This window comes from Polypterus senegalus, chromosome 12, assembly GCF_016835505.1.
Source record: "Polypterus senegalus isolate Bchr_013 chromosome 12, ASM1683550v1, whole genome shotgun sequence".
Classification (NCBI taxonomy): Eukaryota; Metazoa; Chordata; class Cladistia; order Polypteriformes; family Polypteridae; genus Polypterus; species Polypterus senegalus.
In genome coordinates, this window is record NC_053165.1 from 42,195,780 (window position 1) to 42,339,958 (window position 144,179).

General features: G+C 40.4%; 1 protein-coding gene and 1 long non-coding RNA gene across 3 annotated transcripts; one reads left to right on the forward strand and one right to left on the reverse strand.

Moving 5' to 3' along the window:
* Positions 1-7,769: 7,769 nt before the first annotated feature.
* Positions 7,770-101,614, reverse strand: phf2 (PHD finger protein 2). 2 transcript variants are annotated; one of them, XM_039770965.1, is made up of 22 exons: positions 100,801-101,614; positions 80,886-80,971; positions 80,545-80,659; positions 70,388-70,548; positions 55,130-55,271; positions 49,546-49,732; positions 49,152-49,314; positions 48,363-48,450; positions 45,309-45,415; positions 30,259-30,350; positions 30,066-30,155; positions 29,041-29,346; positions 28,831-28,950; positions 28,619-28,737; positions 28,139-28,317; positions 21,132-21,199; positions 20,689-20,855; positions 19,761-20,041; positions 19,495-19,590; positions 9,247-9,356; positions 8,619-8,862; positions 7,770-8,102 (listed from the first exon to the last, which is right to left on the reverse strand). In XM_039770965.1, the coding sequence occupies exons 1-22, from the start codon at positions 100,896-100,898 to the stop codon at positions 8,014-8,016; spliced, it is 3,108 nt and encodes a 1,035-aa protein (XP_039626899.1). In that variant the 5' UTR covers positions 100,899-101,614; the 3' UTR covers positions 7,770-8,013. The 2 variants fall into 2 exon arrangements, with proteins under 2 accessions (XP_039626899.1, XP_039626898.1); XM_039770964.1 differs by having other exon boundaries at positions 29,041-29,349.
* LOC120540314 lies at positions 99,763-104,257 on the forward strand. Its single transcript, XR_005635791.1, has 3 exons — positions 99,763-100,726; positions 102,293-102,431; positions 104,219-104,257. It is a non-coding gene; the product is annotated as an uncharacterized LOC120540314 (long non-coding RNA).
* Positions 104,258-144,179: the final 39,922 nt, after the last annotated feature.

Here is a 144,179-nt window from a genome sequence, read left to right on the forward strand (position 1 = left end):
AATGTATAGTGCTAAGCACATCGACACATTCTTGGGAGCAGTCCTCGGGGTAACTGTTGAAAGTAACACATATTTTGTAAAGTAATGAGTAACCTAATGTAATACTTATTTTACTGAAGTAAAAATACTTGCGTTGTTATTATCCAATCAGCAGGGGGTGTAAGACAAGAAGCACACGTACCGGTATGCGGGTCCTTTGCAGTGCTCAGTCGCACAGCCGTGCAGAAAAGAAGTGCACTGCCTGCAGCCTGGTAACAGAAACATATTAATAAAGTGTCAGTTTAGTTTTTACTCAGCAATTTCCTGTTGATACTGTACGTTGAAACATTGTGCTAAGGTGATGCAGCGGTAAGAGTTCATACTATGAATATGCGGAGATGTAAAAAGGAGATGTCATTTACTTCACTGCACATGAAGGAATAAACATAATTATAAAACATAAGAAATTATTACGTTTGACTGGTCAAGTTTCATGAAGTTTCATATATGGGCTCAGAATTAAATAAGAAATGTTGGGCAGCAAAATGTACAGATTTTCATACAAAAGAAGAAAAAGCAACACAAAAGTAGCATCCTGTTTGTAGTGCGTAAGTAACTATATAACATATTAATTGTGTTTTTTGTGAGTAATACAATTAAGTTCATTTAAAATGTAGCATTCCCCTCACTGCTCAGGAGGCATAGGCTCCATGATTGTTTTTGGATTTATGGCTGTCTATGTTGACACTGAACTCTTTTTATGTAGTTTAATAACGCTGGAGCATTTTGCCAAAGGAGAACTCTGTAAAAGGACTCACACATATATAAATGAAGGTTTTAAGAAACCACCTTGCTGCTTTAACCAGGTTATTCATCTTATCTCAGTTGAACAATTAATGTCTTTTATAAGACCATGACCTAGGTGTTAAAACTCCAACAAAATGAGACTCGCAATCAAATCAGAGCATCTAGAAATAACGCACCACATACAGATAATAAGTGAAGGTCTTCTCAAGGATCTCAAATAAATATTTAAGTGAAATCCAAACAGACCCCTTGGGCTCTACTACTGGCTAAACTGGGGGCATTTCTTACATGTCTTTCTGTAGTCTTTAAGCACAACTGGTATACTCAAACATTGTAATAACAGTTAAAGTGAGCAACTAATCATAAATTTAACCCAGATCCCCCCCTTTTGTACTTTGCATAAAATGGAGTAGCACAAGTAAAACCTTCTCGCACTCTCCTAGTGCCAGGCTGAGGAGTTATTTAAATACTTACAGATTAAATTATCCAGACCATCCGCCAGCCAAATGGAAACACTTGCCACATGCACTATTGGCCAGTGAAATGGTCAAGTCACACACTCCCAACAGCCAGGAGCTAATCCACGCTCTCAAGTCAGCAGTAATGTGACGACTCCTGCTTTTGTTCTCTGTGGGATTGGTCTTCTTGCAGCCCAGTTTGATCAAAGGGTGATTCAAAACTTACAAATTCAGCTGTAATGACACATCGGACACTTGAACTGAGAGGTGTTGCTTTAAGCCTTGGGTGAATAGGTGCATATTTCAACAGCCCTTTCAGAATGTGCTAGAAGTAGTTAGGCAGATCCTTATCAGAACGGCTTAGTGGTAGAGGCAGATGATGAATTAATACGTCTCTGCGGCATCAACAAGGGAAAACGTTAATTGGAGTTATCAGAATGAGAGATATTAGGGGTCAGCATCAAAAGGGAAATGCAGACATCAAGAACATCAATTTTGGTGTTGGCCATACCCTGATTAAGTTCACAAATGGAAGGGTGTAGCTGCCAAGCCTCTCTGCTGGGCTGTGGTCTGGTACCTTAGCTTTTGTAAAATACTTAGTGATCCATTTCTTAATTTCAAATATTCCAAAAACACTGCACCTAACCAGGGTCTGGATTAGGTTCCCGGTGTGGTCACTATGTGTGCGTAGTTCCCTGCCATATTCTAAAGATGTGCTTGCCAGGTAAATTACCAGCTACAAATCAGCTTGTTATCAAACGGCATGGGTTGGTGTGTGTGTGTGTGTACCATGTGAGTGATATGTTCCTGCTGTGTGTTCAGTAATGCTGTAGGTTCTGCCTCATCTTGACATTGTTATGAAGCCAGTGCAGAGAATGGATGAACAGATTAATTTTGCAGAAATAGTTCATGCTTCTGATGAAGTGGCGGTTAATGCCCACCTTAATGTTTCCACTTCTTCTGCTGAAGTGACCTTCCATGGTATGAGGCTTGCATCAGGCTTCTTTAGCCTTCCCTGCTCAGAGTCTGCTAAATGTCTGCACTCTGCCTTGCCTTGCTTTGATCAAACTGCTGAAACTGAGAAACAGATTAAAAATGTCACAGAGTATTCTCCCTTGGCTTTCAGACACAGCAGGATTATGTAGTATCCTTGTATTTGTTTACAGCTGTTGTGGTTTCTGCCGGCAGCTCCTTTTCTTGCTATAGCTGTGAATAGCATCATCAACAAGATATATTTTATTATTCATTGCAAAATAAAAATTTACATCACTACCCAGGAACCACAGGCTCCAGAAAGTCTAGATAAGCAGATTGTGCTAGCTGGTATTCCCAGACAGGTTCAGTAGCGCTGGCTGGCTCTTGTTACTGCAAGTAGCCTCCAGTTTTCAACCATTTGCAGGCCTGATTACGGGATGAAAAATCCTCAAGAAATTGAAGACAGAAGCAAATTAAACACATGAAACCAAGGCGCATATATATATATTTTTTTTTTATAAAAAAATGAAATGATCCTCTTATTAGAGTTTGATCTGAGTGTATTTGAGTTCAGAGGAATTGATACAAGATTTTCCATTGGTAGCTAAAACACTTCAATAGATCACCACAGTAAACCTGGTTAGAAATTTACAGATTACCAAAAAAAAAGGCATGATGGCAGGATAATACCACATAGCTGCGTATTAAGAAAATTAATGGAGGTCAGTGTTTCTGGGGCTATATATAACATTTCACCGTGGCATTAAAAAAATAAAAATAATTAAAAAATCAACAACAGAAGGGCTCTTCCAAATGCAGTTTGTCTGCAAATCTGTTAGCAGGGTGTAAGGCTTGTGTCCGCATACCAGAGAAGTCCTAGAGGTTTTCACAAGCTGTATATATATATATATATATATTTTTTTTTAACAAAGCTTTTAAGAAATGTATAAATATAAAAAGCTACAAACATTAATAAATTACATCATCACAGACACTGAGAACACTTCACAAGGTGCTAGTAAAATAACTTTCAGGTTAAAAACATGAAAACAAGAAGCTGGTCTGCTCATGGAAGCTTAAACCCCCACCCTCTCCTGTTTACATTAAGTGTGATTCTGGTTGTGTTGAGCGTGTGTGTACAAGTGTGTGTACGAGTGTGTGTACGAGTGAGTATGTGTGCATTGGCAGGGGTCAGGGAGCGTCATGTGTCCAGGTGTGTAAGGCCATACAGAGTCGCGCAGTGGTTTTTCAGGCAACACCACTCTGCTCTAATAAAATGAACCCCTACTGGGTATCAGCTACAAAATAAAAAGACGTGTTTTTTTTTTTTAATATTATCGGTCATAATTAGCAAAAAACGTTGTAAAAACTTATCATGAACTGTCATTAAGAAAGAAAACTCACTTAGTTACAAAAAGGCATCATTGAAAAAGCTATTTACAAGCTACATTCTACATACCATAATGCAGTTAAATATATTTGGTGTTGCCTGAGAAACGGCGCAGGGTTAGAAAGTATCCCTGTCAAACTTGGGAAAGAGGGGATGGGGGGTCAGCAGGGACCATCGTGGACACCTGTCTAGTGTTGTCACCCATCTGCCTTGATGGCAGGCATTATAGCACCTTCATCAGTTCTAATCCCATCCATTCATAATACTGTCATGGTTAGAGGAGTGAGGAGTCGTTGGCACAGTTCATGCCATATGGGACGTTTCGTCTGCACCAAACCAGAGCTCCCTTGTCATTGCAGACTTAATGGGATCACTGGTGGATCACATCTGTACAGTTTAGCCTAGTGTGTGCATGCATTTCGGAGAAGCCAATTCTCAAATCAGAAGAGCTAAGTTCGAACTTCAGTTGGCCATTTCTGCTACTTAGTCATGTGATGACTCTCGCCTCCACCACTTTTCTCTGTGGGAGCACTTTTTTTTTTTTGTGTTGCTAACAGGTTGCCTTCATTCCCTGGTGGCTCATCGTTTGCATGCTGAGTGACCAAGTGCTAAATTAAGACACAGAATTAGAGCATTTTGGTTTTTTTACTCATCTATTAAGGGGAAAGCTCATCATTTTGACACCAACAAGGGTCCCTGTCAACAGCTTGACCTTATTTTTATATTATCACCTTTTGAATTTTTAATAATTTGAATTTGTCATTCAAATTTCTTTTTTTGAAAGTGAATTAAAATGTAATACAAATCCACAGTTTACTCTGCCACTGTATTAACTGTAACACTGTGACACAGTGCTTGGTGCTACTGTCTCACAGGTTCTGTCTGATTCATCAGCTCAAATTGTGGCCTGGACATTGTCTGTGTGGAGTTTTTAAACTCTCCCTTTAAGTTTCGGCTTCCTCCGGGGACATCACTGTTTCTGGCCATATCCCTTAGGTTGCCTGATGACTCTAAAATGGCTCAATCTGAGCCAGCATGGGTGAGCGATTGTGCCCTGAAACGGACTTACTTCTTTTCCAGGACTTGGCCTCTTGGTGTTTCTGTATTGGAATAATTAGGTTTTGAACTTGAATTAATAAATTAACCAAATGTCAGCATAATGCTTCCAAAAATGCTTCAAGTGTCAATGTGAAATATGTAGATATACCGGTATAAATTTTTAAAGCAATATTTTCAACAGTCAATGGAAAGAGGCAGAAGAAAGCCGCAAATTTTAATATTATTTTTATAGTGAGGCAATAAGTAGATCGATACAGCATAACCAGGCAGGTTCAATACTTACACAGAGCCACATAAGAAGGAGTCAGTTCATTAATACCTTCTCATGTTTTAGTTAATTTTGAATTAGTGGAATAATTTTAAAAAACATGCAACATTAAATTTACCTGGACTACTGCAGTCACTGAAATGAAGTGCCATGTATATATTAAGTTATTTAATGAGTATCTAAAGCAGATATTACATGACTTGCAGTCATGCGGTATATCAGATTTACCGACAGCAGTTGCTGATCACATTTCCAGACCATGTCAGTATAAATGACTGATGATCTCTGGGCTAGTCTAATAGATAGATAGATAGATAGATAGATAGATAGATAGATAGATAGATAGATAGATAGATAGATAGATAGATAGATAGATAGATAGATAGATAGATAGATAGATAGATAGATAGATAGATAGATAGATAGATAGATAGATAGATAGATAGATAGATAGATAGATAGATAGATACTTTATTAATCCCAAGGGGAAATTTTGTGCCAGCCAATACCATGCTGCCTGATGAAGCCTGTGCTGTACGAAGGGTTAACAGCTATGGAAAGATGAGGCAATATCTCTTTTGGCTTTTTTTGTTTTATTTTCTATTCTGTTGTGGTATGTAAAACATGAGACATCAGACAGACTAACTTCTTTTCTGTTTGTAAGGACACACACGTTCCTTATTCCTCGCCGCTGCATTATATGCACTGTACTTCCAGATGAGTATTCATTGGTTGTCTGCTCTCATTGCACAGAGTCCACATCTACAACTAAAGGTATGATTTTATCTGAGCAAGTTGCAGACTACTTAGATTAAATCACTGGGTATGTCACATCTTCAAAGAAGCATGCTGCCAACTGCCTCCAACTAATGAGATTATGCAAATGAAGGCTATGACTGGAGAAATTGTCTAATGTGACATGGCCTTAATGGGATAGGATTGGAGATTTTTTAAGCAATGTGTTTAGAGATCATTTGGGGTATCAAAGGTGGCTTCGCATGTGTTATAATAAGCTAGTGTGTTAACCAAGATGAACCTCTTCCCTTTTAAAATGACACAACAGAGTTCTGCTCTTGATAGTTTTGTATTGCGTGCTGTCACAGTTATATTTTGCTCTGTTTGTTAATTGTTGTGGATCTGCTTTCATTTTGATTTGTTTTGGCACAGCTTTTTAAGAGTAAATGGTGAATATGAATGACTATGTTCTTTCAAAGATAACCAAATGCAATGAATTATTTCTTTTGAGGAATTTAGCTTTAACTGGAATGCAATTGTTTGTTTATTTGAGAATATGACTTTTTTATTGTTAGCCAATTCCTTTTTCAGTTAAGTGCCTTTATGGTGATCACTGTAGAAGACCAATGCTTTCTAGGACTGGTTTGGTTAAATATACCACTGCCCAGGTCTCTAATTCTGCTACAGTTCTGTGCACCATTTTTATAAAATTTCTGTTATGGTTTTAGGCATTATAGCCTTATAATATTACAATGGACAGCTATTCTGATGCAGTCATGGTGATGTAAAGTTTGAATGCAGTTTTGTGTTAGAATTGTGGAACACATTGTACTGCCCTGTTCAAGAGATGTATTTGTCTCCTCAGGAAGGTGGTGAGATGGAAGCACTCATAGTCTATTAACAGATATGTCTTTGACTATATACGAATGTGTACAGCAGTGAGCTAGTGACCACAACTCTGTGACATGTGGTTCCTTGTTCTAAGTCTTGCAGAAAATAGAAAGCCAATGTCTGACAACACACTACCCTTTTGTGGTTGCGACGCACCATAATGGTATTCGTAAATGCTAGTGATACACATTATGCTTTAACTTTGTGACAGTCAACAGCCCCAGCAATACTTGCTTCAAGATACCTTTATTTCATATCACCTCCTGGAAATGTCTGCTGTCACATGCATACTCCATCCAAAATGAAACTGTCTGTGAAGTTCAGGTATGGTGTTACATAAACAGCTCTACTATATTAAAGGTCAAGGTGGCCATGTTCTCCTTTTCAACTAGTAGTTTTTAGTAGTCCACCTCCAAAATACGCAAATGCCTGCTGCTGGTTTAAGTTTTGACTCCAAATCCAAATCTGAGAATGGCTAGAGCTGCCATCTGGGACATAGGTTTTCGTGTTTTAGTGTTTTAGTTGATTTGCATGGATTCTGTACCTCCAGTTGGCACATATGTGACTGCCTGCTGCCCCCACTAGCGTTGTTGCGATACTGTGCTAGACAACTGATGGCTTGTAAACACCTGTGTGCGTCTACCTCTAGGAGGCACTATGGTTAATTATAGGTCAAAGATGTACAATGCATGGCTATGCTCTGCTCCTCCAGGGAGCACAAAGATACTTTGCTGCTAGGCAACTGATAGAATGAACATAACCATCCCTCGGTGGGTCCACTGTTGCTCTCACTAAGTGAAGCAAACAGAACGATGTGTGGGTGCACTGCAATGCACAAGTATCACATAAATTGCAGGTTGCTGCTTTTTTGAGCCCAGGGCCTTTTGGGATAAGATGCATTTCATGTCTCCCTATGAATAAAATGATTATTTGTTTGTGGTTATTCCTTTATTGATAAGTGCTGTTTCCAATCTCTTCTAAAAGTTGTCTTTCTGTAATGCTTGCTTTCCTTACTTAATGCATTCTTTTTCTGTCCTTAAATTTGTGCAAATGAGCAGCGCCGGACCCTGAAAAAGAGTCCATGATGTCTGTGCTTGCAGTTAAGAGGGATACTTTCTAGGGGTTGGAATGATGTGCAGTGTGGCTGAGCAGCCCTCGCTAGACTAACAACTGTAGTAAACGGAGACGCGCAGATTTTTAAAAAATATTTATAGCGGATATTCTGTACACTTTAATATCTGAAAGTTATAAAGTCCTGTATAAGTAAAGGCAAATGCCTCTTTTATGAGCTATATTCTTCTTAGAAATTGGAAAACATAACCTGTTTCACTCCCCAGATGGTACAGTTTGCTGCTGAAGTCCATTTTCAATCCATTTGACAACAAGTTTAGGGTCAGGACCAGGTTATTAAACCTGAGATGTGAACGAGTCCCAGCTTTAGAGTCTCTGTGTTACAGGAGAAGCTTCCCATTCCGGTGAATCTTTAAGATCTTCCCAAGCCTTTGTTTGGCGGTCGCCATACCTTTCTTCAGCCGCTTAGCTACAAGAGAAGGTCAAAGCAGGGGCTGAAACTGTTGACAAAGGCAAACTGACTATAAAACAGCAATTTCTAATAATGCTGTATGAGCAATGTTGAGGCTGGCACAACCACCTGGCAGTTTACTGTTCTAAAATTGGAACTGTCCAACCAGTTCACCACAGAGAGGTTGAACTAGAGGAGCGTGTCATCAAAAACTGACATAGCTGAACAATTCTTGCAAGACAGGCCTGGGAGTTGGCTAAGCAACAAAATGCCACCAAATACATAAAATACCAGCTCTTTTCTTGTATTGTAATATGTTAGCATATCAAAGTGGCACCACAAACACATCAATAAAGCAGGAAACACAGAGTACTCCTTCTAAAAATTGTGCATCAGCTTATTTTATGTTTAATACAGTTTTACTAGATAATGAATTATCAGGTGTTAGATGAGGATGCAACCCTAAAACATACTAAATGGTAGCATGCTACTCACATTAAGGTGCTATATGGTAGTCACCCACCATTCTCTCACCTTTGGAGGATGCATTGTTTTGAGATGACGTTGATGGCCGCCTCTGAGTAAGGAATACCCCTGGAGCCATGGGCTGTGGGCCTCCTGGTGTCTTGACTGTGCCTGCTGTGTATTCATGATCCAGGCTGCTCGGGTGTGAATCAGACTTCTGTTCTGGTGAGCTGCTTTCCTGAGAGAGTTTATTTGTCTCGTCTAAAGATAGCTTCTTTTTGGTATTTTTCTTTTTCTTTGTTTTATGTTGCTCCTGAATATGAACAAGATATAATAGCAGTCAAAGTGTGTTTCTTCAAGTCAACAGTTTCCTATATCTTTCAGAAAATCTGCACTTTAAAATGACAGAAGACAAGTTCACTCAGAATTCACAGAACATTTTGCAACATGAACAGATTTACATGGAGATTTGCATGAAAATTATTTCACAGCTAAATTGACATTAGGGTTTTGACAGTGGGCCCCTGGTTTTATCAGGTTAGATGTGCGTCCACTTGGTCATTTTCTTGTTGACATTTCTTTCTCATTGTGCACGCATTCATTTTCATCGGCTCTTTCACATTGAAAAAAATGCCAAATACCCAGTAGCCAAATCTGCTGAATTAACTCTCTACTCTGTTTCCTTCATGACACTCACCTGCTGGGAGAGCTTGGCCGCAGCAGCCGCCAGTCCGGTTTCTATAGAAGCCACTCGCGTTCCTTCACGGACAGGCCTGTCTTGTCGAGGAACTGATGGACCAACTCTGGCTTTATTTGGAGAGCAAGAAGAATAAGGTTGCGTTAATTTAGAATGTAATGTAGGCTGAGAGTCTAAAGTAAACAGCATGTATCAGGGGTTACTATCCAGTGTTTCAAATTTTGGACACTAGCTCCCATTTTGACAGTGTAGCCAGTCAGCCCTGATACGTCAACCTCAATGATCTGAATTAAAATTTTTTAATATTCATAGCAACAGGTTACTAGGGATGTTGGAAATTTTTTGAAACCTTCTTATTTTTTTTATTTAAGACATTATATTTCCTACACTGTTTTTAAAAGGCCAACACAATGATTATAAACATTAAACAGAACTGCAGTAGTGGTTTAAGGTTTCATTTAGTAACGTGAAATTTCTTGGACAGGACCAATACATACTGGCATGTTTGCAGCAGTGAACCTTTAACCTGCTTAGATCTTGCATAAACATGATCTAAGCCTGGGTTACTATAAACCAACTTTGCTCTTAACTTCAATCACTATTTAATCAGCATATAGTCCAGCTGATGATTCCCTACATTCGTCAATCAGCTGTAGAGTTCTCATACCAAGAATAGGGACAGTAAGCATCACTGACTATTACCTCTGTTACAACAACAACAACAACAGTTTATTTCTTATATAGCCCAAAATCACAGAAGGATTGCTGCAATGGTCTTTAACAGGCCCCCAGCTTTGAATCCCTTAGAAGAAAAAAACTCCCAAAAAAATATGCTTGCAAGGAAAAAAAATGTAAGAAATCTTGGCAAAGGCAATTTAGAGAAAGACCACTTTCCAGGTAGACTGGGCAGGCAATGGGTGTCAAAATGGGTTAAATACAATACACAAAGGAAAGCAATCAGACCAGATTGAATTATTACATACAAGATGAAGTATAAAATTTTTTTCGCAAGATTAAAATTTGGGCTAACTGAAAACCTATGCCAAAGGAGCTAAAAGCAAGTATTCTGATTCTATTTTGTCAGTGTCCTTTCAAAATCGAACAAAATGGTGTCTAGGGAGATTCTAAGCTAGGTAATGTTTAAATGAATGTAACCTAACAATTATGAAAAAAGAAAAAGTGTCTCTCTTTTATGAAATTTGATAGTTCAGAGTTGATGGTACAAAGGAATAGCGTCCCAAATCTGATCTTGGATAGGACTTAAGAATCTAAATTTAAAAGGAAAATTGGGTGAACCAATCTACACTGGACAGAGCTGGTATCTGTTTTACTGATAGAGAGATGGAGAACATTTAAAGAGTCTAGAAGTATTGAATTTGGAAGGAGGTTTAGTTCAGGTGTGAACTCTTAAAATATATTTCTGATGGAATGCCATGAGGGCTGGTGACTAGTTAATCACAAAATCTATTTCCCGAATAAGCATGTTTTGAGCTGAACAAAGATTGAGTTTTCTCAACTAACTTTCATATTGTGTGTTACACTCAACCCAAATATTGCTGTGTAAAAGTCATAAAAGTTGAACTCTGCTTGCAAGTTGAAATGATCTTTCTTTAATGCTCAGGAATCTGAGACTCTTCTGGTGTGTTTTGCTAATTTGCTTCAGGAGAGAAATGAACTTCCCTACATTACACACTTTCCTGCATCTTATAAAGCACATATGGAGATTTCATAAAACCCCAAAATTAGTGTGTTTGGTTTCATACATTTAGATTCCTCATAGTGTGCCCTTCATATTGCTAAAATTATGCCTTTAAACTTTATGCAAAAATCACAATGCAATGTCATTTTAAAACCTGGGCATGACATTGCATCATTTATTTAATTAGATTTTTGAATTTTTTGATGGTAAAAAAAACATGGCATATTGCTAGCCAACTTCTTGCTGTACCCTGAAAATGTCTGACCTGTTTCACCAATTAAACATTGTTAGCTGTCCACTTAAATGGAAAGTACCTTTGCACTCCGCTTTGTTCTCTGCTGCATATGAACTTTGTACTTTCTATTCAAACGCTGTACGTAAATATGGTTAGCCTGACAAGTCGCCTTAGATGAAAGCACTTGATAAGTAAAGAAAATACCAAAAAGCACAACATGCTTTAAGTGAAAATGTGCATCTGGATTTGTTCTTTTGCAAAGAAAATGCCAAATACTGTTACACTTAGATATAGACATACAAAGAAAATACATTAAGATTTGTGCATAACAGGATAATAAAGAAAAACTGTACAGTAATCCCTCGCTATATCGTGCTTCGACTTTCGCAGCTTCACTCTATCGCAGATTTTATATGTAAGCATATCTAAATATATAACTCGATTTTTCGCTGCTTCGCAGGTTCTGCGGACAATGGGTCTTTTTACTTCTGGTACATGCTTCCTCAGTTGGTTTGCCCAGTTGATTTCATACAAGGGACGCTATTGGCGGATGGCTGAGAAGCTAACCAATCAGAGCATGCAGTTAAGTTCCTGTGTGCTGACTGGCTCAGCGACATAGCGCCGAATTTGATTCCGCTGCGTTAACCAGGAAGTCTAGTCTCGCTTATTCAGTATCAACGTGTTTCCCTGTGTAAAGAGTTAACTTTTGTGCTATTTTGTGTTTATCTTTGTGCGTAGTCAAGCCCTTCATTAAGGCTCCTAAACGATCTGCTCCTGCTACTGCTTCAGGGGCCATGCCCAAGCGCCAACGGAAGATGCTAACGATTGCCGAAAAGATAAAAGTTTTGGATATGTTGAAGGAAGGGAAAAGCTACACCGCTGTAGGACGCCATTACGGCATCAATGAGTCCATGATTCTTTTTATTTAAAAAGTAGGAAAAGAATATAAGATCTACGGCCGCAGTGTTCTTTTAACGAGGGCACAAAATGAGTTGCAAATGGACGCAATAAGGCAGTAGTCTGGATGGAATCTGCTTTAGGGATTTGGATTGAAGACTGCCACAGTCTGCTACACAGTTGCCTGAAGAGGCTCCTTTAGAAGGGCTGTAACGCTCTCCTTTGTTGTGCAGTAAAGCTAAACTCATCGTTATCAGACAAGTCGTCATGTCATTGTTGGTGAGTAACCATAATTAATTTTCAACTTACAGTACTTAGTACATGTACGTACATTTAGTGTCACTGTACATACATTTACTGTATACAATTTTTCTTGCATTATGCATATTTATTGCTGGTGGCCTGTCTATCATAATGTCTGTAACATATGTGATATCGGAGACACTCGATATCTTTAAAATAATATTTAGGTTTTACTATATATAAACAGTGTATTTACATGCATAATTTCAATGAATCTTACCTAATATCTAAGAGAATACAAAGGGATTATGCTGTATAACGGTGTGGGGAATATTTATAAACAGTGTGGGAGAGTTTATAAGGGCTTAAAATATATAAAAATAACCATACAAACATATGGTTTCTACTTCACAGATTTTCACCTATCGCAACCCCCGCGACCGAGGAGAGATTACTGTATTCTAATTACCAAAGCTGACACACCAAAATGTTTGTGTGATCCTTGCTGCTGAACTTAAACAGTACTGTACATATGGAGTGCATCAGTGGGTCTCCAGTGAGAGGTTAAAGTGAATCTAGCCAAGTAACATTCTAGCCAGAATTTTCTGGTGTCTCATAACATTCCCAGGCTCTTGGGAACTTTAGCACATCACTTTTTTTATTTTTGCATTTCGTTTATTTGAAGTGTTGTGCACCATGGGCATATTGCCAATGTTAAGATGCATGTGTCTAATATGATGCTGAATCTCCAACTACATAAATAAAATGGTAACCCCCTCTGTCTGAAATTTCTCTTAATTTCATGTTATTTTTCCATTTTGCAGTAAGGATTTCATTTCAACCCTGAGATTGCATTATGTCTGCTTGTTTGCCAATCAGGCAAAATGGCTAAACCAAGTTTTGCATGTAGGTTATTGTTGGACTAACATCAAATAAAGGTTATATGGCATTTCAAACATTTCATTAAGGTTGTAATGGTTGGGCAACCCAAAAACTGTGCATTATTCCAAAATGTCTAAGTTGATTTTAATAAAATTCAGTATGTATAATAAAGCTGAACCAGTAACAAAAATATGTAATCAGAAAAGATTGTTGTAACTATGGGGGCCACAAATGCATCACTCTAAAGTGTAAACATATAATTGTTGATACAACTTAAACTTTGACTTTAACAGGGTTGCAATGAGGGCATGGAGCACAAAACCAAAACTGGGTTACCATGCCAAAGCAGTTCAGTTGATGGTAATGAATTTGGCATATTATTCAGTTTTGGCACTTATTATAGTGAAGGCTATGTTCTACAGTATGTCAGTCATTCAAATGGTGAAATGGTGAAAGATGGGGACCAACACAAAAATTGACCATCACTCTAAAATGTCTACATCTTTACATTCATAAAATATAACATTTACATTATTAGTCATGCAATTTAAAATACAGGCTTCATGGAGTTTCAAGAATTTCATTGGGAAGTTGTAATGGGTGGGCCAACACCATAAAAATCATACAATATTTCAAAACAGCTATGTGTTTGTTCATGAAATTTTGGATGTATTTCATAGTTAATCCAACTAAACATAAAGAGGTTATGAAGTTAAACAAGTTCCTTTATAAACAGGGGCTCAATGGATAGAATAATACAAAAAGTGATAGCTTTGTCCAGCTTACATGCCATATCAATAATTTAATTATTCAACAAGCCATGCAGTTTATTAGAGTGGTATTAGACACCTTTTTGCAAAAGTCAATTGGAATGGCCATAGACAAGTCCACCTCTAAGAATCAGTGTAAACTGTCCATAACTGAAGACCAAGTAAGGAGACAACTGAGGAAGCTACACACAGGAAAAGCTGAGGGACCAGAATTGGAGTCAGTCCTTGAGTTAAACAACTTTGGGGTGTCCTCTCTCTGTCAACTGTTTATATTTAATTTCACAGTATTAATTTTGAACCTAATGTTTATAAAATAAACCCACGTGTCCTGTTTATAGCTTATAAATACATTTTCATACTTTTATAGTTTCATATTTACATAAATTATATTTTCATATTTCATATTTTCATATGTTCATAAATCATATTTTCATATTTCATAAATCATATTTGGGGCGGGGCTTAATATCATCCATCATATTTGGGGGCGGGGCTTAAAGTCATCAATCAAATTCACACCTCTTTTGACACTTGCTATCTATATGTACTACTCTGGATAATGGACTATCTGTTGGGCAGTCTGCAGTTTGTGAAGCACGAGGACTGTGTTTCTGATATGGATGTGAGAAATCCTGTCTCCTTTTCTCTTCATTCTGCATACCTCAGACTATAAATAAAACACCAGGTCATGTCACTTACAAAAAATCAAAGAAAACTCTGTACTTATGGGATGTGACAGAGTATAGGAGTCTGGTGGAAAAGTTTGTTTCTTGATGCAAAGAGAATTGTCTGAATCTTAACATTAGCAAAACCAAGAAACTGGCTATTGACTTTCACTGCACCAAACAGCCTCTATGTCCGGTCACTATTTAAGGAGTGGATGAAGTGGTGGTCCACTTCTACCCTCAGGAACTAGGAAATAAAAAGTAGCATTCATGGCTCCAAGTCAACAAGCAGTTACAACAATTATGGAATCCAATCATAGGCACAAACTATAAGGGTAGACCTTTTCTGTTCTTTTTTCAGGTCATTTTATTTTTCTTAACACAGTTCTCCAACAACTATATTGTGGCATCTGAAGTTATTAAACTTGTTTTTGCTTCAGAACTGGTGCATTTCTAGTGCTATGTTGGTCAGTGGATAATGTAAAATAGGTGGAAAGTGTAAAATAGATGTAAAATAGATGTATTTTCATATATGTATACAAAATGCCCTAAGCTGATTTTCTGTCCAAGCAAAATAATTTAATGTTGAGCAAGAAATCAAAATTAAAATATTTTGTTTGTAATATATGGGGAGCATTAGTCATAATAATGACAATAATTTAAGGAAAATGGAACAATTAACTAAAACCTGGAAATGTGTGCTTTGATAATGAAAGGCAAACTTCAATATCTTTACAAAAACAAGAACACATAGATAACTTATGCAAGCAATATATTGAGCACAATGAATATCAAAGTCCAAAGAAGAGTACATCAGTGTGTACTTACCACATCTTTCCTTTACACTGTTCGCCTATTAGACGATAGTAATAGGATGCTGTTAATTGTCCTTGATTACCACAGTACGACTGTCAGGAGTTTTTGGGACATTTGGCAAATTACTGGAACCTTATCGTGCACATTACATTTTTTTTTATTACTTTCCGTGTGTACAATGGACATATTTGAATATCCATGTTTTCAGTTTGGGGTTTCAGGAAGTAACAGTTATGACAGTATTCTCTTACAGGGTTAACTTGTGCAAACAACTACACTTACTTACACCAGGCCAGTTTAAAATTGTCAGTCAACAAGGCTGTATTTCTTTGGCTCTATATGCAAACAAGCTTGAAGTAAAACCTAACCCACTTTGCCTGTATCCTTGCATCTACATTAAATAACACATTGAAATCTGCAAATACCTGTGTTACAACATTTTGAACATAGTTTGCAAAGTGTTAGGGTAATAGCAACTCTCTTATCATGGGCACTCACCTCTAGCAATATCTCTCTATTATAAAAAAAAATCCTGGAGAGAAACAGTAGGGCGACAAGATGTGATCTTCACGTTAAGATCACGGAAGACACTTAAAAGACCCGCAAGACTAAAAAGATTGGCCACGGAACGTCTCGCGGGTACCTTAAACATGAGACTTTGTGCCAAGAGATTGACCCAGGACCGTCTCGCGATGACAAACAACATGAGATTCTTGCAAGACACGCCCTACTTACAACCAAATAAGAGCACGGGCAGCAACACACTCAGTTGTATTTTGGCTTTGAGCACACACAGATCCAGGGCTCTCAGCGTATATAAAGTGTATAAGGACAATATGTTATAAATGAAAAGTAGATAACTAAGTGAAGAAGAAAGCAGCGCAGAGAAAAGAGACTCAAAAACATTGGAGAGACAAAAAGAATAATCTAGGTGCAAATTCAGAAAATAAGGAAAGTAATTATCAGCCCGGAACAAGTGGAACTGAAAAAATAGCACGTCCAATCCGGACGTTGGTGCTATACACATGCAGAGCAGGTTAGAGATTATGAAAGTAGTGGAATTCAAAAGACTCAAAAAAAAACGCAGGCGCGAAAACATGCAGAACAAGATACAGAATATGAAAGCAGAAAAAAAACGACAGTGTCAAAACAAAGAAAATAAACATCGCATTAGCACAAAGAAAGAGAAATTATTACTTGGGGAAATAATCAAAAGGTGAATTGAGATTGAATATATGGACATAGGTGATATGTCAGAAGTATGTAAATATTGTAAGGCTTCGAAGTTTTAAGTCAAGAGAATTTCAAAAACGGAGTTTACCTCACATGCATTTACTGGTTACTTTGCAAAAAAAATTATTAACTGCTGATGATGTAGATCGTTTTGTCTGTGCTGAAATTCCAAACAGAGAAACAATATCCTGAATTATGGTACAAAGTCATTAAACACATGTCTCACTGACCTCATTAAAAAGATTCAGCACATTGAGACTCGAAAGATTCCAAATATTGTTTTTACAGAAGTTAATAAATAAATAAAAGTGAAACTAATGAAATAGCCACAATTGAAAGAAAAAAAAATCTTAAAAGTGTGTATCTGGAAAAACAAAACCGGGGCTGGCGAGCGAAGCGAGCAGGGGGCGAAGCCCCTGGTTACTTATTTAAACAAACCATAATAAGTACAATTTGAGTGATCAGAATGCATTATACAGTATTAGAATGTATAATGTCATCAGGAACTATGTCATTTGCTATAATTTTAGACACTACAGCATGTAGAAATGAATTCCTAAAAAAAAGCTAAAAAACCTTAACACTAGAATTCCTGAAGCCTACAAAAAAACTTGTAATCCCTGCACACCTTAAATCCCTTTGCACCTCTCCATCAGTGTCTTTTGTTTTGTAAATGTGTCGATCAGTACAAGTTGCAAGCAGCTTGCTGTCCCATCCCCCACCTTGACAGAGCTCAGCTCGCAGGCAAAAAGTTCTCCCACATCAAGCAAAGGCTCCTTATCTGTGTGTGATCTGCCTGGAGTTGTATAGGGTAAATAGCACAGTATATCTTTATTTGAAACACATGCATTTCATGTGTGTTCTGTATCTACAAAGATCTGGGTAAGTGTAGTATAAAAGAAAAAGAGAGAAATGCAAGAAATGCTGAATACATACTTAAAGCAGAAACTTTTTCCATGTTATATTAATAATGACGATAAGTGCATAATGTGTGAAGACTTTAGTCTAAATATCAAAAAAACACATGCGGTTTTATTCAAGAATATAACCAAAAAAAAAAAGCATTCAATTACATGTGGCTGTCAATGAGTTAAAAACTCAAGTTCAAATGTCAATCGACAGGGAGTTTACACGTATTATTGAATGGTGCAGAGGTAAGAACTGCTGCCTTATAACCCAAAGGTCTTGGGTTCAAGACCGGATGCTCCATGTTTTTAGTAGTGAGCTGCTATTATTATTATTACTATTATTATTATTTCTACAATATCATTTAAAAATACATTTGATTTGAGTCTGTAACACCCGGTGTGAACTTTGGAAACTTGTATGCTCCCAAAAAGAAGAAGCCTTTGATTTGCCGGTGTAAAGATTTTGCTACCTGTAAAAGACATCGTTGAAGGGATATAAGCACACACTGGTGAATTATGTCTTCTGGGTATCTTGTTGTCACTTGATTTTTTTGTTAATCAGTTTTATTCTGGAATAAAAGCGAAAAAAAAATATGTTCAAATGACAACTCATGTTCAAATGGCATAGTGTACAGGCAAGATCAAAAAATCAAAGGCTTCTTCTTTTTGGGGGCATACACCATCACCACGGTGCTGTCAGATCTAAACACTAGCATGGCAAATTGCTTGCGTACTGAAGTGACTTTAGCTGCAGGTAGAAGTCCCATTGTACTTATGGTGCCAAACAGAGTTGTATTGTGGTGCAGAGCAGTTTATTAGCCTGCAAAAGCACTGTGAAGAAGCTGTCTGTTGCTATGGTCCTGCCTTTGTCCAGTCAACAAACATTTCTGAGCAGGCATCAGCCACAGCGCTGCTCTTGTGAAAAGAATGGAAATAAATGCCATCAAGTCAAGAGGGAGAGGCAAGTTCATTGTACCACGTGAATGTCACTGAAAGAATAAAATTGAATAATAAAAAACAAACTTTTACAAGTAGCCAAAATTTACACTGGGTGTTACAGACTCAAATCAAATGTATGTTTTTATTATACTGTAGAAATAATAATAATAGTAGCTCACTACTCAAAACACAGAGCACCCGATCTCAAAACTGTTACCTCTGCACCATTCAAGAATACGTGTAAATTTCCTGTCGATTGACATTTGAACTTGAGTTTTTAACTAATTGACAGCCACATGTAAATCAAAGCTTTTTTTCTTTGGTTATATTCTTGAATTAAAGTGCATGTGTTTATTTGATATTTGGAGTAAAATCTTCACACATTATACACTTCTCCTCAAAAAGTTTCTGTCTATATATTCAACATTTCTTGCATTTCCTTTCATCCTACACTTACCCAGATCTTTGTAGACAAGGAACACACATGAAATGCATGTGTTCCCAGTAAAGATATACTTTATTATTTACCCTATACAACTCCAGGCACATTTCATGCAGATAAGAAACCTTGGCTTGAGCTGGGAAAACGTTTTACCCATGAGCTGAGCTCCGTCAAAGTGGGGGATGGGACAGCAAGCTGCTTGCTATTTATGCTGCTTGACACATTTAAAAAACAAAAGACACTGATGGAGTGGTGCGAAAGGATTTAAGGTGGGCAGGGATTACAAGTTTTTTTGTAGGCTTCAGGAATTCTAGTGTTAATGAAGTACATAGCTTTTTACTTAAGGCTGCAGTTAAGTAAACAAGGGCAATGTTTCATGGACAGTGAGGAAAGCATAAGTGTCTTGTCCTGCCAGACAATGTGACCTACTAGCTATGGCATTGTACTTTGACCCACAAGGTTGCTAAGAAAGGTAAAGGTGTATAACAATAATAATTAAAGACAGTTACCCATTCATACCTGTGGGGCTATAGGGAGTGTCATCAGAGCTTTTCCTTTTCTTAGACCTGGACTTGAAAATGGGATTATCTTCATCAGACTCAAGAGATGGGTAAACTAAAAAGGAAAAACATTCTGAATTATGCAGTAGTAATGGGGGAGTGGAAGGTATCCATCACTCACGGTAAAGGTCCAGGCAGCTTTATCTAAACTAAGAAGACGTGGCTAATCTTCTAATTCTTGACAACTGGTGCATAAAACCCATTGTGGGAATCAAAGAAAGTTACCATAGTCAGAATCCTTGAAGCAGGCATCCAAATTATCCTGCTCATCATCAAACATATCGATGCTGTCCAAACTGCTGCTTTTTGTGCTTCTTTTGACTATGCGCTTGGCTGAACGCTGCTTGTTGTTGCTGGATTTCTTGGATAACTGCATTGAAAGCAAGCTGTTTTTAGACTGGCTATTGTTCCAGGAGCTTTCTAGACAGGAGTCAGATGACTGAAGATTAGCCATTGACAGCATTCCCTGGATAGCTTCTTGTGTGCTGGGAGATGCAGGAGGTTGGCTGAAAATCAGAAATGTATAGATCTCTTAGTCAGTGTTCTTATTAGAAAATACTGTCATTGAAAGAGGATCAAAAGGAAGGTAAACGCAATCCCTCAACCTCTTCAGAGTCCATACTACTATTTGCTGGTTTCCTCCTGTCATTGTTAAATTGAAATTAAGAAGTTTATTCAGATGAGTGCTGGAAGCAATAATTGTAATATCTTCTTGTTCAAACTGCAATTAACAAATGCAAGATCAGGATATTTAGCATTAAATTGGGACTTTGTCAAAATGCTGCTCACTTAGAGAGGTCACAAGGAGTAAAGACATTTTTTTACTCTTAAAAAGCAAAGAATATTTAAGGCATTCCTTCCTGCATAGTGCCACCATATAGCTGACTCAAAGGACATCCCCTGCACTGTGAACACTGGGTCCTGCACAATTAAATGGAATCTGTCTCTTCTAAATACTGTTCTAGTAATAATCTTTAGAGCATAACTTAAAAGTACAAATGTTCAGCCACCTAACTTGAAAGACTGTCACTTCTTGAGGGTAAAAATTTAAGATGAAAAGGGTCTACTAGCATGCCAGATATGCAACCAATCAAAAAATATAAAAGTTGTCAAAGGGAAATAGAATGGCTGAATGAAGAAGAGGCACCGTTACCTGTTTGTACTATAGTCTATTCCCCCAACTTGCTTGCTGGCTTGTAACAAATCTAGAATTCCAGCAGCAGACCCACTTTCCTTTTTCACCTTAGAATTTCGACTTTTGACCTCAGGCTTGACGTCTGTATCTATGTGTAGAGACTCTTCATCTGATGAATCATCACTCTACCAATAAGAAATAATATAACAAATATTAAGCGAGGAGGAGTATAGTAAACACATCAACCTTCTTTGCCTGCGCCACCTATAAACACTGATTAGATATAAGTACATTGCAACCTGTTCTACTTCATTTTATGATAATTTTTTTTATCTTACTCATCATAACTCACATAAAGAATTAGAAAACTCTGGACACCCAAATGATTTCCAGACCGTTACAAGAAAATCGTGCTCATTATCAATTTCTTGCCAAGAGAACACAACCAGGACCATACATACCTTGGTTGGATGTGGCTGAAGCTTTGATTTCTTACTCTGCTGAATAGGCTCCTTAATATTTGATAAAACTAGTAAGGAAAAAATAAGGACTATTATTTTTCAGTGTCTACAGTACCAAACATCACATTTGGCCATACTTTTTACTATAAGACATTACAGGAGACTTTAGTCACTGGACAACTATATGCCATGCATTCTGCAATAAACTAAGAACAATACCAGCAATGATGCCTTTCTTACTCACTGCAATTTTAACACTAATAGCACTTATCTTTGGCAATCTGGTCTATAATACAGTATAATTCAGTTCAGACAATATTGCTGTGCCTAAGAAAGCCAAAGCTAAAAAGATTGAAGATTGTCTGCTGAAGTGACTTTAAGACTATTTTTAATGTATTGACTGGAATGATGTCAGTTAACATATCAAAATACACCAATGGGTTACAGGTTTTTAAGAGAAGTCACTACAGAAAAAGAAAATAAACCAAAAAAATTAAGAAATTAATCTGCCATTAACAGCACAGAGAAGAAGCTTGTGTAGAAGAAGAATAACAAGAATAAGTAAAGCAAGGCAAATCAACAAACAAAAAAAATCACTGCATTTAATAATGATGTAAAGAAAGCCTAACAGTTATTACAAAAAATTATGGAATATCAGCCATAAGCCCAATAGACACTGTTGACTCATGGAAGTGAGCTTCCTTTAGAAAAAGAGCTGAATAATTTGTATTCAGAATTTAATATCAATGATTTTGTTTTCAAACCAACAAAGGGATGTTCGTATTTCTTCAGATATTAAAATACTGTTGTTCATATTAGATTATAACTTAAAATATGTTAAAACCAGGCAAAATCTCATTGCTGTGATGGTATCAGATTTTGCACTTTACAAGCAAGTTGTACCAGTTATTATGCCCCCTTTCAGAAACTACTTCATTAGGATAATAGACATGGCAGTAACCCTACAACTTAGAAAAAAATTAGTACCCTTCTGCCCAAGAACAATAACTCGAAAGCAATGAATTGCCTGTGTCAAGTTGCTCTTACTTCAGGACCACTAAAGTGTTTCTTCTAGGTCCAATAAAACAGCAGAAAGATGCGTCACTATGGCTGAATTGAAAAAGTCTGCTGGTGGAAGAGAAGTAACAGAAGGTGGTAATGCATCCTTAATGTGTGGCGAAAGGGCATTAGGAAAAAGTAAGAGTGAGAAAGAGGCTGGATAGTAGTATGAAATACTCTCCTGTATGGAATGTATGGAACCATGCTTTGAATATGAAAGAGCAAGTTGTTAGAAAGCAGTCTTGTTCTGAGTGTAAAGGGCTGACATAACTGCCCTCAACTATCATAGAATTTACATGACACTCAGTCAGAAACACTAAACAACACTACTGATCACCTGGAAAAGGCTTAAAATCTATTCAGTCCATTGCAATCTTTTTAACATTTCATATATTCTGATTGCATCAACCTTAAAGTCATTCTGACTTTAGATTTAAATCTGCATTACTGACTCTACAGTTAGGAGGTGACATGAGGTGAAGGTTTGCTGACAGGAATAAGAAGATCAGGAAGAGAGATGGGAGGTGAGGAAGGGAGTGCTTTGGTGGTTTATTTATGATGCTTTACATTTTATGTGGAAGCAAATAAACTGTTGACCCACCTGTTCATTCTGCTTGGACTTCATAATAGCTGTTTGTTCAATAATAGCTTACTATCAATCCTTACAATTATTTACTACCTTACTGTGTATATGAACTTAATCTGCTGGACTACCCAAACATTTCCATTTTACTGTTCTCTTCCTTTGGACACTATTGTACATAGTATCTGTGCTTCATTTATGTATTTCCTTCATGTTTCGTTGCATTGTTTTTCAATTTTACTTCATAGCTGTCCTGCATTTATACAGAGTTGTTTGATACTTTCTATAAAAACTGTCAGGTATACTTCTAAGGCCCTTGTGCTGTCTGACACTGGTACATTTCTATTATTTGCTATATGTGTGTTTATTTTTTATTTTGTATTATTTAGTTGCTAAATTTGATATTCTAATCTTGTTAGCCCCATAAAGTGCCTTTGATGGTACATGTTATATAAAATGAATAGACTGATTATTCTCAGGTTTCACAATTTTCTGTGAATCACAGCCAGTAATGTGTGCAGTGACACTTATTTAAAATAGAAGCCCAACAAACTAGATTGCAAATTAAAATATTCTGATTATGTGCTGACTACAGTTAAGACATTTAAATTAAGATAACTCATGTTATATAAATTGAATATTTTTAGTGTTGTAATACTGAATAAATAATTATATATCTGCATTGCAGACAATGATGTTCATGATGGGATCTGCATTTACGGAAACATGCTGGTTAGAGATAAGATTAAATTGCAATACATGATTAAAACACAAAACAGAGTCACAGACAAAGATCTGTGAAATACCTATATGCAGACTTTGTTCTAAAAAAAAGGATTGCTCAAATTTTTAATGATCCTGCTCTGATTCTGCACTACACTTTGCATTTAGAAGCTCAACAAGAATAAAAATTCAATAAAAGTGAAAATTTGTAACTTGAGCAATTAAGCTGTAGAGTGGTTCAGGAAAACACTTACTAAATCAAATAAAATGTATATATGTATATCATACAGTATATGTGTTTTGTTCATATTTTCAGTCCATAGAGTAAAAATAAATAAATATGCAGATCTTTCAGGGAAGAGTTTGTAAATTAGAAGTCTGCTGTTTAGAAAAGAAGGGTGCCATGTTTTCTTTATTTTCTTCATGTGAAGCCAGCTGAAGTTTGCACATGAAAGAAATATTTAAAAATTTTGAGTGCTTGTTATGCATTTTATAGTTCAAGTTGTAGGATGTGTTTATTTATTTCCTAACACTACATGTGATTACTGAGCTTTGGAAAATAAGGGGTAAGCTGTTTTTACAGTGCTGAACCAGTGTCATGGATGTCTCTTTAATTTTTCCCTCTTACAACATCTTAAATAGTTGGTACCTTCCTATACAACCAATCCGACACCAGATGAAACATGAAATAAATAAAAATAAAAGGTTGCAGTATCAGAAAAGATGCCTGCAATGCTTTGGATGCCAATTTATGATGACAAACCAATGTTATAAATAACGTTTCTAAATCTTTCTTGGCAATACATTTTTAAGGGAAGAAAATACCAGTTTCCATGCTCACATCACGCTGTAAAAAAATTAAACTTGGTGTAAAGCCACACACATTCTCACGCAAGCCTTAACCTGTGCGTACGCAAGTTTCCACTCGATTTTGCAAACTGGCGGCACCCAGTGTCAAAGCTGTGCTATGGTTCCTGTGTAGTTTCCCATTCTTTTTTAGATTCACATCCCTGAAGCGGCTTTATCAAATACACTGAAATTAACTGCATATCATTTCTAAATTTAAGGCATAATCATCCTGTAACAACATAATGGTCCACTGAATGGCCAAACTATTCCAAATACCATAGCTGCTTTAGCGTTGTTAATCAGTGCACCACTCACTGCCTCAGTGAAGCACCACAGTCACTTTGAACTTCTCCTATTAGGCCAACGTTTCAGAGCCTTTCCTGTACAAACCTCGAGGTTTAGAAACAGTTTCATCCCAAGAGCTATAAACGCACTCACTCAGCACTCCCGGTAGAATTGCTTGTACTATTTACTTATTACTTCACTGGAAGATTGCACTGCAGTTGTAATAGTGCACAACCTGAGCCACTTTATGAACCATTTGCACTATCTGTATATATATGTTGTGGTCCCCGGCCGACGCCCAGGAGGATCAGAGGAGGGCTTGTGCCTCCTCCAGACCGTGAGGGGGCGTCCGTCCTGGTTATGTTGGGGGCCTCGGGTACAGGGTTTAGAAGCCCAGCCCTGTAGGGACCCGTGGCCACTGCCAGGTGGCACCCCGATGCCGGAGTATCCTGTGTGGGACCCGGTCGGGGCTGGAGCCCGGCCGGGACACCCAGGAGGACCAGAGGAGGGCTTGTGCCTCCTCCAGACCGCAAGGGGGCGATCGCCCTGGTTGTATTGGGGGCCACAGGTAGGGGGCTTGGAAGCCTAACCCTGTAGTGGCCCGTGGCCACCACCAGGCGGCGCTCTGGTGCCTGAGGAACCCTGGAGCCCAGCACTTCCGTCACACCAGGAAGTGCTGGGGGGAAGACGACAGAGGACACTTCCGCCACACTGGGGTGTGGCCAGGACTGATTGCCGGGAAGCAGCTGGAGCCCATCCGGGTTCCCATTAAAGGGGCCGCCTCCCTCCAGCCAGCAGTGGATGTCAGGTGGAAGAGGACAAAGCTCGGGAGAGGACGGGAGGCGGTCAAAAGAGAGGCACAGTGACTGGAAGAGTGTGGCCTGGACATTGGGGGAATCGGTGCTGGAGGCACTGGGGTGTGTGAGTGCACGTAATTATTGTAAATAGTAGTGTAAATAAACAGTGTGTGGTGAACTTAAGATGTCCGTCTGCCTGTGTCCGGGTCCCAGTCCACAATGTACTATATGTACATATATATTGTACTTACGCTTTCATATTGCATTTTTTTTACTTTTTTAATCATATTATTGTTGTTATTATTATTATTGTTATTTTATCATTTTATAGGAAAATAAGTTTATTTGAGGATTTGCATATTGAATCTAATTGTAACAATAAAGGAAATCAATTCAATTCCATAGAAGAGAGCGCATATTTACAGATGATGATGACTGGCTTCCAAGTCGATTTAGATTTCCAAGAGCTATTTTCTTAGAGCTCTTGATATTATTTTTTAAGATGAAATGCATTAAAGTATACATTATACATGTATGCTGGATGGGGCACCAGCCCATTGCTACCAGTGCACCACTGTGCCCCCATGTTTAATACATGCATTAATTAATTTTATCATGAAAATGATATCAGCTATAAATCTCAGTATTTAAATTGTTCAGAGAGATTGAATATCATGAATGTAATCTATTCTGTGTCCTGTCAGCGTAACAGAAAGCCAGTTTATGAAGCACATAGTGATTTACACACATAGAGCACATAGAAGAACACTTACACATGCACACGATTAGTTACGATGTGATCTGAGAAACTGTAGTAAATTTAACATTGATTTTAAGATGAAGTGTATGACGTTCTACATTAATGACAAAATAAACTACGAGATTAAAGTGGACATTTCAACCTTTTTTTCAGTGTGTCCCTACTTTTTTTTTCTATTCTCTGTACCCTAATACGCTTCCATATGACACTCAGATGGTGTGCTATGACTCACCTTTTCACGTTGACTTTGATATCAGAACACTTCTTTCACTGTGTGACTTTCTGAACTTGAACGTCCAAGTTTCTCCGCCAATCTGTATCACTCAATCAGCTTCATTTTGTTGTTTATACCACTGCTTAAACCAACAAATAGTACGTTTTTCCTTGCCTCCACTTCGCCATTTCCTGAAATTCTTTTTTCATGTGCGCTTGACATTGTCTTTTAACCAAACACTGAACAGGGAAGGCAATATTTATATTGATTTGCATATTAAAATATGCCAAATTATGGGAGGATTTGGGGTGGGATGGCAGGCACGTGGATGCACGTTACTTTTCACGCTGACCAGGATTTATGAGCTGAAGTGCGTGGAAGATCGGTTTACACAAGGTTTTGTGCATCTGAATTTTTGCTGTGTGTATGTACATTTCCACTTTTGTCTGTATGCAATGTTTTAGTGTGAATTCCACGCTCGGTGTAATGCATTAGGCCCCAGAACTTGATGACTAATGATGGTTGAAAAATCATCCCCGTGCGCAGAAATAGCACGTGTATCATACAGCAGGTTTGTTGCCAGATACTGTTGCTGAAAATCTTGAATGTAAGAGTAATCTCTTTTCTCTCTCTCTAATTCTGTCTTCTTCTTTTTTATCTTGTCCTTAATTTATCACACCTCTTTAGTGGTGTATTCTGGCCCATACATGTACGATTAAGCGATAAGGCTGAGGGTTCTGTTGTTTTCATAGTCAAATATATAAATGATATAAAATGAGAACTTGCTTATCTAAATGCTCAGAAAAATGTGCATTCAACATATAAAAAGTATTAATGAAGATAACTAGTAATAACCACATTCCTGAGTGTGAAAATATGATAGTGATCAAAAAACAAATACATTGCTTTTAGGACTAACTAAATTTGAGGTTCACATCCCCTAAATGTGTTTATGTAAACTGTGTTGTACATTACTAGCCTCTGCTCTGCAGTTGTGAGCTGTGTCAAAAGAAACATATTAACTAGTTTCATACTGTCCTATGATGCATTACTCATGTACCTTGCAGGAACCAGTTGTTCCATACAGTATCTCAGTAGGATGTGCTCTGACATGTCTTCACACCTATCTTTTCAGGGACACCCTGCTCAGTATATGTGTACATTTTTTAGTAAAATAGCCTGCATAGCTTCTCAACAAGCTACACTGCACAGGTTCACCAACACTATCAGTGCTGAAATTCACTCCATATCTGCTGGGTGTATTAATCAGATTAGACCCTACTAGCCTTATAGGAACCCGACAGTCTATACAGTACATCAGTAGATGTCTGTCTCTACAGAAACTCTCCACTCTGTTCAGAATTGCAGTAGAGTGCATCACACTGGATTGTACATCACTAACTCTTCAAGAACTCACTTTCTGGTATAGTATCAGGGACTCCGTGCCATGCTGCTTACTATATCGGAATACACAGTTCAGTATATTTTACCAGAAAACTGCATTACACATATTAATCAACACCCAGCTCTATACAGTGTCTGTTCTGATCTAGCCTATGCTGATTTTGTACCATTACCTCTGTGGGGACATGGCCTTGACTTTGATACTGTAAGCAAACCTAGCCAACTGAAAATATTGTGACTTAAATAATAAAATTATAGCAAATAATTATTGTAAATATAGTCAGAAGCTGAAATCAAAATTACAGAGATGCTTTTCTAAGCGTCCATACTTACAGCTCAGATCTCTCTTGGTGGCATTCTTTTTTCTTCTTATTGGAAATTCATCAATCTTCAGCTCACCTTCATCAGAGACATATTCATACTCATCTCTCACCATTTTCTTTTGATCTTCTTTTAAGTTTTGTAATGAGCTGAACACTCCCGAATTAGCCTGTGGTTTCAGGCCTTTAGAACTAGAAAAGAATTAATATTTTAAGTTACAACAAAACCTTTACAAGATTCAGTGAATGATATCGTGTATTGTGACAATTTCAACAATCCCACTATACAGGAACCGCTTTCAGTTTTCAGGCAAGACAATAAGATTAGAATCTTGCACAAAGGAAGGAGTGAAATAAACATGCAGAATGATTTTTTAGTTTAACAGGGCTTTCACTTTTAAAATTACAGTAATGTGGAGGCAGTGGTAATATTCTACTGTAGAAACAAGTTTATACCTGCCCTTTCCTTTCTTTTTTAAATGCCTCTTCCTACCTTAGCAATTTCTTGTTAGAAAACAAAAATGCTGATTTGTTGTCTTTATTTCCTAATAAAGGTGTTTTTTCCAGTTTGTGCTCCTCTTCCATTTTCAATAGTGAGTCCGGTTTGCTGTTCTGCAGAGGAGGAAAATAGCAATGTGAAGTAGGCTCTATAGAGTTAAAACCCACTCATTTGCTGCACCTGCCTTCCACTTATCATTCCATTACCTTATATTTCCATTTTGCTTCTGTTTTGTTTTTGTTCTGTTCTCGGATCTCAAATTTGTTAGCATTGTTCGGTTTATCGAGTACCTCATTTTCAGGCGTACTTGCAACGTGCTTCGGAGGCTGTAATAAAATATAAAGAAATTAATCCCATGGATGAAACCCCAGACACCTCTCCCAAACTGCAATACATTTCCACTTGAATAACAGTACCTTCACTTTTTTTGCCGTCTCTATTTTGGTCAAGGCTTCTTTTGTGTGAGCCTCCAGGACGTCAAGGGTGGGTACAACAGGTGAAACCGATCCTTCTTTTAACTTCTTGGCTTTTTTCTTGCCACCTTCCTTCATTTTGGGTGTCTTTGGAGACTTTGGCAGCTTGGCAACTTTCTTTCGAGGAGGTTTCTCACTGGGAGGTGTTGGGATGTGCACTGGAGAAATTGGTTCTTCTGGTTCTATGAGTGGTTTCTCCTCCATAGCATGGATGGCACTTGGTTCCACCTTGATTACTTTAGAGGCATTCTGCTAAAGGCACAAAGAATTGTAAATTTAGAACAAAGAATCAGTTAAAGAGAGAAATGAAAAAAAGGAAATTTTGCCTTAATTATGCCAGCCACGGGCGGCACGGTGGCACAGTGGCAGCGCTGCTGCCTTGCAGTAAGGAGACCTGGGTTCGCTTCCCGGGTCCTCCCTGCGTGGAGTTTGCATGTTCTCTCCGTGTCTGTGTGGGTTTCCTCTGGGTGCTCTGGTTTCCTCCCACAGTCCAAAGACATGCAGGTTAGGTGCATTGGCGATTCTAAATTGTCCCTGGTGTGTGGGTGTGTGTGCCCTGCGGTGGACTGGCGCCCTGCCCGAGGTTTGTTCCTGACTTGCGTCCTGTGTTGGCTGGGATTGGATCCAGCAGCCTCCATGACCCTGTATTTAGATGTAGCGGGTTGGATAATGGATGGATGGATGCCAATCAAAACAGTTTGATGAAATGAATGTTTACTCTTATTTCTAAAGATGTCAATATTTCATTTTGAGATTGTCTAATTGGTTTTGGAAAAAATGTATTTTGTATTTTTTTTTAACTGTTCATCATGACCTTTACATAGCGTGATATATACATGTAATGCCTTTCCTGGCAGCCATGATGTCTATGGAAAGACAAAACTGACAGAGTTCTCTTGAGGTAACAGAGCAAGAAACTAACAAGTTACTAAGCATGAAAAGAAAAAGTAAAAAAACAGTGAAGGCACCTCTGTCAAGCGAATCTCTTTGGCAAGGTCTTTGATAAGCTGTGCAGGCTTCATATTCTCTGGAAGCTCATCTTCATGTTCCAGAAGAGCCTGGGATATAATAATCCAAGAAAGAAAGAAGATACACTTTTTTATTCATTCAGTCTGACAAATTGGATACTTGGTCACTTATTTCAATGACTAGATTTCTCACCTGTTTTCTGGTCCATGATCTGAAAGCACCATTAAGGATCTTGGCTCCCTGCACCAGGTGAGGGGCCAGTTGTTTCCCAGCTTTGTGCAAACCTGAGAAAGGAAGCAGGTGTGTTAAGTTATGTTCTGTACAGAAGAGAGATAACAGTTAGCAAGTGGCAGTAGCCTAAATTCTGAAATGAACAAGTTCCTTGACCATAAATCTATTAGTAGACTTCTTTTGTGAAACAAAAATACCATGGTGACAATACAGGAGATAAAGTGTTTCTTTAAAACTCAGGAACAAATATTCATAATCTTACTAGACTCTGGCTATCCAGGGCTCAGGTGCTAGAAGGTAATATGGACAAAGCTAACACCCTGAACCAAACTTTTTAATAGATTTTCTGTCCCACTGCCACCTTATCCAATAGCCAGTCTTCTATGACCATCTAATACGTCAGCCATACATCAACAACTCCTACCACATCAACTGGAATGGCCAGTGACACATCCACCTCTGACAATCAGTCTCGACTGTCCATAACTAAAGACCAAGTAAGGAGACAACTTAGGAAGCTACACACAGAAAAAGCTGAGGGATCAGATGGAGTTGGTCCTCAAGTTCTTAAGGCATGTGCTGACCAACTTTGTGGTGTACGGCTCGATCTGTCTCTAAGGCTTCAGAAAGTGCAACTGCTGTGGAAAATACCCTGACACCCTGTATTGTTTTGTTCCAAAGAAGGCAGGTATTTCTTCACCTAATGACTACTGACTAGTGGTACTTGCGTCTCACATCACAAAGTCCTGGACTATAAGAGTCCTCTTGTGGTAGACCACATAGACCCACTGCAGTTTGCCTATCAGACAAAGTTTGGAGTGGAGGATGCAATTATCTTTCTGCTCGACAAGGCTTATTCTGATCTGGACAAAGCTGGTAGTTCTGTAAGGATTATGTTTTTTGATTTCTCCAGCACCTGCAATACCATCAAGCCATCCCTCTTAAGAGGTAAACTCAGAGATATGTAGGTTGATGAGCCTATGGTGTTCTGCAAAATGGACTATCTGTTGGGTAGAATGCAGTTTGTGAGACTCAATGACTTTCTGATACGGATGTGTGCAACACTGGAGTTCCACAAGGAACTCTCTTCACTCTGTACACCTCAGACTATAAATATAACACCAGGTCATGTCACTGACAAAAATTCTCAGATGATTATGTACTTATGGAAAGTACTGATAAAAGGGATGGGACCGTGTATAAGTAGAAAAGTTTGTTTCTTGGTGCAAAGAGAATTCTCTGCATCTTAACATCAGCAAAACCAATACTCCAAAAAATGAAATTTAAGCAAAAGTAATTATATCATGACATTAAATCTTGTTTTCCTTATTGTAAGAATTATTGACTTATTCAAAAATTCATATTTATGATTATCTTACTTTACGAAATCTTGTCAAGTAAATTTTGCTTGCCCAATTTTGCAGTGAAGGAACTGACTGATGACTTTCACTGTATCAAAGAGCCTCTATGTCTAGTCACTATTCAAGGAGTGGACATAGACGTGGTCCACTCCTATAAGTACATGGGGGCCCACATTAATGACAGGTTGGATTGGTCTCGGAACACAGAAGAATTATATAAGAAAGGGCAGAGTAGGCTATTTTCCTTAGGAGACTGTGTTCCTTTAATGTGGGAAGTGATATACTTCTTCTATGACTCGGTGATGGCCAGTGCGATTTTCTATGCTGTGGTGTGCTGGGCTGGTAATTTTACTTCAAGAGAGACTGAATCAACAAGCTAATTAAAAGGGCCAGTTCAGTTATAGGATGCACTCTGGACCCCCTAAAGGTAGTAGCGAACCAGAGAATTACAACCAACATTATGAACTAATCTGCACATTCTCTCTCTCTCTCTAACCCACTAAGGCTGAGTACTTTTAGCCAATGAATTATTAAGCATATGCGTGTCAAGAAACAGTACTGGGGCTCCTTTACACCAACAGAAATACATCTGAATAAAGCCTCACTGTGACTGTAACAGCCAAGTCAGAACTTTTCTTTCTTTTGATTTTTCTATCTGTATCTTTAAGTTCTATCTATCTTAATGTCTATCATGTCTGCTGTGCAGGTAGAACACATTCTTTCCAAGTACCCCACCTAAGTTTGTATTTTGGAAATGAAAGCAGAAACACAATGAAATGTATTACTGCAAACTTCTCACTATATAACTGAGATTTGATTAAAAAGAGTCATAGTAAACTTGTTCATCTATATGTGAAAAGAGAGGGAGAAACACAAGAACTGAAATGAAGATCTGCACACCTTAGAGGACTCTTAGGACACTGCAAATTATTTCTTTCCTCAAAGTTTTCTGTCCCTCTTGTTAGAATATAACCTGGCAAAAGCTTACAAAACTGTACGTAATACTACCAAGGGAGTTTAATCCTCATTATTTTTAAACCAGTATGGAGCTATTTATAGCAATTAAGAAATACCAGTAATGGCGAACCGCACAATAACATGCAGTGAATACTCTTGACTTCAGCATTCCTAGTTTTCAGACTCTTTGTCTGTACATTTAGCATTCATTTGCTCAGAGGTTGATGCGCTTGCTGCTTCCCTCTTTTTTCCTCCACCCTAGCAGCCTGTTTCTCCTCTTCATTCGTCTGCAAATTTTTGCATTAAAACTGATTTAAGTCAGTGTTTGTGTTGCAATTACTTAGTATGTTTTCCTTAATTTTGCACTGAAGCTGGCACTTAAGTGGTCAATCTGTTTCAAGGATGATTTAAGATATGAAGAGGTAGAGGAAGTGATGGCGAAGGAGGGAAGGATGAGAATGGCGTTAGTATGCATGCGCTGCATGACCGCTCTACTGGCCGCTGCCGAGAGTTGAATCTACAATAAAATAAAATAAAAATAAAAAAAAAGGAATAACCTTGGAGGTCAATCGTCAGCCAGAAAGCGGATAGCAGACATTATGTAGTATATGTGCACCAAATTTCAGGTCAATAGTTCAAACGGTTTGCGAGCTACAGGTGATTAAAAATTCTGGACAGACAAACAGACAACCACAGTTGCATATTATATAAGAAGATTGTGGTCATAATTCATATTACACACATAGCAACTATACCAGATCCAGATCTAATTATGCAGATCCAGATCGTCTGGATGACTTTGATTTATGTGGGGACATTTCCAGTTCGGCGTGAAGACAATTCTTCATGTCGTCAGTTCGCACACTTCTCGATGGTCCAGGATTTTTCGGGTGATTTTCTATGTAATAAACTTAATACGTTATAGCATAATGAAAACTGCATAGTTAGATCTGGACCACCCTATACATGTTGGAATGTTACAAGAGTCAAAATTAACTTACTGATGAATTAGTAATTTCTGAAAAGATTAAAAATGTTTCAAATATCAAATCTTCAGAAGCAGAAATTCTAATAAGAACTGCAAGCTCCCCTCTGGGAATCTCTTTTTATTCTGGCTTTGATTCTTTTCAAGATGATTATTTTTTTAATGGAGATAATTGTAAAAAAGGGGCTTGGTGAAACATTGTTATCAGATATTTTTAATATTTATTAAAGAACCCCATGAACAATAGTACACAGACAAAGAACAATCAATAATTTAAAAATCATTAATGATCTGATTACAGTGGCATGCAAAAGTATTCAATCCATTTGAAAGTCATCATAGTTGTTTGTATGACAAAAGATTTGTATAAATATATCCATTCAGTACTTTTAATGTGAACTCGTAAGCTGTAACAATACATTTCCAAAATCAAAATAAACCATTTTTTGTAGATATTTAACTGAAGAAGAAAAACTCAAGTTAATGTTTGCATAAGTATTCAAGCACTACACATTTATACTTTGTCGGGAACCCTTTCACTTCAATAACAGTCTTAATTGCTTTGGAGTAAGTATGTACCAGTTTTGCGCATTGTTCAGGAGTGATTATTTTCTATTCTTCTTAGCAGAATTTATACAGATCCTCTAGGTTGGTGCGATGTCGCTTCTGGACAGCAGGTTTCAAATAGTGCCACAGATTTCCAATAGAATTAAGATCGGGGCTTTGACTTGGCCACTACAAACCATTCACGTTTCTGTTTTTGAGCTATTCCAGTGTCGCTTTGGCCATATACTTAGGGTCACTGTCATACTGAAAGATGAATCTTCTCCCAGGTTGCACGTTCATAGCACACTGAAACAAGTTCTCCTGCAGTACTGTGTAGCATTTATGTTCTTGTATTGTCCCTTCAGCTTTGACAAGATTCCAAGTCCCAGCATATTAAAAGCATCCCCACAGCATGATGCTTCCACCACCATATTTCACCGTAAGTGTGATGTTTCTGGAGACATGGACAGTGTTAGTTTTATGCCACACATACTGTACATCTTTGAAGCCTGGCCAGAAAGTTCAGTTTTGGTCTCATCTGACCATAAAACCTTCTACCACATCTTAATTGGGTCTTTCTTGTGCTTTGTAGAAAAATCTGTACATGCTTTTATATGGACCTTCTTTAGGAATGACTTCTTCCTCGCTACCCTCCCATAGAGGCCAGTTTTATGGAGAGGTCTTGAAATTGTGGACGCTTGCACCTTCATGCCACTTTTGGTCAAAGAGCTTTGCAGACTCTGAGAGTGATGTTTGGATTTTCAGTAGCTTCTCTCACCATTAGACATCTTGCTCCGATGTTTAGTTTTGACAAAAAGCCTGTTCTGGCTGCTGTGTTGAACTTTCCACTTTCTGATGATGGATCCAATGATGCTTAACAAAATATTCAAATCGTTCATTTTTTTTGTAGCCATTCCTGTCCTGTGCATTTCAATGACTTTGTTTCTCACATCAGCAGAATGCTCCTTTGTGTTCATTTTTGCAGTGATTGTACAATAATGACTATGACCCTTACAAAGGGCTTTTTATATCCAGGGAGAGCCTCTGGAACCCACCACAGCCAATAACGTTTCTGAGGGATGAGCTGAGCAAATGAGGACACCACGCAAAGTAAGGAGAATGTGAAACAGTGCTCTGTGTGTTCAATATAATAGTCCCACAACAAAGTGCTCAATGAGTGCAGTGCATAGTTCAATTAATAAATAATCCAATAAAAGTAAAAGTGGAGGTTAAAAACAGATAAATAACTCCATTAAAATGAGGTTAAAAACAATCTGGCAGAAAACTGCCCTTTTATAAAAGCCCGGTGCATTTTCTTAAAACTGACATGTCCTCTGCTTATCTTGTATTAGGCTCTCAGCACAGACACAGCCAACCTTCCACAGATCTGGATCCCTGCAATTCCATGGCTATAGCAAGGCTCCCACTCCAGACCTAGGCTTGGGTCCCCAAAGTCCATGGCACTCACATTGGGGCTCTCAGTCCAAGCCTCATTGACCCCACCTGCCTTCCCAGCCTTCGGCAACAAGCCACACACCTGGTCACCAGTGATATTTTCAATGAGAACTAGAACTGAAAATATTGTTTTTCATTTTACAAGAATGAGAACTGAAATTAAGGCAAACAGAGAAACTAACACTAAATAAAAATAAAAATTAGTGATATGTGAACAAACTAAAACGAGAACGAAAATTGAATAAAAATGGAAAAAACAGCAATAGCATTTTCGTTCAATCCGGTTCAGTCGTGCAGAGGGGTTGTTTGTAGATTGCCCTGAGCATTCAGATACGTTGCGCTGTTCACTATGCGGTGATCTTGTAACTTGAGCTTACTATAGTCACGTGGCGCAACTTCCGTAAAGAACTGTTTGTTTCTTGCACACATTTAGCTCGTCGGGTTGAAGCAGTAAGCACTTGTGTTTGACGATGGCGAGTTTTACACCGAAGTTTGTGGGTAGAAAGCAAGAAAGTAACATGTGGAAATACTTTAGTTACAGCACAGATGATAATAAAAGCAAATGTAGCGTGCGAGAAGAAGAAAAGAGTCTGGGAGTTTCAGTGCAGGACCAGCTGGATCAGTGCTTAGTGGAAGTCCAGAACTTCTCTGGCACCATGACTGCACTTCATACAGGGACATGCGGTCTCACCTGTCATCATGAAAAGTAAAAAAACTAATAATGATAACATAAAATAAATTTGTCCACTAGTCTGTGGTATAAATTTGTTTTCTGTATGATGGCAATAATTTTGATAATTTTTATAGTCAAAAATCGCTGAATTTGCACATTTCCTGATCAAATATAAGGGAGAAATACGAGGTGTGGCAACAACGACACGGGCCGAGCTGAGCCTCGGACTGCATAGTCCCTCACATACTGGGCTTGATGCATGGAACTGACGCGTGTCTATTGTTGTCTCTCTGTATGTCACCAATATATTAATGTTTGCATGCACGTTTATTTAACTTATTATTTAACTTTCCACAGTTTGGCTAATATACAATATAATACATTTATTTTTGTATAGCCCAAAATCACACAAGAAGTGCCGCAATGGGCTTTAACAGGCCCTGCCTCTTGACAGCCCCCCAGCCTTGACTCTCTAAGAAAACAAGGAAAAACTCTCAAAAAAAAACCCTTGTAGTGAAAAAATGGAAGAAACCTTGGGAAAGGAAGTTCAAGAGAGACCTCTTTCCAGGTAGGTTGGGCGTGCAGTGAGTGTAAAAAAGAAGGGGGGCAATACAATACACAGAACAGAACAAATCCTCAGTACAGTATAAAAATAAAAATTTTACAAGCTCAGAGCAGAATTTAACAGTAGATGATGTCACATAATATGATTTGAATTTATTTAGACTCCTGGAGACATCAGCCATCAAGCTGCCTCCCCCATTTGGCCATTCCACAGCTGAAACAGCGCTGGGCCAGCTAATCCGACTGCAGCAGTCCGTTTTTTATTTTTTGTTCTCACTGACTCCCAAAATGAATGATTAAGACTTTTAAAACTAATGGTAAATGGTGACATGTACAAGAAAGTGACGGAAATTTTCGTGGAGAAGGATAGGTGCATGAACTTCATTTACAAATAAAGATAAGACTATACATTTTTTACAATTTTCAATTCTATAAAAAATGGTATCAGAGTAAGAAAAAAAATCCAATATTTAAAATCTAAATTTTGATTTTAAATAACATATTCTTTTGTTTTTTTTGTTATCCTTTAGTTGAACATTCTGTTTTAAAATTAATTAAAGCATCAGAATGAAAAGCTTTTAAAAACAACTAAATATTTCAATTAAGGTCAAAATTGAAATCAGTTTTTTTTGTACACCACTCTATACTTTCATTTTTATTGAATGAGTAGGGGTTGTGGAATTGCAACGGCAAATTTAGAACACATGGAAAGTGCAGAGGAAATGCACTCTTCTCCGCTATCTCTCCGCTATAAATGTGACGTTCTTTCTTAGCCAAATCTGTACCTTACCAATCTGTGTGTAAAGAATACTGATGGGATATGAAACATAACCAGTAGTCAATGTGCATGCTGGCTGCCAAATGAATAGTGAATAAGCTACTCTTTTGGGTTCATATATCTGTAAATCTGATTCTGAAGGAGTTAGTGCCTCACCAGCCATGAACCTCACCGCACATCACTGCTTCAGTACCGGCAGCAAAAATCGTCAACATACAGTCTGCTGGAGCTCCTCATAGTGCCGAGCACCTCGCCTGTGCACCTGCATTACAGGCGCTCATCAAGCCAATATTTTCACTGTGTGGCTATCTGAACATCTCTTGAAATGCATGCTTGTTTAAAGCTTAACAGCAGTGTGCTTGCACAGACTGGTTTCTTCGGTTGAAACATTTGATCTTGCTGACTGCACTCATTAGGTCACTTAATCTGTTTCATCTATACTAATAAAAGGCAAAGCCCCTACTGACTCACTCACTCACTGACTCATCACTAATTCTCCAATTCCCGTGTAGGTAGAAGGCTGAAATTTGGCAGGCTTATTCCTTACAGCTTACTTACAAAAGTTAAGCAGGTTTCATTTAGAAATTCTACATGTAGCGGTCATAACGGTCGACAACGTCCGCCATGTTGAACTTTCTTATTTATGGCCCCATCTTCACGAAATTTGGTAGGCGGCTTCCCTGCGCTAACCGAAACCGATGTACGTACTTATTTCGATGGTATGACGCCACTGTCGGCTGCCATATTGAACTTTCCAACGTCACTAATTTTCCAACTTCCCGTGTAGGTAGAAGGCTGACCCCATCTTCACGAAATTTGGTAGGTGGCTTCCCTGCGCTAACCAAAACCGATGTACTTACTTATTTCTGTGGTATGACACCACTGTCGGCCGCCATATTGAATTTTCCAAAAGTCACTAATTCTCCAACTTCCCATGTAGGTAGAAGGCTGAAATTTGGAAGGCTCATTCCTTACAGCTTACTTACAAAAGTCAAGTAGGTTTCATTTCGAAATTCTATGCGTAACGGTCATAACGGTCAACAACGTCTGCCATGTTGAACTTTCTTATTTATGGCCCCATCTTCACGAAATTTGGTAGGCGGCTTCCCTGCGCTAACCGAAACCAATGTACGTACTTATTTCGGTGGTATGACACCACTGTCAGCCGCCATTTTGAACTTTCCAACGTCACTAATTCTCCAACTTCTTGTGTAGGTAGAAGGGTGAAATTTGGCAGGCTCATTCCTTACAGCTTACTTACAAAAGTCAAGCAGGTTTCATTTCGAAATTCTATGCTTAACGGTCATAACGGTCAACAACGTCCGCCATGTTGAACTTTCTTATTTATGGCCCCATCTTCACGCAATTTGTTAGGCGGCTTCCCTGCGCTAACCGAAACCAATGTACATACTTATTTGGGTGGTATAACACCACTGTCAGCCGCCATATTGAACTTTCCAACGTCACAAATTTTTCAAATTCCCGTGTAGGTAGAAGGCTGAAATTTGGTACTTATTTGGTGGTATGATGCCACTGTCGGCCGCCATATTGAACTTTTCAACAGTCTTTGTTACTCATGGGCCCATCTTCAAGAAATTTGGTACGCGGGTTCCCAACGCCAACTGAATCCTACTTACGTACATATATACGTCCATAGCCTGCAGCTCAGTCACCGTGTGAGGCGGCATTGGTCCCCCATCCCAACGCCTCCCACGTTGTTGGCTGCCTGCCTATATAAGGCCGTCCATCGCTCCAGTCTCTACATTCCCTTCCTTGCTTCACCACAAGATTCACGTTTCCCTGCTGATAACTACAGCCTTTTTATTTAATGGACTGATGATGGTACAGGAGATAATTATACTACACAGGAGCACTAGAAGAGTGAAATGCTTAAGCCCTTCACCTATGCATCTGCATGTGAGTTGGTGGCTGCCGCTGAATTGTTCGGTTGTCACTTTCAAGTGTACCGAAATGGCCAAATATTTTACACCTTTTGACAACCACCAATGCCTCTTAAACATCTTACATTCACAGGTGACGATTTCAGTAGTGGACACTTTGATGTTTATGAATGTTTAAACTCAAAAGCTGGATGTGAATTTATCGATGAAACCGGTTGTATGCTTACAACGCTTGACAGATGCCGAATGTCACTTCAACACAAGTCCTACAAATACTGTCATAATTGAAACAAACCATGAAACTCAAACTGATTATGACAGCAGCAATCCAAGCTGTGAGATTTGAAACAAGATTACTGTTCACATGGCCAACTGTACTTGCATGCTTAAGAGTAAGCTCAACGCACAGCTTGGTCATATTACAACCGGAGGCCCGAACTCACAATGTCGTATACAAAGAGATCCTTAACAAATAATTATTGGTATATTTTCCCTCAGTTTAAAAAGGTTTAATTTTCTTCTTAATAAAACTTTTAATTAACTTCACCGCTGTGAAGCGCAGGTATTTTGCTATATATATATATATATATATATAGATATAGATATAGATATAATATGTGTGTGTGTATGTGTATGTATATATATTGTGGCCCCGGCCGGGCGGAGCCGGCGGGGCATAGGAGGGCGTGAGGAGGGCTTGTGCCTCCTCCAGACCCATGAGGCGTCCGTCCTGGTTCTGTTGGGGGCCACGGGTTGAGGGCATGAAGCCCTTCCCTGTAGGGGCCCGTGGTCACCGCCAGGCGGCGCCCGATGCGGTTTATCCCGTCGGTTGCGGTGGGGCAGGAGCCCGCGGGGCGCTTGGAGGACGGAGGAGGCGAGTGCCTCCTCCAGACGGAGTGGGGCGTCCGTCCTGGTTAGGCAGGGGGCCTCGGGTACAGGGCTTTGAAGCCCAGCCCTGTAGGGACCCGTGGCCACCGCCAGGCGGCGCCCCGGTGCCTAATTATCCCGGGAGCCCGGCACTTCCGCCACACCCCGCCCTGCGCTCCAAGCCTGCAACTGTCTCCTGTCGCTCTGCCTGGACGCAGACGGGGCTGGATTTGAGCTTTCGCTGTGCTCAGACCCAGACCGTCAGCGCGTCAAGAAGAAGGAGGAACCGAAGGGTGAATGCGGTTCCTCCGATAGGAGACAGCGGCGCTGGTGCGCGCCCGGAGAAGGGCCGTCCTGCTGCGGCAGAGGAGATCCCCTGGGCGGCTGGGCGAGCCGCCTGCGAGAGCGGTGCCGCGGACGAGCGGACGGGCATGGAACCTGCGGCGGAGGACTTCAGCAGGCAAGTTGGGGGCTGTCGGAAGGGGGCAGGAGTACGGTCGATACGGAGACCGACGGGGCGCTCGGGATGAGTGTCCTGGCTGTGCTTCTGGCCCTCTTTTCTTTATTTTACAGGCCCGCCCGCCCGAGCGCTGAGGCCGACGCGACGGGACCTGCCCGCCTGGGAGGGCGCTCGGGAGTGCTCACGCCGGAGGCCTACAGTGACCCGCTGGGGAACGGCGCAGGCGAGCGCGCAGACCACTGGGGACGTTTGCGCGGCGGTGCGAAGACAGATGTCCCAGGGTGCGCGGTTGGACCCTGGGGACATAGTAGGACCCTCGCTGGGGGCGTGCTGCCCTTCGGTTGTGCGTTCGACCCACGTGTCCTCGCTAGCGGTGGGGCACTGTGGCCCCGCCGACGCCAGGAGGACGGAGGAGGGCTTGTGCCTCCTCCAGACCGCGGGCGTCCGTCCTGGTTCTGTTGGGGCCACGGGTTGAGGGCATGGAAGCCCTTCCCTGTAGGGGCCCGTGGTCACCGCCAGGCGCGCCCGATGCCGGTTTATCCGCGGCGGTTGCGGTCGGGCAGGAGCCCGCCGGGACGCTTGGAGGACCGGAGGAGGGCGCAGTGCCTCCTCCAGACGGAGTGGGGGCGCCCGTCCTGGTTAGGCAGGGGCCTCGGTACAGGGCTTTGAAGCCCAGCCCTGTAGGGACCCGTGGCCACCGCCAGGCGCGCCGGTGCCTAATTATCCGGGAGCCGGCACTTCCGCCACACCAGGAAGTGCCGGGGAAGACTTTGTGTGGCGCCAGGAAGACAGCCGACACTTCCGCCACGCTTGGGCGTGGCTAGAGGCGGAAGCACCTGGGGCTCATCCGGGGCATTATTTAAGGGGCCGCCTCCCTCCAGTGATTGGTGGAAGTCGGGAGGAAGCAGACGGAGCTGGAGAGCGAGGACGGGAGGCGGCCAGGACAAAGGCACAGAGACTGTGGGCCCTGGACTTTGGGGGATTCGGTGCAGAAGGCACTGGGGTTTTGTGAGTGTGCACTGGACTTTTATAGTGTAAATAAAGTGTGTTGGGCAAAATATGCTGTCCGTCTGTCTGTGCCGGGCCAGGTTTCACAATATATATATATATATATATATATATATATATATATATATATATATATATAAATGTGTGTGTGTATGTGTGTATATATATATATATATATATATATATATAGATATACAGATATACACATATATATATATATATATATATAATGTGTGTGTATATGTATATATATGACAACAACACTCATAACAGTGACCAAACAATTACATTGACGATCATGTTACATTATTTTCAAGATGTTTCCTTTTCTTTTTCATTACTTCTTTAACACACTACTTCTCCACTGCGAAACGCGGGTATTTTGCTAGTCATTGATAGTCAAGCTGTGTTTAATGGCATTATGAGCTGTGAGTTTATTTTGTTGACTGAAAAATAACTTGCATTGAAATATGTTTAGGCCAGCATTTGTGGTCTTGCAATAGAAAAAAAACTAAAATTGTACTTAAAGTCAGAACTAAATAAAATAAAAACTAAAATTTCAAACACAACTAAATAAAAATAACAATCGTTGATTCCACTGAAAACTAGAACGAAATAAAAATAAAAATTAATTTTATAAAATAAAATAAAAACTAAAACTACAATTAATATCAGAACTGAAATGTCACTGCTGGTCACTCCCGCTCCTTGTACATGCTCAACCTGGAGTGACCCATTCCAACCACCCTAAGTGCCGGCCACACAGTCATCTCCTGGGGCTCTCCTCCCAGCTGCCTTTCTTCTCTCTCTCTTGAGTTCGCTCTCATCAGCTCGCTCACTCCTGCATTGGCTCTCTCATGCCTTCCTGCCCTCTTCTTCTTCTTTAACTTCCTCTCTGATATCTGTGTTTCTTTGTCCTTTCTTCCCAATCCCTTGCACTCCCCTTTTATATGCCTGATTGCCAACAAGGCAACGCACAGACAGCTGACCGCCTCGCACCAACCTGGAGATAAGCCATCCTCTCAGCAGATTGGTCATACCTGCTCCACTCCCCAGTGCGAACACATAAGCTGCAGACCTGCTATATCACAAAATGACTGTCACCTTTGTGTCATTTGTGATTAATTTGTCATTTATGTAAACCCGGGGCTTCCAAAGCACAGAGGTTCAAATACTTGTGCAAACAATAATTTTGGAGTTTTTCTTCTTCAGTTAAATATCTACAGGAAATTATTTATTTTGACTTTGGAGAATGCATTGTTACAGCATATGAGTTCACTTTAAAAATGTTGAATGGATAAATATGTGTATAAATCTTTTGTCATGAAGAAAATTATGATGACTTTCAAGGGGACTGAATACTTTTGTATGTCACTGTAAATCTAAGAGAACCTCACTTGAAACATTGATGCCAGGATCCCCTCCTAGAACCAGACGTGTAAGTGGTGATCACCAGCAAAAGCCATGTATCCCGGTCAGGCTCATTTTACAGTAAATAAACTGAATGGAGCCACAATGAGGGCTCAAAACTCACAAAGCTAAGAATGAAAATCCAGTGCAATGTTAGTCTGAGTGTCACAGAACCAAGGCATACCAGACCTTGGCATTAGATTCTGGGTTTTAGGAGAAGAAATAATACTTCCCTAGTAGAGATGAAGACAGAACCCATGGCAAAATAATACTGTGTTTCAAATTTCATATTAAATTGTAGAATCTGACATTTCCAAAGACGGACTAAGACTAAGACATAGACTAATTGGCAATTGGACAAATTGGCTTGATTGGCTTGAAAGATGACTCAATCTTCTCGGAAAAGCAGAAGCTTTTCAATAACATATGGCACTTACATATAAATTCAAAAGTCTCCCTGTGACAAAGGTCCACTGTAACTCAAACATACTAAGGAAGCTTTTGAGTGTTGCCTGTTATCATTATTAGCCATTCAAAAGTCTTTGTTACTCATTCAGTGTTTTTAACACTTAATAAATGGAATACTCTTGTTTTTCAGCCAGCCAGATGCAAGTCAGACATTTGGGAAATACTCTCAGGTGGTACCAGGGTCTACCAAGATAGCCTGAAAGTTGTAGATGTGTCTGCACTATATCTTTCTTAAAAGAGATTCATTGTTAACGATTTATTTGTATTTCAATTCAAAATAGCTGCAAGAAAACTTTCATATTAGTGGCCAAACCACTGAAATACTTTTCCAAGTAACAAAAATAAAAAGCTTGTATATTGATTTTTCTGTTTTTGCTTGCTTGTATTCTTCACTTTATTTCTGGGTATAAATAGTATGTACAACTGTAATTTATGACCATGCCAATCAAGGGAGCAGGATTTGATATCGTGTTCTACCTGGTGAATCACCATCCTTTTTTGTATCTTTGGACAAATGGAACAGGTGTCTGCTTTGATGTAGAGTGATAGACATGTATATGATATGCTGTGTAAAATAGTTTACATGTTCTAATCCAAAAGTAAAGGACAATGACACAGGAAGTGGACATATACTGAATATACCTACAAAAAAAAAGGGCACATTTTCAGTAAATTTTCTTCAGTTAAAAATGGACTTTTTTCATTCTATCTGTCTGCATTGTTTCTACAATGGAAATGTGAAGACATATTATTTATTATTATTTATATTTTATAGTAATGTTGTAGCAGTGCTACTATTAGTTAAAACTGTATCTCCCAGCAGTCCCTGCAGGGGCTGTTGGGGTTGAAGGTGGTCAGAGGGGTTTAAAAGGAGGGCAGGTGTCCGAAATGAAGGAGATTGGTTTTTGCTGTTGTATTTTGTGTTCCATTTACCTGTCGGACTGCCTTCTGTTAATTAAGCCATATTTAGTCACTGTGTCCTGGATTGTATTCATTGTTGGGGTCTGGATTGTCTTCTGTCTACCTGTGTGCTGAGGACTGATAGTGGATTCATTGGCTTCCCCGCAAGAAACGGAGTGCTCCTGAACCATCCATCCATCTTTACCCTTACAGTGTCTACCGGTAGGACTGTTTATTCATTCCCTTTCAGCGTGCAGATCTCTGGATTTACTATCATCATCTTTCATTGCATCCAGTGTTGTTTTTCATGGACTTTGCTGTGTGGAGTTGTTTGTGTTTAGATAATTAATGTAATTTCGCCGTTGGGGTACAGGGGTGGTATTATTGTTTTCATTTATATTATTTAATATCATTATATTCTCTAATTATTTAATTTTCTGTTATATAGTGCTGTTCATAACTGACATAACTGGAAACGACAATTTACATTGAATTAAAGGAAATAAAAAAGCTTGAAAATAGGGCAAAATATCACTACTTTACAGTCAAAAATACAATTTCAGAAAAGGATAAAAATGTATGGTAGCTTCAGCTTCCCTGGATACAGTACAGCACCATCCAAGGAACACAAATATGCACACACTAACACAAATTAGGTAACATGACAAAAACACATACCTTTAAATCTATCCAGTAGATGCCGCCCAACGTACCAGCATGCTGTTTCAAAGTTGTCAAACTGAGTGAGGCTTTTGATTTTCAGCCTCTTTTCCACTTCATATGCTCTACAAAACAAAATATAAATTTTCAAGAATTGGATGCGAACAGTCACTGTTGAAAAACTGAGACTAAAAAGTGATTACTGCAGAAACTCCCCAGAGACCATATTTACACATAGCCCAGTTCTGTAGTCCTCTGTCATGGCCAGGTTCATGAAAACTTAACATTTGGTATCAAAACTGCTTTCACTAGTAGGAGAAGCATAAGACCTGATCATGAGCCCTTCTGTGTTAAATGTAGGCACAGATATTAAATTGATATTTAATATTAATTTAATATTTTGAAAATGCTCTCTCAGTATGTTTTGCCCACTTATTACCCTGCATCTAGGTAACTGTTGTCTTTGACATTGTCCCTAGGTCTCTTCTGGGTAGAAATTTAATGGATTAGGTATAGATATGGGACACCATATGGCTTATATAACCTTTTTTCCTTTCCATAAAACCAGATATATGTGTTGATTCATTGCATGGTTTTATTTAAAAATAGATCACAAAAAAGCATGCTCTATGACAGAGAAGCTGCAAACCAGTTTTTTGAAAACCACTGTACTTTATGCATAACAACTCACAGAAATTATTCCAAAAGCAATTAGAAGGGAAGCTTTATTTATCCAGAATGGGGCCACTTTACATGTGCGGCTCATTAGTATCAGGTAAAATTTCATGATTTGTTGTACAAGAAGCTATGCAACATAGCATAGAGTCATGTGGGAAATGAATGGTAACTTGTGATACATCTAAGCATTGTTCAATCACTCCCAATATAGTCAATTATCAATGAAGTGTGAGATGGCACCTATTAAGTAAGGTGAGAAGAATACAGCCAATACATCCACATTCTTAAGAGATGTAGCTGGGCACTGCCTTGTTGGAAAATGGCATGAGGAAGACTTGCCAATAAAGTTGTATGATGGATGACACAGTATAATTGACAAGCAGCAATAATATTACCTGAACTGTAATGTCATTAATATTATTTTCCAAATGTGAATTCATTGATCTTCAACTCTGGCGGCAATGAAAGATTCACCACTGAACATCACCTTATGCATTGGTAGTTTAAACGGCTGGAGCACAAGAATGGATAATGTGAAGAATCATGTATGCAAACCATCAACCTTGTACTTGCTCTCAGCTTCATACGATCACCAACACCATCCTGCCATGACACTGGTACAGCTAAAGTGCTTAAGTACATTGGGCTCACTAGCTGGCCTCTGAAAGACCACTTATTCAGTACTGATGAAATTTGTGTGATATCTGCACAACTAACAAATACCTCCTATCATAAAAATCTGACCTTTTGAGATCATTACAATTTAATGAATAAACTAACAGGCCTACTAGTGGAGACTATAAGTTTAACAAGAGTAAACACATATTTCTTCAAGTATCCTTACATATGTAGTTTCTTTCTTTGAAGCTGCAATGTCTACAGCTATTAAGCTACCACCATGATGAGACTTTTTTATAAATTGCTGTCTCATCCTTCATATTTCATTATGATTCCAGATGAGATAGCAACAACTCTGTTCTAGATGATGTAACATACTCTCGAAGTCCTTTTATATAAACTTATAAAAAGCACACAAACACACAACTGTATGCTTTCTAACATTCGAGAGACTGAAAGTATTTAAGGAACTGTGTACACACTGTCTTACTTCTTAGATAAATCTGAGAAAACATCCTATTTTTGTTTCATCTTGCATCCACACCAAAACATTTTGAAAACACTCTCCGAAGTGTGCAAATCTGAAAAAGTTAGGTCACACGTAGCAGTGAGGGTGTTAAAACAACAAAACGTTTTGAAATCGCTGATGTATGATTGCCATGTCATCAGGCACTAACTTCAGCTTTTTACCCCGTCTTCTTATCTTTACTGTGAGGATGGTCATTTCCTAACTCCTCTGCATCAGCCAACAGGTACTGTACCTTGAAACACCTGGCTATTTCACACCAAAACCTTTAGCAAAACTCTCAGTCTATATTTTCCAGTTTTTTGGCAACCCTATACTTGGTTGTACTTCATCACCTGTTCTTACAAAGAACTCTAAATTGTTTCTTCTTATGTTCTTTTAGCATTTCAGTTTTGTTTGGATTTGCTCTGTAAGCATACAGCACTCATCCACAGCTGATGAGCTGTGGATGTTCATTAAGAAAGATTCACACGTTTTTGCTGCTTCAGTGTGGATGATTAACATTTTGAAAACGATCTGATGATGCTAATATGGATGAAAATTTTCTTAAATGAAACCACATCTATTTTTTAAATTCATTTTAAAAAATGTCCACCATGAAATTCAATTTTTTGACCACCAAAAAATGTATTGTTTTGAAAACACTCATTAAAGAGTATAAATTGAAAAAACTTTTTCAAAAATGCTGAGCTACAATATTCAGGTGATCAGGCACTGACATTGCTTTGTTCAGATAATTACCTTTGTGATTTCATGTTTACCTTGTGGACAGTCATAGCCATAACTTCTTTGCATCAGCTGTCAGGTAATGCACCTTGAAACACTTGAACATTTCCCTGTATTTGTATTGGAAAGACTCCCTGCCTATAATTTCCAAGGCTTCAGCAAACTTCCACTTGCTTCTAATCTTTACAAGTAGTTGTATTCAACATCTGCCCAGACAAAGAAATCCTTATTATTTTGTCCTTGTTCATTTGATGTTTTAATTTACATTGAGTTTGCTCTGTAAACAAACAGTGAGATTGGCTGATAAATTTTGTGTGTCCAACTAGGAAGATTTAAATGTTTTTGTCATTTCAGTGTTTATGACAAACTTTTATAAAACAATCTGTGGTTTAAAATTGTATCCATGTTAATGAGGGTTAAACCTAACTTGTCCCTTCCATGCTAGTCAGAACATTTAAAATTTGTAACTTTGATTCCCTGACAGAATAACTTTAAAACTAAGAACATAAATGCACATCCCATACCTCATCTGCATTTCAACGCTTAAATTATGAAGAAAATGGCCAGAAAAAGCTAGACAGTCCACCGTGGTCAAAGTTGCATAAATCCAACCTATAGAACAAACAAGCACATAAAAAAGTTATTTTCATATTTGAATAATTAAACCACACTAAAGTTCAACCCTGGCAATCTTCATAAACAATGGGAGCAACTAAAATCTGGTAAAAAAGGGATGAGTGCAACATGTTTAATCTACATATTAAGCCATCATTTTGCAATGACAGCAAAATTTGAATAACTTAAAAATACAAAATAATAAAACAGTAGCTATATACAAGTGTGGCAACTTGTAGAAAATTAGGATTACCGTACTTCTTTTTTCTGAACAATTTCTAACATACAAGCTTTCAGAATATATATTAGTATGCCTGCGTGAGACAGCTTCTTTTTCAGTTTAACACAATGTTCACAGACATCAGAAGTAACACTGTCCAAAATGAGCACTAGATGGCAGCATTGTACATCACAAAGCTGTCTTGTAAATATTGGGGGACAGGGAGTCTGAGACATTGGGGCAAAAGGACTTTGCCCAATGAGTTAAACTAATTACATAAAACATATTACATTCTATAGGATCCTGCGGGTTATTCTTATATTTGCTTTCACTTGTAAATAATTCTTTGCATTGTGTATATTTAAAAGGTTGGTTAGGTATAACAGAGAATAATGAAAAAAGAAGGGAAAATATAAGGGACAACCAAAATGATGGTCAGGCAGAACAGTGACCAACCACTGACAGAAGGAGATCCTACCAGAAGGGATGAATAATGTCTGTCCTTGCTTCACAGCACACTTGTAACACTTGTCCACTTGATCAGCAAAGAACATTTCACTGTGATTGGATGCAGAACGCCAGCGCTCATACAACGATATGTTTGCGGATGTTGGTTTGATCAAGAAGATGATCGTCTCCCCCTGCATGGACATGACAAGCAACCATTAGCAAGGGCAAAAACCCCAGGACTTCAAGGATCTATGATCAGCTGTCACTCCCTTCAGATAAACGCACTTGAAAGAAGTGAACCGACAAATCCCCCCATACCTAAACATCAGTCACACTTCGCATTCAGAACCAAAAACATAAAGGGGAAAAGCAGGCTGAGCTACGTACAAAACAAAAGCCTGGCCCCTACATGCTGCACTCACCTTGAGGATATGGTACCAAGAAGACGCTCCTCCGGACTCTATGTGGAAGTCTGTATAACTATCTTTCACACAGATTAAGCAGTATTTTGTAACCTTAGGCTTTCCGAGTAGTGCGTCATCAGGCCAGTAATTTTCAACCCAAGAGAGCTTCCGGACAATCTCAGGGCTTTCCACAAAGCTGGCCATTCTGAAAAAAAATAGAAAAAAGGGTCGAAGAAGCACTATTTGCCAACATTCTGCAAAGGCCCGTGTTGGCCCTGTCCCATCACTTGTCCTTATTCTAGTTTGATTTCAGGGGGCAGTGAGTGGGTGTCTTGTTTTGAACACCTTATGCAAATAGTGACTTTCAGGATTCCATGAGGTTTAAAAGTAATTATTAAAACACACCGTATATACATGTAATATTCATAGAGCTGAACGCTTTCTCATACCACACAGACTCATAATGTGGTAGTTTATAGTCTAGAGACAAGTCCCAAACAAGTTTCGATTAATTATTACTTGACACATTCCATATGAAGTAAATCAATAAATCATCAATTCTCCTTATAAACTTTTTATTGCAAATTGGTGGGGACCTGTTCAGTATTAACATTTTACAGAATAATAAAATGATAAGTGCTGTCGCAGGCTGCTGGGCGTGCAGCCCAGCCAGGACGCCCAGGAGGACCAGAGGAGGGCTTGTACCTCCTCCAGACCGCAAGGGGGCAACCGCCCTGGTTGTATTGGGGGCCTGTAGGGACCCGTGGCCACTACCAGGCGGCGCCCCGGTGCCTGAACAACCCTGGACCTCAGCACTTCCGCCACACCAGGAAGTGCTGGGGGGAAGAGGAGCAGGGACACCCAAAGGGCTTCCGGGTGCGCAGCCGGCACTTCCGCCACACGGGGGTGTGTCCGCAGGAGTTTGCTGGGAAGCAGCTGGGGCCCATCCGGGTTCCTATATAAGGGGCCGCCGTGGAAGAGGACGGAGCTGGAGAGAGGACTGGAGGCGGCCAGAAAACAGGCATTTGGGACTGTGAGAGGCCCGGACTTTTGGGGGATCGGTGCTGGAGGCACTGGGACGTGCACTAAAGTTTGTATATATTGTATATAGTGGTGGTGAAAATAAATGTGTGTGTTGGGTGTAAAATGATGTCCGTCTGTCTGTGTCCGGAGCCCATTCCACAGTGCCAAGAAGCAAGTGCATAACAAGTTTATTTTAAAAGTTACTAACTGCCTGATGGCATACTGTATTTTTAGTTAACACTTTCTTTCAAAACATATCACATGCAGCAAATTATTCAATTAGTATTTAGCTCAGCTTTGTATTCTCCTTTTTCCGTTTCATATACATTGATGATTTTGGATAAGAAGTCCTACCAACGGTTAGGCAATGTCCAAAGTAACAGATTTCAATGGTGCTGACAGACTGTGTTTAGGATTGAACCCATCTCATCGCTGACAAAGTCAATTTAAAACAGCTCTAAGGTTACAATCAGGTCCTAATTAGATGAATGCAGAAACTAAAACATCACCCACAATCTCTGTAACTACTGTACATGAAGATCTTTATACATTTAATTTGTTTTCTACTGCTGTGTCGAGTGAGAGATAGAGAAAACAGTGGACAGAGACTATGTTGGAACTGGACAGTATGAATGGGTGTTGTGAGTATGACGGACCAAAACAGAGCAACAGGTATGCATGAAAGTGAAGTGCATGATGTTATCATGGTTTGTCCAAGGCTGGGACACACTCTTGAGTTTGCTTGTCCATAGTTTATTCACCAAAACTACCAAATTACATCATTCTATCTGCCAGGTGAGGGTTCTGCATGTTGGTAAGGGAAACAGTAGGTCACGGTGTGTGGTGCGGTCACTAACAGCCAGCTAAATTCTTACATAAACATTTCCAAAAACTTCTATAAGGATTGTGTATATGGCTCGGGAATATGTATGAGGTCAATGTTAAAATATACTTTTAAAGCTAGAGATGAGGGGGCAAGGGTATTTCTAACAAAGACCATAAACCTTTCCTGTATACAGTATGTAGTTCTATTCTAATGTGAATGTACCTTTAACATTATTCAGTTAAAAGTAGGAAATAGAAATTAAATTTAACACATCAATCAATTATTTTCCAAGAACAACCAGCTAAAGTATAAATCAACCTTTTGATATTAATTATACGTATGTTTGAATTGACTTTCTTAGTTCAAAGTTTAAAAAGGAATCAATAAAACCAATTATTAAACAAAGCGCTTAAATCAAGCAGACACATGAGTGTCAAGTGTGAAAGCACCATCAGATAAACAAAAATAAAATACTTTTTCATTTTCTGCAGGAATTAAAAGCTAAAAGATTTAAGATTTTGATTTCCTTTCAGGTGGGTGCCTGTATTCCCTACCCTTTATATCCAGACAATAAAAGAGTGCCCTAAAATATTTGAAGTAGTCCAATGTTTCCTATCTAATGTGTTCATTCACATTTGTTTTTTTTTTTGCATAGTTTTCTATTAGTGTCTATTTCAGTCTTAAGTACTGGCAAAGGTTAGGGGTAGGGTTAGGATTAAGTGCTGTGAATGTACCTAGTAAATTTTTGAAAAATACAAAACACCTCACAGTTGTGGAAATACAGTTTGTATGTGGAGTTTACTTTTTGAGTAAAATTTGCATGAGACAAGCTGTCTCTAAGGCATACCAGCTGATGCAGTTTCTTTTAATGATGCGTCAATAAGTTTTGTCTCATTCTAGTCTGCCCTGTAAATATAATAATTTATTGTGTGATGCTTTGATGATTCTAAAGTAAACAATGTTTCTTTTGGCAAACCATGAACTCATCTGGTAATACTAGTGCTGTCAGCTTCACTGTGTATAAAAAAATACATCTTAGACTCAATTAAGAAAATTGCACTGGCTTTTACAAGTAAAAGTCCAAAATGACTTAATTGCATTTCTTTTAAAATATGTTGTCATGTTACGTATGTGAGACGAGGGTTAATTAACTATGTTATTATTTTTTAAACGTAAACTACAACTACATGCTTGTTAAGTTTGCAGACTTTTTTCCATCTTCTCTCAGATCACTGCATGAAGCAATTATGGAACTTACAAAAAAGGCTACAAGGGACCCACGTAAACCTTTTATGTTAATAAATGATGTGTTCTGGTATTAATTTAATTAAAGGCATGCTTGGTAATAGTAATCTGTGTGAATATCACAAAAAAACATGGAAGAACAAAGAACCTTCTGAAGTAGTGTACAAATAATAAAAGCTAACACTTCACAGGATGTTCTTTTTAACCAAGATATTACTGACCTTGTTTTTGTTATTGTTTGTCATAGTTTTTGCTATTTGCATAAAAATAACTTCCAAAATGAATAAAAACTGCTTTTGTACTGAACAATATATATGTTTATTGATCTATTATTTAATGCATAAAATTGTTCAATTTGCTTAATTCAATTTAGGGTTGCATTAGGCTAGAGTCTGTGTCCCATTAGTATCAGGTACAATACAGGAAACAATCTTACACTGAGCACCAGTCTATCACAGGGTCAGTTTACGCACACATCTACATAGAGGACAATTTAGAACTGGCAGTGTACCTAACCTGCATGTCTTTGGAGATGTGGAAGGAAAACCAGAAACTTCATATGGACACGGGACAACATGCAAATTCCACACATATAATAACCACACACAAAATTCATACCCAGGAGTCAGCGCTAATCACTGCACCACAAAATTGTTCTTCTCTATTTTATTGACTCGTTTAAATTCTTTTAGTTTGCACTTGTGAAGTTATTTATTTACACTGCACATTATTAAAAAGTTAAAGTATAAATGAAACAACATATTCTTAAGTATTTTTTAATGAAAATCAAATTTAAAAAGGAACATTTTAATGTGTTGTAGTCTAATATTTCCATGGACCTGAGCTCTATTCGTGGTCATGGCGATGGTTTCCGGATTAATCCCATGGATGTGTGTGCTCGGTTAATGGTTGACTTGAATTTGGCCCAGTATGACTGAGTGTGGTTGTACGTGCTTGAACCTGCATCCCATCCAGGGTTTGCTCATGAAATTTACTTGATGCTGGCTGAATACCTCTTTACTAAATGTTATATCAATGTGATTAAAAAATAGGTATGGAAAATGCATGAGTGGATGGGCATCAAAGAGGAATTCATTTTAATTAAAATACTCAGGATATTCAAAATTGAATTTTAAACCACTAACGCGGCATTACTTGTTTTTGATGACTATCACAACAATAACAGTATTTTTTCTGACAGAGTGCAATGTAAAAATGAAAAGCTGCTACTGGGGAGTAGAAATTGACCATTCACTGTTCCATGATAATCACTTTTCCATGTCTACTGTAATACAAATCTCTTATGGACTTCATTAATCGGTGAGACTGCAATTTACAGAAGATAACGTAAAAGTGGGACATGAAGAAAAACACATGTTAACTTTCTTTAGAAAGCAGGAATCGACACAAGATTAAGAAGCTATCCATTCAACTGATACTACATTTTTCATAAACAACTTGGAATATACTCTTTAACATTTAAGTATTCTCCATTATTATCAAAGATTGTCCTTGAGAAGTATGTGTATTTGGGGCTTTGTGTGTTAAGGAAATAAGCAAAAAACATGAAGAAAGACTGCATGCATGGACAGAGAAATAACATGTCATTAGTATGAAGGGACAGCTTAGAAATGTCTAAACCTTGGGCCCCTCAGGGGTGAATCTACTATCACAGCTTTCAGCGTGTGTCCCCAGGAGCCTGTTCTGGTAAGGAGCATTTTCACCAAAAACTCACCACACTGAATGAAACAATTGAGTCTCCTTGTGCCAAATGCAATAGTAGAAATTAAAAGCCAGACAAGGCACAAAACTACCATGTGAACAGACGCTGCTTTGTTAAAAGTATGATCAGCTCTAAAGTTAAGGCATTAGGTCACCCAATGGACTGTAGAGATCTTAATCTGGGCTTGGATCCTTTCTGTATCTCAGTGAAATGATTTGGGATCTCATGTGGATTTTTTTTTTACTTTGGTGGCTAACAGTGCAAGGTGATGTTTCCATAAAAATGCTGAACCTAAAGAAATGCATCAGGCTAATGTTCCCTGCTTTAATTCTGTAATTCACAGACATACAGATATTGACATGGTGTATATTCATTCAATATAAGGTATTCTCAATGCTAGTAGGTATAATATGGTAGAAATAGTTGAACACGTTATAAACAATGGGTTAAGCAAAAGCCACTGTCTCAGAGTTTTATCTTTAAGAGTAACTACCTATAAGGGAAAGCTTAGGATCTGCCTGTTAAAGACGGTCCACAACAAACCAAATCTGATGCCACTAACAGGCTACAGCAAAGCCTTTTAAATGAGTTTCGATAATTATTTGTGCTCCAACTAGATTTAGCAGGTGGGCTTATAGCAGGATAATAGAGGAATTGTACAGTTAACACATTATTCCTTTAATTTTTTGTTTTCCCACAAATGCTGTAACTAAAAACAATCCTACATAAACCTAACATCACAGGCCTCTCGTTGCAGTATTTAAAGCTGGCCAAAATGTACCCACCTGGTATCGGAGAACTCTAAGTTGATCACGTTGAGCACACGTTTTCTGTTGGTACTATAGTAATAGTCCACAAACTCTTTGAGCTTCATTTTGCTTTCTGTCTGCTTGGTCACATCTGTCACATCCACCAATCTTTCTGGACCTAAAATACATAAATAATCAGTGGAATGGCAGTGGTGAGAAAGAGAAAAAATAAAAGAAAATATATAAGCTGGTACAAGGTAGACTCCACAGATAACAGTCAAGCAATATTATCTTTCATCTACGGTTTTATAAAAATCCTTTCAATCACCAGACTTTATACTTCATACATACAATATAAAGTTAAACAGCAGAATCCTAGAAGCAAAATTTTGATCACACAGTTACTTCATTCTTTTGTTACAATTGGCAGTCACTCACAGCATTCTCTCTGCTTCTGACCTTCAGACTCTGTTCAAGAAAGCTACTCCCAGAATCCCATCTCCTTCTTGGTGATCACTGTGTGAATGAGCCACATATCACTTAACTTTATCGAGTTCAATACAAAATGACATCCATCTTAAGGAATGTGCCAATCTGTTTCACCTAAAATCTTGTAGAAAACCATCCTAGTGGAACTTCCTGGAGTGCACATTAATTGTACACTAAACTAAATTGTACTTATTCATTTTGACATGTTAAGTGTTTTTTTTTTGTTTTGTATTCGATGTGTCAATCCCATCAGTATGTCAGTTTATCAGTCACTGCTGTGTGCATTCTCGCTCAATGCAACCACCATTTTCTCATCTTTGTATAGTAAAATTATTTACAAACAAGCTTTTTTTAACTAAAAAGAAAAGCAAAACAAAAGTAAAGACAATGTTTGTGATAATTACTAGCAGCTTATAGTAAGCATCAGGTAGCTCTCTTGCTAGCAGTTGTTTCTTGGATCCCTTTTCATGCTGGTGAAATCATTTTGTTATTGAGAATTGGTGCAGACAAATACTTCACAGTGTCACTGAAAGTATTCTCAAGAACATGACTGCTTTTACAAAATGCCACCACTTCTTACCCTAAAATAACATTTTTGTGTACCTGCCTGTTTTACTTACAGCATACCACTTTTCTGATTAATAATTTAGACACATATTATAACCCTGATCCCCCTCCTTACTGTCTAATAGTGAAAAGACAACTTAAAAAGGGAGAGCTGAAGATGGGTAAATCGGAATCCCCCAAGTGCCACAGCTCTCATGCTTTCTATGCAGATTTTTAAGGGGGTTTGGACATTATTATTTGGCCAAGGACTAACCCTAACTTTAATCTCTCTGCATTCTTGTTGTGTATATAATATCCAGTGAAGCTGGTGACCAGCAGAACAGTCTCAGACTTCATGTGGGAATGCCATAAGTTGTGGAGAAGTTCAGCAATCTGCTTTTGAACTTTCAGGGAAGAGCTTTAGATGTCTCCACTTGACCTTCTGAGTGACGGGCAGATGCTATGGCATTGGGATGTCGTGTTGGTCTTTGCTGGTGTTTCACAATCAGATGAGCCTCAAAATATTTCACCTGCTAACAATGAATGCCAAATTTAAGGTAAACTTAAGAACAAAGATTTTGGTCAAAACAAAGTTCTGTGTGCTAAAGACAGCAAAAAAAAAAAGGAGAGGTCAGGATACATAAAACAAAATAAGAATTCTGGAGTACCAGAGAGATCAAGAAAAGAGAGAAATGGTTGGATTAGGGACTCAAGAAATTATGAATAAACAACATGAGTAACACAAAACTTTAATAAAAACAGAATTAATGAGCAGCATATGTGTGTGTGTTTTCCAAAACATATGCCTAGCTGCTGAAAAAGCTGGCAATAGACAAAGGTGAGCATTGTCAGGAAAAGGTCAATGAAGATGTGATAGGAAACTAGAGGAACAGACCTGCAAACTATCATCTCATCAAGTAAAAGTATAATGAATGCAAAGGTCAGTAGCTTTGCCCGAGCAGTATGTTTGTTTCACTATATGTATTAGGGCTGCAACGATTAGTCGACATAATAGACGACATCGACTACAAAAAATCATCAATGCGGATTTTTTATTGTCGACGTGTCATAAACAGAACCTTCAATAAAAGCTCCAGTCACAAAGAACCAGATTGGTTTTTGTAACTGCAATGCACTACATGAATGTCTGGAGGCAGTATAATTTGTTATTGTTTGTCAAGACTGCACACAGTCCTACCAACGAAGAAGAACGTCTGAGGAGAAGAAGAATGTAGAGGAAAATAAACGTGGTTGCAATGGCGAATCGGATACAGTAGGGGGAAGGAGATGGAAAAAAATTGAGACAGAAATGTTCTAAACTGTGGGAGCACTTCACCGAAAAAGAAAAAAAAGTTGAATGCAGATTATGTAAAGCAGGCCTTTCTTTTCTTGGCAGCACCATCGCGATGCATGAGCATCTGAAACGAAAGCATCCTGGAGATGTGATGCCGCTGTCTCTTGAGAATTTATGCTGGCGCTGTTAGTTAGTTAGTTAGTTAGTTAGGGTCAGATCAGAAGGGGAAGGAGAGCATGAACGAGAGTGAGAAAATAAAAGTAAAAAAGCTAACTATTACAAGTAACACATTTATACCCGATCTGTTCGTTTTCAAATAATATTTCATTAGTGCGATGATGTTTTCTGATTGGTACTATTCAGGTCATGCAATGATTTCTTCAAAATGTCATATATATTTGTCTCTTTGTTTTTTTTCCCCAGTGCTGGGCGCTGAGAAGGCGTGAGCTTATTTAGTGCTAGCAGGAGCACGCAGGTGGCCAGTTGCTTGTGCTATAACAAGTTGACCTGGTGGCGATCAAAGCACATGTACTGTGCAAGACATGTACGTGGTCCACTGAGAAAAGAAGAGTGTATATATCGTAATCGTCACTAAGAGAATAAAAGTGAAAAAAAAAACGGTAACTTTTACAAATACTATACATTTAATACAGTGGCTGTTACAGACGCAAATCAAATGTATGTGTTTACTGTATAATATTAACAATAAGAGCAACTCACTAAATATACGCGGCAGTCAGGATCGAACCTGGAGACTCTTGATTATAAGTCAGCAACTCCTACCGCCGCACCACGGAAGCTATTGTATCGTCCTTGAACCTTTTGTGAAAGTGTTTATTTGATCTTTGCACTCCCGGCTTTACACATTATACAGTTTATGTTTACATTTTGTCATTTATTACTAAAATATGAAAAACTTTTCAGTTTTAACGATGTATTTTTTTTGGTTAAGTTAAATGCACTTTTTTTGTTTAAAGACTACATGCGCTTTAGTTTGTATTGTTTAATGTATTTCTTCTTTATTGTGATGGTCACACTAATATACAAACATCTGATTATTTTCAAATTCATATGTTTCACTGGTTATTTTAATTTGATTATTATTAATTTTAATCGTGTTAATGCAGAGACATTAGGGTGACATAAGCAGGTTGACAGACGTGAGCAGATGAGGTAAGACATGCACTTGAGCCCAGAACAGGATGTGCAACCACAGGTCGCAGGCATCAAAATAGTCAGGCATGAAATACTCGTGACTAATCGAAAAATAAATTGAACGATTAGTCGACTACCAAAATAATCATTAGTTACAGCCCTAATATGTATACTGATATACAGGTGCTGGTCATAAAATTAGAATATCATGAGAAAGTTGATTTATTTCAGTAATTCCATTCCATCTTTTCTTGCTGAGAAAATTGACAATTACTAGACTCTCTTTGCCAACTTAGGAAATCAAACAGATCTGGAGCATTAGGAAACAATGAGGCTGACAGAGCTTGGTTACTCTATACAGTGCACCCATTTTATCCACGTGCAGAGTTCTGCAGTTTGTAATTAAAGCACATTTGTTAAGTGAATTAAAGCATGAATTTGCATAATAACACACTAATTCAGTGTTTCTCAAACTCAGTCCTAGCGAGTCACTGTATCTTGTGAACAGTTTATGTTTTAGGGGATGATTACTGCCTGCAATGGACTCCTTGTTTAATGGAATATTTTATTTTGTTCTATGCTTAATTAGCCACATTCTGCATCAAAGTTTAACTGTAAATTAAATTTAGCAAAAAATGTGTGCTTTATTGACATCGACTGATTATTTGATGCATTCTTATTTTTTTAGTGTCTGTTATTAAGGAAAGCACACAGATGTGAATGAAAGTGAATCAACAGGTCTTCTTTTGAACACATTAGCTGATGTCTAGTTTCAGTTAATTCTAATTTGAAAATTAAACAACATAACATTCTTAGACCCACTTAATCTACTTCAGGGTCACTGGTGACTAGGCCTTGTCCTGAGACGACTAAGTGCAAGGTATGAAACAGCCCTGGACAGAATGCCACTCAGTCCAATGGCTCCCAAACTCACACATAGTCAATTTGGAATCTCCAATAAACTTAACATACACATTTTTGGCAGAAAGGCAGAAGTGCTCACACTGAGGCAATGAAAATGTCCAAATACACACACACAACAACCAAGCAGGAGGTAGGAACCAGAGTATTGAATATACAGTAACACATTGCTTAACAAATCCTCTACCTACAATGTTTCAGTACAACTAAGCTTACTTCCAACTACTGTTAAACTCATGCAGCATTATTCAGACTAAGTGCAATGTTGCAATGTATACCACATGTACTTCAGAACAAGTCATCCACTTGAAACAAAGCATGTTTGGACCTGGTCAGTGCCCGGATGGGAGACCATACAGGAAAAACTTGGGTTGTTGATTGAAAAGGTGCTGGTCGAGGACAGCATGGGGCGCTTACCATGTGGTCTGAAATGGTGCCATCCATCGAATGAAATGTAAAACCCAGGTCCAGACTCTCTGTGGTCATAAAAGATCCCAGGGCATCCTTCATAAAAAGTAGTGTGTATCCCAATGACCTGGCTAAATTGCCCACCCTAGCCTAGTCAACCTGGCCCCCGAATCATCCCCTGTCTCTAATTAGCTAAGTATCTCTCAACCCTTTGCCACCTAAAAGCTAATTTATGATGAGTATACTGGCACAAAAAGGTTGCCATTGCATCATCCAGGTGGATGCAACACATTAGCGGTGGCTGAGGTGGCTCCCCACTCATTGTGTAAAGCACTTTCAATAGTGAGAAAAGTGCTATATAAATGTAAAGAATTATTATTACCGATTACGCCCAGTGAACCGCATTCCAATAGTTTTTTAGATGCGTTGACATACTTAAATCTTTTTTGGCAAACACAGAAAAACTGCTAAAGTTAGTTTCAGCATTATTTTAAGTAATACAGTTAATTATTTTTTTATTTGCCTAGTATGTCAGAATCAGTCAGTCATGTCATTCATTTTGAAACCCGCTATATCCTAACACAGGGTCACAGGGGTCTACTGGAGCCAATCCCAGCCAGCACAAGGCGCAAGACAGGAACAAATTCCCGGGCAGACTACCAGCCCACCGCCGGGCACACACACACACACCCAAACACCACGGACAATTCAGGATCACCAATGTCCCTAACCTGCATATCTTTGGCCTGTGGGAGGAAACCGGAGCACCCGGAGGAAACCTACGCAGACATGGGGAGAACATGCAAACACCACACAGGGAGGACAAGGTAAGTGAACCCTGGTCTTCTTACTGTGAGGCAGCAGTGCTACCACTGTACCACCATGCTGCCCTAAGTCAAAAGCAATTTAGCTCAGTATAAAGTTAAAATGTATTAAGCACATAGAGGCTGGAGAAACAGCATCTACTGGAGTGCACAATCAGCTCTAAAATCTTAAATCAGTTGGACAACAAAATTAACTCGCACACACAGCAGTAGAAAAAAATGGAAAAAATGCAAAGTCTTTGGATTGATGATATGTTGCGACATATACCTCTGTCTTAGGTGATAATTCAACAAAAGCATTAAGTTTGTTTAATCTGTTGAAATCACAAGAAACTAAAGAAGATACAGAAAACTTTGACGCATCTCGTGGTCAGTTCAAGAAATTTTTAACATGTGCAAGAATTCTGAATGCCATTAACTTAGGAAGCCACAAGTGTTCATGTCCAAGTGGCAATGGAATTTCCTTCAAAATTACTCAAAATTATTGAATAAGAGAAATATCTTAAACTTAGTGTTTACTTTCAATGTAAGGTGGGTTGCTCTGAAAGAGTTTACCTTCCAAAATCTTTGTATTTCAAAAGGAAAAGAAGGGCTTCAGGATTTAAAGTTGCAAAAGTATGTTTGACATTGCTGTTTGAAGCAAACACTTCTGGAAATTTCATACTGACACCAATGCTAGCATATCACTCAGAAAATCCTCTAACACCTAAGGTGTTTTTAAAAATCTGATGTTCCTGGCAGGCTGAAGTCTTTTTGATGGTTGGTTTGTAAATTAGTTTTGCCCAGCTGAGAAAGTTCATTGTGAAACACACAGCTTTGAAGAAAATGGTCTTTTATTGCTGACTAGCTAACTCCCGGTAGCCAGTCAACATATAACAAATTTATGTGGCAGATAGAATTGATCAGCCATGCTCAATCTGAATTACCAGTGCTAAACACAGCATGGATTGGGAGTAATTCAAGCAGAAAGGGTGACAAAATTCACTGCAAATTGTTTAATACTATGACAAAAACAAAATCAGCACATCAATAAGCATTACCACATATAAAATAAATACACCATTTGCTAGTTTGGACTGCAGCAACTTAACATATCAAAAGCACTAGGAAGGAGCAGCTAAAGACCAGTCTTGTGTTTACCAATCAACCCTGCAAACTGCAAACGCTATGGGCAGCTATTCATGTATCTAGAGCCAGGGTACCAAATTCCATCTAAAGTCACTCTCACCAGTTATAAAGAAAAACATTTTACCAAGAGGATGCAAGAGATGAAAAATCAGTCATCTACAACCAGTAAGCTTGCACTCATAACCTACTGTGCTAGCAACCAAGAATTATAGCACAATAAAGTGCCACTACATAAATGAAAACCGACGGGTGAAATTACTGGTACTACAGGCACAAAACATTCTAGCAAGATGACTAACAGGCAAAGTGTTTACATGTGTTCATAACGTTACACTAATCAATGTGGCCACCAATTCACCTACACTCCCTTGTACTGGGACTTAGTAGTATTTCCTGCATTAACAGGCTGTGCATTCAGCTGACTCCCAAAGAAGTCAATATACTTTGTTAATGAGTAACACAAAAAATGATTTTCAATACTCTGTGACATGTTTTCACTTAATATTCACACATTTTCAAATGCATAATGCATGAATAATACCTTGTCTGGGAAATGTATCATTCCATTATATTCTATTATTAAGCAGGTTGCCTCTTTTTAACAAAGAATGGTTATTAATTGATCAAGGCAGTTGACTATAGATTATGAAGTGAATATTAATAGCGCTCAAGATGACAACCAAAAATAAACTTTATCTGACTATATCATTTAACATCTTCAGCATTAGTAAACAAAATTGATTACGGCAAGCACTTTTTTTAGAATTAAACTTGTAGAATTTTGTCAGATGTGTCTGGAAAAATGAAGGGTTATACTGAAAAGGAAATTATTTTTAAAGTTATTTTTTTTTTTTACTTAATATAAATAATTTGCATTTACATTTTGGTTAAAAAAAAACTTTCCCACTAATTCATTAAGAGTACTCATCCTGAGCAATACTATCCTAAGAGCATAAATGTGTGTAAGGATAGAATTATCATTGATTCATCCACAGTTCATCTCAAGACACATATCAGGGCAAATTAGACTCAGAATAGAAGTTAATTTGTTTTTATAAAGTACATTTTTGTATTTATAAAGTGAGGGCACTGTACATATTTAGAAAATGTATGGTTGAAATACAAGCTATATATGATAGCAAAACACAAGAATTTCATGTAATGCTTTCTTACAAATATGCACAATTATATGTACACATGACAGTATGTGGCAGGTTTTCAATTGTTCCAATGTGAAGACCAGGCCCTGCAACAGACTGGTATCTAGACCGAGGATGTTCCCCACTTTGTCTCCAGTATTGCAGAGACAAGATCAGGACTCACCATAACCCTAAATTAGATTATGTTTATATGTATACAAAAATACATTTTCATTAGGTTATCCACCACCCTTAATAATTACAATAAAATATAATTGTGAGAAAAATAGTCTACACCTACACAAAATTGAACGTTATTTAAAAATTCAGTAATGAAGAGAATGGAAAAAGCATGCAAGCCTTCAGGAAAGAGGGTAGTTAGAAAGACAGTAACTGAGATCCAATCAATGATACAACATTCATAATCTATAAAAAAATGGAAGAATGTCAGTATAGGTGCTATGCTTTCCAAAAGCGAATATGCTTCTAATCGTTGTACAATGCTCTCCAGATAACAGAATCTCTAAGGTGACAGGTAAGGAACTGCATGTATCCCTTTCACATGATAATATCTGTGTTAATAAACTAGTGGAAAAAGACTGAACAAGATGGGTGTTTGAGGAAGGTTACTATGTGGAAAATCACCACCCTCCACAAAGATCGTTGCTGTCCTCCTCTAATATGCTAAAGACTACCTGGGTGTTCCAGAACACTGTGTGAATAATGATGTTGTGGGGAGATGAGACAAAAGATGAACCAGTGTTATACTTGGGGAAAACAAAACAGAGCATGCCAACAGTAACTCATCATGCCGATTGTGAAGCATGGTGAAAGGAGCATCATCAAGTGGGAATGTTTTGCTGCTTTTCTTCTGGAAAATATCAGGGCATCTGTGATCTGAAACTTCAAAATAGCTGGCCCATGCTGAATGACAATGCCCGTGAAACAGGAGAAAATGAATAACAGGTTGGCTCAATCACAAGAAGTTCCACATTTCAAAATAACCAGTCTTATAGAAATGTTAGGGCATTATATGAGACAGCAATTGAGACATCCCAAAAATATAAATGAAATAAAACAAAAGCAAAACCAATATACCTTCAAAACTGTGTTCAGCAGCTACAGGAACCACCAGTTATTAAGTCTATGGGTGCTGTGGCGGACGGCCGGGGCCCTTACCAAGCTGGGACGTCCTGATTATGGAAGGACCGGGGGAAAGAGTATTTTCAGGCCTATTTTTCCCCCAGACCAACAGAGGGCAGCTCCCTTGGTCTCCAGCGGGGCCACGGGTCATAAGCATAGAAGCTCAACCCTGCTGGGGCCCATGGGCACTGCTGTGGGGGCATGGACATTTTCAGGGCTCTACTTGGCAGCACTTCCACCACACCCGGAAGTGCTGCCAGAAGAACCTTGTTGGGCACCTGGAGTCCTTCCGGGTGCCCTATAAAAAGGGGCCAGTCCCCACCATTCATCGGCCAGAGTCAGAAGGAAGAGGAGGAGAGGAGGCGGAAGGACTGGCAGCAAAGAAGGGACTGTGTTGGTGCTTTATTCTGTGTGCTGGATTATTGTAAATAAACCGTGTGCTGTGTGCCAAAGTCGTATCCTGCCTGTCTGTGTTGGGAATAGGGTGGCTGTATTTGGCCTGGGCTTCACAGTGCACATACTTTTTCCATCTTTGATCTTGACTATTTGAATAAATTTGTGTGAGCAATTTGTAATTAACCTGTCTTTGTTTTTATGACATAGGTAAAGATAACTTTACTTTACAGAAGTCATTTATGGAAATGGTTCTACAAGTTTTACAAATGCTTCCCTCACTATTGTATATATACAGTACAGTACATAATTTTCAGTAAAGAGCATTGTATAAGAGTAAATTAAATTGGATTGAAAATTCCAGCATAAGGACCACTGGAATTAAGTAATGTATATTTAAGTCAGGCAAACTGGCTGTCTGGCAAGATCTTGAGCATTCTAAAATGTGCTGAGGTGTAGGCTAGCATTGTGGATTTTGCCAGAAATATGACACAGGGCATGTCACTAGTGATTTTAATGTCACCAATCTAGCTTGAAGTTCCATTTCAATATCAGAAGGGATAACATGGTCAAAGTGGCACTGATGCCAATTTTGCCTGCTGAATACCAAGAAGATAAATAGGATTAGGGAGGAATGGAAACCAAGTAAAAAATAATAAACATGGAAATTTCACACATAAAAGGTTCTCAGACTTAAATTCAAATCCAAGCAGTGCAAGGTGACACTGGTACTGACTACACCACTCTGCTTCCATTTATCTGTGATGCTCTGTTCCTTAACCTGTCTGCCAGTACAGCCCTACTATATCACGTGGGCAGATATTTCAGGAACCCTTCTCAGATGAGTGGAATACTTTTTGGAAACCTTATCTTGAAAGTGGGAATTATAGTGGGTACTATTTTCTTAGTGCTTCAGAATGTTGATATTAATTGGTCAAGGTGTGTTGACATTTATAGCATCAAAACACACATTGTAAACTGTGTTATCAACACCCTGATTCTTCTCAGTTACAGTGTCATTATACTGTAGGTTACTGCTTTGTTACCGACACAAGATGTTTTAAGCTTACACTCCACCTGAAAAATTCAATTTTTCACTTAGTGTTTTTCTCATATGAAAGTACTTAGTTGGTATCCCACAGCATTTTCTAAATCACAGCAACCACTAACTTCCTCCTCAACTTGGCACTGTCTCAAAATAAAAACATGACAGCCCTGATAAGAATAGTTGGCACCTTCAAAAACGTGATTCTGGACAGTTATAAAAATTGTCTAACATAATATAATAAAAGGACTTGCAAAATGTACTGTAATGTTTTGTCAAATCCAAGTTTGCCAAAACCCAATCCCCTTGCACACACATGTGTTACATCATACTTATCCTGTGTGACCTTTCTATCCATTCTTTTTTGTATTTATTGGTTTTAATTTTAATTAGAAGCGGATAACACTCCATACAAATAAGTCAAAATTACCAGAGTAAACAAAGCAAAATTCAACCCCCACCAAAGAGAAAGAAAGGAGAGCCAGCATCCAGAGCTACTCTATAAAAGGAAACAAGAAAGGAAGAGTAACATATTCCCTGAAGTAGCATATTTTAAAATGTTATTGATTAGATCCTTCCATATTTTAAAAAAAGTCCACTAAGTAAAAATTTGATTTTTTCTAATTTCAAGTTGTATAGAATATCAGTCACCCACTGACTTAAAAGTGGCGGGGTCAGATTCTTCCAGGTAAGCAAGTAAGCGTATGTGCTAGCAGAGTAGTAAAAGAAATGACTGTTTGTTTGTCCACTTCAAGGCCATCTGGGAGTGCACCAAATAAAGCTGTTGATGGGTTTGGAGTGATTGTGACACAGAGGCTTTCAGACAGACATGCTAAGATTTTTTGTCCAAAATGTCGTTAATTTGGTGCACACCAGAACATGTGGCCCAGTGTGGCTGGAGCTAGATTGCAACGTTCACAGGTTGAATCTTGTGCTGGAAACATTTTGGAAAAATTTAAACAAGATAAATGCGCTCAATAGAATATTTTAAGCTGAATTACTGAGTGCTTTGCATAAATGGAGCTAGTGTATTCTGTGCCTGGCTGTCTTCCACTCCTTTTCGGAAATATTAAGTGACAGATCATTGCCCCCATATACGTTGGGGTCTTTGAAAGGAAGGGACTTTAAAACATTTTTATAAATTGTAGAGATGCTATCTGAATGTTCAAGACCTATCAATATTTCTTCCGGAAGAGAACAAGGTGGGAGGTGAAGAAAATTCGGCAGGTTCTGTTTAGCAAAGTTTCTAGCTTGAAAATAGTGGAAGAATTATGTTGATGAGAGGCTGAATCTGAAGCATAATTGTTCGTAGGATGCAGAGACATTATCTATGTACAAGTGTCTAAGTGTTTTAATCCCAGACATTTTCTAGACATTTAATAGTGTTTAAGTTTGAGAGGGTAGAAAAAGGTGGTTATCATGTAGAGGTTCAAGAGATAAATGTTTCTCTGTCTTCAAGTGCTTCCTACATTGGTTCCATATTCTAAGAGAGTGAAAGGCAATTAGATTATTAGTGTATTGATGGTAATTTGTATTATCTGGGGCACAGAGCAGGGAATATAAAGAAGTACTGCGGATTTTATTTCTATTACAGACCAGGCTGGTATATATTTATCAATTTGTGTCGATGACCAGAGGCCTCATGCATAACGCAGTGCGTAGAATTCACACTAAAACAAGGTACATGGACAAAAGTGGAAATGTGCATAAACACAAAAAAATTCAGATGCACAAAACCATGAATAGGCCAACTTTCATGCACTTCCGCTACATAAATCCCGGTAAGCAAGTAATGTTCATGCACACGCCTGCCGCCCCACCCCAAATCCTACAAGAATTTTGCATATTTCAATAAGCAAATCAATATAAATAGACCTTTCCATTCAGTGTTCGGTTAAAAGACAATGGAAAAAGCACATGAAAAAAAGAATTTCAGCAAATGTGAAGTTAAGGCAAGGAAAAACATACTACTTGTTGGCTTAAGCAGTTATAAAAAACAACAAAAGTGAGTGATACAGAGTGCAGAGAAACTCGAAAGTTCATGTTCAGAAAGTCGCGCAGTGCTCAAAATAAAAAAAGAAGTGGTCAGATATCAAAGTCGCCATAAAAAGGCGAGTCATTGCCCACCATTGGAGTGTCGGAATACGGAAGCGTATTTGGGTACAGAGAAAAGAAAAAAAAATAGAGATGCAGTAAAAAAAAGGTCAAAATGTCATTAAAGTATAATGCTGTAAACTTAATTTTAAAATCAATGCTTAATTTACTAGAATTTCTCAGATCCCATCATAACTAAAGTAGCACATTAAATGTTTCATATTGTATGTGTTCTTTTATGTGCTCTATGTATGTGAATCAGTAAATGCTTCTTAAACAGGCTTTCTCTTACACCGGCAGGACACAGAATACATTACATTCATGATATTATGCATCTTTGCACAATTTAAATACTAAGATTTATACTTGATATCATGTTCATGTGAAATTAATTAAAGCATGTATTAAACAAGGGGGCACGGTGGTGCAGTGCTGGTGATGACCTGTCTTCCCGTCCAGATATTGTTCCTCACTCCTGCATGATGCTTGCTGGGACGAGTGCGACCCTCGATGAAATAATTTATTGCAGCAGTGCTGTATCTTTCAAATGTACTAACCCCCAATTCCTGTCCTTCATTTTCTTTCTTCAAGTAACCAATCGCTACACTATAAGTTCAGAAATAAAGGTCAAGCCATCTGTAAGCTTAGAGCGCCGATTCTTCAAAACCTTTAAGAAACATTGGAATATCTTTGTAGTACATGTTTAATTATTCCATCCATCTGTCCATCAAGGGTTGCACCAGTACCAGCAACCATACAGCGCGAGGCAGGAACAATCCCTGAATGGACGCCAGTTCCTCACTACTGCTGCACCACTGTGCTCGCAAGTTTAATTACTAATAGTATACATTATTTCCATCCATCCATTTTCTAACCCGCTGAATCTGAATACAGGGTCACGGGGGTCTGCTGGAGCCAATCCCAGCCAACACAGGGCACAAGGCAGGAACCAATCCTGGGCAGGGTGCCAACCAACCGCAGGACACACACAAACACACCCACACACCAAGCACACACTAGGGCCAATTTAGAATTGCCAATCCACCTAACCTGCATGTCTTTGGATTGTGGGAGGAAACCGGAGCGCCCGGAGGAAACCCACGCAGACACGGGGAGAACATGCAAACTCCACGCAGGGAGGACCCGGGAAGCGAACCCAGGTCCCCTAACTGCGAGGCAGCAGCGCTACCACTGCGCCACCGTGCCGCCCCATACATTATTTAAATTAAGTTAAAAATGTATCTATATAATGTAATATACGTACTTTAATGCATTTCATCTTAAAAATGATATCAAGAGCTCCAAGAAGATAGCGCTTGGAAATGCATCATCTGTAAATACGCGCTCTCTTCTATTGAATTGAATTGAATTCCTTTATTGTTATTGTATGGTACAATGAGATTCAATATGCAAATTCTCGATAAACTTATTTTCCTATAAAATGCTAAAATAACAATAACAATAATAATAATAATTACACGATAAAAACAATGAAAAATGCACAGCATGAAAGCATAATTGCAATATACATGTACATATATAGTGCAGATGGTTCATAAAGTGTCTCAGGTTGTGCAAGTTTACAGTGAGGTAATTGTATTTATAAGTACAAACAGTTCTACCAGGAGTACTTGATGGACTGATTGAGTGCGTTTATAGCTCTTGGGTTGAAACTGTGAGGTTCATGCAGGAAAGGTTCTGAAACGTTTGCCAAATGGGAGAAGTTCAAATAGAGTGTGCGCTTGGCTGAGGCAGCGAGTGGCGCACTGAAAGTAACAACGCTAAAGCAGCTGTGGTATTTGTAACAGTTTGGCCATTCCAATTATATTGTTACAGGATGATTATAATCAGAAGGCTTAAATTTACAAAACGATGCGGTTATTTTCAGTGTATTTGATAAAAAATAAAGGGAAACCACACAGGAACAGCAGCACTGCTCTGACGCTGGGTGCCACCAGTTTGCAAAACCGAGCCGAAAACTTGTGTATGCAATGGATTGAACTGGCATGAGAATGTGCATGGCTTTACGGAAAGTTTAGTTTTTATAGATCACGATGTGAGCGTGGAGACAGGCATACACAACATTTTTGTGCATATGCACCTTTTATACGTGAGGCCCCAGGTCTTTATAGCTTGTATATTTGCTGCCCAGTAATAAAACTAAAAGGTAAAATTAGGTAAAAGTTAGGTAGTGCCATATCCCCTTCTGCTTTAGATTGTTGTAGAGTCACACTTTGGATGTGTGGATATTTCAAATTTAAAATAAATAAAGTTATGGTTAAGTCTAATTTCTTAAAATCCATCCATTCTAACCATTTTATCTAGTATGGTGAGTGGGTTCTTCTTTCAGCATGATGGGAACCAACACTGAACAGGTTCCTGTTGTTACATTTAATACTGTGGATCACATTGTTAGAAAAAGGCTCCATTAAGCCAATATAATATGAACATGTGTAAATAGAAGTGGAATAAAACTCAAACATCTTTATGAGAGCAGCATATATAATATTTTTGGTTATTAATTTTCACCAGTTATCTCATAAAATATTTGAGAGAACAGAGGACTGGTCAAGGGGAGCAGTCCCTTAGTGCTTCACAAGAGACACTATCTGATCTTCCTTGGTTAGCCAACATTCACACCCAGCATGCTTTCAGCATTCACACCTAAAATTCCCTGTACTTGATATGTGCAGTCTGCATTGTTGTTCTACATACCCACATAGTTTTCCACATCGCTTACGTAGAACGTCGGTGTTGGAACAGACATCCCCAGGCCATCTTTCTTGGGAACCAGAATGGGGTCTGCAAATCCCCTCTCCTCCAGGTAGTCTAACGTCAGTTGGCTTCCATTCACCTTCACCACCACATCCTCACAACTGTAGAAGAAATGGCAGTGGTTACAATGGGGGGACATGTGTGTACATGCCTGTACATTAATACACATGGAGAAGTGACTATCCTGTCTACACAGCTTTTCTTACATTTATTTTCCTATGCACTCAGACCCTACAAATTTGAAAGTTGCTGACTCAAGAAAATCATAACAGCGCCCTTGATCTCTGCACACAGATGGACTTGACTAGCACAGGAAATGACATAACAAGGACCTGGCATGCCAGGGAGACACTGCTGGGCAAACAGCTGCTCCTGCCAGGCTGAGAGGCCCAGGGATGCAATTTCCTTTCTATGCCTGCCACACACCAAAATAAAAATAATAAAGTCCCAGAGAACACACAGTACTGTCACAATATTGCTGTCAGTTATGGTTCTGTTCTGCCATCTCTATTCAGGTGGGTACATCGCATGTCATTGATAGATACAACAACAACAACAACATTTATTTATATAGCACATTTTCATACAAACAGTAGCTCAAAGTGCTTTACATATTAAAGAATAGAAAAATGAAAGACATAATTATAAAAAATAAATCAACATTAACATCGAATAAGAGTAAGGTTCAATGGCCAGGGGACAGAAAAAACAAAAAAACTCCAGACGGCTGGAGAAAAAATAAAATCTGTAGGGATGTGCATAAGTAGGATATGTGAGTGAGTGTGGAGACAAGTGGATGTACATACAATGAGAATATCACTTATTATGATCCCTAATTTTTGATAAATAGACAAAAGAGTCCAGGCCCAGGTGTGCAGAGGAAACAGAGGCCACCACAGTGTGCTACTGAGTGGCAAAACTCATGGCTCTGTATGTCTCAGTAAGACATACCCTTACTGAAAAGTATCCTGAAGGTTGGTACTGAGAGAACCATATAAATATAGATAGATAGATAGATAGATACAGAGAGAGAGAGAGAGAGAGAGAGAGAGAGAGAGAGAGAGAGAGAGAGAGAGAGAGAGATGGGAGGAAAATAAAAACAAAGGCTGAAAGTCAAAAACCAGTTAATAACACACCACTATAAGCTGTGCTATTTTTGTGGCTTCGAGAACATTCCAATTGTTTTCCAGAATGTTAATTTATGATTTTGACCATTCTTCACTGATATTTTGCTTATAAACCCAATTCATTTGCACCGGAATTCTGAAGTTACTCTTCCACTAATCAGTGTGTTGTGTACACAGCATAAAAGTGACTGTGCTTGTCTATAGGGGTGTGTTGATGTGCATATTATCCATCTGTCCCATTTCTGAACTTCCCACTTTCCATAAAATAACTTGATGGACCTGGAGTCTTTCCCAGCAGACTGAATCACAAAGAAGAAGCATCCCTGGATGAAATACCAGTCCACTACTGAACAGATTTATGGTCTTTTATACAGGATCAATTTAGAGATACCATTTAATGGGATGTACAAAACTTTGGAACATATTGGAGAACATAGGCACACAGAGAAACCCACTGATACAAAAGGAATACATGCAAATAAACAATCACAATGTTTTGGCTATTGAGCCATCCTGACTAGCATTTAATTTTTCACAGCTAAAACAATGATGCTTTACTTTGCAGTAATTAACTTTAATTGACTTTATCATTTTGCACATATACAGTGTAGCTCATCTCTAACACCTGCTCTAATTAACACTGTGTTCACACACATGGAAATGAGTGTGTACAGTGCCTATAGAAATCTATACACCCATATGAATGTGTTGTATTTTGTGGCACAAAAGCTACACATACTTTAAGGGTGATTTGTTTTTTTTCTGTACTTGTGGAAACACCAAGTGGAAAAATAAAAAGCTTGAAAATTCTAAAAAAAAAAAGAACGGATAAATGTACACATCCTGTAAAGACACCAGTGGGATAAAATGGCAAAAATGGTAATGCTTTCCAAAAACATGCAACAGGCTAAATTGTCTCCGCCTGCAAGATCTTCAGCCACAGTGACTCTTATGAGTTTAGAAGAACATTAGCTCATCCTGAAGGAGTCCTTTTCTATGTGAAATGAGGTGCTTTTAGAATAACTTTTTGGAAAAGCAGATCAGGAGATGGAAAAAAACATTTCAGAGAACAACAATAGTCATGTACCTTTTTAAGATTATGTGTATTTTATATTTTTGTTGTATTTGTTTATTTTGAATTATTATTTTCTCATTAAATGTGCTGATGTTCCATGTCCTTTATGGGTGGAGCCTCAAAAGGCAGGACCACCCTGATACCACCATTTCTGAGCCCTCCCAAAGGCTATTAAAAATCACTGAAAAGCCTCAGGAGGGTTAATATTTTAAAAAGTGGAGTTTTGTAAATATTATATTTTTCATCTTATTGGATTGTCTGGTTTTCATTAATTATTTTGCATCTGTCTTAAGGATTAATCCATCCATCCATTATCCAACCCATTATATCCTAACTACAGGGGTCTGCTGGAGCCAATCCCAGCCAACACAAGGCGCAAGGCAGGAAACAAACCCCGGGCAGGGTGCCAGCCCACCGCAGGTCTTAAGGATTCAGATTTTCTGATTTCAAATTGCATCTTTTTCGCTTAGGCCTGCCTTAGGACTTCCTTTTTTGCCCTTTTGAGTTTTTCTGTGTATTTTTTTAAATTTCTTTTTATGAAGATTCTTTACTTGCTCTGTTTATACAAGCTGAAGTTTAATAGTCATCCTTGCTCTTGTGTGGATTTCGGGCATATATTTGAGACATTTAGGTTTGCTTTGATGCTAACATTCCTTTTAGGCATTCTAAGCTTGAGGCAGGCCACTGGAGTTGGGATTAAGCCCACTGAGGTGTGGCCTTTTTCCAGACAGACAAAGGAGGCCTGGCCTGGCCTATGAAGCCTTTTGTGGATCTTTTGGAGGCCTCACATGATTTTCCTTTGGAAGAAACTCCATTTTAATGACAAAAATAAGTCTTAACACACAGTAAAATGGAAAGAGATTACACCACTAAGATCTTGCCAAGATCAGCTCATAAACATGAATGACTGAGTAAGTGACCAATATCAACTTAAAAGGACCAAAATCATATTACGCCCCTGTCACACTACACAACTTTTCTAGTAATATTCAGCCAGAGACTTTATTTACATAATCTTAATGAGTCACGCTATACTCCTTTGACTGCAAGTCAAATAGTTTGGACAGGACTGATTTTTTCTTATTGTAGGAATGGGTTCTTGTGTATGTGACAGCTCACCTGAAAGTACAATGCATATAATGCAGTCATGAGGAAAGGAGGAACACAGGTGTTAGGGACCATGTTTTTTGTACCATAACAGGATTGAAAAGGGAAAACTAAACAGCTGAAATTGTGGTTGAATTCGATATACCTGGAAAGCCTTTATACAGGCATCGATGCAGTCAGGCACCAAATTAATTGGCTGTCAGCTGTGGCGAGTGGCTGGGGGTGGTACCCAGCCAGGACGCCCAGAAGGATCGGAGAAGGGATTACACCTCCTCCAGACCACGAGCGGGCGACCGCCCTGGTGGCTTTTGGGCCCTTGGGAAAGGAGCATGGAAGCTCTACCCTATAGGGGCCTGTGGTCACTGCCAGGGGGCATCCAGATGCCTGAGGAGCCCTGGCCCTCAGCACTTCCGCGCTACCCAGAAGTGCTGGGGGATGAAGACCAGGGACACCTGGAGTGCTTCCAGGTGCGCAGCTGGTACTTCCCCAACACCAGGAAGGGCCAGTGGAGGCTCATCGGGAGGTACCTGGAGTATGTCTGGGTGAATATAAAAGAGGCCACCTCCCTAATTTCGATGGCTGGAGTCGGGTGGAAGAGGACAGAACTCGGAGGAGAGGAGTGGAGGCGGTGAGGAGAAGGAAAAGGCATTGGATAAGAGGCCTGGACTGAGGGTGTTTGATACAAGAGTAATGGGTTGTGTGCACTGCAAATATTGTATATACAGTAATGATTAAACGTGTGTTGGTTGGTGAACCATCGGTGTCCGCCTGTCTGTGTCTGGGCCAGTCTCCACACAGCATGTGGCAAGATAGCGATACTTTGGAAATTTGCAACTGTGCTGAAAAGGTAAATCAGAATCATGTAATTTGCATTCCCGCGATTCCTGGTTGAGTAATCTGATAATCTCATGGCGATATCCCCTCTTTCTAGAAGTTGTGTAATGTGTTGCCGACTTTACCAATAAATTCCATACTATTCAGAAATTTGTACTGTATAGAAGTCACAAGAAAGACCCGTAATAACAATGCAGAAACCTGAAGCCTTTTGAAAAAAAAGTTTAATCCAAAGGCAAAATTTTTAATTTAGTGGAAATCTGACAGAGTCTAATTCTAAAAGAACACTAACACTAGTATAAGCCAGAACTACAATTGTCATATACATGGTATGACAGAGTTTTTTTTTTTTTCAGAGGAAATTGAACCAATTTTCAGAACATATATAAGGATCTTTGAAAATATAATTCAGCACTGTGACCCTAATCTAAGTGAATAAAAAACCAAAAGATAAATGTACACATTTGTCTAAGTCCAGCCAGCATTCAAATGACACCCTGTGGACTGATTTGATGAATGTATCCTATCAATGACTGTTTCAATTGAGCTTGAACAATTATGGAAGGTGCAAGATTCAGATTTAGATGTGTTGGTTTATACTCTTATATTAAAACAAAAGGTGTTTCCAGTAAGAATTACTGGAACTTAATGTCCACATTTGTCCCATCAGTTTTTCAACCAAGGGAGCCAGGAATAGCAAGTACTAGACCTGCTAATGAGATTTTATTGGCTCCTTTTTTTTTTTTACATGTATTTTGGTTAGTAGGTTCCAGATCTATTAGTTCTCTGGCATCTTTTTGTTTAAAGAATATAAGGATGCCAAATTTTATCATCAAGTATCTTTCCTTAATTAATACTTGGAGGGTGCTAAAAAATATTTTTAAAAGAAGGTTGCTGAGTAACACAACCTGCCTATTACAGGTGTCACAAGTCTGAAAGCCAGTAGGAGGCATTCTGTATGCTATACCCCAAGCCTAAATACAGTAGGCATAAGCCAAAAAATACTGGCATGTAACTAAATTTATCTTTAGATAATTCTCTATAAAAACTATCAAAAGAATGTGGTGTATGCCACAACATGTAACCTAAGGGATTTATTACAGTTTCATTTCCACAACCTAATTTTCCTCAGTAACTTTTAAGGCTTGTAAAGCTTTGCAAGATAAGTTTACATCACGAATATACTGGCAGACTGCATCTCTTGGTGCCTACTTGCACATACATGTAGATGTCCCCCACTGAGCATCTTTTAGGCCTTGGAGTCTGTTGTCCTAACCATGACCATAATACTAACTTTAACGTAAGAAAGGAGCATGATACAATAAAATATTTGATGAAGTCCATTACCAGTATCAAAAATGAGTATTCCTACCTAATGCACAATGCATGCTATGCCCCAAACCTACCTCCTAATATTCATAGAGCAAGTTGGAATTGCTTGTCAAAAAAAACTTGCCTTTATGGACCAGGAAGTGAAGACAAAACCAAAGGGCAAGAGAGGTCAAAGGGAGAGAAAGGGGTCTATCAGTCAATAAAAATCCAAAATGATACACAGAAATTGTCAACAGAAACAGCTCAAAATTCCTAGCTACCTACAGTACCATCCTTTGACTGTTCAACATAACATAAACTAATTCTTATTTTTTATTTTTTTTAATATAGGGCTTGGACATCTGTGTTACCACAATTTTAAATAATGTTTGCATAATGACATCACACATGGTGATTCCGATAGAGCACATAATCAGCAGCACTTTGTTGCCAATAATGAGGCCACAATGCAGAAAATATCAATGTCTACATAGAATTTCATCCACAAACTGCAGATACATCAAAAGATAAATCATGAAATATGTTAAGAAATATTGGTTAAATATAAGCAAAACATTATTCCAAGTTCCTAAAAATTCAGATTAATACTGAATATGTTGTGGTTTCTAACTAAATTGGTCTCCGATTTATGTAAACTAAGCATTATGCTAAGCCATCAATACCAACCAAAGCATTGAGCTCTCATGTTGTTAGATCTTGTTATTAACATATACATTTAATTCAGACTAGCTTAATGTAGAGACCACTGCTTTCAAAGAAGCTGTAATCCATGAGGGACCATTGCAATCATTTTTCTTGCAAGTGATTTTCCTTAAAGTTGTCCACAGTGAAAACACAATGCAGGTGCAACTCCATCCTATCCTCCTACTCTGCAGCATAATCAGGAATAGCAAGAATGTATATTCTGAAATTTATTTTATAGTTTGTTTTTGTAGTTTCTAAACTGCACACTCCAAGTGCAAACCTCACTTCTCTGTTCTCACTTCTCAATTGTAGACCATCTTTAGTATCTTGGAGTTGTTCATTCTAAGTTCATGAGAACCCAGCACAGCTGAGGTATAGTAAGTATTGCTTCTGTGCTTATCCAGCCACAAGTGTAGAATATGTTCCTGCCATCTAAAACCTACAATCATCTACAGACTAGAAAGGTAAAAGAGATCAAACCTGTAGATATACATACTATATGACATCCAAGCCTTGCCGCACTAAAGGCATGGTAAACAATAAGTACTGTTACATAGTATGCCATGCTTGTTTTAAGATTGCTTCCTTCATTTCCCAAATGTAGGAATGACCTTTGAAATACTTTCCATCGTATGATTGTCAATTGTGACAAAATCTAAGAGGATGGCCCCAACACAGGAGATGTGTCTGTGGCCTGTCGTGTGCCTATTTCTAGAATTCACCACAAAAGCTTTAATAAAATAACATGATATGAACACCTGTGACAATAAACCACTGTATGTAGGATCTGCTGAACCTCATTCTATTTGTCCAATAGAATCCAAATATAAGCAAATAACAGCATGAATTGTGGTCCAACCATGTATTATTCATAAATCAAAGATTTTACTGTCCACTTAGAACTATGTGTGCAGGGATGTCAATATCTCAAACATTAAGGGTAACAAAGAGAACCATTTAAACTGTAGATGCTAAAAACAAACTATGCAAATACACAAGGTTACTTAGAGCTACTCAGACACCATAAAACTTGTGCACCTTTACCTGATCTCCATAACATTTCTCTTCATGCTATCACAAAATAGTCCAATGAATTTCATGAACCTTTACAGACATTCTGTCTGAGCTAAACTCATGTAGGTGCCCTTCCTGTCGATAAAGTCTAAAGTCTTAGCTAGGCAAGGCTGACAACAAAGGCCAAAACTTCACTCCAGTGTTGCAACAATCCTTCTCACAACCAATATTAAAAGGTGCTTTACAAGCAACACATGGTTAATACGATAGAACGTGACTGAAACTCATGTAAAGAAGTCGAGTTAATCTTTTAGTGCACAAGCAACATCAATTAAACTAATTTTTGGATGTGCCAAAACCAAACTGCTCTTAGACCATGGATTCTATCAGCACGAGTCTTTGAGTAGTGGTTGCCTCATGCATGCCATAAGAAATGTATACATTAAAGTGGCTTGGTAACATGACCTGCATGGCATATCTCAAGCAGGGATGCCAGTCTAATGAATGATGTATGCTATTTCCAAAATCCCTGTATTTCTTATCTACAGACATTATCAAAAGAAATATGGAAGAAGATGATCTGCTGTGGCAACCCCTAATGGGAGCAGCCAAAAGAAGAAGAAGAAGACATTACCAAAAGAAATATGCTCTGTACATGCCACCAAATCTTTGCCATGGGTTTCATTACAACTTGGTGACACAAATTATGCAGTAAAACAGTAGACAGAAGAATAGGTTTATTTTTAAAAAACTGTACAAAACATACCATCTCATGCAAGTTAGGATCCAAGTCTAACTCTACTGAGGGCACCCATCAGGCATTATGGTAACAGAATCAAAAGCATTGCAATATTGAAAATAATTCATATACATATTATAATATTGCCAGTTGTACTGAATTAATAACTAAGATTTTTTTTCTGAAGTAGCACAATCACCTCAACCACCACTCAAAGTTACTTTCAACTGTGGTTCATCTTCCATTACAGCTTTGTTCAGTAACATTGTTCATCTTACTGGCCAATCAACAGATATCCTTCTAGTACTGCCTTGATCAACTCCAGGTCACCGCTCAGTGGGCCATGCCATGATCAGGAAAGCAAGGGCATAATCTTTAGATAACCAAACCATCCCAATTTGCACCTCTTGATCCAAAGCAGGAGCCACTTTGCACTGAGATCCTCCAGAATATCACACACACTCCTCACACTTTCAAGGACAACAAACTCCAAGAGGCCTACAAAGTAAACTCATTTTAGCTGCTGACAAGCTGTCATTTTGTTATTCTGAGGATTTAGCTTCTGCTTCACCAGCATAATCTGGGACAACCCCTCCCACATTACCACAGCTGCAACAGTCCTTTGGTTTCCTCAACATCCTCTCTAACTATGCCCACTTTAAACCAAACTCAAAATTATCCATGCAAACACAAACGGCTGACCTACTGTCCTACATTGTTTTTCCTTTTTCTAAATTCCTATCAACTGCTGTAGAGTTCAGCTTCTTGGGTAGGCTGATAGATGTGGAATAAACTCTTTGGACACAATTTTTAAAAGAACAATCAAAATTTCAAACTGCCTACTTATGTTATTGCGCCACTGCTTCACAATGACATCTCTGCAATATCTAGCACTCTTGTGATTTCTATTTAATCTCAACCACAAAAGTTTGCTGCCATATGGAAAGATGAGATATTTAGGCTGAGGGATCTCCTCAACCATAGACTTTAACAACAGATCCCAGGGGTGCAACCTTTTAACCAAAACTTGTTATAGCTGCCTCTCTATTGATCCCTTCAACACAGTGTGTTAAAACTCCACGTTCATAATTTCCCTCAATTTAAGAAGAACTCCTCCAGTGGTGAAAGTTGAACTTCCTTTACTGTAAGAGAGGTATTTGCTAGGTGGTCCTCACTACACAAGACCTGCCTAATCCAGCATCCAGCAATACTTGATCCACACTTTTTTCCAGACTCTTCAGCAATCCCCTTTACCTCAATGTTCAGAGCATGTGGCTTTTTCATCAGATGGCACAATTGCTAAGTTAATTGTTGAACACTGACCAAATCTACATTGTAACAACTAACCAATCTGCCAACTTGGATGGGGCAGTCATTCTTCTCAATCACAACATTCTATTGTTAACACCAAAATCTTTCAGTAAGACTACAGTGTCAACAGTGCTGCCCCCTTTATCTCAAAGAAAGTAAAATACATAAAGTATTTGTTAGGCATGTACATACAAACCACAGTCATATTTTTCTTCTCTGTCACTCCTCTCGTACAACAGTGGAATCCCCAAGTGATCAGCACTCTCTCCTGTGCTTCAGGAAGCAACTCCTGAGTAAGAGAGAGGCCACCCTGAATTTAGAAGGCTGATGTCACTGTTAGTGTTGTATGCAGATGTCTAGTTGGGACTTTTTCAATCTGCCTGTAAAGTGACATTCCACCTTCCATGAAGCAGCTTCCACTGCCAAGGCCTAGTAAAACTATATTTGACTCTCTTGTATCTGTTACCTAACTCGGATGGTTCTCGTCCCCACTTTTCTTCTTTCAACCGGTCGATTCTTTGGGTTATTACCACCAAAGCTAAATGGTTACCTGAGACGGCCGTAAGGCACCAAATGTATTTACGGTACCCCTATTCCAGACAAGGTTTGTTCTCATCATTCTCTTAAAAACTATAATGGGAATGCCAAGAATTTAAAAAAATCTTATTTATGACATCATGAATTTAGGCTTTTGCCAAACATGCGATCATTTAGCGAGCAAATAGATGTTATTTTTTTTCGCACACTGTAAGATAGAATATGTGTCACTTTTTGTGTTTTCATATATGTGCACCCAAAAGCACTCATGTTTTTTTTACCAGAAGAGCTCTCTTATTCACCAGTCACAAAGTTGTGTTCAACCCCAAATTCTAACCTTGGGAATGTCCTGCTTCGCAGCTCCTTAATGAACACCTGGCTGCCATTCTGTACTGGCTTCACCTCTGCATTCTGTCCTGTGTCGTGCTTGTGCCAGTTCCTCTTCTTTTTCACTGCCAAGGAAAGCATCCAATGTGAGGTTACTCTTGAAATCATAGTTATCTGGTCAACAGGAGGGCCAAGACAGTCACACACTCATTTCCCAGTCCATACCTACACGCTACCAGAGCCTGAGTTTCATCTCTTGCAAGTGAGCATAGCATCAACAGCTCTGCCGTGCTCACTGTGGTGCAGGAGGATACTGCAAATGGCAGTAGACACACAAATCCTGATACTTACACGTTGATTTTCCATGTGTTTTCTCACAGTTTGGACAATGGTAGATGTCGATGTCTGGCGCCTCCTCCTCTTCCACACCAACACAGCTGTAAAATAAAGGTCACAAAGAATAAGCCTGGTTAGATACTTGTGATCAGGTCTCTCTATCACCTTTTCAGATATGTCCATCTAACAAACACATACTAGTTGGTAAGTCAACACTGGAGTGATTTTGTTTGTGTATGTGTGTGTGTGTGTGCACAGACTGGTGCTATTTCTAGAGCTGGTTCCTGCATTGTGTGTAATGAAATTTGGTTAAATTGGCTTTAAAATTGCATAAAATTTTAGATCAAATAATACATGAAATGTTAAAATGGACATTCCACGTCCCAAGAGCCAGTTTCTGTAGCCGAGGATCAGACCGCCAAGGTCCCCGCCTTCGGCCACCACCCAACTCACACTGCACCCAACCTCCTTGGCCCCTCCCATAGGTGGTGAGCCCATGGGGAGGAGGACCCACGTTACTTCTTCGGGCTGTGCCCGGCCGAGCCCCATGGGTGCAGGCCCGGCCACCAGGCGCTCGCCATCGAGCCCCACCTCCAGGCCTGGCTCCAGAGGGGGGCCCCGGTGACCCGCGTCCGGGCAAGGGAAAACGTCGTCCAAAGTTTTTGCTCTTCATCGTAGGTTTGTTGCTATGGGTAGTGACCGAAAGAACGAGATCGCGAATACAAGCGGCTGAAATGAGTTTCCTCCGCAGGGTGTCTGGGCTTTCCCTTAAAGACAGGGTGAGAAGCTCAGTCATCCGGGAGGGGCTCAGAGTAGAGCCGCTGCTCCTCCGCATCGAGAGGAGTCAGATGAGGTGGCTCGGGCAACTGATCAGGATGCCTCCTGGACGCCTCCCTGGTGAGGTGTTCTGGGCACGTCCAACCGGGAGGAGGCCCTGGGGAAGACCCAGGACATGCTGGAGGGACTATGTCTCCTGGCTGGCCTGGGAACGCCTTGGGATTCTCCCGGAAGAGCTGGAAGAAGTGGCCGGGGAGAGGGAAGTCTGGGCATCTCTGCTTAAGCTGCTGCCCCCGCGACCCGACCTCGGATAAGCGGAAGAGGATGGATGGATGGATGGATGTTAAAATGGACTAAAATAGTGACAGATACAAGGGGGCAGAGGCTAGTAATAAAGTGGGCACAGTGAATGACATTAGGGGATGCAGATTAGTAATTAAGGAGGAGCAATGACAGACATTAGTGGGTACAGGTTAGTAGGAAACTCAATTCATGCGAGTATCCACGCAGAGATCAGCACTACTGGACTCAGGAGATTATCAAAGCAGCAGCGATGTACACTACTGGGTACAGGTAAGTAGTAAAGTAGCAATAATGAACACTAGGGTTTGGTGTAAAGTTTAACCAATGAAACAAGATACTGTAATAAATAACTCTAAACAATAATAACAAGTAAGATTAATTTACAATAATTTGTTAATTACAAACAGATAATTAGAATTGTACAGAATTACCCAGAAGAAACAGCAGAATCAAAATGTTTCAGAATATTAAATAAGGGCAAAAAAAAACCTACAAAGAAACAAAACCCCCAGCTCAAAAACCTGAATTCAGAACTCTAAACAAAAGTATTCTCCTAAACCTGAACGATTATCAAAAACCAGTGACACTGTTTTCAAGGAAAGCATAATGCAAGAATGAGACAGAAAGCCTCTTTTTTTTTCTTTTCTCAGGTGACTATGCTGGATCAAGCAATAAAAACTGAGCAACTAGCAATAACTGAACGCTCTGCCCTTTTAACTGTAAATTAACCTTAAAAAACGATTAACAATTTGGAAAATCTAGTTAAATATATCAAGCAAAAATCAAAAAAGGAAAATCCAAGAATGGGGCAAAGTAGCACTGACAGTCAGTAAGAGGCACAGGCGAGTATCAAAGCACGTAAGACCATTTCTAGGGGCACAAGCAAGTATCAAATCAGCATTGACAGTCACTTGGGAGCACAGGTGACTAACAAAACAGTAGTGATGATCACTAGGGGGAGCAGTAGAGTATCAAAGAAGTAGTTACACTCACTAGGGGTGCAGGTAAGTATCAAGGAAACCATGATGGACACCAGGGAATGCAGATAAACTGTGAGTGGTAATGCTCAGCACTGAGAGTGCAGACAAACCTGAAAGCGTCACTGACAGTTTAATCATCAGAGTAATGGTGGTTGATATTAAGAGTTCAGGGCACGATGTTATGTAAGGTATCAGAATAACAATGCAGGTTTGCCTAGCAAGTTGAGGTTTTGAACTTCTTTTTTTTTCTAACCTGTCATACTGATGCTTTTCTACAAGTTCTTGTTTTCACCAGCAACAGCTCATATTGTGGTTGCCAAAGTGCTGCCAGGTGCACCTGACAGCAGCTGCGGTCTAACTGCTGGGATCTTCTCCACCACAGAGTAAAACAAGCTGCTGGCTTCACTGTGTGGATCAGTCCAGACAAACGTGCAGACACAAAAAAATCCAGTGAGTGCTACATACTCCCCTGGAATACAAGTCACTGTGTTTGGAAACCACCATCCATGCTCGGCCATTCCAATTCATCAGAGCCTTCAATAAATACTCATAATACTCATATCAGTCATAAGTCACAAGTTAAATTTATGATGGATGAAGAGGCAGACGACATTCATGAGACAATGATATATGGCACTTCTGCTGCCAGTGCCCTGCCCACATGGGCAAGTTGAGCTACTGTCTAGCAGACATGCTGGGAAGTAAAGAACAATGCAGTTTGATCCCAGTTTTGTAATAAACATTCTTCACTAGGGTCAGTGTGCTGAGCAGCCACATGCCATGCCACGTGAATGCAAGCCAGGGAGAAAGAAGTAAACACAACATTGCCCCATGGAAATTCTCACAAACCCCCAAGGCTGTGCCCCATGCTGAAAATGTGCCAAGACTGAAGCTCACTAAAAGTGAAAATAGGGTGAATGTGGCAAGGAGTCAGACACACAATAGTTAGTGTGAAAATAGCAATGAAAACAGCCTGGTATTGCCACATATACCCATGGATTTTAATTTTGATGAGAACATTGCATCTGCACATTAACTCGCTCCACCAGAGTTGGCGTGACCCTGAGAATAGCAGACTGACGCTTCCGCACATTGAACGCTCTGTGAGCTGTGATTCTAAATGGCAGCAAGGCCAGGGCTCACATTGTGCTGCACAAAAAACAAGAAGAGGCATTTGGCATTTCTCACTGGCAGGCCATGAGCACACAAAATATGAAATGCACATCTCCACAGAAAACAACACACCAAGGCGCTATATAATAGATGTTAAAATACATATTTTTAACATAGTCATGGAACACTGACACAACTAATGACACACAGGCGGGGTCTAACCCAGCAACCTTGTGGTTCTACAGGAGGCTTCAGCTCTTGACCATCAGTGTCACTGCTTACCACTCTAGTCAGTCAAACACCTTTATGCTACAAATTGCAGTAAAGCAGTAAAGAGCACAACCAGTGAGAAGGAAAACAAGGACTTGAAGAAGAGCAGAATGAAGAATGGGCAGCCAGAGGGGAAAGTCAAAAGAAGTGGAGGCAGGAACCTGTGAGCAGAAAGTCAGACAGCAGGGAAGAAGGATCCTCCATATTGCAAAGCAACTATGCTTTAACCATTGGAGAGGAAGGGGACTGGACAATGCCTGGGTTCAGGAAATTTTCACGTGTTTAGAATTTGTAAAGCCATCCTTTGTGTGTACAACTACTGAACTCAAACCTTTTTTGATTAGAATAGCTGCTGTATCTGCTCTAGAACTGTAACTGAAAATCTCTTCTTGTCCTTTTGAGTCCACACATATGGCGCCAATCTCAAGTGATCCAAGCATAAATGTCAAAGTGACCAAAGTACAATGAGAAACCTGAAACTCCCTTTGGTGTTATCCATTCATCCCTTGTTTTATGGATGACTTCTCCTGACCTGTGTCCTCTTCTCAGTATACTAGTGGAATTGTTTTTTCTCATTATTTGACAAGATTGTGCCCTGCAGTTATCACCAAGTTCTTCACAATCAACTCTCTCACCTCCTGTTGGGTCAATGTATTGTTACTTTACTTTCCCCAACCTGAACATACCACTCGAGACTGTAGCCTTCACTTTCTTTTGCCCACTTGTGTTGTTTCTGTCATTCTCATCTGTACCTCCACCAGACAGCCTCATACCATTACCTGGCATGCTAGTGTAGATCAAAATGCTCCATTAAGCAAGTGCTGTATGTCAAAAGAGGCAACTGACTGAAAGGCTACCAATGACTTCCAATACCAGGTTGGGTTTTTGAGTGCTCAGTGATGACTCTGTGATCAAATTGGACCCCATGAATGTGTCACATTAGTCCTTATGCAGAATTCAGCTGCTCAGTGATGTGTTACATCTCAGGCAAGTGGTGAGGACATTCTTCAGCTCCAGTGACAACAGATGCCGCAATTAACGGGTAATGAGACAACTTAACTATTTTTCAAAGTGCTATAATGTGAGAATGTGGCACACAGGGACACACTTTTAAAAAAGAACCACAAGGCACACTTCTGTTCATTCTTACTAGCATATCATAAAGTGATGATCCTGTTTGTAAACACTCTCAACGATATTCACCAAGGGCCTGATAGCTCCAAACCCAGACCCAACTCACCAAATCTATCTTTACATGACTGTACCCGCTTATCTTTGATCACAGATATACTGCCACCAAAGGTCCAATACTGGCTTAACAGACCCGAGACACAACACTTGTCCCACTTGGGTAGACCAGACTGGTTATGTGAATTTTTAAAGCTGGGGATCAAGATTAAAATTAATTTCCTATTTGTGCAATACAAAGTAAAAGCCAATCACCTGCCATGCTGTAGAAGCCACTTAAGATCCCTATGTGTGTGAGGTTTGTTTCCAGCACAACAGCCCTGCAGGATCATGGCTATCCTGACAGCCCTCAGCAGCCTTAACCTTGAGGATTTCAGTCTGGTAGAACGCAAAGCTACAGGTAGTAGAATTAAGGAGATGGATGGATGTACCAACTGATTGGGGGTCCAGACCTGCATCAGACCAGAGAAAATGGCTTTATGGAGGGGGTCAACTCACCAAGAAGGAAGCTGGAGGATACCTGAGAGTCTGACTGATCACAGTACATTTAAATGACAATGACAAAATATGCAATGACAGAGAGGTCACACTCTCTTATTTTGCTGAATTGGTGCCACTGCTTAGACTGTATGTGACCACATGCCTTTACCATTAGCCACCAGCACCTGTTTAGAAAGCAGCAGCAATAATTTGGAGGTCATCCTGAGGTTGGCAATTGGCTATGTAGAGAGGACAATTAAATGCCAAAATAAGCCAAGACTATATTTTCACTGGGTTTTTTGGGCAGGTTGGGTAAAGGCAGTTTTAGGTGGGCACTGACCAATTCTTGTCTATTTGTAGCCTTGTCTAATCTAAGCTCCCCATTACAATGTCATGGGGAGCCACAGTCTCTCACAAACAGGAGGACAAGTGAGGCAGCAACTAAGCCAGGATGGAATGCCAGTACTTGGCACTATACTCTCCCTCACTCACTATTTAAAGTCCCTTAACACACATTTTTGATATGTGAAAAAACACAAGGTCAACTTTTAAAGTATGTGCGGGCAGTGGCCTGATAGGTATTTGAACCCGAATTCAAGGAACTACAGTATGAACAGCAGTACACCAACTTGCTGCCCTAGAACAGCAGTTCCCAAGCTTTATTAAGCCAAGGAAAGGTTATACAGTATCATCTCATCAAGTATAAACCTAATGCTGCGAAGTGGAGCATGGTCTTGGTTACTGCTAACTGTAATCACACAGCATGATTTGGGGGAAAAGTAGACTTTTAATGAAAGCAAATGCTTACTTACAGCAGGGTATTGACACCTATGTGAACAAATGTCATGTGATATGTCCAGGCAGTGGTTCATAAGCTTCCTGGTGCATCAACTCCAGAATTAAAATGTTTTGAAGTACCATAATTTTTTCGGTCATATTTTGTTAAGTGCTGAACCTTTAGGAACAGATAAAACATGGCTGTTATGGCAAGTGTTTCCATCCTGACCTGTTCATTTTCTTCATAAATTTTGCATGCTTTTCCCAAGGCCTTGTGTGGGTTTTTCTTCTGGTTTTCTTTTTACATCCTGGTCAACTCACTTGGTATGCCTGAGAATGTCCTAAAAAGGACTGGTGACCTATTTAAGCTTTATTCCTGCCTGGCACCTGATGCTGTCATGACAGACATCAGCATGTTATGACCCTGATCGATGTCACTGAATGTGGGGATGGACGTCTGGTACACAAACAGACACATCTTACAAGATGGCAATCACTGCATTTCCAAAGCCAGTCTATGATGTGCTACTGGCATCTGTGAGCCTCAGACTAACTCTTCAATGATGCCTCACTTATAAATGGCTGTCATCAAATTCAGGATGTTATACAGTACTGTACTACCATGACTGATGTGTACTGCGTTTATGAGCAGCATCATGACAGATAGCATTTACCGTCCAGTTTGTTGTGAATCACTATCTAGCAGTTGCTTCGGTGGTGTGACTGCTCTGTTGTTTTCACATTGTGTGCAAATTCATCACTAATTTTGTGCTTTTTTAATGGATATCAAAAAATAAAATAAAATAGTCAGCTAGCAAGAGTTAACACAAAACTACAGCAAGTGTACCAAAAACAGATCAAAAGAAAAATAAAAGGACAGTTGGCATGAAATACAATAGTAGAGTCTGTGAGTGGCCAAAAAGAAGCCACCACAATGGGTGGCAAGTCAAAAACATGTTTAGTGTAAGTAAAGAACACAAAAGATGGAGTAAATCTCAATTAATTAGGGGATTATCTGGACAAAGTCACTCATAAAAAACTCATACCAGCATAGGTGCTATGCCATCAAACATCTTCTGAGGATTGGCTGATTTGCTTGATGAAGTGACCCATGTGGGCTCCATTTTAGAAGGTAAATGTCACTGTAAAGAAATCATTTTCTTCAAGATGTAACCATCCACCTATTCTTTGTCATGATGCTTACTCAGGTCAACACACAATAAGAAAGCAGTTTGACACTGGCTTGGTCCAACCAAAAGAAGTCAGGTGTGCCAGTGTGACTGGAGGTTAAAAAAACAATGGGCTATGGTGAGTGGCATTAAAAAAAGGAAATCAAAGGATAACAAAAGCAATGCATTAACTTTTGACATTGGTGGCACAGACTGCTACCTCATAGTTCCAGGGTTCAAATCAAAAGACTTTGGATGTTCTCCCCATGTTTATGTGTGCTTTTTCTTTGGGTCCTCTGACTTCAACCAAAGACGGTGGTGAACTGACCCCACATAAGTTAGTGTCTAGTGCAGGACTAACACCGCACACCACTAAATTCAATGAGTTACTCAGGAGATGGATAGAATTTCAGTATTTCATGCATTTTTATTTCCCTCTGCTGAGACTAACAATTGCTCCACTTTTGATTATGAACCATTCTTCCAGCTAAAGGCCAGCTACAGCTTTTCATTCTTAAATAAGTCAACAATCACCATACTATGCTCCTTAATTTATTTGAACATCTCACAAGTCCCCCCTAAAAAACATCTTAAAACTGTTGATTCCCATCTCTACTGCTGCCTCACATTTTATTTCAGTTGTACTTGTTCTATATTTATTTGTTCAACTATGATTTTACCTCCTAATTTTTGATCCATAGCTCTTCATTGCTTGGTTTGCCAGCCAATTCACTCTTAATGCCAGTGTGCTTTTACTACTAAGCACTGCAGCCTACTGGCCAGGCTTAGAGACTAGAAACCATAATGCTGTTGCTTCAAATGACTATGTGTGACCTAAGCACATAAAAATAAGTGTATTTGGGGAGTATCTTATGGAAAGGTGCTATATAAAATGAAGGTGCTTAGCTTTCCTGCTCTGAAAAATAATATAGAAAACTTTAGTATGTTCAAGAGCAGCATGAGGCATGACTTAAAGGAATAAAGAGCATCCCAGGATTCCCACCCCACATCTATACAAGTAAAAGAGAAGTTTGTATCAAAGACATGAACTGCTTGTCTGGTTTTCATTATTTGTTCTTCAACTAATGAACAATGCTGTCTCCCCAAGCTTCTTCTGTGCATAGGAATGCTAACAGACTGACACACAAAGTCGGTGAGGTGGTGGAAAGGTAGCCCCCCATGCCTCACCATGCTCACCACTTCAGTCGCTACTACTATACCCTCCAGTATACAGAACTGTGCTGAAAAAGTTAGTTCTCACCTAAAAAGCACCTCAGAAAGAACTGTGGAACACATTAAAAGGCCTGTATCCCAAATGCTATTTGGCCCAAACTTTCTAAATAAAGTCACTACATATCTGCCACCATAGGGCCAGCCCAGAGCTAGCACCAGTGAGGACCCTCTAAACATGAATGTGGTACATATGAGAACATTACCTAAATGTTCTGAGCTGTGGGACAAAGAATGTATGGCAAAGGCATCTTTGAGGGAGTGCCATGTTGTAGCATTGACCACCATGGATTAGGGGCCTGTCTCGTTTGTTATTCTGCATTGTTTTTAACTGAATTTGTATAAGAGGCTGAAATAATCCACACAAGAGCCTGTAAATTAGAACTGCAGAGATGGCACATCCCTGATAAAACAAAGATGTTCTGTGGACCACAGGAATATTTGGCAATTCATTAACAAAGCTGTAAGAATGGCTGACCAGGAGGATTCAAAGTTAGACGGGCCCTGAACTAGCCAACATTCCTCTACAGAACAAATTTAGAGTGGACAGTATGGAAGGAGATCTGGAGACATGGAGAACAGCCACTGATGTATGGACAGACCAAGCAGAATCAACCATGCATGAAACCATTTTGCTACACTTGGAACATGAGGCATGTCTTAACACCTGTCACCTCAGTAAGAACACCTGTCCAGCACACAGACAGATTGAGAAACAAAGACAGTAATGTGCCATTTATAAAAGGCCATACTAATACATGGGCTGAGAATCCCACCATTAAGCCTCTATAATATTCAAGTCATTTCAAATTACAAACTCTGTTTCTACTATTGGAGTCAAGATGGCTCATATATTAAAGGCATCCATTTTACCTCTAGTCCAAAGATCAAAGGCCAGTGTGCACCAGGCTTAAAAAGGTATCTTGCTATTGCCTGTGTCACCAAAAACAAGTGCTGTGAGTCACTGGAGTTTAGCTTCAAGTTTGGGGACAAAGGACGGAGGAGGGCACTGACAAAATCACCCAAATTGGACTGCACTACCTCCATGACTGCATTTTGTGGTACCCATGCTCATAAATGACAGCATTGGTGCTGAGCAACAGCCTATAGGAAGATAGAAACTCCAAGAGAGTTATAAACATACAAATCAAGAAAGGAAACAAGGAAAGAAATCCATAAAATGGGAGCAATCAGTATAGCCACACCCAACAAAAAATTCAAGAGTGAGCTGCACTTGCAAGCCTGATGCTCCATCTGTCTGCATAACATTGTCTCCATGTCATTCAAGGACTTGGCACCATTTGGAAATAAACTCAAACTGTTTTAAACTTGGACTTCCATCCTCCTTACCATCATCATTTCTTTCATCCACATTTACCTGGCAGGAAACTGTCTAACAAAATTATCAGAGACTAACTGGTCAAAATCTCCTGAGCACCACCATTATAGCAGACAACATCCATATCACATGACGGCATAACTCAAATGAGATGCTCACCAAAGTTGAGTATATGTAGAAATTCCCATGATCCTCTCCTCAAACTGTACTTTCCACCTCTCTGGGGCTACCACCATGTCACCTAGATCTCCTACCATGGACCCCAGTCTATCCGATTAGGCCATGGAGACCTCAGAGATACACTTAAACCTTGAATCCTGTAATTTAGAAAGTCACTTAAACCTTGTTCAAGGGACCAGAGACTATCACTGAGTCCTCTTATTACAGTAAGATGTATACCCAATGTGTACCAATGCTGAACCGGATTGCTTGTCACCCAGATTTAACATTGTGGGCCACTGATAAGTGAAAGCACTCTTAAATTAGGGAGATTGGTGACCCAAGCAGATGGCGCTGTGTGGGCCTTAGGAAGGCACTCAGGTATCCTCTCCTACGCAGCACCTTAGCAAGCCCCTAGGCCTCATGTCAGGAAACACGGAGTACTACCCAGGCCCCTCTTCCTGGCCCTCAGTGAGCACCTATACCTTACTTCTTAGGACCCTGCTGAGCCACCCTGACCATTTTTTAGGTCTTCAGGGCGTCACTCTGATTTTTCATTTGGAACTTCACTGAGCCTCCAAGGCCTTGCTTTTAATTCCCATTTCAGTGTTGTTATTTTAATCCTAATTTAGCCATTTATGTATTTATTTTCTTGTGTGCAGATGGACACTCCCTGTTCAAGTATGTTGTGGCTGGCCAAAAACTCAACTTTGACTTGATCTACAAAAACCAAGAGTGTGAATGAAACCCAATTTAGAGTTTGTAGAGTGTTCAGTCAGATCTGGAACAGGGACTCTTCAATTTTGGGACCAGTGATTGTGGTGTCTTTTTTAGATGATCATTTTTACATCTGTAAACATAGCTGAAGATAGTACAATGGTGCAGTGGGCAGCACTGCCAATTCATGGACCTAGTATCCAGGGTTTAAATGATGTTGTGGAGTTTGCACTTTCCCCAATGTTTTTGTGTGTTGTCCTCCATATGCTCCTGCTTTCCTCTCACATTCTCAGAGACAAGCAGGTTACGTTAGGCATGCTCCGATCAGGTTTTTAAAGGCTGTTTACCAAGCACCAATTTCATGTTACCTGCCAATTCCAATACAAATTCAGATTTTTTTTTTTCACTTTATCCCTTTAAAATACTTTTTTTTCTAAGCTTCTGCATAACAAGATGTATAAAAGCTTTATGTCCTATATTAAAGTGTATTTTTATAATTAAACTATAGACCACAGGTGTTTCTTATTAACCCATTTATGCCAAAGGTTGAAATTTTTGAGTTTCTGCATTAAATTCACATATGTTGCGTAGAAAAATATAAGGAACAAGAATTTGAAGAGAAAAAAAAATTTATTACATTCCATTGTTGAGTTATGTGGTATTCCAAAATTGGAACACTAGGATGTTTCTTATCTCAGGAAATGGTAAAATACCTGCTATTCAGTGTGATATCCAGCAGAGCATTTGACATGTAAGGCAACATCACATTTTTCACATCGAAATGTGGTGTTCTTATGACATTGAGCACACCGTGTTTGCTTTCCCTGTTTGACTATCACATGATTCTGGCCATCATAATGTGAATCAATGTTGCACTTCTGAGAAGGTCTTCCTGTTCGACCAGGGTCTGCAGGATGACCGTGGGTCTCCAAATAATGGCATGTGATATGTCTGCGAAACACCAGAAGATCCACTGGCTTATTATCATATGTTTTATGCAGTTGCCATGCATTTTGTAAGGCCAATTCGAAACAGAACAACAGAGGACTTGAATACCATTTCTTTCCACGGATTGACATACTTATAAACATACTTATCAATGTTTTCATCAGCTCTGTCTATGCCTCCCATGAAATGGTTATAGACTTTGATCATGTTTGGCTGCTGGACTTGGATCTTCTTTTTCAGTTTCTGGGAATAACGACTGACAAGACACAGGGGATCGATACGAGCACCAAATGAGGCAACAGTGACAACACTGTTATCATGCCATCTGTGTACAATATTGCCTTTGCCATCAATTCGATAATCGAATGTGCCTCTTTCTTTTTTCTTTAGCACTACATCTGATTCCAATGGTGCTTTGTCAATGCGATCCTTTCTCACTGTACCTGTTGCCTGATGTCCCATTGAACTGAGCTTATCCAGAAGTGCAATGCTGGTGAAAAAGTTATCAAATACAAAATGCTATTGTCCAGGGTGTGCCTGTACAAGTGCCTCACTAAACTGCAGGACAACTGATGCACCGACACCATATTCCTCATGTTTATTATCTGGGTTTTTACCCTGATATGGCTGAATCCAGCAAATGTAGCCCAGACGAGTGGCACCACACCAAAACTTGAAGCCAAACCGAGTGGGCTTTCTTGCACCCTTGACAACCGAAATAAGGAACCATGGATTCATCAAAGCTAAAATATGTTTCATTTGGAACAAATTTCATGCATCTATCATTGAGTTTGCTTATGAGAGGTCGCAACTTGGAAAACTTGTCCACTGGATCCAAATTGGCATTGTCAGCAACATGCAAATTAGAAAATATGGTTTCAAAGTGATCACGTCTCATGGCAGCACTAACAAGTACATTATGCGCATCTGTTCTTCGTTCCCAGAGCATGTACCTTCTAGGAACTGACACGTAACTACTCAGAAAAATAATTCCGAGAAAATATTTGAATTCGGAACTAGTCAATCCCAGATTTACACCCTTACTTGCAGCGTATAAGTTGGAGTATCTGACAATGAGTTCAACGGTTTCGTCATCAAGAAAAAGTTCAAAAATTTCTGTGGGAATTATGGTTATGGTGAAGAAATCGTTTGGTGGTTCTGTAACTCTACCTGCTACGGGTTGTGCAGTTAGGTCAGCCTTTTTCCATTTCCAAACAATTTTTGTCACTTTCTTCTTCTTTGACGAAGGAGGTTGCTGAGCAGTAGAGGTTGACGGAACTTCATTATCAGGGGAGTTATCTTCAGGTACGTATGTGGGATCACTTGTGTCGGACTGCTCATCACTGCCATCTTGAATAAGATACACAGGTGCGTGCAACAAAGAACCTGGCAGATTAGTTATTGTTCCACCTTCTTCATCTCCTGAGTCCTCATCAGAAACAGGCGATGCAGCATTTTTGGGTGGCTGTATCACTAAACTATATTATTAGTCCTACTGGTAGGGGTTTTGCCTGGTGCTCCAAAAATGGAACACGCAAAATGTGAAGTTCATTACCAATACAACAATGACAACTTCGGTAGTTTCTTTTTACAGCACGATAACATAACTAGTAGAAAAGTAATAGAAAAAAAATGTTAGTATATGACGTAGTGCAGCAAAGTTATATCTACCTGTCTTCGGATGGTTCTTCAAAAATGTGAGAAAATTCACATTGATTCTTGAGGAGATCCCAGCACAACAATATCTGCAGCACACTGACTAACTCTGTGCACGACGTGATAAGGTGTACCCCCAGGAAGCAGACATGCGTGAAAAGTCGGAGCCTGGTGATGGCCTTGAGCAGTAGGATATAAATACTGTAACTCCAAAATGACTGTCGTTCCAATAATGGAACACGAGGCATAAATCACTTAAGAAAATGAAATTCTGTAGGCTTATTGCTCAGTGAATACTAAAATAAATTAAATTTCCTTAAAATACATACTAATAAAATATGTACAAAAATATTTATCCATAATAAATATGACATAAAAGAAAACAAAACGCTTCTCAAAATTACAAGCTGACATATTTCTAAATGTTTCCTGAATTGTACATCCTATCGAAAAAGTAGTTTTCACCATTTCTCTAAAAAAAAATATATATATATATACACACACACACATACATACAATATGGAAAAAGTACTGTGAAATATGAGCATAAATAAATAAATGTGTCAAAAATATATTGTTGTTGCTTATTTATTTCTTAAATTTTGTTTGTAATAATGCTTTCAAACGCATCATGAAATAAGGCTTGAAATAAAACTGTTGTTTTTCTTATCAAAGGTGAGAGAACGGGTTCTAGAGAGGGTGGGCACTGGCATATACTGTGCTGTTTATTGGTGAATCATCTTCTGTTGATTGATTGTGCCTAATTAATTAGAACAACACTTAATTCTACCAATGAAAAGGATTTTGCTGAAGTTATCACGTATTTCAGAGATAAAAATTGAAGACTTATCAGAAGGAATTTCAACATTGGCAGCCCTTTTATACTACGATATTGATTAAACTATTTTTGAAAACATCAAAGAACTGGTGTAACGGACTAGACAACACATCAGTTCAGGGGGCGAAGTTACCTGTCCTGGATGCCAGTCCTTTGACATTCCAGCTGAGTCAATAAAACACTTTCGTTTATGAGGTTTAAAAGTATGACAGATCGCAGATCTATATGGTGTATCAAAGAAGACGATCACACATAAGAAGATAAGAAAGTACCCTGTTTGACGCTGATCAGTGCTATAAAGTTGTGTGAAAAAGTAGCTGCACATATACACCTGACTTTTGACATGTAAAACAAGGGTCAAATATTCAGTTCAAAATATTAGTTGGTGCTGCTTTGTGTTTTCCGTGTCAAACTTTTCAACTGATACACGTACAGCTCACCGTATCTCACCCTGGCTCATTCACCTTGTGATCATCTTCTCTGGTACACTATATAGATCTGCTATCTTTTTGTACTTTTAAATTGCATAAAAGAAAGTGTTCTATTGACTCAGCTGAAATGTCAAAGAATGGGTGTCCTGGGGAGGTAACTTTGTCACCTGAACTGATGTGTAGCCTAGTCCATTGCACCAGTTCTTCAATGTTTTCAAAAATAGTTTCATTGATATCATAGTCTAAAATGGCTGCCAACATTGTGATTTCTTTGGATCAATCTTCAATTTTCTCTCTGAAATGCAAGATAACTTCAGCATTTCATGGGCAGTATTAGGCATCTCACTTACATCCATCTCCTGTTCAGACATATTGAAATAGGCATGAACAATCTACAGAAGACAATACACCAATCAAAACACACTATGTGCTAGAGCTCACCCTCCAAATTTGAGGGTGAAAATGATAGTTTTATTTCAAGCTGTATTTCATGATGCATTTGGAGGAATATTATGGATGAAATTAAATAAACAACAAACAATAAACATACTTTGTGACACATTTATTTATTTATGCTCACATTTCATCACACACTTATTTCTGTTCATATTTCAAAGTAATTGTATTTATTTGTGCTTTTATTTATTTATCTCATTTTCTCCAAAATATTTCTCCATAACACACTCACACAATCAAATAATTGGTATTGGTAAAAATACCTGTGTTTATAGGTTTTAAACATTTGTCATCATTAATTGCACTACAGCTTTTTTACTGTTAAAGTATAAATTAAGTATATTTGTATGGGGTTTGCTTCTTGCCTTGCGCCATATGTTGGCTGGGATTGGCTCCAGCAGACCCCCATGACCCTGTAGTTAGGATATAGCAGGTTGGATAATGGATGGATGTATGGGTGTTTTTGTTTACATTGTATCAGATAAACATTCATAATTCCATCCATCCTAAATACAGGGTCACGGGGGTCGGCTGGAGCCAATGACAGCCAACACAGGGCGCAAGGCAGGAAACAAACCCTGGGGAGGGCGCGCACACACACCAAGCACACACTAGGGACAATTTCGAATCACCAATGCACCTAACTTGCATGTCTTTGGACTGTGGGAGGAAAGGGGAGCATCCAGAGAAAACCCACGCAGACACTGGGAGAACATGTAAACTCCACGCAGGAAGGACCTGGGAAGCAAACCCGGTTCTCCTAACTGCGAGGCAGCAACGCTACCCACTGTGCCACCTTCATTCAGAATTCTTGAGGTGTAATTATAAATATGGGTTACCATTCTAATAATGCAGTACTTGTCTCTTAGCAAAATGTATACTGTATAACACAGCAACAAATAATAAACACATCTTTAAAATAGCCGCAAAAGTATCACATGTTCATAAGCTGTTTATCAAGAAGACACAAGACTAACATGCTTAACAGGTTTATAAGCAGAAGCCATTTTGCTGTTAAGCTAACAAGACTATTGTTAACTAAGCAGCAATTTCAAATTCGTCTTTATCATTTTTTTTTGCATTTGAGAAGTTGAGGCGCTAAAAATAAGCTTGCAGTCCAAACTTGAACCGTGTCCGTTTTCATTAAAGGACTGAATAAAAAGGTCTGAATTCATTAAAATAGCTTCTCTTGCCATCTGTTTACTGCACATGATGACTTCTGCGATTCCTTTTTCTCAGTTAATTACTCCATGTTCTTTAACATAAAAGATAATATTCCAATCTTTTCTCACTCTCTTGTAAAACAAGCCTTGACTCGCTGTTGTTTACACTACAGGAAGTTCACTACAAAAAAAAAAATGCTGGCTCAGTTACTGTAATACCTCGCATAAAGGAGCACTGCAACTGAATTACGATAAAGGCTAGAAAAGTAGGGGCTAAAAAGATTGTTTTTTGTGATCAGCCAATTTACCGATCACCAATCAAGTCTTTTTTTACTGAAAATTCCCATTTTGATTAGCGACCAATCATCTGGACCAACTCTAGGCTACATTGCCCAACAATGACAAATTAACTTTAGTAAGATGAATGTATGTGAGTGGACCTTGTGATGGACTTGAGTTTCCAGTATTGGGCCGAGAAGTGCCCAGGATTGACTCCAGCAACAGTATCCCTGAACTGGATTAAGAAGTTGACAGACTTTGATACATTTAGCTGATGTCCTTATCCAAGGAAACTGAAAATATCAGAATATGCTGCAGCTGTTCACAGGAATTTTATTTTTCAGATGAGCACGGTCAGGTCAACTGACATGCTCAGTATCAAGAGCCGAATGCGTATCCTTGTGATTTAAAGCCCAGTGCTTTAGCCACTACACCACACTGTCTGCCAAGAATGCATCTTTGTTTAAGGCAAATGAAAGTACAGACAGCAAGCCAGAGACACCAATGTCAGAAAAGGCCAAGTTCACAAGGCGACAGCAGGACAGCATGCTGTCACACAGGACGGCCAGGCAGATCTTTCATAGTTGACAGCTTTTCTGATTCCCAAGGTGATCTCCTCCTTCTCAGCCAGATCCAACATCAGTCAAAAGGTCTGAAATGGGCAAAACATTTGTGTGCAAGCTTCAGCACGGCACTACCATCTGATCAAAATACGCCAGGGCAGCCTGGTGAAGACATCTGTGCAACATGTACAGTATGCATATCATAGGAGTCATGGAAATGCCCACCACGAAACTAATGGATTGAATGGAAGGCTGGACAATGTAAAATTACTTATACTTATGTTACATAAAGTTTAGACTTGAGAAAAAAAGGAAAAACAAATAAAAACAGTCTGTATTATGTTTGTCAGATTTATTTGTTATTCTTTTTTATTATATTTGAAATCACTTCAGTTTTTTTGTCCAGTGCCTACTGACTCACCAATACAAGAAAACCATTGCATATGATATACCGTTCAATTCGTCATGATGTCTAGTTATGCAAGATGTTGAGCTTTTTGGCGTCACCCATATGTTTCACCCTCTAGACCCAAAACACACTATTATTTGCCCATTTTGGTCCATACTTTGGAAATTACACAATTATGATAAAGAGGAGACCAATATGTGACTTCAGCAAAAATGATCAGAAGGACTTATGTGCATGCCACATTAGCAGACTCTAGAGGTTTGCCCCTAATGGGATGAGTACTCAACGTTACTCCTTTTCACAAAACTTTGAAAAAACGGGGATCAGTAATATAGGCATAAGGAGTGTCGTTTTATGCTCTTTAGAGGTTGCTGATCATGACTATAATAATATTTCGATAACTGACTCTTTACCAGTGGTCTTAGTCCTCTAAAAGACACTCTCAGAAGGTTAAAAAAAATGACAGATTTCAAACCAAAGGAGGTTGGGATATTCCATTAAGATGTTTTCAAGGTCAGTGATAATGAATACAATGTTATTTTTGATGTTTTACTAGGGATTTAGCCCTCTATGGGCCAAAATCAGAGGGTGAAAAATGACACATTTCTATTAAAATCGAAGATATGTAGAATGTAAACATTTAAAACGAAGCACAGATTTATTATTATATCTGACACAACTATTCTTGATTATGTACTTCTATCTTACGCAACAAACCATTGGAATTTCTAACACCCCAAATTCAGACTTCATGTTTGAAGTACAAAAATGTGTAAATGTGATTTGAATCTAGATACTCGTTTTTTCAATCTTTTTAACATAAAAGTGTTACAAATATATTGTCTTGTAAATATATGCAAACAGATACTTTTAAAGTTTTCATATGTTACCTTAAAAATCCTTGAAAAGGTTTACATTTGCAAAACTGTGGGAGTTAATTGGGTTAAACAAATAAACACAGAACCGCTGACGTGCGGAAAACAGCAAGGGTAGGAAAAATTAAAATCAGCGGGGAAAAGAAAAACCATGATGGAGTCCCGAAACGCAGTAGGGGCATTCTGGTACCTACACGTCGCCAACGGGGATGAGTTTTAAAAATGTTTCAGCAATCCCTGGCACCGGGGTCCAAAAGGAGGCCGTCGAATGCCACTAACAACGGAGCCATGTCGGCCACGAAACAATCAAAGCCCTCCGATGATCCATCCGGTCACGAATCCCCTTAACGTGGTCTCGTCCCGCAAAAGACAGCCCTGGTCGGGATGCCAGGCCATCGCTGTGGCGACGTAACGTGTTTTGTACACGAGAGGATTATCCGTGAGGGATTCACTCTGGAAATACCTCGAAACAAAATGAATAGTCTGGCGGGTGCTGTTCTCGCGACTCACTGAATTTTCTTTCTCGGCTTCTCAAAGCCAAGCTCTTGGAATTGCACGTGAAGCACTCCGTGGGGCAAGCCCGGCCGAGAACTGGATTCTTCATCGGTAAATACGCCGTTCCCCGCGTTGACACTGTTTCTGGGTTTCTGTATTACGGGACGATCTTCCCAGGCCCCACCCACGGTCTCCGTTAAAAACCGTCTGCTGCAGGCGGCGCCCTGTCACTTTGACGGGTTTATTGGACTTGTAATGGGTAATTAAAGCGCAGTGGGCTGGGAGGCGCCGTGCTGATCCTGGGCGCGTACTTACAGGCTTGGTAACTTTGCACGTGCCACCCACGCATCCTCGTTATAAGAAGGGGCGAATTGCAGTGTGAGCGGAGCAGGCGTGGGTGATCTCGATAAGAGGGTCTTCAGCGCATGCAACTTTCACTCGCAGTGAAAGAACGACAGCCGTTGTCCCCATGGGAAATGCCTCTTTTGAATATCGTGTTATTAGGGAAGGCGGAGTGCAACAAAGTGCAGAGAGCCGCGGCGCGTCTAGAAAGGGTTAACCGTAGAAAGGCGCCTAAAATGCCAGGAGCTGCAGAAGCGCCGCTGTGGGCCAGTCGCTTTCGCCTTCTATTCCCTTCTTCAAACCCTGCTACAAAATGAGCCAAGTGCGCGTACATATTACTCGTGTTATTTATTAAGATCAGTGTTGTTGTTGCTGTTTAAGAAACAGCGCGCGCACCCCACTTGGTTGACTGCCCCCTGGGCTCCCCTCTCCCTTCTGCGGGCACCTCGCAGGCTTCTTCTTCTTCCGCGGCGGAATGTCAGGGCAGCGCTGCACTTGAGAGCCCCCGGACAGGCGTGACGGGATCGCCTTCTCTTTTAGATCGCCTTTCTGCGATCTGGGTAGCAACACCGGCCCGCTTTCGAGAGAGGCGGGCGGCGAGAAGCCAGTCCCCTGCCGTCAAGGCTACTGGGCGGCATTCTGCCCTTGAGCGCCGCGCAGAAAAGGTAAAACCGCGATAAATGGTGCCGAGCGCCGCGACAGTCCAGTCACAAAGCCATTGTTTGGCCAAGCCCGTCTTTTAAGTGATATTCACAGACGACAACAACAAAAAATGTCATAAGCTAAATATAACCCCGCCTTCTTCTACAGCGGCCTCTCTCTTCAGGCAAAAGCTATCAAAGCCACAACCATTTGCAGAAGACATATTTAAACCGAAAAGGGGGGAAATCAGAGAAAAGGTAAAATGCTGTGCGTGCACAAAACCCACGAAGCCAGACGGCCCGGGCCAGGCTCGCGTTCGGCGGAACCTTACCTGCCATGAAACCAGTCCTTGCAGGCATCGCACTCGATCATGAAGCGGGTTACGTCGTAAGGTAATCTACAGATGCAATAGACGGGTACAGTCGCCATGTTAGATCAATTCACAACAACGGCTGCAAAAGCCTGTGCCACAACAAAATTACGAGCAGAAATCTCGGAAAAGAGCCCGCTGCTTCAGCGCTGCTCCGCTGCCATCGCCACCCGAGCAAGCCGCCTTGCATTACACACGCACGCCTCTTCTTTCTTCAGTCTTCAATTTGCTCGCTTTTCTTTCCAAATGTTCAACTAATGATGTTTCCTGAAGTATATTATTGTATGGATGCCCCCTGGTGACGGTACAGTACTGAGACTTTCATAAACACTGGGAAAAATGTATCCTTTCATTGTAATCTTGTTACGTCAACTTGCGAGCCCAGCTCATCCTCGTCACGGCCGATGAATGATCCTCCGAGACCGGAGACGTGTCGCTCGCCGCGGCCGAGCGAGCAGCTGCAAAATAAGAGCGGCTTCGGCAAGCGGGGGAAGGTCCCTGTCACACAGTCAAGCGAGGGGGGCTGCCACAATCGCAGCCAGTCTGCGCAAGCCTGCCGGTGTCCGGAGGAGCGTCGTCACCTGCCGGCGCACACATCGCCGCTTCCAACTTATTTGTGACGGGCTTCACTGGAGCATTTAGTTGGACTGCCAGTTTACTGACAGCTTTGCCGTCAACGCATCCAAAACGAGCGTGTTAACAGGAGGCGCCTTGTTGTTTACCGGTGAGGCGTTGTGTCCCTATTACATTTAGGAGAGTGTACTTACTGCTAATAATAATAAAACATAAAAAATCAAAAAAACCCAGGGCACTCCACGTGTACGGGTGCCCGGGCAGACACGCGTCCCACAAGCTGTCCCCTGCACGCCTCGGAGAAAACGTGGAGCCCGAGTGACTAAAAAGGTGGGTGTCTGTGCGGTAACGTGAAAGGGAGACGTCGTCTAGACACAGGTGCAGCCACCGACTAGCTGTCACCGGAAAAGTTGGCACTTTGGAATAGCGACTGCATTAGCATACATTAATTCGTCTAGCTTGCAAGTGATTACCACATTAAAGCAAATGTTGACAAACAAAGTGTCGTGCTCGACAAATAGGAGATTTCGTTCTCATTATTGGTCACTCGATCCTGCATGTGCCTCTCACCATAGGTAGTGTAGACAGCTGTGAAAGGCACCACCTTGTTGGATAGACCTTTATTTTATGTGGCATATTTTATGTAAAATGATCATAGATGGCAGATACAGAAGATGGTGTATAAGGTTGTTATCATGTACACAAATTACATATTTAATATACACAACACTTTATTTTATATAGCACTTTTCACAGACAGTGATCATAAGAATTTATTTCATATAGTGCCTCTCACTTATCTTATTGGGCTCACACATTTTTCCAAGGCAGCTTACAACATCTGTGATACAATTGGTGACGTTTCTTTTGTTTTTCCCAGTTGGGGCACAGGCAGTTGAAATGACTATCTTATGGTCACGCAGTGGCAGTAGTGGGATCTGGACTCGCAACCTCAGGGGTCTGAAGTCCAAAGCCCTAACAACTCCACTACACCTCTCAAGGACAATGACTATAAACAGGTACAGTATGTTTATTTTGCATAGAACCTTTCACAGATACACAGATCTTTATATTTCATCATTCAAAGATAGTAATTATACATACTGTAGATCTTTAGTTTACAGTATATAACACCTTTCACATACAATAACTACAGACAATAGGCCTGTATTTTATATAGCTCCTTTTACAGACAAAGATCCGAAGTAGACACCCAGACCTGGCTTATTAGTTTTCTGACTCCCAACAACTCTGACTGGATGGATAGATATAGGGAGTGCAGTATTCACCATGCCATTCATAACTGAGACAGCACAGCCAATATTGCTATTTTTACATTATACTTAATAATATACCGAATAATAAAGCTAAAGTACTGAATGTCACTTTTTCATTTTAGTGGGGTAATGTTTGGATAAATTAAACTAGTGTAAAATGTACTGTTTGTTGTAAAATCATTCGCATATATTGACCCACTGTACACCCTGAGCTATCTTTCATAGACGAGGTGGTGTTCTTTGGATCATCCACTATTCCTTCATTTTTCCAGCATTTTAGTGGACATCATCTTTGATCTATTTCTCTATAGCACTCATTTCCAGAATTCTACTGCCTCACCAGTGTAGTTGTGAGTTATTTGTAATTATTTGTATTTAATTTGTAATTTGTAATTATTTGTTATTTTCTGTTTCTCGTGCTGATGAGAGGCTTTCTGTGTGACCTTTCTAATTCTGATATCGAAGTCTTCTATGAACAGGAGTTTGTGATTCTTTCACCTTTATGCATTGTAGGGCTGTTGAAATGTACAGAGATGGTTGTTATTTTTGAGTTTTTCTTCATTTCACTGCTAATTATTTTTTCTTTAATGAACTGCAGTTGTCCTGCTATGTTCATTTTATTAGTATTATTATTATTATTTGTCTGATGCCTTTATCTACAGAGACATACAGCATTTGAAATACAGTTGGTTACATTTCTTTTGTATTTCCAATTGGAGCACAGGCAGGGGAATTGTGCACCATTTGATCCCACAGCCTTGGTGTTTGAAGTCCAAAGTGTTAACCACTACACCATACTACCTGCCATTTTCTGCGTGAGAGCTCTATTCTTTCATTCAGTGGTCTTATCCTCAGCTTAGTTTAGGAATTTTGACTCCTAAGGAAAAACTGTAAGCTAAACTACATACTCACAACTCTGTAGTGTGTACACAATGAATCTAACAGGAAAAACCCAGCCAGTCAGAGACACCCAACAGCTGACCAGGCCGATGTGCACATGATGTTATGATCTTTAAAATGTTAAAGAATATATTGCTCCTAGGCTTTGGAATGACTTACCTTTGCACATCTGGGGGGTATTTTCCGTACGTCGTTTAAATCATCCAATATCAGATGCCTCATCTTGGATGAGTTAATGCTGGTGAAACTCATCCGGGATATGTCGGTTTTTCAAACGCAGCTGTGTAGTAGATTAGTCTAGCAGAATCTAATCATCCGAGATGAATGCACGCGCCCGCTCAAATTGAAAAGCCTATATATATTAAGTCTAGAAAACATGATCAGCAAGTCTTTGATAGGCTGCAACAAAATAACGAAAGAACAGGCACATTCTTTCACACAAGCGAGCAGGACCTTTTACTCAAAGGATATGAAGAATAACACTGCAAAAGCAGCCCAAACCAGGAAAGACGGCTGGCAAAAAGTGGCCGACAAATTAAATGCTAAATAGTGTGCGTTGTACTTGCTGAATGCAGAGTTTCATTTCCTGTGTGTCAGATTAATTATTATTTAATATGTTGTAATTACAGATCAAATGTGAGCACAAGGAGAACATGGCAACAGGTTAAAGTGAAGTACAAGAAAAACTGGTAAATATTGGTATACTGTATAACTATTTAAAGAATTGTTGACATAAATAATAATATATAATATAAAAAACATTAATTTTAAAGCTAAAAAGAAGGCAGACAAGCAAAAAACAGGTGGAGGTCCACACAGTCCAGACCTAACCCCTGCAGAAGAGTTGGCTCTCCAGCAAAATGCCCATCGCGCTGTTTCTGAGGGAATTCCTGGGGGAAGCTTCTCCTCAGAACTAGTGGCAGGATGCTGTGGTCACTTCATTTCAGGTAAGGATGGTCATTGCATATACTTGTCCTCAATGTGTGCCATAGATATGTTCCATATAGCCTTCTTTTTTGTTGGGTCAGTTGCAGGAAATGTCATATCCCAATAACTTGTGTCTGACCAACGAGATATTGATGAAGGTCAAATATTTGATGAAGACACTGTGTAGGATTATTCACCAGGAGGAGGGGTACATTTTCCACATAATGTTTGATCAAATTCCACTCTGATCAGTCCCATTTGCCCCAATCACATTTGGAAATCCTGGGTAATGAGAATATTAGGCTGATTGTGAGATTCTTTATGGAACTGTGGGTGTTTTTTGCCTGTATATTACCTACCTGCAATGGCATGAAACTTTTATTGTCTGCACACGCGGTTGTCCAGGAAATACTATGAAAACCTGAAGGAAATATTTCAGAGCCAAACAGACTTCACGAATTGCCTGGCAAACTGCACTTTTAGATAGATTTTTTGCATCACCTACAGTATATAAAAAAAGTGCTGCTTGCAAAAAACCTCAAAGCAATGCATACTCTGTCTGTGCTTGTGAGAGCCCGACTTTGCCTAGTTTGATTTTGAATATATAAGGTGCTAATAAATCTTTGAGGTACAATATTCCCCCTCGGCTAATGCGGTATCTTTCGAAAACAATTTCCTCCGGGAGCAATAAAGGATCTTGCCGATCGCACAAAACCTTCTCTAGATTAAATTATCTTCTTATAATTTGTGCACCGATATCAATTGGTTGCTCATTCATGAACGGTGAAGCCATGACTGAATGAATTCCATGAACGGAAACTGATTATGTGTGTGAGCTAATCCTTGTTTGCTCTGAGCAGGTTTGAGGATTTGGATGTGCTGCTATGATAACACATCCAGCAAGAGTCTCGAAATACCGACAGATCCAGGATCAGGCCAAATTGTCAATAATTACATCCGGCTAAACGAGTAATCCACGTACGAAAAATACCTCCCAGGTCTTCATCTTCGATCGAGGTTTTTAAAAGTCGGCTTAAGACCTACTTGTTTTCTTCTGTTTTTCATTGTGTATGATGGGACTGTGGTGGATTTACAATTGGTTGTTTTATTAATCTGCTTTTGCATGATTGTTTGTATTGTGTTTATTTTACTGCTTTTTTGTACAGCAGTTTGGCGCAACCTCTTGTTTTAAATGTGCTTTTAAAAATAATCTAATATTTGAAATAATATATAATATATGTATTTTTGAGGGGCGGCACGGTGGCGCAGTGGTAGCGCTGCTGCCTCGCAGTTAGGAGATCCGGGTTCGCTTCCCAGGTCCTCCCTGCGTGGAGTTTGCATGTTCTCCCCGTGTCTGCGTGGGTTTCCTCCGGGCGCTCGGTTTCCTCCCACAATCCAAAGACATGCAGGTTAGGTGGATTGGCGATTCTGAATTGGCCCTAGTGTGTGCTTGGTGTGTGGGTGTGTTTGTGTGTGTCCTGTGGTGGGTTGGCACCCTGCCCAGGATTGGTTCCTGCCTTGTGCCCTGTGTTGGCTGGGATTGGCTCCGGCAGACCCCCGTGACCCTGTATTCGGATTCAGCGGGTTAGAAAATGGATGGATGGATGGATGTATTTTTGAATGACATTCATTATTGCATCTCAAGTTCAAACTGCTTATGAACACAATAAACAAACGAGGTGACTAACAGCTCCAAGAAACTTAGGTTCAAATCCCAACCTGGTCGCTGCAACCTCACAGTAAAAGCACAAGTGCTAGAATAAGCTACATCAAGTGTTAATTTAACAAACATTTCAAGTCTTTATTTTACACTGGTGACTTTACTTTACTGCAGTTGGATTAAGCTTGTGCAAAAATGGATCAGTATATAAGTTAACGATTTTGTCCGTAATGTCTCAATATTAAAGGTGGACAGTATGTGTTACATTTTATTATAGATTATGATATCATAACACACATTTTTATGAAAAAATATGCTAGTAAGTCATAACTGACCACAGACTTGGAATAAATAAATACTTATGAGCAGGTGTTTTTCTAAAGTGTTAATTGACATACTAGATCACCTCTTTAAATAAGAAACCAGAATAAAACATCTACAGTAAAAGTGCAAATTTGAAATAATCAAGAACAAAGCAGATGGACTCACAGACCACCTCTTGCATTATATAGAAAGTTATACCTGTCTTTCGCTCTTTGTGTAGTCCATTAGCTGACCAAAAACATTTATTTCTATAGCAAGTTCTCATACAAATAATGTACCTCAAAGTGCTCTACAAGATGTCAAAGTAGTAGTTACATGCAAAAAAATCAAATTTGATAAGAATAATAATGCATAAATGGTATATAAAAAATATATTCTTTCAGTGCAGCTTAGACTTCATCCTTCAGTACCATTGGCTCTTGATCATGTGCTACCTTCTGGAATGGTTGAGACTCGTCCAGTGTTTCTTGGTACGGTGACTGTGTGACATCTTCTTTTGATTCCTTCTGCGTCATTTTAATGTTTCGTCTGCAAAATCAATGTTGCAGCTCAAGGCTTGAATTTCTTCTTCACTTCTTTCAGCTTGAGAAATGCCAACTGTTGTTCTTCCTTTCTGGTTTTACAACTCCAGGTCTTTGCACATTTCATTGTAATACCTTCCTCTGTCTTCTCTAGCTGCTCTTTGAAATCTTCTGTTCAGCTCTACCACTTCCTCACTTCTTCCTTTTTCTTTGGCTTTTCTATGTTCAAGAGCAATTTCCAGGGTCCCCTCTGACACCCACTATGGTCTTCTCTTCCTTTCTTGTCTTCTTAGTGACCTTTTGATATCCTCATCTGCAGCCTTAGTGGTTGGTGCATACATTTGTATAATAGTTGTGTTGACAGGCCTTCCTTGTAGGCACATATATATTATCCTGTCACTGATATATCTTGAGATGTTCATCCTGACGATGAGTACAACTCCATCCTTCTTTGATTCCTCACTCCCAGAGTAGTAGATCGTATGATCGTCCGATTGAAAATGACTGAACCAAGTCCATCTCAGCTCACTGATGCAGAAGATATTAATATTGATGCATTCCATTTCATTTTTGATATCTAATTGGCCCACATTCATGCTTCTCACGTTCCAAGTCCTGATTATTAATGGGTATTTGCAGTTGTTTCTCTTCATTTTGAGTCATGCCACTTCACCAGATGAAGCTCCTGAAGTATCAGGTTTTACTACATTCACGCCATTTCAGTCGACTCTAATTTGAGGATGCAGCTCTTCCTCAGTTGCATATTGATTGCCTTCCAACCTTAGTGGCTCATCTTCCAGCACTATATCGGACAGTATTTCATTGTTATGCATGAGTTTTCAATGGCTAATTTTTTGGTAGTGGATTGCTCCATTCTTCTTCCTAGTCTGTTCTTAGTCTAGAAGCTCCACTGGAACCTTTCTACCATGGGTGACCGTACTAGTATTAGAAATACTGGCAGCATAGCTTCTAGCATCACAGCAACACACAAGTCACTACAGTATGACAAACTGACAGACAAGTGGTGGACTTACATAAGATAGATATATATACTTAAGAGAAATAGAGTCCTTAAATATAGAATTGTTTTTTTACGTTTCTAAATCACATTGTTAAGGTGTGTTGGCCAGGGTGGACAGAAAAAAATTAAAACTCCAGTTAAGCTGGAGAAAAAAAAAACAATATGCTGGGGTTCCAGGCCAAAAGACCACCCAGACCCCACTGTGCATTCTACCAAACATACATGTTCTTAAGTAGATGCCAGCATTGTTAGTAGGAGAAAAATCCAGGAATACCTTTGAATCAGAAGTTTCACTTTAAGTGATGAAAAAGTACTCACAGTGTGGCAGACAGTGCACATGAGTAATGATCATAATGACAACAGTTCTGAAGTAATTTTGTAATCTGTGCTAGCATTAATAGGAAACACACAGCCAACAGTGGGCAATGAATGAAATAAGACAATCGGGCTATACATGGTAACTTGGTTTTCTCTTTTTTACATTTTTACAAGCACGGATGGATAATAACAAGAAAAAATACATTTAAATGAACTTCGTAAGTAGGTAAACAAGCTTAACTACACAAATGAAAATACAATTTTAAAATCAACCCTTCATGTTTGTTTGCCTTCTGTTTAACATAACAAATAGTAAGCAAAAAGAAACATACGAAATTTGACAAAAAAGAGGAGCTCATTCATTCCATCAAGTGTTTTTGTTTAGCTAATGGCTAAGCTCTCCCAATCTCTCATCCAGATACTTTTTAAAGGTTGTCGAGGCTTTTGCTTCAAAAACATAACTTTGTAGTTTGTTTCAGATTCCCACCACACTTTGTAAAGAAGTGCTTCCTGGCTTCAGTCTTAAATGTACTTTACCTTAATTTATGCTGGTGTCCTCAAGTATTTAATCGAAAGAATGTTCCTTTTGGCAATTTTGATGACCTGGATTAGGTGCCCATGCAGTCTCCTGTGCTTGAGACTAAATAGAATTAATTCTCAGAGTCTGTTGGAGTAGGACATGTCCTTACATTCTGGAATCCAAATTGGGTGCATGTCATTTTCCCTGGCATTTTGCACAACACTTCAGCACGTGTTTCATTGGGGCATCACATAGAGGCCACCACATAGAGCATTCATGTGTAGGACCTCTGGGTGAGAATCATGCAGAAGCTGAAAACCCCTCCCTTTCCAGCTGAGGAAGCACAAGTCTACAGCCTCACAACACAGTTCTGCTTACTGGGCACTGCAGTTTCACCTCACATTGCAAACACACACCCATTAGGTTCACTGAGAGCTCTAAATTGCAGACCCAATATGTGCGACAGCAGCCCTGCCATGCATTGGAGCGACGTTTTGTTCCCACTCAGTTACTGTACTGCCCTATTGAGATAGGAGCTACTGCTGTCTGTGGGTGTAGCTGCAAAAAAGCAACATAACACAAAATTAGTAAATCCTCAAAGACAGCAGTGTGCGAAAGGCAGGAAATCAGTTCTGAATGCACACACTTACACCGTGTCAGTCTGGAATCTGCAGATGTAGGAGAAATCATTCACACATACACACAGAGAATGTGCAAACTCCTCGTGAACATGTCTAGACACTGAATGTGTGAGGTGGCATTGGTGCCCACTGTGCCAGCCTGGTCTGGAATAAATGATCAATCAATCAATCAACATTTATTTATATAGCACATATTCATACAAAAAAATGTAGCTCAAAGTGCTTTACAAAATGAATAGAAAAATAGAAGACACAATAAAAAATAAACATAAGTCAACATTAATTAACATAGAATAAGAGTAAGGTCCGATGGCCAGGGTGGACAGAAAAAACAAAAAAAACTCCAAAAGCTGGAGAAAAAAATAAAATCTGTAGGGGTTCCAGACCAAGAGACCGCCCAGTCCCCTCTGGGCATTCTACCTAACATAAATCATCATATTTTCATGGAAGGACCTGATGATGATGGTCACGTAGACTCCCTAAAAGTAATAATTAGCTAGGTGGATTAAAAATTTAAAGCCCTTGTTCTGTTCAGTATATAATCTGATACATTCTGGAGTGCATCTACCTTGTATAACAGTGAAAACATTCAAGATGGATACTAAAATGAGTTGTGTGCAAGTTTCATTAGGCCTGTGTCGTGAATTTAAATCACTCTTCTAATAACATTGACCCTGTTTGATGATATTGAATTGCCATATCTCTAAAAGCAATTGTTCTCAAAACTCAGTCCTGGGATCCCCTGTGCCTACAGGTTTTTGTTTCAACCATCTTCTGCATTTAGTTGGGCTCCTAGCCTAAATAAGCAAAATATTATTTCCTGATTTCAGTGTTTAGGGGTCAAAGATGGTAAATATTTATTAGAAAGCACTTAGCATTTATGCACTGTATGTTTGTTTCATGTGCATAATTTAATTGTTTATATATCTAAAGGGGAAGGAGAAACTGAACCCTGTAACTGGTCCAGACAACTATGCTGGACCAATTATTGTGCCAGGTAGTGACCTGGGGCCTCATGTATAACATCTTATGTAGAGTTCACACTAAAACATGGTTCACCGACAAAGGCGCGATAGACATGAGCGCCGTCAAAACCGCGACGGACAAATGAGCACTGACAGACTCGCTAACTGGTTTTCGACAAATGTGCGCCGACAAAATCGGCACGACAAAATCACGAGAGAGGCCAAGAGAGTGGGACGCGTACATGCGCATTATGTACACATTATGTGCTAGGTTATAACTGTTATAGCTGCTGATGGCATGCCGTGAACAAATAACTCAGTCGAGGGTTGGCATAACGTGTTGTATACAAAGCGGAATTGCCAGCAGTCAGGCAGCCAGCAAGTCTAAATACACTCAACTATCAAGACATCTTGCTGCAATTCTTCCTACATATGCAGGGCGTGATCTTAAGGACTATCTACGTGCCGTGTCTCATAATATTGACTTTTAAAATAAACATTATTATATATGCTTTAAACTAGTAATTCATATTTAATGAAATTTTCGCGATTTTGTCGGCACGATTATGACGCTGCGTTTTAATGGGTGCTATTTTGTCTGCGCTCCTATCTCTATCGCGCAAATGTCAGGTCACTCTAAAACATGGCATATGGACAAAAACAGAAATGTGTGTACGCACAAAAAAATCCAGATAATTCTGTGCATACGTCAACTTCCACCTTCTTCCGGTCCATAAATCCTGGTCTGCATGAAATGTAATTCATGTGCATGCGTCTGCCGCCCCACCCCAATTCCCAGAATTACGCCTTTGATTATGCAAATCAATATAAATAGACACTTAAGCTCAGCATTGTGTGAAAATACAATGGCAAAAGCAGGTGGAAAATAGAAGAATTTCAGCGAAAACCAAATGGAGGCAAGGAAAAACGTACTATTTGTTGGTTTAAGCAGCGGTATAAACAACAAAAGGAAGTTGATCGAGTGACATAGAGTGACGGAAAAACTCAAAAGTTCAAGTTCAGAAAGTCTCACATTGTCCAAAATAAAAAAGAACTCGGATACCAAAGTCGCTGTGAAAAGGCGAGTCTTAGCCCACCATTTGAGTGTCGTATGGAAGCTTATTAGGGTTCGGAGAAAAGAAAAAAAAATAGGCACACAGTGGGGGGAAAAAAAGCTTGAAAGTATATTTTGCCATTAAAGTAGAACATCATAACTTCATCTTAAAATCGTTTAATTTACTAGTTTCTCAAATCCCATCGTAACTAAAGTAGCATGTTAAATGCTTTGTATTCTATGTATTTTTCAATGTGCTCTGGGTGAGAATCGCTAGGTGCTTCTTAAACGGGCTTTCTCTTCCTTCGACAGGACACAGAATCCATTACATTCATGATATTACAGCTCTCTGAACAGTTTAAATACTAAGGTGTATACTTGATGTCATTTTTATGATGATATGAATTAAAGCATGTATTAAACATGGGGCCTTGGTGGCGCAGTGGTAGCTACACGCTGGCACCCCATCCAGAGATTGTTCCTGCATCCTGCAAGATGCTTGCTTTGCTGTGCATGACCCTCAATGAAATAATTTATTGTAACAGTACTGTGTCTTTCAAACATGCTAACCCCCAATTCCTGTCCTAAATTTTCTTTCTTCAAGTGACCAATTGCCACACAAGATCTGTAATAAATGTCAAGCCATCTACTGTATAAGCTTAGACTGCAGATTCTTCAGAACTTTTAAGGAACATTGAAATATCTTTGTAGTACATGTTAAATTATTCCATCCATCTATCCATCCAGGGTCACGCCAGTCCCAGGAAGCATACAGCGTGAAGCAGGAACAGTCCCTGAACGGGGCATCAGCTCATTGCCACCGCACCCTCACATTTAATTATTAACAGGATATATTGTCACGCTTGGGTCACAGATTTACACAGAGACACACGAGGCCTTGTAAAGAAGAAGGATTTTTATTCAAACACTGCAAACATACATTTGTCTCTTCAAACTTGCTCCTCGACAGAGATGACAGTTTCATTTATCAATTAAAGGGTAGCGTAAGTTCCTTCTTCTTCAAATGAATACGCGTCAGGAGCAGAAGCAGTCTGAGAGAGAGAGAAAGCAAAACAAATCAATACCAAAACTGACAGGCGCTACGCAAGGCTTTTAAGTCGGCGGAGTATCGCGTGAGGCTTGTATTACGTGTTATAGCGCAAGGGTAAGGAGCAATGTGAGGGTAGCCAGTGTTTCAGGGGTTGTGGTTTTCCCAGGGGCGTCTGTCTCTCTTTGGGGAGCGAACAGACCTCCAGCTCACAATATTATTTAAATGAAGTTAAAATTTTATCTGTATCTATACTAATAAAAGGCAAAGCACTCACTCACTCACTCACTCACTCACTCACTCACTCACTCATCACTAATTCTCCAACTTCCCGTGTGGGTAGAAGGCTGAAATTTGGCAGGTTCATTCCTTACAGCTTCCTTGCAAAAGTTGGGCAGGTTTTATATCGAAATTCTACGCGTAATGGTCATAACTGGAAGCTGTTTTTCTCCATTTACTGTAATGGAGATGAGCTTGAACGCCGTGGGGGTGGAGTTTCGTGTGACATCATCACGCCTCACGTAATCACGCAGTACATAGAAAACCAGGAAGACCTCCAAAAAGCGCTGAAGAAAACATGCATTATATAATTGAGAAGGCAGCGAAACAATAAGAAGCGAGCGAGTGTGATATACAACCATATTCATGAGTTCTGCTACTTCGGAAACAAAGCACAATGTAAACCTACACTTTAAATTAAGTTCATAGACAGGCTGCCGCTGGCGTTTGTAATTTAGTGCCTGCCCATATAAGGCCGTCCGTCCAGCGGCAATCCAATAGCAAACTCCCACTAAATATTCACGGGTGAAGGACTGTGCTTATGGAGAGGAAGATGAGATGGTCAGGGTGGTGTTTGACACAAACTCAGCGAAACTGCGAGAGAAAGTTTTAAGTGCCAGGACTAAGGTAACATTAAATACAGCCATGGACATAGCACAAGATGGCACCAGCACAGCTGGGAACCTTCGATGCATGTACACCGAGCGGCTCACGTGAACTGACGCAGTGCACAGATAAAAAGCAACAGTTCCAAAGAGCGCTGAACAAAAACCGAATTACACAATTGAAAAGGCAGCAAAAAATATGAAGCGTCTAATAAATACAAGCATATTCATAAATCCAGCTACTGCGGAAACAAAGCACACGGTGGAAAAAGTCAATGTCCCGCTAAAGCAAGACAGTGTAAAAAAAACCCGTGCATGCAGTGTGTCAGGTCTCAGATAAAGAAGAAGACGAGCTGTTTATTGATGCAGTAAGAAACGAATCGATGAATGAAACCTGTCATCTTTACAACGATTGACAAACACGGAATGTAACTTGAACACAACACATCCTACAAATATGAACCTGATTGAAAGAAATAATGATAATCAAATCCTTGATGACAGCAACACTCAGTAACACTCACAAAACAAATACTGTATATTGACAGTCATGTTACGTTATTTTTAAAATGTTCCCTTTTCTTTTCTACCTTTTTAACACACTACTTCTCCTGCGATGCTGGTATATATATATGTGTATATATATATATATATATATATATATATATATATATATATATATATATATATATATATACAGTATATATATATAACCCGATCTACATACTCGAATAATGGATACTTTATTAGCCATCAATGATTGTTTTGGTAAAGCCATACTCAGTGTATTCATTAGATGAGCGGTAAAAAGTAAGAGCGAGGGAGGATGACTTATTGAGGCATGCAGGCTGTAGTCTTGCGTCAACTCTATCTGAATTGCGCGATCACATTTGAAAAATATATCTTTTCAAGTTCTATTTAGTCCATATGTGTCAAACTCAAGGGCGCGGGCCACATCCGCCCGGCGTAATTATATCCGCCCGAGATCATTTTATATACTGTATTATTGTTATTAATGGCCCGGGTATATGAAGCGCTGGTAACACAATAAACTACAGATCCCATAATGCAGCGCTTCAGCTGCCTTGCGAACACTTACGCGTTAATCAAGTCTAGCTTATGATGCTGCAAGTTATTGCGAAGCTAGCTCACACGATGCTGAAGAGAAAAGTTGATTCTGAAAATAGAGCCTTTAAAACCGATGGGAGGCTGAGTATATGTTTACTGAACCCGTGTGTCTCATTTGTGGAGCTAATGTGGCTGTAATTACAGAATTTAATCTAAAGGCGGCACTATGAGACAAAACATCAGGGTAACCTGAAAACCTGAATGCAATGCAGAAGATACAGAAAGCAGAATAATTAAATAAGAATCTGACACTTCAGCGGACGTTTTAACCCGTGCACAATCACAAAGTGATTTCAAGTGAAGCTGCTTTTATGGGAGACACAAATGCACCAGTGCAACTTGCCCCACTTTCCCTGTTGCCAAGTAATGTTAAACCAAGTCGTCACTACGGTGTTCCCAAATACGCACTTTGCTGATAAACTGAGGCACTGAGTTTGCACGGCGCTTTGGTGACTTTGAAGAACAAAAAGTCCGTCTACATGCGGCTCGAACCTTGTGCATGTTTGGTAGCACATATCTGTGTGAGAAGCTCTTCTCAGTGATAAAGACTAACAAAACAGCACACAGGAGTTGCCTCACTGATGAGCACCTGCAATCCATCCTGAGAATCTCCACAACACAGAACCTCACACCAAACAGAAACGAACTTGTTGCCAAAAAAAGATGCCAGGCGTCCAGCTCTAAAATGACATATGAGCAAAGACAACTGAATGATTTGATTTGTTATTGCTGAAAGGAACACATTTTATTTATATTTCCAGGTTTTGTTATGCAGCATGTTCATATTTGAATTTGTATAATTTTGACAGGATATATTTTTATGGAGAGCAAAATCTTTTGGGATATTTAAAATCTAAGTTTATTTTTATATAAAATTACATAAGAGTAAAGAAATTTGAATGTTTGTTCTTTTAACGTTTACTTTATTTCTAACTTGTATAATTTAGACAGGATATATTTTTATGGAGAGCAAAATATTATAAGTTGTTTAAGGTTTGAGTTGATTTATTCACGAATAATATTCCTGTCTGTTTTTACCATTCCTACCAAAGATATTTCTGTCGACTAAATAAAAATTCCTTCTATTTCAAATTTAAATAGAACTTGAACAAATCGATAGTTCATAATATCCACGCAGACTTGCACGTAAGAACGGGAGTTATCCGTTTTAACAAGCAGCGTATTGCACTGATACTGAAATAGCTGTGTGTGTATATATGTAGATATGTATGTATATGTATATATATGTTTATATATGTGTGTGTGTATATATATATATATATATGTATTTGTGTGTGTATATATGTGTGTGTGTATGTATATATGTGTGTATATATGTATGTGTATATATGTACATAAATACATATATATGTATATATATGTATATATATAGATATGTATATATATATATTTGTGTGTATAAATATATATATATGACAACAACACTCATCACTCACAACAGTGACAAAACAATTACATTGACAATCATGTTACGTTATTTTCAAAATGTTTCCTTTTCTTTTTCATTGCTTCTTTAACACACTACTTCTCTCTGCGAGCTGGTATTTTGCTAGTCTATACTAATAAAAGGCAAAGCCCTCACTCACTGACTCATCACTAATTCTCCAACTTCCCGTGTAGGTAGAAGGCTGAAATTTAGCAGGCTTATTCCTTACAGCTTACCTACAAAAGTTGGGCAGGTTTCATTTCGAAATTCTACGCTTAAGGGTCATAACTGGAAGCTATTTTTCTCCATATAATGTAATGGAGTTGAGTTGGAGATGGCCGTGGGGGGGAGTTTCGTGTGACATCATCACGCCTCCTACGTAAGTACATAGAGAACAAGGAAGAACTCCAAACAGCGATGAGCACAAAACACCATTTCACAATTGAGAAGGCAGAAAAACATTATGAAGCAAATGATGCATACAAGCATATTCATAAGTACAGCTACTGCGGAAACAAAGCACGGCGTGAACCGTAAGTTTATATTAAATTAAGTTCATAGACAGGCTGCCACTAGCGTTTGTAATTTAGTGCCTGCCCATATAAGGCCATCCATCAGCGGCAATCCAATACAAACACTGCCGGTAAATATTCACGGGTGAAGGACTGTGCTTATGCAGAGGAAGATGAGATGGTCAGGGTGGTGTTTGGCACAAACTCATTGAAACTGCGAGAGAAACTTTTAAGTGCGGGTCTTAGCTGACATTACACGAGATGGCACCAGCACAGCTGGGAACCTTCGATGCAAGAACACCAAGCGGCTCATGTGAACTGACGCAGTGCACAGACAGAAAGCAACATTTCCAAAGAGTGCTGAACAAAAACCGAATTACACAATTGAGAAACAATCATATTCATAAGTGCAGCTACTGCGGAAACAAAAAGTGAATGTCCCGCTAAAGGAAGACAGTGTAAAAAAACCCGTGCATGCAGTTTGTCACATCTCAGATAAAAAGGAAGACGAGCTGTTTATTGATGCAGTAAGGAACTAATCGATGAATGAAACCTCTTATCTTTACAGCGATTGACAAACACGGAATGTAACTTGAACACAACACATCTACAAATACGACCTGATTGAAACAAATAATGATAATCAAATCCTTGATGACAGCAACATTCAATAACACTCACAAAACAATTACTGTATATTGACAATCATGTTACGTTATTTTTAAAATGTTCCCTTTTCTTTTCATAACTTCTACTTCTCCACTGCGTACACGGGTATATATATATAAATGTATATATATCACCCGATCTACAGTACATAATCTAGCATAGACAAGCCACACACTGTGGCGCAATTGTAGAGTCTTAAGCCTCTAACGCCACATTCGAGGTTCGATTCGAGAGGGATGTACTGAGTATGTACGCGCTACCGATTCATTTTACCTTCGCATCTCCTTGGTTTGGGGCGTATGAAAAATATTAGGTTAACGCAGAATCATGTTACGTTATTTTTAAAATTTTCCCTTTCTTAGCACAAGCACAGCTGAGAAGCTTCGATGCATGTACTCCATAACGCGTTAAAAAAATAACGCATTTAATCACACTTTCAATTCCAAGCAAACGGGAACTTTTGTCAATGCATGATTTCCTGGTACATCCATTACACTGATGCACACATCACAGCTACAAAAATGTTAGAGTCGGAATAAAGCGCGTTCCTACGACTGATCATTTCGACTACCCGAGCGAAGCCTTGATAAAAGCATGGTTTTGTGCACACTGAAAAGCAAGCAAAATTAGATGCATTACAGAAAGCGGACTTTGTGGCTCTTACTGGGGATCATTGGACTTCCGTGACCGTTAGTAATTCTAATTACATCTAATTACAAAATGTTCAATGATCACACTGTTTTAGCCTAATGTACAAAATAATTTTGGCTAATGTTACTCAGAGTTTAAAGATTAAGTTGGTCAAATTACCTTTTATGTTTCTGACTTATTTTTTAAGAAGAAAAACTGCACTTTATGTTGAAATTTTGGTTATTATTATTTAAAGACAATACTATTCTGAAAATGTACTTAAAGTACTTAAACTACCACTTTATTTTTAAGTCTGCCCAATTTTAACCAGGGATGATATTTTTGTTTCTGTTTTGAATTCAAATGCAGTTTAAAAGCTTTTTTTTTTCAGAAATTAAAACAGCTTCAGTTTACAATATTCATGTCCATGTCTATTATTTGATTCTGTAAGCCCACTAAAACCCTTTTAAATAAAAAAAAAACATTTGCGATTTGGGGCAAATTTACATGTGCGATTACATACGATTAATCAAGATTAATTCTTACACAGCCTCTAATTAATTGGATTAATTTTTTAATCGAGTCCCACCTAATATATATATGTAGATATATATATGTAGATTTGTATATATATATATATGTGTATATACAGTATATATGTAGATATGTATATGTGTATATACAGTATGTATATATATATATATATATGTGTGTGTGTGTGTGTGTGTGTGTGTGTGTGTGTGTGTGTGTGTATATACAGTATGTGTATATATGTATATATATATGTATGTGTGTATATGTGTATATATATATATAACTGTGTATATATATATGTGTATAGATGTGTGTATATCTGTTTATATATGTGTCTGTGTGTGTGTGTGTGTGTTGTGAACGCTGGCCCCGGCACAGACAGACGGACAACATTTTTTCTCCACACACTGTTTATTATACACTATTTACAAAGTCTTTGCTCACGTGCACCCCCAGTGCCTTCTCGCACCGAATTCCCCAAAGTCCAGGCCCACAGTCTTTTGTGCCTTCCTGGCCGCCTCCAGTCCTTCCTCTTGCTCAGTCCGCTTCCTCCCGACTTCCACCAAATGACTGGAGGGAGGCGGCCCCTTAAATAATGCCCCGGATGAGCCCCAGGTGTTTCCGGCCTCTTCTCTTTAGCCACGCCCCAGCGTGGCGGAAGTGTTGGCTGCTTTCCTGGCGGCTCTCCGGGCGCCACACAAAGTCTTCCCCGGCACTTCCTGGTGTGGCGGAAGTGCCGGGCTCCCGGGATAATTAGGCCCTGGGGCGCCGCCTGGCGGTGGCCACGGGTCCCTACAGGGCTGGGCTTTCATGCCCTGTACCCGAGGCCCCCTGTCTAACCAGGACGGACGCCCCCACTCCGTCTGGAGGAGGTACTTGCCCTCCTCTTGTCCTCCAAGGCGTCCCGGCCGGGCTCCAGCCCCAGCCGCGGACCGTACGGGATAAACCGGCATCGGAGCGCCGCCTGGCGGTGACCACGGGCCCCTACAGGGCTGGGCTTCCATGCCCTTGACCCGTGGTCCCCAACAGAACCAGGACGGACGCCCCCTCGCGGTGTGGAGGAGGCACAAGCCCTCCTCACGTCCTCCAAGGCGTGCCCGGCCGGGCTCCAGCTCCGCCGGCGACTGCATGGGATAAACCGGCATCGGGCGCCGCCTGGCGGTATCCATGGGCCCCTACAGGGTAGGGCTTCCATGCTCTCGACCCGTGGCTCCCAACAAAACCAGGACGGACGCCCCCTTGCGGTGTGGAGGAGGCACAAGCCCTCCTCTCGTCCTCCTGGGGCTCGGCCGGGGACCACAGTGCCCCACCGCTAGCGAGGACACGGGTCGAACGGCACAACCCAAAAGGGCAGCACGTCCCCGGAGAGGGTCCTACTATGTCCCCAGGGTCCATCACGGTACCCTGGGACATCTTTCTTCGCACCCCCCGCCACGCAAACGTGCCCCTCTGGTTCGCGCCACTCTCGCCCCCGTTGTCCCCCCCAGCTGGGTCACTATTGGCCTCCCGGCGTGGAGCTCTCCCGCGGCCCGTTTCAGGAGGGCAGATCCCTGACGACGTCGTCCTCAGCGCTCGTCGGGGCTTCGGGCCTGTGGAAAAAGGAAAAAGAGGGCCAGAAGCACTGCCAGGACACTCACCCCGAGCGCCCTGCCGGTCTCCTTTCCCGCAGTGCTCCTGCCCCCTTCCGACAGCCCCTGACTTGCCTGCTGAAGTCCTCCGCCGCAGGTTCCGTGCCCGTCCGCTCGTCCGCGGCCCCGCTCTCACAGGCAGTTCGCCCTGCCGCCCAGGGGACTTCCTCTGCCCGCACAGAGGACAGCCTTTCTCCGGATGCGCGCACCCAGCGCCGCGTCCTCTCCTATCGGAGGAACCGGCATTCACCCTTCGGTTACTCCTTCTTTTCTTGGGCGCCTGGACGGTCTGGGTGTGAGCACAGCAAAAGCTCAAACCCGCTCCGTCTGCGTCCAGGCAGAGCGACAGGAGACTGCTGCGGGCTTGGAGCGCAGGGCGCTAGGACCCAGGGCACTCAGCAGCCCGATCCTACCAGCCCCGCGTGTTCGATCTCCCAGCCTCTTCAGCCGTCTGCACCGCCGCGTCCGCTGTCGGGAAGTTGCCTACTCGGAGCTGATCGTCCCATAAAAGGTCACAGCCTTGTTCGGCGAACCCCCTCCTTTGCTTTACGGGAACGGCAACACTCACCATTCCCGCTGTATTCTGCCTGCCTCCGGTTCCAGCGCCGCGCCGATCCTCCGTCTCACGCGGGCGTCTCCCGACGCGACCGCCTTTCCCGTCAGCTGCTCACACTGAGCGGCGAGAACACGTAACAACTCCTCTAAAGACGCGGCTTGGCGGGCGAAGGACTCCTCCGACACGCCGAGCCGCTGGTGGAGAGAGAGAGACAGACGTCGGTGGGCTTACCTGTCCATCAGCTCCACACGATGCCTGCCTCCTCTGGGCCACTCCCTCTGGCCCAATCGGGTCTCGGTTTGGCACGAGACTGGCGTTCCTTGGGCCCGCCTCTATCCAATCATCGGCGGGCACGCAAGACACACCGGCCAATCCGTTGCCTGTCAGCGGCGGGACCTCCGCCCGCGGCCATCTTGCCTCCCTTGCTCGAGGGCGGAGACGTGCCTCTTCGCCGCGTTGTGGCTGCGGCGATTCCTTGAGCCGCAGCGGCTCCGATTCCGCAGCCTTCTCTGCTGCCGCCGTCGCCGCGCTGCCGACAGTCCGCGGCCCGGCGCGCTCCTGCCACGGACGCGGATCCGGTTCGTCCCTCCCTGTAGGAAATAAAGTAAAACCGACCCCGAAGGGCCGATTATTGCAGGGCAGGGCACTCACCTCCAGGATCCCGTCATGCCGAGGCCCCGCCTCGGTGTGGCCTTTTGCGTAGCGACGCCAGCCTGGCTGTCCATCCCGACAGCGCGACTTTCGGAGCCCGCTGCGCTCCGGCGATGTCGGGTCCTCCTCCGCACCCGGGGAAAGCCATTCCGCTGTCCGGTGGCGGTTTCTGGGCGAAACGCTCCCGCGGGTTAGTGCGGGCGCTCCAGCGCCAGTGTGTGGGGTCCGCTGCTGTGCCGGGCCATTCACAGAATATTTTTGTTTTAATGACACAGGTCCCCGCCTTGAACCAGGCGGAGCATCCTGCCGACTACGCCACTGTGAACGCTGGCCCCGGCACAGACAGACGGACATTTTTTCTCCACACACTGTTTATTATACACTATTTACAAAGTCTTTGCTCACGTGCACCCCCAGTGCCTTCTCGCACCGAATTCCCGAAGTCAGGCCCACAGTCTTTTGTGCCTTCCTGGCGCCTCAGTCCTTCCTCTTGCTCAGTCCGCTTCCTCCCGACTTCCACCAAATGACTGGAGGGAGGCGGCCCCTTAAATAATGTCCCGGATGAGCCCCAGGTGTTTCCGGCCTCTTCTCTTTAGCCACGCCCAGCGTGGCGGAAGTGTCAGCTGCTTTCCTGGCGGCTCTCCGGGCGCCACACAAAGTCTTCCCCCCCGGCACTTCCTGGTGTGGTGGAAGTGCCGGGCTCCCGGGATAGTAGGCCCTGGGGCACCGCCTGGCGGTGGCCACGGGTCCCTACAGGGCTGGGCTTCCATGCCCTGTACCCGAGGCCCTTGTCTAACCAGGACGGACGCCCCCACTCCGTCTGGAGGAGGCACTTGCCCTCCTCTTGTCCTCCAAGGTGTCCCGGCCGGGCTCCAGCCCCAGCCGCGGACCGTACGGGATAAACCGGCATCGGAGCGCCGCCTGGCGGTGACCACGGGCCCCTACAGGGTAGGGCTTCCATTCCATGGTGGCCATCAAAACAATGAAAAAAGTATTGCCGTAAACAGTTTATTTTTGCAGAAACAAACGATAGCGTAATGTGCAGCGATAGCGTTTTCATATTGTCATCGGATATATATCGTTATATCGAACAGCCTATATATATCATATATATATATATATATATATATATATATATATATATATAGATATATATATAGATATATATATATATATAGATATGACAATAACACTCATATCAATGACAAAACAATTACATTAACAATCATCTTACGTTATTTTTAAAATGTTTGCTTTTCTTTTTCATAACTTCTTTAACACACTACTTCTCTGCTGCGAAGCACGGGTATTCTGCTAGTAATGTAATATGTACTTTACTGCATTTCATCTTAAAAATGATATCAAGAGCTCCAAGAAGATAGCAGTTGGAAATCTAAATCGACTTAGAAGCCAGTCGTCATCATATGTAAATATGCACTTTATAAAGTGGCTCAGGTTGAGCAATATTACAACTGTAAGGCAAGTTGACAATAAGGTAATTGAACTTATAAGTGCAAACAATTCTGCCAGGAACACTTGATGGAACAATTGAGTGCATTTAGAGCTCTTGGGATGAAACTGTTTCTGAACCGCGAGCTCCCTACAGGAAAAGTTCTGAAGCGTTTTAGCTGTATGGAAGCAGTTTAAATAGATTGTGCGCAAGGCCAATGCAGCGAGTGGGTTAAAATACTCTGAGTGGTGCACTGAGAGTAACAATGCTAAAGCAGTAATACTGTTTGGAATAGTTTGGCCATTCTGTGCACCATTATATGATTACAGATTGATTACAATCAGATGCCTTAAACTATTAAATGATATACGGTTAATTTCAGTGTATTTGATAAAACCGCATCAGGACTGGGAATCTAAAAAATAATGGGAAACCACACAGGAACAGTAGCACTGCTTTGATCCTGGGTGCGGCCAGTTTGCAAAACCGAGCATCTGCATTGGTTTACACCAAGTTTAGTTTTTATACATTGCGATTTAAGCATGGAAACTGGTGTACGCAGCATTTTTGCACATACGCACCATTTATACATAAGGCCTCTGAGCTGTAAGGCCCTCTGAGATAAAGTGAATAGAATTAAATATGAAAACAGACAGTAGGAACAGGAGCAGGAAGCATAAATCTCAGGTACTCATCTCTTTCAAACCAAAGACAACAGCTTGTTTTTTTTGTTGTTATTTTTCCTGATGCTTTTACTCACTCACTGCTGCTGCTACCAAATAAGTGCAACTGTAAAGGACATGTGTTTTTCACTCTGTCATGTTTGCATCAACTGCACAGCAGTCTTGGTAATACTTTAAAGAGGTTGGCTCATGTATTACATATAGGTCACTCACAAGTCCACACAAAAGGACATTCATTTTAAGACACACATCCCCTGGCACATTTCTAGTTCCTTCTGCATGAACATTTTCTGTTTGAGTGTGCTAGCAAGTTTTCTGCTACGTTTCAGGATACCATTAAACTTATTGAATCTATACCAGAAGAAGAATTATAACCAGTTTAGCAGTTGATCCCTCATATCGTCCACTACTAGGATCAGTGTTACATACTCAGAGACGCAGCCCCTTCCAACATCGTTTTTTCTAAAGTTTCTTATACTGTATTATGCTACCTTTGCACAGCATTGATGGTATTCTTAGGAAAATATTTCACTAACACTTTGGCTGATTTATTCATCAACATTAGATCAAATAAAGGTAAAGTGATTGCCTGTTAAACTGGTGGGAACAAAACCTGCAGCCACATGGGGTCTCCAGATCTTGTTTTGAGAACCATTCAGCTAAAATAAAATACCATGAAGGAAGATAATGTGGGATGAGAGTCAGCACCGGGTTGGTCACCAGATGTCTAGGCTCCCTTTATGCCTGGCATTAACATGTGTTTTGTGTGATCCAATCACTGTTGACACATGTGACAAGTCAAATACATTTTTTATTCCCAGACGCTGATTTGAATTTTACATAGGGAAGGTGGCATCAGATTAGTATTTGGACACTGGAAACACATTTTAATGTCAGGTAAGAAAGAACTCCACTTGAATTGTTATCTGGATTCAATCCTGAGTTGCCCTTCATTTTCTGTTTTTGGAGCTCAAAGGCAAATGCCAACACCTTTGTCTGAATAGTTTATCATTCCTCCAACCAAGGAGACATGTCCTTGGTTCTGTAACAAGAAATAATGGGCAGCTACTACCTGATAACTGGCAGCTCTTGCTAGTTGATTGTCCACATTGAGCCACATACTGTAAACACGCAACCTCACCCCAGCTGACCTAAAGACTTTGGTCCATGTTTCCAGCCTGACGTTTCTGCCACAAGTCGACCTCTGTATGTCCATTATTTGGTTGGCTGGTGGTCAATCTGCACTACTTATTGTTACTGTAACAAAGTGCATTAAGATGAATTCACACTCCTCTTTCAAGAATCTAGAATTTGGGGTCTCCTACCCATGTGTCATGTTGCAGTGTTTTGCTGGGATGGCCTTCTTGTTGTTGCCTAGTGCTGCTGTGAAGGAATGCAGCTGGTAAACAACAATGTCCATATATCCTGCGTCATACCTTTGTCGCTCTTCAAGAGTGAAGAGGTTCAGTGTGCATCAAGAAGACTAACCAACTAACTAGCATTGTTGATCGTGGCGCAACACATCCAAGCACTCCGGGCTTCCTTCATATCCTTGTCCTCCATTGAACAGGAACTGGAACTCAACGGACCAGGTGATGTTATTGCAAACCCCAGTGGTGGGAGCTGGCACTTCTTAAATTCTTATATCGTAATGTCATTGTTACAGGTGAAATCCTGCTGATTATAACTATCATGTCATCTGCACCATATTCATAATGCCTAATTAGAAATTACACCAGTCATGTCTACCTCCATTATCCACTGTTATCAGTACTTTGTTTGCAGTCGCAGGGCCACTGTCATTTGGGTGGTGGCCTATTCGGGACACACACTTGAAATGTGTATATGTGTGTGTAACCGAGCTGTCTTCGCAGTGTGCCAGTGGGCACCTGAGACATGTAGAAAGAGACACTGCTTTAGCTAGTCAAGCCACTGTGACTAATGGGGCTTTCTGACTACAGGGTGTCTTTGCTCCAAAGGGGGCACTGTGACGATGCTGTTCGGGAGCCCTTGAACCCTACACTGTCAATAATGTCACCAAGATGAGCTAGACAGTGGAGGCAACAGCATAGCAAGGGGATGGTACAAATGTGCAAAAGTGCTTTTATTAAAAATCCAACAAATCAAAACAAAGTGCAACAGTGCAGTGTCCACAGTTCAATAATCTTCATTAAATAAATAATCCATTAAAAGAAAAATGTGGAGGTAAAAAAAAAAAGCAATAAATAGAAAAAACACAATCCTTAAAAACAACGGGGTTCAAATGACGCTGGAAGTAGTCTTCTAAAATCAATACAAGCCCGGTGTCGTCTTTTAACTGGTGACTCCCCTGCTTCTCCCTGTCCAGGCTTCGCAACAGGGGAGACACTCTGCCTGCAGCTGACCTTCTTTCCACTACTGATCCCTGGCTTCGGTTCCGCTCCCTCCAGACCGAGACTTGGCTTCCCAGACGACCAGGACGCTCACGCCAGGGAGTTTACCGCCCAAGCCTCCCGAATCCCCAGCCTTCTCGGCCTAGTGCGGCCAGCCATCCTTCTTCCCGTCACTTCCGCTCTTCAAAACATGCTCAGCGGGAGCAACCACTAACTACGGCCCTCGGGTGTCGGCCAAACACCCCGCTAGGGCTCACTGTCCAGCTGCCTGCGAGCCAAACTCTCGCTCACTTGCTCGCTCTCCTGCACCGACTTGTGCGCACGCTTCCTGCAACCTCCGTCCTTTCTCCCTTTCCATTTTGTTCTCTCTGATTCCCTTTCTATCCGACTCGCGCTTCTTTTATATTGAGGTGTCATAGCAGCAGCAGTACGTTAGCCACGGGAACAATCACGGATGTGGGCAGTCCCTCAACCTGTGCACTAGGTGAGAAACGGCCACACCGCAGATCGCCCGCGGCTTGCTACGGCCACTACGCCCCCTCACTAAGCCGCGAGTGCGGTGATTATTTATTTAAAAACTAAAACGGCCTTTGCTAAGAGAGCTGTGGACCCATAACACCACAGGCACACTCCAATTAAAACAAGTATTCCATATGAACTTAGGCCTGGCACCAGCCATCAAAACCTGTTCAAATCCAAGTGTTGGTCTGTAGTGGCTTCAAGTTTTTGTTCCAACGTAGTTGCTTAATTAGAAAACAGTCCTTGCTGGTAACAGATGTTATTTAATTTCATGGCATGTTAGTGTTTTAGCTCAACAATGTTGGGTCATTCTTAAATCATATATATTTTTTTTTAATAATGTCATCTGAATGATTTGAGGCCTAAAGTAGATGAGTCATTTTCAGTTCTTCACTTTCTTTTCCGTTTCCTTCTAAGCATTTTATTAAACCAAGTAGTGAATGATGAATATCCCAGGTGTACAGTAAATGGAAATAAGCAAGATGGAGAACTGCTGGTTCCTTTTGTCATTTGCATTTTATTGCTAATAAAGAGAAATTAAAACAGCGAATGCAGCTTTTTAAGACTAAAATAAGCAATTAAGGGGTCAAAATCTTAACAAGCAAGACGACTAAGGGTGTACTCGCACTAGGCACATTTGTTCCTTACCGTACCTGAGTGCAATTGTCCATCATCCTCCCTACACCCCCTGCTGGCCTGCACTCACACTGCGCCTTAACGTTCTGGGCCCAGGCACGCTTTCGTCATCTCCATGCAACTTTGTGTAAAGCCAAAGCACGATAACACAGAGTGACGGCATGCATGTCAAAGTGATTTTCCTTGTTTTGTGTGTTTTCAGAGTCGTGTAAGGCAGGATAACGCTCTGCCCTCTTACAGATTGATTGACTGTACAGCACATCACATATTAGAAGATTTAATGATGTTAAGGTTATTGTTACGATGTTAACTGACTTGTATCATTGACATCATGTCTGTATTTTGTGCTCGGCCTCGTTTAGCGATCACACTGATCCCAGATCCTACTGAACCATGCACAAGTTCACCACTTGCAAGTGGGCCAGGACACAGTGTGGTTGGCCCTCCAAGGAGTGATCACACTAGTCAAACAAACTAGACTTGTTTTGGGGGCAGATGTTGGGGGGGTATTGGGTTTTACAGGGTTGTCATGCGGACAAATGTGCTCAAGCATGGAACAAATTGCTTGTTGTGAGTAACACCCTAAAATGAAGCAGAACAACCTCACTTGAGCAATAAGTGCTTCATCAGCAATAAATGACTTCACGTGAAGCAGTTGGGTTGGAAAAAAAACCTGCAGCCACTGTGGCCCTCCAGGATCGGAGTTGGTCACCCCTGGCCTACGGTCTGCACTGCCATCTCCTCACTCTGTCCCACACCCACGTGTGTGATCAGCTGTTGTCCACTTTAACTGACATTGTCTGGGCAGGTGAGGACCTCACTGACTGTGCAGCAAGGGAGAGCCAAATCTAGTAGAAGAAGGTGGCACGAAGTTTGAAGACCAGGAGCTTGGTGACCAACTTTGAAGGTACTGAACTATTTAATGTCAAATTGAAAACAGATCTGACTTAAGTGATCTAAATTAATTCCAAACAGAAGACACCAAACAATCGAGCGTATAAATATTCACCCCCTTGGTGTCAGTATTCAGTAGATGCACCTTTGGAGGCCATGACAGCTTGAGCCTGTGTGCACTGGTCTCTCTCCCCGTTAGTTTTGCACAGATGGACACTGACATTTTTCTTCAGTCTTCTTTACAAAAGAAGGATGTCAGGTTACATGGAGTTCATGAGTGAACAGCTATTTTTCACATCCAGACACAAATTCTCCATTGGATTGAGATGTGGACTCTGACTCTGCCACTCCAGGACATTAGCATTGTTGTTTTTCAGCCATTCCTGCGTAGCTTTAGCTTTATGTTGTCTTGCTGAAAAACAAATCTTCTCCCAAGGTGCAGGTTTCTTTCAGACTGCATCAAGGTTTCCTCCAGGATTTCCCATTTTTTTGTGGCATTCATTTCACCCTTTAACCTCACCAGCTTTCCAGGGCCTGCTGCAGAGAAGCATCTCGCAACATGATGCTGCCACCACTGGGCTTTGTGGTGGGCAGTGTAAGAGCATGGTATTGAGTCTAATGGCCAAAAAAACGTATCGTGTTCTCATCCGACCACAGAACCTCCTTCCTGCTGACTTGACAGTCTCCCACTTGCTTTCTGCTGACATGTCATGTGAGCTTTAGTTAACGGTGGCTTTCTCTTTGCTACTCTCCCATAAGGCTGCAAGTCATGAAGCAAACAGGCAACAATTGTTGCCTGCCCATTCTTGCCTATCTTGGCCAATGTAGCTTGTGACTCCTTAAGATTTGTCATTGGTCTCCTGGTGGTCTCCCTCACTAGACAGTACAGTCACTCAGTTTTTGTGCACAGTTTGCTTGAGGTAGATTGACAGCTGTGCCGTATTCTTGTAGCGGGGATACATAATAAGAAGTATGTGTTTTTGTCTGTGCCGAGTGTGTTTTATTTTCATCGTCCGTTGTATGTGCGTCAGTAAATGTTGTCCCCGTAAGTGAAGAGGGGAAGGATGATGGAGGAAGACCGCAACCCAAGATGAAAATCACCTGCTGGATCCACCAGTTACATTTTGCATTTAAACGCGAGGAGCGAAAGGCAAAAAAGAGGAGGAGAATTAATTTTAATGATTTAAGTCAACTGGACTCCAAGGGAAAAGCTATTTGCTTTGTGGAAGATTAGCCCGGCTGCAGACAGACACACACGTTTATTGTCCTTTGGCACAGCACAATGCACAAACCACAATTAAGCTGCATCCTTCCTTCCTTCTATTCTCTGACCGCCTCTACTCCTCTCCCACAAGCTCTGCCTTCTTCCTCCTGACTTCGGCTTCCTTGCTGGAGTGAGGCGGCCTCTTTTATACCACAGCCGGAAGTGCTCCTGGTGCTCCTTGATCAAGTTCTGGCAGCACTTCCGGGTGTAGACCACGGCTCCGGATCTGACCAGGCGCCCCCTGGTGGTGGGCACGGGCCCGCGCAGGGTTGAGCTTCTAAGCTCCAGTCCCGTGGCCCCGATGTAAACCGGGGGACTGCCCTCTTGTGGCCCGGGGGAGGTACTGCTGGTGATATGACCACTCCTCAACAGGATGTCCTGGCCAGCTTGCGGTGTTCTTGTGCCTTCGTGGTGTAAGTTAGGCCACCATACTGCGTCACCACAAGTTACACCTTCCAGATTAGCTGCACTTATACAACAATTGAGTGAAACCCCCTGACAGGTGATCTCCATTGAACTAATTCTGACGTCTAAAACCAAATGCCTGCATCAGTTAGGATTTAGATTTGCAATATTAAAGGCAGTGAATACTTATATGATTTTTTATCAGATTTGTAATTAATTTTGACCATTTTTCAGAGATCTGTTTTAATTTTGCCTTTAAAGAGTCTGTTTCTGTTAATCAGTCTCAAAATTCCAAATTCAATCCACTGTGCTTCAATGTTGTATAACAATAAAATGTGTAAACCTCCTACGAGGCAACTGCTTTTTCTGTGCACTGTATGTCCAGCTCCAGTGTCCAGAGCATCTCACCGCCATCTCCGTGGTAGTGAGTGGCACCGGTTGGTTGGTAGCCTTTATAAAAGTCCGCAGGTTTCTTTCTATTGCATGTTGTATTAAAGGTTTCGGAGTCCACTGTATTTGCTGTCAAGGCTGCACTTCAGCAGGTGGCTGACTTTGATTGACAGTTGCCCCGCCCCTAGACTAGCCCCTGGTGACACTGCAGCCACTGACTGGTCACAGTCTGCTGTCACACAGATGCCAGTCCTGTACAGTGGTTTTAAACACTTGGTTTAATTTGTTTTGTGATAAAAAAAGAGACGGCAATGAACTGAAGGCACTGACAGGCAGCGTCCACATCAATGGGCAGCATACAGCTGAACATTCTGCACAGCCTAAAATATGACCAAAAAAATGACACAGTAATATAAAAGAGCAACTGAAGGACAGTGAAAGCTCAGCAGTAATTTACACAGAGACTACGTGGGACTGTTGTAGGTGTAAATGTTATGTTACTTAAGTTTGATGTAATCCAAGATCCAGTAAGAACTCAATTAATTATAAATAATAATTCATTACATTTATATAGCGCTTTTCAACTCAAAGCGCTGTCCACACAGGGAGGAACCGAACCCACAGTCTTCCACAGTCTCCTTACTGCGAGGCAGCAGCACTACCACTGCGCCACCTGTGAGGATATAAATCAGAGATTACATGAAGGGGACAAACACCTGAAGATGGCCGTCAGGGTCCCTCTGGTGGCCGGTGGTTTGTAGTTGACAGGGGAATCATTTTAATGTGAACAGACGGAGCGCTACAAATAAATACAGTGCCCGCAGAGAGCATTTAGGCCCCTTCACTTTCTTCACATTTTGTTATGTTGCAGCCTGTTTTTTTCCCCTATCAAGCAACGCTTGATACTCCAGAATGACAAAGCAAAAAAAGAAATTTATACAGTTTTGCAAATGTTTTAAAAATAATAAATATCACATTGACAAAAGTATTCAGACTCTTTGCTCTGAAGGTATACATTTAGCTAAGGGGCATCCCATTGTGGTGCTCATCATTGAGATGTTCCTACACCTGGACTGCCAATACTGATGTTCTGTGCAAGAAAGGACAGAGCCGACTATACTTACCTAGAAAAGCTGGCGTCCTTCAACATCTGCAATAAGATGCTGCAGATGTTCTACCAGACGGTTGTGGTGAGTGCCCTCTTCTACGTGGTGGTGTGCTGGGGAGGCATCATAAAGAAGAGGGACACCTCACGCCTGGACAAAATGATGAGGAAGGCAGGCTCTATTGTAGGCACGGAGTTGGACAGTTTGACATCTGTGGCAGAGCGACGGGCGCTAAGCAGACTCCTGTCAATCATGAAGAATCTACTGCATCCACTGAACAGGATCATCTCCAGACAGAGGAGTAGCTTCAGCGACAGACTGCTGTCACCGTCCTGCTCACTGACTGACTGAGGAGATCGTTCCTCGTCCACACTATGCAACTCTTCAATTCCACCCAGGGGAGTAAATGCTAACATTATTCAAAGTTATTGTCTTTTTTTACATGCGTTTTTATTACTCTTTAATTTAATATTTTTTTTTGTTTGTTTTTTTGTATCAGTATGCTGCTGCTGGATTATTTGAATTTCCCCTTGGGATTAATGAAGTATCTATCTATCTATCTGTCTATCTAAGAGAATTGTCTGCATCTTCACATCAGCAAAACCAAAACCAAAAAATCTCTCTGTCTGGTCACTTTTCAAGGAGCGGAAACAGAGGTGGTGCACTCCTACGTGTACTTGGGGGACCACATCAGAGGAACTATAGAAGAAAGAGCAGAGCAGATTCTTTTTCATTTAATGTGGGAAGTGACATCCTTCAGATCTTCTATAACTCTGTGATGGCCTGTGCGATTTTCCACACTGCGGTGTACTGGACTGGTAACATCACTTCAAGAGCGGTCCACCAAATCAAGAAGTTAATTAAGAGGTATTTCCAATCAACAAATTCTTCAGCAGAAGTGTGTCAAGACTGGGGCTCCTTTATGCCAATGGCAATATGCCTGCATAATGCCTCACTGTGATTGCCAAGTTAGAAGTTGTTGTATTCTTTTAATTTTCCTTTCTTTTTAGTCATTGTGTATTCAGGGTATTATCTATCTACCTACCTTGTTTGGAGTCCATCGTTGGTCAGCTGAATTGATTGGACATGATTAGGAATGCCACACCCGTCTACAGAAGATTCTACAGCTGACACAGTGTTTCAGAGCAAAAACCAAACCATGAGGTTGAAGGAGCTGCCCGCAGAGCTTAGAGGCAGGATTGTGTTGTGGCACAGATCTGAAGAAGGACACAAAAAAAATCCTGCAGCATTGAAAGTTCTCAAGAGCACAGCTGCCTTCATAACCCTGAAATGGAAAAAGCTTGGAACAACCACAAGTCATCCTAGAGCTGGTCACTTAGCCAAACTCGGTGGGCCATGGAGAGAGAGCTGACAGTAAAAGTGATGAACACTCTGGCTGAACTCCAGAGAACCCTTGTGAAATAGAGGAGTAACTTCCAGAAGGGCAGCCATCACTTCAACACTCCACTGATCTGGGCTTTATGATGGAGTGCTCAGACAGAAGCGTCTCCTCAGTAAAAGAAGATAAAACCAGGAATAGTGTGATGTCTGGAGGACACCAGGCACCATTCATTACTTGTGCAGTACCGTTCTAATAGTGAAGCGTGGTGGTGGAACCATCATACTCGGTGGTTATTTTTTACTGACTGGGACTGGAAGACTAGACAGGCTTGAGGGAAGCTAAAAGCACAGAGATATCCTTAATGAAGCTCTCTGGACCTCAGACTGGGCTGAATGTTCACCTTCCAACAGGACAGGAACTCTAAGCCCAAAGCATAGACAACACAGGGGCAACTTTGGGACAACTCTGTGAACATCCTTGAGTTGCTCAGCCAGAATCTGGACTTGATCCCAATCAAACATCTCTGGAGACACCTGGTAATAGCTGACCACTGATGGCATCCATCAATCCTGCCAGAGCTTAAGAGAATCTCCAGAGAAGAACGGCAGAAAATCCCTAAATCCAGGTGTGCAAAGCTTGTCATGACATACCAAGGAGACTGCAGGCTGGAATTGCTGCCAAAGGGCCTTCGACGGAGTACTGAGTCAAGGGTCTGAATTCTTGGGTGATATTTTTGTTAATAATTTTTGCAAAAATGTCTAAATTCCTGTTTTCATTTTGTTATTCTGAGGTATTGAGTGTTCCTTGATGTGGGAGAAAAACATGAATTTAAATGACTTTAGCCCAACTTAACAAAATGTGCGAAAGTGAAGGGGCCTGAATACTGTAATACGCAGCAGTCCACACCGTCTGGACACCGGTCTGTTTAATTCACACCGAGGACCTTCACGCCTGTAAACAAAAGTCCATTACAAGCGCAGAACACAAATAACGTAACATAACGTAACACTCGCACTGCTGCACATTCCAGGCTGTGGGGCGCCAGCACGTCGCAGACCCCACTTAGGCACAAAGTCCCAGGAACTCACCCATGGGTGGAGAGCCCAGGCGTACATAATGAGAAAATGCAAACACCGCCGTGCCTGGTTGGGATCTGGAATGGCAACCAATGCAGCAGCACGCTGTGCCATATACAATATACAAAGATGGATGGGTTTGTACGCCTTATGTGCACACAGTGATAAACTGTCTTTACTGATCTACTTATACCTGATCCATGATGGCATTCACTACTTTATCAAGTTGACACCATTGTTGAGTGAAAAGGGCGTATGTTTTGGGAGAGTCGCAGGTTTGGCAGAGTGCCTGCCTTACAGCATTGAGGTAAAGCAGGAATTAACTATAAATGGGATGTCACGCCATCGTAGTGTTCATTCATGGATGCAAACAAAAGAAGACTCGGCTAAGGCCATTTCACGCTACACAACTTTTCTGGTGATCTTCAGTCACAGTCACATTAAAAAACAATCTGCTAGCGAGTTGGAGGCAGTTGGCGGTTTGCTCTCGTGATGCAGTCGGACATCCTCTACGACTCGCCCCGAGCAGAGGTGTGGCAACAGGGCGGGCAAGATGGCAGTTATCTGAGGGCATCCGTTTACATACTGTACAGTAGGTACTCATTGCCACAACAAATCAGCAGGAACCCCCCTTGAAGCACAGCAACAACACAATCGGAATCCGCCCTAAGGTGGGGGGTGAATTCTGTTTGGTTGCTTTCGTTTTTTAACTCTCTGATATATCTCTATCTATATGTATATATATATATATATATATATCAATCTCTCTATTATAAAAGGAAATCCTGGGACAAGACTTTCTCGGAGATAATTTCCGGTCCCGCGAGATGAGACTTTTTGCCAAGAGATTCTGACAAGTCCCACCCTCCTCTCAAACATTTACAACCATGTCCATGGTCCACTCACTTCTCATTCGTGTGAATGCTATTATCAGACATAGTTCCTGCGCTCTCAGCTCCAAGTGGAGTCGGAAATAAAAGACAGAGTAGAAGACAAAGTAGAATGTCGTAAAGAGGTTCAAAAACATTGGCGCGATACACATAAAGAGCAGGTTAGAGATTACGAAAATACTAAAATTCGAAAGACTCAAAACACTGATAGTAAAGATCGCTTTAGTGCTAGCAAACGGAAATTATTACTAGGTGAAATAACGGGACAGCAAAAAGAGATTGAATATATATGAACATAGATGATATGACAGAAGTATGTAGATATTGTTCGGTTTTAAACTTTAAGTCAGGAACTTGTAGATTGTCTAATTCGTGTTGCCATCAGGGAAAAGTAGTGTTTCTACCCAATGAAGAGGCGTATCCGTGAGAATTAAAAGATTTGTTGTTTGGTGAAAGTGAAATCCACATATGTGAGCAGGAGAGACGTGAAGTGGCTGGCGCGTAGCACAGGCCGGGGTTTGGAGAGCAAAACAAGCAGGGGGCAAAGTCCTCTAGTAAATATATATATATAAACTGCTCAAAAAAATTAAAGGAACACTTTGAAAACACATCAGATCTCAATGGGAAAAAGAAATCCTCCTGGATATCTATACTGATATAGACTGGGTAATGTGTTAGGAACGAAAGGATGCCACATCGTTTGATGGAAATGAAAATGATCAACCTACAGAGCCCTGAATTCAAAGACGCCCCAAAAATCAGAGTGAAAAAAGTATGTGGCAGGCTAGTCCATTTTGCCAAAATTTAATTGCAACAACTCAAAATTGTACGCAGCACTTTGTATGGCCCCTGTGTTCTTGTATACATGCCTGACAACATCGGTGCATGCTTCTAATGAGATGACAGATGGTGTTGTGGGGGATCTCCTCCCAGATCTGGACCAGGGCATCACTGAGCTCCTGGACAGTCTGAGGTGCAACCTGGTGGCATTGGATGGACCAAAACATAATGTCCCAGAGGTGTTCTATTGGATTTAGGTCAGGAAAGTGTGGTGGCCAGTCAATGGTATCAATTCCTTCATCCTCCAGGAACTGCCTGCATACTCTCACCACATGAGGCCAGGAATTGTCGTGCACCAGGAGCCACTGTACCAGCATAGGGTCTGACAATGGGTCCAAGGATTTCATCCTGATACCTAATGGCAGCCAAGGTGCCTTTGTCAAGCCTGTAGCGGTCTGTGTGACCCTCCATGGATATGCCTCCCCAGACAATCATTAACCCACCACCAAACTGCTCATGCTGAATGATGTTACAGGCAGCATAATGTTCTCCATGGCTTCTCCAGACCCTTTCACTTCTGTCACGTGCTCAGGGTGAACCTGCTCTCATCTGTAAAAGCACAGGGCACCAGTGGTGTATCTGCCAATTCTGGTATTCTATGGCGAATGCCAATCGAGCTGCATGCTGCTGGGCAGTGAGCTCAGGGCCCATTAGAGGACATGGGGCCCTTGGGTCACCCTCATGAAGTCTTTCTGGTTGTTTGGTCAGAGACATTCACACCAGTGGCCTGCTGGAGGTCATTTTGTAGGGCTCTGGCAGTGCTCATCCTGTTCCTCCTTGCCCAAAGGAGCAGATACTGGTCCTGCTGATGGGTTATGGACCTTCTATGGCCCTCTCCAGCTCTCCTAGAGTAACTGCTTGTCTCCTAGAATCTCCTCCATGCCCTTGAGACTGTGCAGGGAGACACAGCAAACCTTCTGGCAATGACACGTATTGATGTGCCATCCTGGAGAAGTTGGACTACCTGTGCAACCTCTGTAGGGTCCAGGTATCGCCTCATGCTACCAGTAGTGACACTGACTGTAGCCAAATGCAAAACTAGTGAAGAAACAGTCAGAAAAGATGAGGAGGGAAAAATGTCAGTGGCCTCCACCTGTTAAACCATTCCTGTTTAGGGGTCATCTCATTGTTGCCCCTCTAGTGCATCTGTTGTTAATTTCATTAACACCACAGCAGCTGAAACTGATTAACAACCCCCTCTGCTACTTAACTGACCAGATTAATATCCCATAAGTTTCATTGAATTTATGCTATACTCTGATTAAAAAGTGTTCCTTTAATTCTTTTGAGCAGTATATATATATTGTGATGGATGGCCGGGTTTTGTGCCCTGCCAGGAGGCCTGGAAGAGCAGGGGACCGAGAGAAGAGCAATTCATTCCCCTGGATATGAGAGGGCAGCCCCCCTGGGTTGCATCGGGGCCAATGGCTTAGGGCTTTGAAACTCTAACTTGTTGGGGTCTATGGCCCCTGGCAGGGGGCACCTGGACAGCTCCAGAAGTAAGATCTTCAGCACTTCTGCCACACCAAGAAGTGCCGCCGGAAGATCATCGCAAAGCACCTGGACTACATCCGGGGTGTTATAAAAGGGGCTGCCTCACTTCATTAGTCGAGCCGGAGTCCGGTGGAAGAGGATGGAGCTTGTGAGGAGAGGACTAAAGGCGGCAAAAGACTTGAGAGGAAGACGAAAGTAAAGGACTGAGCAACTATTCTGGGTTAGTGGACTGTGTGCTGTGTGTGCAGAAGAAAATAATAAACTGAGTGTGCTTTTTGGACATCCGGCTATCTCGGTGTCTGTCTGTGTCTGGGCTTCTGTTACTATATATACAGTATATATACTAGGGGGCAAGCCCCCCTGGCGCCTTCAGTGACCAATCCCCAGTTGCAGCCAGAATATTAGTAAAATCTGTAAATGTACAAAAGAAAAACTATAACTTATTGGGGGTTTGCCCCCTGCTTGCCAACCCCTGCCACAGCCGGGGTTAAGCACCAGCCACTTCGTGTCTCTGCCGCTCGCATTGTGAAGAGGAGGGCTGAACGCACCCCAAGGACACGCGGTCGCTCCTCCGAAACCCCCTCTTAAACGATGGGTGATACAATGGGAAACAAATACAGGTTTGTTTTGTTTTTTTTACCTCCTCTTTGCTTGATCAGCTGCTGCTTCCTGTGTGATCTGCTTCTGACGCGGCGCTTCAAACATTTAAAAGCCTGTACAGCTGCTGTCCTACTCTTTGTCTTTTATTTCTGGCCCAGGCGTGGTTAAATCTCTTGGAACAAAGTCTCGTCTCGCAGGACGTGAGTTCTTGATATTTTTTAGTTTATAATTTAAAAACAATAAGAATCTGAAAATCTAACAACATCACATTAAAGTTCGATAAATTCTTAAAAGAATGATACCAAACATATATACTGTATGTAGGTTTTAAAATAAGCCTGATTTAAAGTGTGACAAAAAACGTGACATTAAAAAGTCACATAAGATCGTTGCACAAAATCGTTGCACTTTTAGGCTTAGGATTTTATATATAGAGAGTAGATATATACCGTATATATATTCATAGCATTCGTTGTCTGAGTCCTGATCTGATTGTGGTTGGTCTGCCAGTCAAATAAACGAACCTCACGCCATGGCGCAGCGTAAAGGGGCTTCGTCTCGGATGCTGATGTCCGAGGTTCGATCCCCGTGTCACGTACTCTTTGCATTATTTGACAGTAAACTATGCAACATACATATATATATTTACGGTTGAATAGTTTTACTGTCAAATAATGCAAAGAGTATGTGACACGTGTTTCGCCCTAATTCTGGGCACACACACAGCACCACCACTCGTGAATCGAACCTCACACGTCAGCAGCGAAGCCTCTTTACGTTGCGCCAAGGCGTGTGGTTCGTTTATTTGACGACTTGTAGATCAGGGTAATTACATTCAAGGCATTCGTTGTTTGAATCACAATCTGATTGGATGGGTGGTTACCTACCAGGTAATGCTTGTGGTTGGTCTGCAGGTCGACAAACATCCGCCACGGTGCCCTCTTCAGTTGTGAGAAGCAGATCATAGATTCAGACTACGAGTGAGTGAGTGGAAAAAGGACCAGGTGTCTTCAATATTGAACCTTTTCACAATATTCTAATTTTCGGAGATACTAAATTTGGGACTTTCATTAGTCGTCAGTTATAATCATCAAAATTAAAAGAAATAAACATTTGAAATACATCAGTCTGTGTGTAATGAATGAATCTAATATACAAGTTTCACTTTTTGAATGGAATTACTGAAATAAATCAACTTTGTCATGATATTCTAATTTTATGACCAGCACCTGTAATGTGTGGAGCCTGAAGTCCAAATATCAAAGAAACACTTTCACAAAAAAGTTACAAATATAACAGAACAAGTGAGCTTCTATTCAAGAATATAACTGCAGACAAACAACACGTGTTAGGGTGCGACATTGACACACATTTACTACAAGTGCTTCGGTGGTGCAATGGTATCAACCGCTGACTGGTAATTAAAACTTTACAGGTTCGATCCCCAACGAGTCTGTTTTGAGAAGTCAGCTGCTGTTATTCTTACTATTTTAGAATAAAAACATACATTTGATTTCAGTCTGTAACAGCCATTGTAAATGTTTGATACTTGTAAAGGTTAGCTTTGTTTTTTTATATTATTCAGTTTCATTCTCTCAGTCGCGTTCACGATCCTACCCTACCCATCCGCCCCCATCTGACACTGCTGTTTTCACATAAAGACGCACTATAGCTCTACACTCTGTAGGAAGTAAGTAACTAAATCCAAATAAATAACATTCAATCTGGCTCTTATGTACAAAGTACAGCGATGGCAGCTTCCACCTGCAGCTATAGACTGTTCAGTTCGCAAGCGGCTCGCCACTCTAGTGTCCACATCTGGACGGTGTATGTGCCCTAAAAAGAAGTCTGACTGCATTCTCGTACCAATGCTTGTGAACTGAAGTGTCTGCGTGCCCTTTTTGTGGCATTACACATGTATTTTATGAGCATGCCCGTGTTGCTCAAACACAGGAAGCTCTGCAGTGTACTTGTGTCTTTACGCTGTAGGTAACTAAATCTAAATAAATAACATTCGATCTGGCTTTTATGTAAGTAACATATAAATGTTGATGTACAAGTATAACAAAACAAGTGCACTTTTATTCAAGACTATAACCGAAGAAAAAAGAAAGCAAGTTACAGTACTTTGTATATAAGAGCCAGATCGAATGTTATTTATTTGGATTTAGTTACTTTCTACAGAGAGCCGAGCTACAGCGTGTCTTTATGTGAAAACAGCAATGTCAGATGGGGGGCGGAGGGGTAGGGTAGGATCGTGAACGCGACTGAGAGAATGAAATTGAATAATAAAAAAAAAACAAAGCTAACCTTTACGAGTATCATACATGTACAATGGCGGTTACAGACTGAAATCAAATGTATGTTTTTATTCTAAAATAGTAAGAATAGGAGCAGCTGACTTCTCAAAACAGAATCGTCCGGGATTGAACCCATGAAGTTTTGATAACCAGTCAACAGTTTATACCGTTGCGCCACCGAAGCACTCGTAGTAAATGCGTGTCAATGTCGCACCCTAACGCGTGTTCTTTTTCTGTAGTTATATTCTTGAATAAAAGCGGATTTGTTCTGTTGTATTTGTACCTTTTGTGAAAGTGTTTATTTGATATTTGGAAATCAGGCTTCACACATTATACACTTCATGTCTACATTTTGTCAATTAATACTAAAACATGACAAATGTTTCTGTTTTAACGATGTGTTTACATAGATTGTTGTAGACACAGAACACACATTAAATGCAAGTGTTCCAAATAACGATATAGTATTTATAAACGGTGTCATTTTGCTTGACATCTCACTCTATACAACTCTAAGCAACTGACACGCAAGTAAACAGACTTGAACTGAGAAAACTGTACACTGGTGGGGGATGTGACAGCAGACTGCTTGCTGCTTATCCACACATTTAAAGGACAAAAGACGCTGACTGAGAGGTGTGAAGCGATTTAAGGTGGGACAGATCTACGAGTTTTTTCGTAGGCTCTGGTAATTCTAGTGTTAAGCTGGGTTTTCTGCCAGGACAGCAGCCAAATTTAAATTATGAAGTAGATTAGAGAAAAAGAACTTTGGGTGTCACTGTCTCTCATCACTACCTGAGATGGGACCGTCTCCTTGTAGGGAAACGAGCACAGGTCTTTCACTGATTTTGTGTTATGGCAATTTGTTTTTACTATGCATCATATTACATTTTATTATGCATGTGCAATTGTCTTACATAAAACTAGTCCATGGTGGAAAGAAGGCTGGAGACCACTGAGCTAAACCTTGAAGGTACAGAAGCAACTGAAAACACCAGGCTAATGATGAACTTGGTGCTAAACACCGTCAAGGGCATGACTCCAGCATGTACAGCTTAGGGTTTCCAGTCGGCAGTACAGACAGCTCTACCTGCCAAAAATGCATAGTTAGCTGGTCAGGGAAATGTGCACTTTGGAGGACCACTTTAGGAACCTGAAAATGATTAGGCAAACCGAAAACTGGATTGACTTAGTTTGTTTAGACAATTCAGCCATTTTGGCTTTCAAGAGATCTGTGTGTCAAAAACAACACAACGGTCAAAAGACTTCGGACATGGAGGACATTGTGGCTGAGTTTACTGTAGTCAAAGCCTCACAAGCAGTGATTTTGAATGTTACAGTAATCACTTCACGAGACTTTTTAGGGTTTTTTTTTTCATTTCTGTTATGTGCACTTTTTATATGAAAAAAATTATGATGTGCAATTTAAATAAATAAATAAAATTGCTTTTTATTTTTATTACCGTTTGCACCTTACATTCATGTTGCATTTTATTTATTTTTTGCTTAGATTTTTAAAATTTACTTTATCCAATCATTATTTTTTTCTGTTTTCTTTACAAATGTTGTATTTATAATATTGCTTTAATTTTATCATTTGTTTTTCATAAACTAAAAATAAAGAATTTGTGTTTAGTAAATACTCAAGTTGATCTTGTTAATTTTGACTTGTACTAAAATAAAGGAAATACATTTTGCAATGTCTGCACTCGGAAGATTTAGTTGCAGGCCCCCGTAGCTCCTGGAATCTGCTCAGTTTGGATTGGTCTTCAGTTGTAGGGGCGGCTCTGTGTGCCTGACAGCTGACAGCCAATGAGTGCTTGGCTAGAAGTACAGCGCATAGATAAAGTGACGAGGAATATGGGAGGAGAACGGCACAAACAGAAGAGAAGCTCCTCTGTCTGATGTCTCATGTTTTCCATACCATGACAGAATGAAAAAAAGAGGGAGAGCTCAACCACCACTCACTGTGGGACATAAGACGGGGTGGGGTTGGATTTCAGACCCCTCCCATATTGACTAATACTTCCTTTGCTATGCAATGTCCGAGTGTTTGGGAGGTATGACACTGGACATGTATTTATTTACCGTATACACTCGCGTATAAGTTGGGTCTTGAAACCCGAAAAATCGATCATAAAATCAGACCCCGAATTATACGCCCATTCAAAAATGCGACACTTAATTTTTATTATTTTTTTTTACATCTTCTTGCCTCCTCCAATCTTGCATCAGTTTCTCAGACGCATCAAAGTTTGTTGCTGCAGTGCAGTTACCAATTTCTTTTGTTACTTCAACGGCGTTTAATTTAAAACCAGCTTCCTATTTTCTTCTGATTGAATGCTCCGTTGTAGATAAGGGATGTTCTTACAATAAAGGTGTATGAGGATGAGAAAAACATTAAACAGTGCAAACGTCACTTCAGAACAGTTTGGGTATTACTGTTTGGTTACGTAGGCACAACAGAGGGAGAGATGGGTTAGGAGAACCCGCTGATACAGCACATTGCCTCACCCACATAGAAAATAAAGGCCGTGTACTCCGCGGTTACTCTCTAAGTGGTCGTTAGCATAATCTCTTGGACCAATAGCGTGAGTTTTCCACATTCGACTTATACGACCGGCATTATAAAATGCCAGAAATTATACAGTAAAATCAAGTCCCGACTTATCTGTGAGTATACACGGTAATCAGTCCACTAATAATGACCTTCATTATTTATTCAGTTCCTTAGTGATATTTTCATGTATTCATCACCATACAAGGTAAGTTTATAATCTCTACTGTGCCAGAATGCAGCAGTGTCATAGCCACACGTCACCAACCCTGCCCCATCGCCATAGGTGAACTTGGCATAACTAAACAGCATTCGTACAGCAGTGGCTTTATCTGGCAACACATAATGGCTGTGCTCAGTTGAGGGTCTCAACAGGAGTCTGTCCTGGCAGTGCCACAGAACCCCATGCGCGCACATATCAATTGAGGTATTCTGTTTGCCAGCATGTGAATCAGAAGCCACCCAAGTGTGGACTGGAGCCACGCAGTGTTACTTTAGCATGGCAAAGCGAGCCGTTTGTTGAGAGCTGAAGATTCAAAGGCGCTCTGGGCTCGGCTGCCAGTGCCACATCGGTTTGTGCTGCTTTGTTCTACCACACCACAAACTGGTAGAGATGTTTGTCATTAACTACGGTAGAATAGTTCAACTGGTAAACCTTAACCATACCAACTCATAACCTTATTGTCTGTCCTAAAATAGCGCCGACTGCAAGCATGTGCAGCAGCTATTAGTAGCACCGCTCAATGAGTATGTTAGTGGTCTACTCCACTCTGGGCTGATGATCCAAAGGAGGCGGCTGTGGTCTCCTTGCCTGTGCGCCATGTGTGAGCATTCAAGGCCAGAAAACCCTGAAGAATCGGGTCTCTGCAAGCAAAAAAAGTAGGTGGCCAGCCCCACTAATCTAAAAGAGTCGTTCACATTTGGTTTCAGAAGTCTGTCATGTCTAAGGCAGTGATTTGTCAGGATGGGACACAGCCATTCATGAAGGGCACCATTCATGTTAATGCTCAGACACTCTGGAATGCAGTGTGTACTCCACTTCATCAGGCTGCCATCATCTCCTCAACATGAAGCAGGGATGCGGAAATCCAACGTCCGACTTGTCCGACACGGGTAAATTGACCGTCGGACAAGCGTGTTTTCTGATTTCAGTTGTCCGCGGACAAGTACAATTTTTCTGGAGAAAAAAAGAATTAAATGTGCAGTGCAGGGCACATTTTTACCACTCCTTTCAAATTTTAACCATTTGGGTACGTACTTCGTGCGGAAACAGTTTACTTAGGCCTGTTCTTCACGTCTCAAATTGGTATTCAATATTGTTTACAAAATGATGGCTGATTTTTCAAAGGGGAAGCACTCTTGTGATCTCACAGAAGTATTTTATCCTACTATTTACACGCTTGGAGATGCGGTTATTTTTTTCATGCCGACATTACGATGTAATTTGATGATTTTTCATTATAATCGATAACTTTTATATATTATTAATAAAATTAATTTTTTCTACATAAAAATGCGGTCATTTCACCTACAATGCAATTGTTTTTGCCACATAAAGCTTGTTAGGCATTTGATCTTTTCTGAAATTTGCGATTTCGCATAGGTTGTGATATATTGAGGAGTTAAGAAATTTATTGCGTAACATCAATTTTGATGAGCTGTCTATAGATCGTTTTTGATTACAGAATTTTTAAAATAAAACAAGTTGGTTTCGCGCTGTCAGTTTTTTAAAAATAAAGAAAACATTCTAACGGTTTCCAAATGTTATGAAATATCAATCAAAATCTTCACTTAGACGCGATTATTTTTTTTCCCGACAACATCGGTAATATTTACTTTTTTGGAAATGTAACCTCTTGCTGAATTTCAATTACGTCATTAGGAATTACCTGCGTAACCCATAATGCACTGCGGTACGCATGTTCTCGCTATATGCGTGTTGTTGAAACTGAAGCAAGTAGCATCGCGGATGAGAAATGGATCATTTCTTGATTAAAACTGGCATAAGAGGCCTTGAAAAACCTAGGAAAGCGTAGTAAGGCCACTGTGAAAAAAATACGGACATAGTGAAGACAAAAAAATGTAAATGTCGAGATTAAAGTCGACATGTTGACTTTATTCTCGTAGTTTATTT

Excerpts from the sequence above, each read along its gene's own strand:
- phf2 (XM_039770964.1), bottom strand. The coding sequence starts at position 100,898 with ATGGCGACTGTACCCGTCTATTGCATCTGTAGATTACCTTACGACGTA. Across the intron at positions 80,660-80,885 it reads AACACATGGAAAATCAACGT|TGAAAAAGAAGAGGAACTGG; the intron begins GTAAGTATCAGG and ends TTTCCTTGGCAG. Across the intron at positions 28,738-28,830 it reads AAGCAAAATGGAAATATAAG|AACAGCAAACCGGACTCACT; the intron begins GTAATGGAATGA and ends CCTCCTCTGCAG.